The sequence below is a fragment of the Lagopus leucura genome, unplaced genomic scaffold (genome assembly GCF_019238085.1).
Source record: "Lagopus leucura isolate 7727_CA_CO unplaced genomic scaffold, USGS_WTPT01 Super-Scaffold_73, whole genome shotgun sequence".
NCBI lineage: Eukaryota > Metazoa > Chordata > Aves > Galliformes > Phasianidae > Lagopus > Lagopus leucura.
In genome coordinates, this window is record NW_024962252.1 from 101567175 (window position 1) to 101711353 (window position 144179).

At 40.0% G+C, this 144179-nt stretch overlaps 1 long non-coding RNA gene across 1 annotated transcript; it reads left to right on the plus strand.

The window, feature by feature from the left end:
* The first annotated feature begins 25272 nt into the window (after positions 1–25272).
* LOC122182714 lies at positions 25273–84671 on the plus strand. The gene is made up of 3 exons (XR_006179943.1): positions 25273–25323; positions 81999–82026; positions 84651–84671. It is a non-coding gene; the product is annotated as an uncharacterized LOC122182714 (long non-coding RNA).
* Positions 84672–144179: the final 59508 nt, after the last annotated feature.

Consider the following 144179-nt stretch of genomic DNA (forward strand, 5'->3'; position numbering starts at 1 on the left):
GTGGCAGAAATATTTCTTGTTACAAACATCACAACAGAATTAAGTAAATACTTTGCCTGAAACTGCGTACATCAAGAAATGGAAGAAGAAGGGGAGAGAGTCCTCAACAATCTCAAGATCTGTAGAGTTAAGCACAGGACTGGGAGCCAGAAGATCTTGAATTACATCCCAGTGTCTGCCGCACACAGGATTAGTAATACTTTGCACTTACATTAGCACTTTGCCACTAAATAAAGTTTGGAAGTGACATTACAAACGGGGAAGGAGCGGCTTGGAGAAATGAAGTGACAAATCCAAATTGGCACAGCTAGTTAGTGTCAGAATCGGGATTACAGCAATTCTTGACAAGCCGTTTAACCTTCACGAGGTTCAATTTTTACACCTTTAAAATGAAGTAGATGATTTCCATAAAAAGCAAAATGTGGAAATGATACCCATGGGTGTAATTAAGTAAATACATTGTTCGGAAATTACTACACCTCTTCTACAACCATAGAGATTAAGCAGGGTGTCTGTACAAGCTCATGCTTCTCCAGGAAAGTGCATCTCCTAAGGCTTCTTGTAAGAGAAACCAGCTCCTGCAGAGCTTCGAGCTCAGAGTCCCAGACTGTCAGTTTTCAGCCACTTCCATCAGCAAAACACGAAGCAAGACCGTTTTGAAGGGAGAGGCAGGCTGCTGAGAAGCAGCCGTTGTGTTGGACATCACCAAACCAGAATTAATCAATTGATTCACCTCAGACAGTGACTTAAAGCTTCAAGAATGTATTCCTGATTACCCAGAAGTTGCAGAATGCCTTGACATTGTCAGTGACTTGTCAGCTTGCCCACAAATCAGCCCAGCGTTCTGGCTAAAATGGAAATATCTGGCCAAGTCATATTGCTCACTTCCAGGAATCAGTTCCTGGAACAGAGACACCAAACTGACTATTTGCATGACCTTTTACCCTTCCATTTTTTTAAATAACAAGCTTGTCTACCTTCATTAATTAAAATCCCATCTTTCTACCTTGCGTTAACACTGCAACTGGATGTATTTGGAGTGTTGGGTAAAAGAGAAATCATGGTCAAATTAATATTTTGTACCCAAGGAATGACGTATAGAATGCATCCTGTTTATACAGGCTATTGCTATGTTTACTAGTCTTAATCTTCTGTAGGTTTTTTTGTTTGTTTGTTTTTTGGCTTTTTTTTTCTGTATTTGACCATGCTGTAAGCTTGTTTAGGAAGTTAACAGTAAGCAACAAGAAGGATCGAACTGAAAATAAGTTTGTATATTTGTAGGCATAAAGGTAAGCTGCGGCCCTAAAATGCATTCAGCCATTCTCTTCAGTGTAAGCCAAAAAGTGTTTATCCATGTTCATCAAAACACTTTGCTGTGTGCTTGAAAGCAAACATCCTCTTAGTATCTAGAGTCATTAAAGGAAATACGTTTGTAGAAATACATGTGAAAGTCTATTTAAACCTAAATTTGTAGTCAACGGGATGTTTGTTTTTGTGTTCAGGAGTAGAGTTTGGTCAATGTCAGACCTCAATTTGAAGTTAAAACCAAAACCTGCTTCTCTTTTAAGAAAGCGGTTCATCCAATTTTGTTTCCTCAGCTATCCTGCTACTTCTGGTTTACAGTTCTATAACAAGTGATTAAAAAAGAGTTAAATAATTAGTATTGTTCAGAGAAGTTGCATTTTAATTCACATATCCTAAAATACACTAAAACTGTCCTGTATTTTTTATACTGGAGGACTCTGTACCTTAGCAAAACAAGCATACGTGCAGCAGGACATTTGTTATATTTACCAGAATGAATGACCAACTTAAGAATGGAAAAAAATGGAGATTGGGCCTGTCACATTTAGGGAGAAATATGTTTAATTAACTTAGATGACTCTGGGAGGGAACATTTCTTCTCTGCTTTTCTGGTCAGTCCACTGCAGCTATGCCCCATGGAGCCCAGCAGGTTGCCCTGCAGCAGTGCTACACACTGATGACCCTGCCAAGAGCCACGACCCGGGCAGGTTCCAGCTTTGCTCTCCCTCTTTGGATGGACATAAGCAGACCTCCACCTCTGATCAGAAGCTTTGGTTGATTGGAAGTAGGTTCGGAAGAAATTAAATATACTAATTAAAGGAACAGGATGATGGCATTGAATTGTCACTTCATGTAGTAGTGACTTTGTAGAGGTGATCACCGGTAAGACTAATTAGAACACTTCCAGGATGGTGTTTTGTATGTAGAGCTGTTAAAATACTTGAGAGATTTGTAACAATGGTTGATATCAGAAACTGAGTATTTGCTGGGAGATTCCATGGTATCTCGGATACTGGAGGAGATCAGCTGGAAGTTCCTTGCCATAGTCTCCTGGAGGCTTTCCAAGCCCAATCTATACCCAGTATTTCAGCTATTATACAGCTCTAATTATCACTTGATTTTAATCCAGACACAAAGCAATGAACATTCAGTAGCTCTATATTTTATTTCTTTATAACGGTGCTCAAGTGCAACATCCAGTAGTTCAGGAAGACTAAGGAATAAGTAGTCTGGCAGGGTTTTTATATAGAATACTGTGTAGTTTTTTAGGATGCTGCATTGTCTTTTGGCAATGTTTGAGCCTTTCGAGGAGCGTCACGCTGTTTTAGCCCAGTTGTCAGGCCAGGTATGCTTTCTACTTTATAAAATAATGCCTTTAAAAACTGTCTCTGTGAGTCTGGTCTACTTTTCTTCTTACAGCTGGAGTAGCAAAATAGGTGTGGGGCACCGTGCACAGCATTCGTAGCACAGGGGAACCACAGCACAACATCTGTGATTGCTTTTTTTCCCCCCCCTTCTTTTGTGAATGGAATATCTTTTGGGCAACTCTGTTTCTAATACCCTGGGTTAAGAATGATTTATACAGGCCACTCTAAATGTAGTATATCTTGAAATCTGAAACTACCTGAGGTGTACTGGCACAGCATAGTTTATTTCTCAGCACTGGAATTTGAGGAAAAAGAAATAGAAATCCTCCCTTACATTTTATCATAGAATGTTCCAGAGTAGGCATTAATTTAAAAACTGCAATAATTGCACCTACTTTCACAGCTAAATGTGAAAAGCACTAGAAAACAATCTGCAGATTTAGTAACAATCTACAAATGCATCCCAATGAAAATCAGCACAGTGACATGCAAGAAAGCACTTTTAATGCTTCAGTTCTGGCTGATCTTGCATTTGTACCTTCTTTTTCAAATATATTCCAAATATGAGCATTTCCTCCTGAGGCCGATGGAGACTTCGATTCCCCACTTGAGCTCTGCTACCAGATAGGGCTGCTCTAAATATCTCTTCTACCAGACAGAGCCGCCTGTGTTTGGGTCAGTGTGACTGTAGGTCCCTAAAGCAATGAGCACTTGGATCCTTCGGATGCCATTCCCCCCTTCGAGATCTCCCATCTCCAGTTGGTAAAATTCTTTCAGGAAAAGCAGCGCCGTACACAGGCAGTGCTGGGCCCCCTCTGTCTGCAGAGGGACTTTGCTTTTGGAAGGGAGATTTCTGGTGACCTACTGCATGTGTTGACACTAGTCGGCTGGGGAGATGCTGATTTGATTAAAAACAAAAGCATATTTGGTTAAAAACAGAAGTTTTGATCTGAGCAAAAGCTATTAAAAAAGGCTAGTCATTCCATTTGCTGTGAAACACCACTGTATAAAATGGGATTTTGGAGTATATTTTGCTGGTAAATTGCTATTGCACTGTACTTGTGAAATAACGATATTAGTGACAATTTCAAATCTATCTCCTGATGTGCGTTCTGAGCATCATGATATCCTCTTTTTTCCCATTTTTTACTGTTCAGGCCCTCCATAGAATATTATTGTCACTGCAGACCTTTTATCCAAGGACTGTTGATCACAGCACAAGAACTGTCATCCTATTTGCATTCTGTGGATGCATCATTATTCACAACATTTGATGTCCATAAAACACATTAAAACTATTTCCTTGAGCAAAAATAATCAGCTCTCTGCTGTACATATCATTTGTATACTCAAATTGTAAAATGTAAATTGATATATAAGAAAATGGCCCATTAACTTTTTCATTAATGACAATAATACATTTTGTGCATCAGCAGTAGGAGGACCCTACATTCATTCTAGGGAACCTGAAGGATAAATGGAGACTTTGTATTTCATAAAAATGAAGGCTGTCACCAAGCACATTCTAGAGTTAAATGGGGAAAAAAAAAAAAAAGAAAGAAAAAAGAGGGAAATTATTTTCTATGGCCTTCTTAGTTTTTTTAGTCTGTTCACATACTTGGAATCATCCTTAAAGTAAAAATACTGTAATGAACCTGATCCCTCTGCTTTTCAGGCAAAAATTGCACTGAAAGTCAACTGGCATTTTGCCTAAATAAGGGCTAGGAGGTATCTGAGGTATATGTTAAATATTCTTTGTTAAAGGAAGTATATGTGTACTGAATATATAAATCGGGCACGGCTCCCATCCAGTGGTAATTAATCGTCTTGAAGCATTCATGATGTTTTTTTTAAGCCCATCCCAATTTACATTTTCCCAATGTTATTTTCAGTCCTGGTGAATTCTGTCAGTGCCCTAATGGGGCTGCATTTCCAGTTGCCAGATAAGTTCTGAAAAAGTAAATCTATTCTTGGAAAAAAAAAAAACACCCAAAACAAAACACAACGAAACAAAAAAAAAAAAAACCCTGTAAATGACAAGGATTATTGTTTTTTTTGTGAAATATAATAGACAGCTGGAGAACTGCTTCTGTAGGATTTATGCTGACTTACCTGGAACTTACTGTGTTTTTTATGTGTGTAATTGAATCATCTTTTTTCTTTCAAGAAAATAACAAGCGATGTTACTGTAATTCATGTGAATTAAGACATCTTAATATGTATATGACTAGCTGTCAAATCACTGTATCTTTGCCATTTGATTAAACCATAGATTAATAATTTTTCTATAACTGATACATCATGCACTAACAGATAAAGAGCATCTGATATTAAGTAAGTGAGAAATAAAATCTGCTTTCAGTAAATTGCTTAGAAAAATTACACAGTACATTTAAATTACCATTTGCTTAGCAACATGCCCTTGTAGACATTCCAGTGGGGCTATAAAATGATCGATTTACTTTAATTTTCTACTGAATCCTGAAAAAATGGCTATCAGTAACCTATCCCTTCATCATGGCATGCTGATTCACTCTGTGTATTAAATTTACTGGCAAGGAGCAAGACGTTAACAAAAAGTAACAGATAATGCGAACATTTCATGCATAATCTGTAATATGAGATATGTATTAATAGGGAAATTATGATGCATTCAATTATTCTGAAATGCCTTCCAGAGATGTTTTGATTTGGCTGCGCTCTGATAGTAGCAGCACAGCAGGGAGCATCTCAAGTGATGAATAACCTAATCTCCTAATCTCAAAATGGGCACTATTCACAGCTAGCCTAGGATAGATTGGTGGAGGAAACCGCGCTTCGCAGACATGGCTACGACAAACAAAAACCAGCAAGAATTCCCGTTTTTTTAATAAAATCCATCTTCCCAATTAATATTTCCTGGCGCCGTGGTTCTACAAGTTCAGGTGCTGCTCTGGAGACAAACCCCCGCTCACCTTTACAATAAACTTGTGAGACAAAAGACTGCAAAAATAACAGTGTGTGCATTTACTCTATTAGCACTAAAGGTTGCTTTGTGACATTATACAAAGGAGCTCTTTCTGACTTACCCATTTTAATATATACCTGAAATGATCTTTACTATGTATACAGTCTTTTTTTTTTTTTCTCCCGAAAGAAACCCAGCAGAACAAGAAACTCCTTTTTGTCTCACAAGCCTGACGTACCAGAACGCTGCCCGCGTGTAATTAAGCAGCCGTGTTTACTACTCCTGCTGAACAATAGTCTGGCTTCTGAGGAGGTCAGGCAGGATTTATTTGGTTGTGCGCACACTTTGAGGAGGGAGGAAGGAGGCTGTCAGCCGCCCACCTGCCATTCCTCGTCCCTCCTTGGGCACTGCTCTCAGCGCTGCGCGGCCGCGCTGCTTCCCTCCATCCACCTTGGGCTTGGTGTCTGCGCCCTGAGCCACAGCAAAACTCGGGAATCAAACCACCGCGGCACAGCAAACAAGGCTATGCAAATACACGGCATTTTTTTACACTTAATTACTTGATTGCAGTGGGCTCACTTTTTGATTAATGCAATTTGGCAAAAGGTAATATTACACTGGTGTATTACAATTTTTAGTAATTACTCAATGTTAATATGACAGTGTTCTTGAAGAAAAATGAGAAGGAAACTGTATCTCTTTTTGTCTTCGACTCTCAGGCCGGCTCAAGAGGAGAGCGCTGCAAACATTTGCGTAAATAAAGGTGTTTTATCTGCGGGAGAAATCCCACTAAAAATTACTGATTGGTCCCCTTCTGACTTTGTGCTCTTAATGCCGTACTTTTAAAATTATTGGCATTACAAGGGTGCAGAAATGATTTTACGTTCTTTTTTTATGCTGTGGTTTATTTGATTTACAAAGTGATTTGTTATAACAAGCACCTTTGCAGTTTAATCATAATGCCACATTATGTGCGCTATTTTACAGGAATTGCACTTTACCTCGCCTAATGCCTTTGACAGCCAGGCTTGCAACCCGTCTCTTGAACATAAAGCAGAGAGATGCAGGAGTGCTCATGCTTCCATTGCCTCAGCAATTAGATTTCCTTGGTGCCCCGCTCTGCACGAGCTGCCGTGCTGCTGTTGGCTTGGCACCGCGTCCTGTGCCCCGCACCGCAGCTCGGCAAACAGGGAGCGGGCCGCGCTTTATGAAACTTTCAGATGAGGGATGTTAGGTTTATTTCAGTCTTTAGTATCCGAGAACGTACAATTGCTCTGAAGATAAATAAAAGATTCAGCTGGATGCCACTGGAGAGCAGAGCAGCATGTCTTTGGCATTGCTTGAGTCTTATCTGATTTGGATTTGTATACCTCATGGGGAATGGCAAAATATTGGAACAGACGGCTTGATATTTCCGAAGAATATAGTGGGCTTTATTAGCACCAGTTTCGCTCCCTGACTGACGGCTTTTTCAAATTTTTTATCTTATTAATCTGTGCTACTGTATGTAAATGTTATTCCTCTCTGCATAAGGGAGGCAACCAGCGATTTGTAATAAATGCTTATGAGTGCCTGAGGCTGCACTTAAACTTTAAAACATCTATTATTAAGTTGCAAAAAAACACTGTAATGGCCAATAGTGACCTCATAGGAATTTTAAACTGTGGTCTGCTCTTCTGCATTAAAAACAAAAAAATTGCCTGAAGTTAGAATTATGAGCAATGCTATTTTAACAGCTGCATTTTGATTATTAAAGTGTGTTTTACAACTGAATTACAATGCTTTTATGGACTCTAGGTATAAGATTTAGAAAGGTCATTAAACATAGTCGGTTTTGTCACAGTAGGTGTCATTGTATACAATGGACACTATACAATCTATTTTATGTTGCAGTACTTAGGATTTAAAATAGCACAGAGATGCGTTGTAGTTTGCTAAAGCATGTAGATTACGACAGAGCTTTTCAGGTATTTTGACAGTTTGCAGTCCAAAACGACTACTTTCATTATTTTTTTTTATTAATTTGACAAGAAGCCCTACAGATTTTCTGTGTATGAATGATCCATTTGTCTCAGAAATAATTAAAAATGCCAGCCTACAGCAACAAGACAACAGAAACACTTCTGGCAAATCGATGCTGAGAAATGCACTGCTTGTACGGTAGCCAACTGCTTAGTCCTGAGCCATTTTTACATTTTCTCAATCTGATAGAATATGGGCTCATTGACAGGAAGTATTGACCTGCCGCGTGGGCTAGGAAAACGTGGGACCTATAAATTGATTTACTGAGTGTGCTGTGTGCTCGGTGTGAGGTTTGCATCACTGCAAGTACAAATGCAGGCTGAGATGCTGCATTTTCGCCGTCAGCTAGGAGGGAGCCAGGCTGCAGATGCAAAGTTGAAATTTGCTCCCCTTTGACTCATCTGCTAGACTTGGAAATACTGAAATCTTTAATTTCCCTTTCATTAATTTGTCACGGTGTTATCACTGCGAAGAACCGAACTACAAACAATCCACGACTACAGTTTCTGGGTGGCTGTATGTTAATGAGTGCAAAGGGAAAAACGATAAGTATAGAAACCTCAAAATATTTGACAAAATGTCACAAAGGATTGTATTTGCATGTAGTACCATGGGTAGGACATAATGATTAGTGTGCAGCGTGTTTCTGGCAGTACCTACTCTAGCTTATCCTGATAACATGTCGGCTGCACAGCTTTGAATATTGTATATGTTCTTTGAACATATCTTTGACTAGCGTAGCTGTCATTCTATTGAAAAATGTGGCTGCACAAATGACAATACCGCTTTAATTTTTTTTTAAAGAGAACGACTACTAAATAATTATTATCATGCTAATAACATTTGTATTCTTTTGTGTATAATTAAGATCTGCCTGTCTAAGTATGAAATAGGGTTGAAATCTTGAATAAGTCTGCTATCCTTAACCTATTTAGTAAATCAATTTTAATTTATTATTCTTTAGGTTAAATCATAACAATAGAATAGCGGTATGCAGAGAAAAAAAAATCCACAATTTATGGCTGTAAACCTTCTTCGAAATGTTTAACAATAAGCAAAGCCCTGTGAAATTAAAAACTCTACCATTAAAAATGTAAGTGCTGAATAAAAAATGATTCAGCTATTTTCGTAGTCTGTGTTTTTGTTAATTACCATTAACATCTTTATTACTTAACATGATCACATGATTTTATCTGCAAGCCCCCCTAGATTTGTAATGTTTGTGAAGGACTTTTCTTTGAACCCTGTGCAGTTGTTTAAGAAAGGAGCACAGTACCATAGTAAAACTGAACTCACACTGCAGTGGTGTTGTCATATTTGTGTTTCTTATTTGAAATACAGTCAGGTGGAATTGCGTGGAAGATCTCTGGGAGAAAGTCTTTTCAAAGATGGACAGATGTTGGTGGCGGGTGGTTACAGCTTCAGTAAAACTTAATGCTCATCTCTAAAAATCAAGGAGAGACAGCATTTGTGGCTGATGGGAAGTATACTGATCCCTGCACATATGCAATGATGACAGCGCAAAGCTAGCAGTATCTGTCAGGGAAAATGAAACCACACCCTAGGAAGAAGTGCCTGGATGCAGAGCTGGGTGCTGGCTTAGGAGCTCACAGGTGTGCTGGCACTCAGGTTCATCATATTCCTTTGCATTCCAGTTCTGCGAGGAAAACAGGTTATATGGGACCTGCATTGGTTATGCTGCATGGGAGCTCTTCCGTGGCGATGGGGGAGGTAAAGAAATCTCCCAGATCTGCGTGTGGTATTTCCAGACCTTTCTGTTCTCTCAGATCGCTGACACCGGGTCCTGCAGCAGCACGTGAGGGGCAGCGGTGATGCGCAGACCTGCTGCTCCCTGCAGCTTTGCAGGTGCCATGTTGCAGAAGCGATGTGCCTGTGCACTAGGTGAGGTTCTCACCCCTTTTTAGGTGATGATATTAATATTCTTTCTGAATGACTGGCTTCCTTAGTGTTTTCTAGCTATGGCACTTCTGTTTAACAGTTGCATAAAAACAATAGTGATAAAGCAGCCCTCATTAAAGACTCATTGACCGATCCTTATCTGTTTTAAATTGGTGATCACTGCGGAGCTGCAGTGATTTACAGTAGTTGAGTATTAGATTCATGATGCCTTGAGAAAATGCAGGAGGAGCACAGCTTGCAAGTGTGGTTTTATTGTGGGGAAATATTCATTGGGGACAGTCTGTCATTGTTTCTATCTCAGTGCTGCTATTGCCAGACATTTTTCTGGTGCTAAAATTCACTTTACAATATTTGGGAGCCTGGGATAGATGACCAGTTATGCAGAAACAGCAGTAGAGAGGACTGTAATTTGAACACCTCACTTTGTTGTGTTCCTTTATGAACCTTAAACACTGTTATTGTCTTATAATGGTGGTTTTTCTTTTAAAAGGCTGTTAACAAATGGACAGAATTGGTATTTTCTAAACTGTATTTTTCATTTGGTGTTTGGCCCAGAGTTTTTGTCAAATGACATCTTACAAGAAAGATGTGCTACTGTAGGCATCAGATGACCTTTTTGGATATGTCAAGTGGGCTCTGTTTGATCTCAGCCAGTGGTGCTGGGATCTGAGGGATCTATGGGTGGAATGACACATGGTGTAGCCCATTGCAAAACAAGGCATGATTCCAGATACAGGACATTCACTGAAACACAGGGTCAGCTTGTGAATATAGGTAAGCCGTGCGGAAACACGAGCAAAATTTTTCTTAAGGTGAAGCTGTGAATATGCCAAAGCTAACATGGAATGCAACTGGTGTGTCCATGGGGAAGGAATTATCAGAAAATACGATTGTGAATTAGGGAGAGAGAGAAAAGGACACTTTTTAAGGAAAGTAGCATCTGGGGGGAAGTGTTACAATCTGTAATTTAACTAGTCATTCTTCTGCGAGACTGTAAAAAGTCGGATCATTCCAGCAATGATGGATTCAGCCCATGGTTCTGCGACATTCAACAAGCTTTGGCACCAGTAATTCCATACTTTCTTCTGTTCTACGCTTTATAAACTGAATGTTTGTTCTCAAGCTCTGTGACCTTTTTAGAAAAGAAATCTATTCCGTCTTCACCCATAATCAGAGATAAAACCACAATAAAAAGAGTATATATAAGTAAGAAAAAAATTTGGGGTTCCCCATGTGATTTGCTTTGTTTGTCTGGTCAAATAGTAGTAGATAACTTTCAACAGAGTGCCAAGTCTTCGTGGTGCCAGTTCTGGCTTTCGCCCTGTTGACATCTTGGTGCATATTTTGATTGATTCAATATTTAAAAGAAGGCTGTCTTATTTTCTTATAACAGTATAACAAATTGCTATGCATCAAATAAATAATACTCTTTCAAAGTAATCCAGACTCTCTGGCCTTCAGCTGCACACTTCTTGAATCGCTTAATTAAAACGGATAGTCTGTGCTATACCCCTGGAAGGTTAATAAAGTGGGTCTCTGAATCAGAAAGGATAAAATTCCGAAGTTGAGGATTGTCTGTGTAGAATACAAAGCTAAAACAATCCCTTTTGTTTATATGAAAAGGATTCCAAGTCTAGCAGTTGTCTCATCTTTGCTGATACAACAACTGGAAGAGATTTCCAAAGCAGCCGGGTCTTAAGCCACTTAGGATCTAATCATGTCCCTTGATTTGCAGACAGCATTAGGTGGTCAGATCTCAGAAACATTGTGCAGCCAGTGTTGGGAAAGAATTGTGAGGTCTTAAAAATTATAATGAAAGAGTTTTAAATTTTTTTGACCCTTTTCCCTTCTTATAGAAAGATGATTTAGAATATGCCTAGTTGTTGTTCTTTTTGGAAGCCACAGCAACCTTCACTTAAAAAAAAAAAAAAAAAAAAAAAAGTGAACATTTTTTACATCTGCTAACTTTCTTTTTGTGCAGTGCAAAGCCATTGCTTTCCCTGTCACAGTGAGGAAGATTTGGCTGGCCCCAGCAGCCAGGCAGGCCGCCGAAACCAGCTGATGATGGCTTTGATGGTATTGCTAACAGCCCAGCCCCAGCTAGGTGTCAAGCTGTCTAAACTGGCCTGATGTCATTAAAGTCAGTGGAGCTACACTGATTTATACCCCAGGCACTTCAGATCTTTGACAGAGATTCTGACTGCCAGTCAATATCACAGTTATTTATTTATTCATTTGCTTATTTTTGGTGAATTGTGCCTACTTTGCTGTTACTGTCCTCTAAAGCTGATCTAATATGCAGAAAAACTTGTCACCAATTCACCAGTTTAATGTTTGGTTAGCGTAGGAATGAGTGCCTGATTTTTAAACCAGTTAATAATGTTTCATTGCAAATAATTTAACCCTACAAAGAGAAAATATGTAGTATAGCTTGGAAAGAAGCCATACAATGTGTAAGATAATTCTTCCATACTACGGAGAGAGCTTCATGCTGGTACATAACCAGCTTTCTCATTGCTCTGTCTTCAGGAATTGTTGCTTTGGAAATCAGCATCCACTGAGAGAAAGCAATTTCCCGTTCAACCCAATGTTTGTGTATTTCTGTGCATTATACAGTGCAGTTTAACTGAAGGCGCTGCTTTGGCAGAGGACACACATGGCCTTGCTTTTCCTTGTGATCTGTAGATGCACTGAAACTTGCTTCTTATCCAACTAGTTAGCAGACCCCAGACAGCTGAGAAAAGTCTACCCCAGCTCCTGTATGAATGGCAGTCAGTATTATTCAGAAATAAGCCAGAAGCACAGTAGCATCTCTTGTCCCTTGACACCAGCAGCTTTACCCACCTTCTCAATCAAGCAGTGAGCAAGTGGCATTCTCCAGCCAGGATACTTAAGAGCTGACTAGTCAGAGGTGAAAAGATAGGACTAGTCTGTGAACGCTGATGAGCATCTTTCTCCTTCTGTTGGCCCCTGGCCTCAGACTCACAGCAAACTGCCTTGCATGGAGGCACCACCTGTCTGTGGAAAGCTACCGGCAATCCAGGTTCCTCAATGCTAACCTTGTTGAAGGAGCCTGCTTATTTTTAAGCACTGAATTTAGATGTAACAAAATGGAGAGTGAGCCCGGTCTCCCCCAGAGGACAACTCAGTGTGCCTGCTTTAAGTCCTTCCTGAGCTGCCCAGGGGAAGGCAAAAAAAAACCTAGAAATGCTATCCCAGTTACAGATAAGAATCAAAACTGTGTATCAATGGCTATGTGGACAGCCAGAGAGAAAGTAGTTTTACCTATTTATATTATTCTGAATTTTTAAACTACAAGTTCAAGCAGAAATGGCCCTGGGTATGGGAAGCTGCTTTCATGAGTTTCAGACTCACCCATTCAGGCTTCTTTTTGGTTGGAAACCTGACCATTTTTACATAAATGTGTTGTCTTCTGGGCATCCAGGAACCTTCAGACACTTGGACTGTATGCTGTATTGCCAGCTGAGAACGGCTTCTGTGCAATGTTAAATCCTGACCTGCATGTAGGAATGGGCTGGGAGGGCAGCAACTGACCCCACCCCAATCTGCAATAGAGGGAGTGCTGTTAACTTGAATGGACAGTCTTGTCTCAGTGCTCATGAGAGTTGTACTCAAAGGATCATAGAAGAGCGTGGGCTGGAAGGGACCTTAAAGCCACCCCAGTTCCATCCTCTGCCATGGACTGGCTGCCCCCCAACAGCTCAGGCTGCCCAGGGCCCATCCAACCTGGCCTTGGGCACCTCCAGGGATGAGGCACCCACAGCAATCTGGGCATCAGTGCCAAGGCCTCACCATATTCCCACAGTCAGGATTGCTTCCCAAGGCAGCACAGCCATGTGTGCAAATGATGTTTGGTGTGCTAAGAGGTCTCCTCTGCCACCTATCTGCCACCCTTCTGCAGAGGTTCTCCCTGTGTGCTCTCATGGCGCCGATCCACTCAGCAGCTGGGCAGTTCCCCACATGTGCCTTCCCAAGTGTCGGAATGTTCAACGAGCACAGTAAAGCAGCTGATCCCCAATTCCCCACAGCCTGTAACTTGCTGCAAACCACTGGCAGGGAAACATGCACCAGAGACATCTTCTTGTTCCTGGTAAGCATGGTCTCATCTGGTGCTGCTCTCCAGCTGGATCTTCAACATGTCAAACTAGTCAGAAACAGTTCTTTAAATGAGAGAAAAATGTTTCATGCCCGGAAATGAATGCAAACACTAAATCCATTTCCCTGGGCTCCTCTCTTCCCAATTCCTAACTGCTGAATTTATTCATGAAGCTCTGAACGCATCTTTGTCCACAGAGTGACTGCACTCTGCTGCTGAAGCAGAGCTGTTGTAAAATATTTTCACCTGCCTGTAGAAGTGTAAGGTACAGTATCCAAAATGGGCTTTGAATAAAAGGAAGGTTGGAAAATAGCTGCCAAATGACAACTCCCTCGAAGAAAATGATTTGTTTTCACAAAGTTACTTTCAACTTTTCCTCTCTTGTTACCTTGACACTGATCAGCCAGAGCTGCTCACCCCAAATATTTGCACCGAGAGGCCTGAGGGAGATGCTGGAAATGCTCGTATGTCATTTAGTGCATGCATCTGTGATTTGCTTGTGTTCCCATCGAGTGTAGCTTCACTTGCAGGTAGAATTAATCCCAGAATAGCACTGTGAGATCAGAGCTAGAAGCAAATCACCAGATGAGCCGTTAAAAGGAGGAAATTATCCTATATGTGCAAAGATTGGGAAAGAATCAAGAGTTTTTGTTGGAATCCAATTTGTAACAGATTAATAAAAACACAGAAGAGTAACAAAAGGGATGGTTTAAAAAGTAAAAGCGAAGTAGCTAGTATTTACAATATTATGACAGCTTGTTCTTCACCAGCAGCTGAACCCATACAAATGACTTACTAGAGAGCCCTTTTGTGTCATACACTACAAAGGATGCTGCTTGGTCTTTATTTGTCTTCTAAGGAAACCTGCCTATTTGTGAGGAAGCTGTAATTGAAAATGGGCAATCAGCAGGTTGGACAAAAGGAGAACAAGTGGATTTCAGTACCATTACCACCACATCAAGGCTGACAAACTCTGTTCCTTCTTCAGATTACTTCGGGGCAACGACTAAGTGACTAGATGTCCTTCAGAAAGGAAAGCTTATTTAACTAGGATGAAAGCTTTTGTAAGAAAATACACATCTTTAAACTCTAAATATAGAGAACGCAGATTTTGTGTGTCAGTCTGTAGTCATCGTCTGTGTGGGAACCTTGTTAAGTCCTAATTTCTGTATATTTCTGTAGAAAGCCTATGTTTCAGCTTATCTCTCAAGACAGCTGATCTCGCCTCTCTCCTCTGACAGCTTTTAACTATATGATATTCTTTAGATCTGTAATATCTCACCCTGTGTCTTCACTGGAGACTGAATATAGAATCCTTGAAGTCAAGAGCTTCTCTGCTGTGTTTCAAGCGTGTCCTGGGACGTTGCATATGACTTTCCTGCACATGCCACTATCCTCATAATAATGGGAGGATAATAGGAATTATACTGCATGTCTGAGTAACTAGGTTATGTATCTGTTTTGTTTTTGCTTTTGGGTTTTATTTCATTTATTTATTTATTCTCTTACCTGGCATCTCTCTGTCTGTCACATCTGCATTTTCTCTTTGTTGTTTATGGCAATTTCTCCATCTGTAGGCTTGACTTGTGCATTAATATTTCTTAGTAGAACTGCATCTTTCAGCACACTTACTCTATCATTGTCTGCACCTGTTTGTTTCCAATGTAAAATTTTAGACATCCTCCTACTCTTTTTGTGTCACCCTCTTTTCAAGCAAGAATGCCACAAATGATCTGAAGGGTACTGGGAGGAGGGGGTGGGGAGGGGGGGGAGGGAAGGCTTTTTACTATTTAATAATTTCTTTTTAACTCTTTTTTTCTGTAAAGATATTTTGGGGCCTCGAATCCTATTTCTGCTCTTTGAGTACAATGTTATCTTTTGCTTTTGGTAATCACTGTCATTCTCATCTTCTGTAACTGTCCCATATAGCCAAAGTACCTGGAGAAGGGCATCCATTTCCATAGGGAACATTCAACTTCGTGGTCTTAGCAGAGCATTTGAGCAAGGAAATTAGAGGAGTGAGAAGCTGTAAGGATGACTGTTAATGACGTCTTAATTATTTTACAGTAGTATACTGGATTTTCAAAGTGTATTTGGGAGGAGCACTCTTACTAAGAGGACTTGCAATCTAAATAAATAAGACAAGCAGAAGGCAGGCATAATCTAACCAAAATATAAAGACTATATGTCATGTTAACTGCTTTTAAAAGAATCCCCAAACTATTTCCTTTCCTCATGACCAAGAAAGCATATTGCAAACAATATGCTATGGTATTACTTCCCATATTTGCTTACTTGAAATCGTATGAAGGAGAGAGAAAGGAGAAGTAAGTTCTTGCTGCACTGCACGGGTGCCTGCTCCATCCTTCCCTCTTACTGTTTCCTTCTCTGAAGGACAAATGCAATGTGTGTGGGACAGTGTCAGTGGGCAGCTCCACCCGAAAGCTGCTGTTTGCCCCGTGCACAACAACTGGAGCAGCTAAAAGGCAGCATCTCAAACCCAAGTCCAACTTTGAAACTTCAGGAGAGGCGTGAGTGATGCAGCATGATGGTGGTTTTGCAGAGTAAGAACATTCCTAATGAGAGGAAGTAGACAGAATTTAGATTTCTTAACCAATGTAGGCAGGGAACCACATTGTCTCCATAGACAGGGACAGTTCCTTTGTTGTCTTATGAAGAAAGTGAATTGCCAAGCTGCAGTTTGGCTGGCCAGTATATTTAAATATACCAAAAGGCATTCATATCTCTGAGGATTCTCCAAAGTGTATTTGATCTATTACTTTGCATGTGCAATGAAATGATAAATAACACAACAGATACAATGCTGCATAACAAATGCAAAAGTCTTTTCGCTTAATTTCTGCCTTGATGAGACACTAATCTATCTTTCAAAACATTTTCAAAGGTGTCCTCACAGACCTATCAGAATTCATAAGGTATTTCATTGTACTCTAGATTGCTGAAAACAGAGTAGTGCATTATCACATAGCGCTACAGGTACTTGGAAGGTAAATACAGTGGGCAGCAGGTAGCGGGATAAATAGATCTCTTTCCTCCCAGAAGTAGTCTCTCAGAAGTCAGAGGAATAAGACAAGTGTACTTGATTTCATAGAGCAATAGTATATCTCATGGAAAAGTAAAGCACAGCCATGCACCGCTCCAACTAGCTGTAAATAACGCTCAATAAGGTAATGTCTGTAGAATGCTTTGAAGGTGTAAAATTACTGTTTTTTTCACGTGACACTCTTCAAGATGGTATTTGTTGCCCCAGAATCATCAGCAGATATTACTCCTGTGAAGCAGGGAAGAATAAATGGTGTTAGAATCAAGTTTCAAGGGTACAAAATAAAAAGGTGAATTGTAAAAGGCTGCCTAAATGTTGTGGCTAATTTTTCTGCACAATCCCAGTCCTCTTTGAACCCTGTGCACAGGTCCAACAAGTGCTACGCAGCTTGAAAAATTAAACTGAATGCCATGCTCAAAATGCATTTTGGTATGGTTGTGATAAAAACTGTTTGCACTAACGAGTTGTTTCGAAAATGTTAGACGCTTCCTGGCTCTTGGATCATATCGCATCCAAACCTACCATTTATTCCCTGTTTGTATCTGACTAATTAGACCTCTGGTTTTGACTGACATCATCAAGGAGATACCAAGCATTACAAAAATATTGAAGTAGATTCTGCTGTTATCAATTAGTGTTGTTTACCTAGGATGCTTCTTTGGCCAATGGCCAGTTCTGGTCAACACCTTTGAGTGAGTCCTCAAGCTTCATGACTCCTGAGTCTCTTCAGTGGGGATTTCCAGCTGATGGTCTGCTTACACAAGCAAACTCCAGAATTTTGCAGATCATCTTTGAACATAATGATGCTTAGGCTTTACTTTTTCAGTGGATGAAAGAAAGTTTCTATAAATATTGCTAGCTGACACTACCCAGAACAAACCTCATGTACTGTACATCAGCTCTCAACAGAAGCTGGAATTTGAATTTGAAAAGAATTTGTAAATTATGTTGACAATTTGCATTCCATAAAAGTACTTCAGCTGTATTTTTGTGGCTTTCTAGGGGTTCTAGAAGTAAAATTCCTTCTGTCACTGCAAAACGTTTTGCTGAATGCTCAGATATATTTAAGTATTGAGTCCATCCAATCCAATCCAGTTTATTAACAGTACTGTGGCTTATTTCATCATTTTACCAGTAAAAATAATGACATGGGACAGAGGTTAGAGCCACAACAAGAATGACTGAAAAGGGGGCACAAGGCATTATTCTCTTCTACTAAGTAGCTCTGTGGATTCTATTACAAGGATTTAGTATATGGGTGAGCTTTAGGTTCCTGCATGTGTCATTTGGAGGTGATTCAGAAGGCTAACTCCCTTCTTCTAAATGCCAGAACAAAAATTTTCACTTTTCAGCTTTTTCCCCAAAACCTTTTGGAACCAGCACCTTAGTAACAAATGTCTTGCAGCACATTTCTGATGGTGCTACCAAAAGTAGGATATGAAAGAATAATGCGTTTCTGGAGGCAGTTCCTTCTATTCTTGTGTTATGGCAATGCAAGTGAAAGGATTTTCTCCTGCTAATTACATAGAGATGTGCCCCATGGGTCTAGCAGGTGGGAGAAACTGTGCTGCCCGTGGCAGTGTGCACCTGTGCCCGTCTTGTTGTTAGCGTAAAGCAAGTTGCATGACTACAGCCATCAATAGCTGCTCTTGCAGGTGACAGGTAGAATCCTGGATTCTGGGTGAGCACAGGCTGCTCAATCCCTAGCGAGTTTCCTGCTCTGTCCTATTCTGGAGTGATGAGATGTGCAGATCTGCTTCCTGCGGGATGGGGGGAAGGCAGGCCTGTGTTCAGGGATATGTGGGAAGTGCTTCCCAGCCTCCCACTGCCTAAACAACGTTGATGTGAAAGTGTGATACTCGGATATAGCTGTGGAAAGTCCCACTGATAAGGGTGCCTACTCCTGTCAGCATGCTTTTGAGTCTGCTCCGTCTTCAGAGGGGCAATGAGAAGAATCATTACTACATCAGTTAGCTTTTGTTCATATCTTGAGCTGAAGCCAACTTCCCTCAGGCTTAATTCATCATTTAGTAGTGCTGGAAACACCGAAGAGAGAAAGGAAGAGAAAAAAAAGTAGCCGCTTTCTGTGCCTGAAGTGATGAGATCCTTGCGTGCTCTGTGTAAAAAGAGGTGCTATAGCCCTCCTCCAGTTTTGTTTTTGTGTTCTATTGCTAATAATAACAAGAAAAGAAGATAGTTTGATTCTGAGATGATATGATGTGTTTGCTATTGGCTCTTGCTTTTTACTCTGCTCCTTTACATCATACTTTTTCATTTATTTCCATACATGTTAGAAGTAGGAAATAAGCTCATCTGGGGATTTCTTCTTATGTTGTTGTTATTGTTGTTTTAATTTTAAATGAGAATTGTAAATGCAAGGTATTTCTGCAATCCTTTAAAAATGTCCCTAATTCTCATCAGTTAGTGACAAAATCTGGGACAAATATCATGTAAAGGCTGGCCCTGACTTACCCTGCCTCTTCTGTTCTTTGCTAATTGAGGGAAGAAAAAGGCAGTTTATTTAAACAAAAGATAAGATGCATGTGTAATGATAAGGAGGCATGAAAAAAACTAAAGCTGGTAATGTTCTTTGTTTTCATAGACAATCATTTGATTTAAAGTAATTTTAGCCAAATATTTTTATTCTTTTTCATCATTGTTTTTGTAAACTGTAATTCAAGTGTTATGAAATCCAATTATACAAGAAAGATTTGTCTAAATTCAAAGCAAAATCCCAAACATAATAATAAAATTGCTATACATCCCCAGCTCAACTCCTGTGAATATTAGTTCTCTGTTCAAATGGTCTCAATGGGATTCAGTTTTGACCTAGAAGAAGGTGGCAAAATGTATCATCCTGTAGTGATAAAACAATATGAGTACAAATGGACTCAATCCAGTTCTGATGTAAGTTGTAAACAATTAAAAGTACATGAGCTACAATGCCCAGAGCTGATAGCTGAGGACATTACTGCACGCTTGGGGTAACTCTGGGAACCAGAAAAACAATTGTTTCACAATAGGACATAAAAGCAACAGAAAATATTTGTCTCTGCAGAGCAGCACGCAGCCTTGCAGGGCCGTGTCATGCAGAGGATTTTTCAACGAGCCAGCATGAGTGTGAGTGATGCATAATGGCAGCGGTGAATGGATTTCTGAATAGATTAGTAGGTGACGTCATGAAAAAAGGACTATTTATCACCATAATTTAACACAAGATGCAACACAATGGTTTGATGGATGCATTTTATGGTTTTCAGCCAATCATAATAATGGATCTATTGACTAAAGTTTTAGATGCCCTTTATATACCCTTCATGGATAAAAAAAGAACAACAAAAACAGAGAATGAAGAGGCTGAGAATATGTCAGAAAATTCTTGCCAGCGATGTTTTCAAAATTCAGCTTTTCTCTGCAGCAACCTTTTGACCTACAACTTCCCCAATTATTTTTAAAATGCCTAAAAGGCTAATTATGCTCCACAAAACATTTCAACTGAAAATCGGAGTAATATTCATATTCACTCACCCAGGGACCAGTACGAAATTTATTTTTTCCCCTTATTGTCAGCTTTGGTGATGAGATCTTCGTCACGGTGGCATGACGTTGCTTGTTGTGATGGTGCCAGCTGGGTGCTGTGCTCTGTGCAGAGCTTTGGGTGAGGGGTTGTTTGGGCACTGAGCAGGGGGCAGGGTGAGGGATACTCTGCTGCTATGCTTCCTACATTTGATAGAGAAGAGTAGAATGTAGACCCAAACCCTGATCTCTTCCTTCTCCTGGGAGCTCCTTAACCACTCTTTTTGCTTTCTTCTCCTAACTTGTCTTTCAGGAGACTTTTTTATTGCCCTGCTGCCAAGTACAAGGAGAGGCAGCGGTGGTCCCCTCTCACCCTGGTGGTCACAGCAGTACCCTGAGAGCTGGGAGATGAAAGATTTCATTCATTTTGGGTGACAAAGGCTTAGCAAACTCCCACTGGGAGTGGAAAATCTCGCACCTAGATGATGTCTCCTCAGGGATGTTCTTTGATCCGAGAGTCAAGAAGGGAGCTAAGCAGAGGATTGTCCTCCTTGGACTAAAAGCTTTATTTTTCTGTGTTGGAAAGCCCCCTCTCAACATGGGTGTGCTTGTATCCTTTTCAGGCAAAACACTGAAATGCAAGTTCAATATCTGAGATGTTCAATTGCTTCGATGTTCTGCTTAACGTGGATTGGTTGCCAAACCAAGACACGTTGGACAGTGCTTTCAAACAAAGACAAGAATAACTTTTGGGATTTCGTGTAAAGAACGTGTTTCTGGGCAACTCTGAATTAATTTGAAATTTAAAATATCTGCCCCTCATTGATGTATGCTGACAACACAAATATCCACCTGATCCTTCATCTCAAGATATTGTGCTTCCAAAAAAGAGATAATGAAAAAAGAAAGTAGGCTAACAGCTCTGTGACTGCCTCCAAGTTGGATGAATGCAAGAATGCTGCTGATGACTGTTGTTATTCTTGGCCCCTCTAACTTAAATGTGGTCATTTTAATTGAGCTTCTTGATGGTAGCATGTTGTATTTTTTCTTCTTAGTTTGTTGTGGCTGAAATACCTAGAACTGTGTTTATCCTGAAGTTATGCTTTCTGCTTCCTTGTTTTTTGTGGTGCAGACTGACTTCACAGTGGCTGAGGTCAACCCAAAGAGCTTTTTGGCTCTTCTGGGGAGAATCCATGTCCAGGAGGACTGGGGAAGAACCAGGAAGTTCTCTTAGTCTTCACATTTGGAGCACTTGGGAAGTGGGCAGAGAAAAGAAATGCCCATGGGGAGCTATGTAGTTTTACACATGACGGAGCAGTACAAACCACTTCTTCACCTGAACTTTAGAAATCTCTCCACTAAGCTGATGGAATATTGGAAGACTGAACTTCCTATTTAATTTCATATAAACTAGCCTAAAAAATGACTTCAAGCTGACTAGGATTTAATTTTCAGTGCTAACCTTCAATTAATTTGTAACTTTTTTGGCACCCAGTTTGCTGGAAATGGCTGTAATTATGTTGTTTTCTGAACGGTGCATTCATTCAGGCCGTACTCAGTAAGACTATTTATACAGCTGGGAAAAAATAATGGTATTTAGGGGGATGGGGGAATGTTAATGGGAAACTTATTGAAAAATTCTGAATTATCGGTTTTGAAAAAATATCTTATTAACTCTCATTTGGTATTTTAAACCAAATGTTTAGTTCTTAATGTTAAGAGAACTTGGGATAATTTTGTTGTCTTCTTTAACAAGAAATCCATGATCAGCTTCCCTATGGTTACTTTTTATGCATTTTTGAGACTAGCACAATTACATACTTGCTGCAGAACCCCATGTTGCTCTTCGGTGTGGGGTTTTATAATGATAGTGTTGCTTCTTAATTGATCTGCATAGCAGGGTCCGAGTTCTGCTAGAGGAGAATTATTCAGATATTTGAGAGGATGAGAACATACAGAGTGAGTACGTTACCTTTATTTTAGAAAAAAAAGCAATAAAATTCTGCTGGAAGACTCTGTTGTTTTAATGCACAGTAAAATGTGTGTTTGCCTGCACTGTAAAATACTGCATGTTTTCAACTGAATGGATTCACTTTTTGGTTTTCCTTCACGTTTTCTGTAAGTTTAAAAGCAACTGAGGTTTTTCAGCATTCCTTTTTGTTTTTTAGGCATTAAAGGTGTTTCTATGCATGTGTATGCGTGTGTCTCCTCTCGTCTTTAAACCCAGAGGATGCTCCCTGCTGATATTTATAGTGTCTCCTTTGAGTGTTTTTCTAGCTGAAGGCACACTTTATGAAGACGGCAATTTGATTGTATTTCTAACCATATACTTGACATAGGTCTAAGGGCAGTAATATTTGTATATAGTCTTAACAACCACAGTTTAGAATCAGAAGCGATACAAAAAGCTTAGAACTGTCATTAGGTATTGAATTTTTAGCTATTTCTGCATTTCTAAGAAGGAGGGCTTTTTAATGGTTGGGTGCCAGTTTCCCTCTCAGGAAGACCCAGTTGTAATAATCCCAAATTCTCAGTGCAGCCTCTGGGCTCCTCCAGGCTCTCTTTCTGCAGGGATAGCCACTGCAGGTTGTTGCTCCATCCCCCCATAGCTCAGGGGGAGTTCCCAAGAGGGCTTTTCAAGGTACAGGTTGCTTCTGGACAGGTGGAGAGGACTAGCATGTGATTGTCTCAGAAATGAAATGCTCTCTGCTAGTTTCCAAGGCCACAGTAATACGTACACATAGAATCATCATAGAATCACAGATGGCTCGAGTTGGAAGGGACCTCAAAGATCATCAAACTCCAACCCCCCTGCAGTAGGCAGGGCTGCTGAATTCTATATCTAATACTAGACCAAGCTGCCCAGGGCCCCATCATACCTGGCCTTCAACACCTCCAGGGACAGAGCATCCACAACCTCTCTGGACAGCCTGTGCCAGCACCTCACTATTCTTTTGGTAAATAACTTCCCCTTGATATCCAACCTAAATCTTCCCTCTTTCAACTTAAAACCATTTCCTCTTGTTCTGCCAATACACACAGCGGGTTTCCATATGCAAAGCATGGTTACTCTAATGATGATCAGTAAAAACCATTTGCCGTAAGGCAAAAGATGGAGGCCAAGTCTGAACGGGTCTAAATGACACACGCTTTCTGGGTAACCTCTCTATAAAACGCTGATATTCGCACACCTCTACACCTGAGCAAACAGCATGATGGGTGATAAACTATGCATTATTTCCAAGAAATACGGCACAATGCTTTTTTTTTTTTTTTTTTTTTGCCAACTAAAAGAAGGTTACAAATGAAATTACAAATGAATGTAAGCTATATTTGGAAACTCCTGATCCTGTAATACTTTGGAAATTGAAGTGACTCGTGAAACCTTGGAGAATACTGCAAAGTTTCAGCAGCATTCTGGGCTGTTGTGGGGCTGCAGAAACACGTGCTCTTCTTCCCCTCAATGCATACCTGGGGCTTAGGAAAGTGTTGAGAGAAGGCAGGTTTTTGGTTGCCTGAAGTGTCCTCCTGTTAGTATAATTAAGCTTGAATAAGAGGGAGAATTTAGTTAATTGCATGTTGCCCAGAGAAGCTGTGGGTGTTCCATCCCTGAAGGTTCTCAAGGCGAGGCTGGATGGGGTTCTGGCATCCTGATCTGAGTGGGAGGGCAACCAGTTCACAGCAGGAGTTGGGGCTGGGTTGCCTTTGAGGTCCATTCCAATCCAACCCATTTTGTGATTCTGTGTCTCTGGTACGGTCAGAATTTTGACAGAATCATCAGGTTGGTGTGGGACAGAGATTGTCTGACAGCCTCTTGTACCTACAGCAACTTGCCCATGACTACATCCGCATGGGTTTGGAAAATCCCAAAAGATTTTCCAACACAGACTCTCTGGGCAGCCTGGTCCAACATCCAGCCTCCCTAGGGTGGCCAATCCCACCACCCTGCTGGCAGTGCTGTGCCCAATGCAGCCTGGGTGCTGCGGGCTTTACTTACAGTCTGCGTACCAGTGGTGGACAGGAATGAACGGGTGCACATTGGACTTGAAAGTTTACTATTTCATACTTAATTTTTGTGGCATCAGGCAATCAATCAGGAGTCATTAACATGTATGTGCATAAGCTGATCTCCTAAAGAGCATATTTACTTCTTTTTAATTGCTTTCGACATTTTATTTTGACTTTTTCAGGTAGCTGCGTAAGTAGTGTAAAGGAACAAGAAAATCCTGCAGGGGCAGTGTAAACAAATTTCCCACTTTTTGTGAGATCCCTGCCTGTAGATTTATGGCACAAGTATTACTTCCATTGAAAACGAAGTTCACAGGCTAGAATCTTTTTTTTTTTTTTCCATATATTTTTGTGCCAAGCTGCAATTGGAACACACTGGGCTTACCTCCTACTGCTGATGTTCACACTGCGTCTTAAAATTATTGTTTGACTTATTCATGTCATTTGTCCTCAGAAAGGAATTTCATTGTTTCTAAAACTACAGTAGTCAGAGTGAAAAAGCCTGAGAGATTATATTGGTTTGACATACACCTTTTTATGTGGAGCACAGACTTACTTCTGAAAGAAACAGAAACATTTTAAAATGGCTCCCACTACATGAGTATGAAATCAGAGAGGTGTTAAATTTATTATGTTTTTCTGACTGAGGAAACTTGGTTTTGAGCAGAAACTGCACTACTTGAATAAATACTTGTCACACAGGAGAGTCAGCGTGGAGCTAAAAATGCTTTGTGCACAGAGGATTGTACCAATTTCTGCTTCTCTTCTCTGTATTACAGACTACCCATCACATCACACCGGCGGAAGGGTGAAGCTGTGGGCCACTGAGCACCGATTTCTCTCAGTACCACAATTATGGAGACACCTGTGCTTAATAACACTGTGCTGTGCTACCTTGCAAATTGCAGGACGGCGGCCCGGTGCAAGATGCGCAGATGGCCGTCGCCTCCCCTGCAGGCAGCCCCCGCCTCCAGCTTAGCTCCACGCCTCTCCAGGAGGTGCTCCGAGCTCAGTGTTCCCCACATCCTCTCCTCCAGTGCCCTCTGAATTCTTTCAGGTACTTCTGACCGTCACAGCGTGTGTATCCGTGACCAAAAAATGACAAAAAAACCCCTGCACTTCCTGTTTCTCCGCTCGGGTCTCAAAGTTTGACCTATTCCTTTGCAGTTTGTTTTTGCAGTCTCTGCCTGTTGTTTCGGGCATGCTACTCAAATTACATGTATTCCAGTTATTATTTCCATCATTTAGTATGAATTTTACAGGGATGTTGTTTTTAGCTTCCTTACCCTGCCACATGTGTTAACTATAGAGAAACTGTTCTTCTTGTGGAAGAAATTATATACCAAAACTACCCAGTAAAAAAGCCTGTTTTATGGCGCTTATAAAATTAATGCCAAAAATGTATAGTAAAGCTTGTTTTTTTGACATTAATGGCTTGTTATTTAACGTGTTATGCTCTTGTAGTGCCTGGAAAATAGCACTTAGATGTTCAGGCATGGTCTTGAATTCGCACCCAAGGATTCAAAAGTTTAAGAGGGTGTTAAGTGAAGAGTGAGGGACAAAGTACACAGGTTAATAACCCATGAAATGAATGAGAAGTGAAATAGATACCTGTTTTGTAGCTGTCTTTTTAAAAAATTATTATTATTATTTTTTTAAGAGCCACATCTGCTGTGTAGGACACTGTTCAGGTGATCCTGGTGCATAGCTGAGCAGTGGAGGCCAACCCTTCAATTTGCCCTCATGGTTCTTTGTTAAGTGAGTGTGTTCTTTGCACTTTTCTCTCTCACTGTGTGTGCAACAGGACAGATCTCACATGCTGACCATCCTGATCCATATTAGCAACCAGAATGCCTCTTGATAAAAAGGATAGTCCCACTGAAGTTGTAGAATCATATCACAGAATCATAGAATGGCCTGGGTTGAAAAGGACCCAGTGCTCATCCAGTTTCCACCCCCCTGCCATGTGCAGGGTCACCAACTACCAGACCAGGCTGCCCAGAGCCACATCCAGCCTGGCCTTGAATGCCTCCAGGGATGGGACATCCACAGCCTCCTTGGGCAACCTGTTCCAGTGCCTCACCACCCTCTGAATGAAAAAAAAAAAAAAAAAAAAAAAAGTCACAGAGATGAAATTCTCAGAGATGAAATCCAGAGCCCTTCTAGACATTCATTAACAGGGATCATCAAATGAAAAATATTTCAGTAAGTAATTTAGTATTTTGGGAATCTAAGGAAAGATGACAATCCGAATGCATTTAAGAACACGTGCTCAGCATGGATTCCGTTGTGAAAGTTTCAGTGTGGGTATTTCTGTTGGTCAGCTGTGATGCAGGCTCTGTGGTGCTCCACAGGAGGCCTCTGAGTGACAGTGTAGTGATTTCTTACGTCTGCTATACCTAAGCAGTGAGCATTTTAGGGGGAGCATCTCAGATACAGAAAAGCTGTTTTGAAATGTGATATTACTTCTGTTTGTCGTATTCCTTTAACTCCTCAGTCCAAGGGAACTGGCTGGTTGGCCTCAGACAAAGGTACGGAACTTACAATGAATGGATTAGAAAAATTTCTAGGAGGCCTTGGCATAATTTACAGACACATATATGGGGGTGTCTCACTCAAAACAGAGGACGAGGGTTTTTGTGGAGGTCAGAAACCCCATGTCTGACTGGGCTGGGTAATACAGTTTTCATTTTTATTTCTGTCATTGTTCCAGGGTTAAACATTTCTTGTCTTAAACCTCACACCGGGTAATTGCAGAATGAAATAAGCAAGAAACTTTTTGAAGCAGTTCATTTGTGTGAAGCTGGAACAACAGCCTGCTGAACGTGATTAGCAGACAAGCACAGTTGTCAAAGTAGCTTGATCAATGCAACTTAACATAGGAAACTCATCTCTGCATTGTATATCTGCATCACCTGCACACCTGCATACAGGCAGTGGATTTGTTGTGCAGGCAGATGTTGGTCATGTCACTGTCCCTGTCTCCCAGGCTGCATGGAGCAAGGTGACTCACCTCCACATCCATCAGCATGGGATTTTCTTGCACTTACCTAGCATCTGACCCATTGAGGCTGTGTGGCATGCTTATAGCCAGTGTTTCCAGTCACAGGAGCATGGGATAATGTGCTTTGTGCCTTTAATGCAGCCTTTCTTATAGCCTAGTGCTGAAGAGGGCTGTTACATGTTCTTGGGGTAGGAGGCAAAGCCATTTAATTGAAGCTGTGATGGCTATTGAGATGCCTTTGAGTGCTGCTTGTGTTTAAAAGGGCCAAATAAGCTTTGGCTCAGCTACACCGCCTGATGGGACAGATGCCCTCTGCTGTGGGTGTCTCCTTCCATTCAGAAAACATTTTAACCCTTCTGTTTTGGGGGGATTTTTGAGGAGCTCCTTCGTTCACAGAGAATTGAAGAAAATGGCTTTTCTCAGAAACGTCTTGGTTTTCTGAGGCACATCCACTTTAAACAAAAGAAAACATAAATACAGATGTGACTGTCATCACTTTAAAGTATTGTATAAGTGGTTAAATTTAATCACAAAGAGACAACCAGCTAATGGCTTTAGTGGAATTCATAAAATCCCATAAAATAGAAAAGTTAAATTTTGTCATATAATGTGAATCAGTTATAGCCACCAACGCAGCTTCCTTTTCCTCCTGAATAAATTCTAAACAGTCCTTAGAAAATGAATTACCAGTCTGCAAATCAGGATGGCATATTTTTCAGCTATAAAACTAAAAGTACTTTCAGATCACTTAGCTAAAAAAGGAAAATAATAAGGAAAAGAAAAAAATGGCAGCAACTTTGTTGTTACTGTGTTTCTGTCAATAGTATTGGATGCTTGGTTGTGGCTCCGTTTTAGCAGTTTGACCTTGTTTAGATCAACCTGAATCACATCGACAGACCTCCCTTACAATTTCCCCACCCGTCACAGAAAGCGCATACCCTGCATGAGTGTATCCAGCTGGAGATGTGCCAATAGAAGTAATTACGTGATGAAACTATTTAACTTTGACTAAAATACTCTCACCAGGTTCTTTCAAACCGTGTGTCTTATATCTTGTTGAAGCAATTTTATATCATGCCTTTAAAGTACAGTAATGGCCACTTGCATTGACAGAATCCTCGTAAAAGAAGAAGACCGAGACCTTGCTCATGAAGTGCTATTGATTTTCTGAGTTCCTGCTAGAGTTGCCAAAGATACAACACTGTTGTTACGGAGAGAAGATACTTTGGCCTTCAATATCACAGGAGGGTTCCTGTGTAAGCACAGGCGTCAATGGGCTTCAGTGATAAATAATGCATTTTGGTGATAACTGCCCATATAATTTTGTCAGTTTTCTATGACTCAGCATTTGCTCTTGCCAAGCGTTTCTTTTCCGTCACCACCGGCTGCTGAAGTTTGAGTTAATTGCAAGTGCTATTTATATTTGAAAGGGCCATTTGCATTATGGCAAAAAGCTAAACTTTCAGTTTATCTTAAGCAATGGCTGGTTTTAATCTGTGGGAAAACTGCAGGCACCCTCAGCGTGCTCTCTGTGATGTTTTCCAAGGTAAGGCACAGTGATCGGAGCACATGCCCTGCTTTGGGCAGATATTGGTCATGCCTTTGGACCGCCGAGCTGACACTGAGAGAAAAGCTGATCTCTGGTGGTTTATGGCACAGGGTAAGGTTCTCAACCCCAGTCCTTCCTGCCCAGCTCTGTTTACTGCCCGCTCCGTGGGACAAATTACACATGGAAAGTCTTTGGGCATCCTTGGCTTCTGTGCCGGTGAAGCTGTTTGCTTACCCAGCTGCCCTTGGTGACATGAACTGTGCCCACAAACCTTGTCTCTTTCATGTCCTCGTATGTCCAGCCATATATCAGTACTACAGGATTGCTTCACCCCGAACAGCCAAGGAAATACAGTTTGAACCTAATGCTGTACTTTCTAATGGTGTCCTCTAAATGTGTTAACTTGTAGGCATTACAATTAAATCTTAATGGTTTTGCTTTTGTGCATATCACATTATTGTAGCCAATAGATAATTATTATTTATCAGTAGGGGGAAAAAAGGGCTGGCTTGGAAAATTACAGCTATGGTAATTAGTTTTTGATGACATTAACCAATTAATATAATTTTATGTTTTCTATTTTGAGATTGAGGCAAGGTTGTCTTTATTTTCATTCCTATTCCAATGTTTGAGTCAATGTCCTTCAGAAGGGGCTGATATTGAGTGCCCTGGAGGGTGCCTTCATCACCAGGCAACGGGGGAGACAGTGCTGCAAAGAAATCACACAGCGCCATTTTCCTCCCGCTCCCTGAAGTCTGCCCCTGTTCAGAATGGCAGAAATCAGCTTTCAGCCCTCCTGCCCACTCCGTTTCCACTCAGGGAGAGGGGAAAAACCCAAACCCTGAAAAGAGATTATAGAGGAGAGAAATACTGCTCACTTGCATCTCTGACTGCACAGAAGTCTCTGTATTCAGGTGTCTGAATACAGCAGGACTTGAGCAGTGGGGAAGAGGAAGAGCCCACCTCTCCCCATCTTATGGCCTGTGCAGTTTTACATTAGTGTCCACCATTTTGCTTACTCACAGAGAAGGATTAACATCCCGGCAAGCCAAGCAAGCAAAACTGGCTTACTAAGGCTATGTTTTGGGGGCTTTGGTCATGTTCTTCCAGATTTGAAGAAAAAAGTTCTTACCAGTGTCACCAAGCGATGTGGTTTAGTGATACACTTGGAAGATCAGGCTTGAAGATCTTGATCAGGAAGGTTGGGCTTGATGGGTCTTTTCCGACCTAAAGTGTTCTATGAGTCCATGTCCTAAAACCACTCATAGTTGTTCAGTATGTGTGCTTTGTGCCTTCCTGCTTCAGTTTACTCCTGTTTAGAGTGTACAAAAGAAATTCAGTTGTGTCTGTGCATTTGTGCATCCCCGGCAAATAAGTCCAATGCAGATGAATTTCCTTTAAGGCTGAATGTGAGAGGGGTAATGTGAGAAAATCACTATGAAAAATTTTCCTGGCCAATGGCATGGGAGGTTGGAAGAAGATGTTCTCTAAGCTTCCTTCCAACCTAAACCATTCTATGATCCTACAATTTTCTGAAATACCTCAAAAGACCCTGAGGGGCCTTTGTTCTTATGCAGCAAACTGCAAGAGCATCATTTCTTGCACTTTTCAGCCCACAGAAGGCTTTTCTGCCACAGGTCTGATCTTCTTTGCTGGTAGGTCACACTCCTTTAAGAAGTTAGCAATACAAAGTAGTGGCTGCAGATTATATGCAACATGAGGGTAGTCAGGCAAACCCTATCTGTCTTTCTGTCTTTTTAACTGTCATCTTAATTTTCCTTTCTCTTTTCCCAAAAGGCTTCTTTTTTTTTTCTTTTTTTTCTTTTTTTTTTTTAATCTTACTTTCCATGTTTTAAACAGCATAATGCAGAAACTGATGTGACCTCTATTGGCATTTGTATTTGCCTCTTGAACACACACCTCATAAAGCAAAACTATACACAGATATACTTTTGACAGCAACTAATATTTTGGCCCACCTTACTGCCTTGAGGATGCCTGGGAAGTTTTAAATTAATGGCAATGAACTGCAAGAGAAAAGGAAATCAAAGAGCCACTTACTCCCTTAGAAAGACATCATTTTCCCCTCACCTTTTGGTATTTTCTATCTGCTTTGGCTGAGAAAACATTTAAAAATGTTTATAAACACCAGGAATTTTCTTATCATTTTACACTGACGTCACCAGGAGTGTCTAAGCTGGGGACCAGGGCAAGGGGGTGGAAGATGACCTTTCAAAGAAAACCTTTGTTCTGTGTAAATCACCTCGTACAACAGAAAAGCAAAAGACAGGATGTGTTTTTTGAAAAGGCTACATGCAGTGACACAGTGGAAGGATAAATTCTCTGTTTTGAGCGTTTTGTGGCTCTACATATGCTAAAACCTGTAGTCTCAGTAATTAAACTTCCAGTCCCTTCCTGGGTCATATTGTGCTATATTATTCTTTTAACTTTATTGTGATTGATTTGTGTCAAATTTAACTATACTCACTGAGGGAGTCAATAAATAAAGATCAATGGGTTTTTATTTCTTCTGGTTCTTTATTAGAAAGAATGGATTGGTTAGATAATACAAACAGTAGCGATGACATGGCTTCCCTCTACATTTTCTGCTTTGAAACAGGCAAAATCTTTTTGAAAATCACTTTAGAACAGCCAGAGTTTCTTGCATTCTCTTATTCTGATGGTTCTCGAGGACTGATGCTTTAAACGCCCAAAACTTAAAGTAGCATGCAGTACAAATGTTCTTCCCCACAAAACTGAACAGCTGTTTGTATTGAGGACTTCTTGCTGGCTGTATGGATCTTGAGTGCCATTCAACTAATACCCATATTTCAGTGATCCCGTTATTGAACAGAAATCACACGTCTGGGAGTACCCCCAAAAAAGGGCATGCTTCTGGTCCCCAGGCATCCCCCAGCTGTGGGACTGAGACAAAAAAATGCAGCAAACTCCTTCCTCTGAAACAGACAGAACGGGCCCTGCCAGCTGGCCACCTGCAAAATGACAAATGGGTTTGGTTTGTGTATCATTCACACCATCCCCTTTCACGTGCCGGGGAATCCGTGTGGTCTTTATGCTCTGTTTCTTCTATGTACTCCCTCAGCAGGCTTGCATCAGAGGCATAGCTATTAGGGACAAGTACCCAGGAAATAACTAAAGGGAGAACCTGGGGCCATGTGGACTTGCTGGCACAGCTTTGCTGTTGAGGTGCTGGCCCGGTGGCCGTGGGAGATGGATGCATCTCGGCAGGAAAGTGGCCTGAAGCTGAAATCCACTGCACAGTTCTGAGAGTACCCTTGCATTCCCACAGTGTGTGGATAGTGAAACACCAATGCAAAATACACTGGGAAGTAGGTCGGAGTGTCAGAGGAGTTATTATCAGTAACCTGTTTCTCATAAAAACATAGCGAGGAAAAAACCATCTTGTTCCCAAGATTTATAGCAACTTGACTCCATGTGACAGGTGATTGAAAGCTTCCCTGCCATGCATATTACACTTTGGGTGTTGACCCCTCAGTGTATATCTCCATTTAAGTCCTTCAGTACTGAGCTGAATGGAAGCAGAGTGGCCAGGAGCTGTAAGCTCCTTTTTTTTAATGAAAATCTTTCATCCGGACAGATAACACAAAGTGCATTCACAAGATTACTTGAGTGCCCTGTCCTTGAACGTGAATCCAAGAATTGAAAGGGATCAAAAATCAGCTCTCAACTAGGAGAAGTGGGTTACATCACAAGTCTGCATCTGGAATCTCCTGCCACACCAACTCCATCCACATCCCCAAGCTATGGCATGGAAGCAGCTCTCCAACACAGTTCCTCCACAGTATTTGACAAAGGGCTTATGATCTATGTTTATATCTGTTACAAATTGTTTTCAGGAATTATATGAAGGTCTCTTGCTTTCCTTTTCTAAGCTGTTTGGTTTTGCCATTGCTTTCCTTGCTTAGCTGCATGCCCAGAGCATAGCCACATGGTGCTCATCTCCTGGCTGTGCCTCATCCCACCTGGACCCCTACCTACACTGGGGGCCAACCTCATGCTTCAGAAACCCCTCCAATTTAATTCCATCTTTGTGTGGTTTTCCCACGAGACTGGCGCAAACCTGAACCGAGCAAATTAAGGGAATTCTTAATTGAGGCATAAAAATGCGAGACCCGAGTCTTAGAGCAACAAAAGTACTGCTTTTAAAGCCTTAATTTATTTTACTTCTATTATTGAAGCAAACCTGTAAAGACACAATATAGACTAATTCTGTGATTTTTATAGTCACAGTTTTATTAAAAGTTGTTATATTTTATTAGATAAGGGATCCATTTGAATGCTGTGGGCCTCATCTTGTAGCTTTCACTCAGGTAGCTCTCCATTTGAGAGCTTTCTGGCTTTTTTGGAGACCAGTACACAGTCCTCATGTCTACCGCTCTGATGTACTTGAAAAGAAAAAGTTGAGTCAAGCAGTCATGTGACCTGCAAATGAAGATTACAGCAATGTTTTGCATAATAGATTATATTAATTTCAATTTGAACAGTACTCCCTAGGGAAGATTTGGCAGTGGAGTACTTCTGGCTAATTCTCTATATAATATATATATAAATTTTATTCCTATTTCGGCATGTACGATTCTTTCCTTCCTGTTGTTCTTTGGCTTAATTGTGGCCAATAAGCTGGCCATCAGTTCTGCTTCATTACCCTGCAAGTTGAATCTGATGCGATATTTTTGGGATATCTACTTGGTATTTTACAGTGTTATTTTTAAAATACTTTTTACCTGCTGCGTGGAAAAGGTGGAATAAAGCTGTATGTATATTTTGCATGATTCCTAAGCAGGACACTTTTTTTTTTTTTCAGGCTATGTAAATGAGTAGAAACTCATAATGCCTCTTTAAAAATCTTTGCCATGTGAGAAGAAGACAAATACAAGCTAAGAAGGATGCAGATTCTGCACAAGAAATGAGCTGCAGCACTTTGTAGACTCCATAAGTTCTGTGCAGTCTTTATCTTTCATCATTATTAGGTATGAGCACAGCTTTGGTGAGATGTCCCTTTTTGCCTCAGACTACTACCTCAGAAACTCCACTAAATGCCTTTCTACATAGTCCTGCTGCCTAGGACTGGTTGCTCCAACCCAGCCTGCCTTGACTGCAGTCAGGTTTACTAGCCAGCTTCAGTAACTGCCAGTGGCTAGCAGTTATTTTGGCACCATTTCTGTCATCATTAATAAATTGGTTTGCCTATAATACACTGCCTAACAAAACAGCTGAACAACACGTCTCCAAAGTTTCCAAAGCATTTTTTACAAATACGTTTTTTTTACGTGGCTTAGTGGGAAATGTTGGTGATAGGTGGACAGTTGGACTGCATGATCTTGGAGATCTTCTCCAACCTTGGTCATTCTATGATGCTGTGATTCTGTGCTTTCTGAACTTCAAGTGTTTTGTTGTATTGTGGATGACAAAAGAAACCACTTTCCATTCTATTTTTTCTTACTATATTTTTTATTACACTTGGAGATTGGGAAGTAAAAGGCCGCCAAGTTTCACCTGTTTTACTCCTGTGATTATTTTAATGTTTGTCTTTTTGTTTTCTATTTATAAACCTAGTGGACTATTTTATTTTATTTTTTCCATCTTTTTTAAAGCAGGAGGGAATTGCTGGATTCATGTTTTCCAGAATCAATGAAAAATTTCCTATAAGAAAAAAATGAGTTGTCCTGGGGGAAAAAATTCTTACTAAGCAAATTCTGCACCTCTCTTTCCTCTACTGGCTATGCTGTACTAAACTGCACGTTGTATGCTTTTCCAACTAATTTCTGCTATTTTTCATCCTGTAGGGAGACTTATATCTTACAGCATTCACCCAGAGTTTATAAGAATGCTGAGTTGTCATGCAGGAGTTTTACCTCACACCGGGGAGATATTAGTTAATAACACCTACCTTGTTCAGATTTATTGCTTTAGCATATTTCATGCTAAAAATATATTTTTTTACCATCTGCTAAGATTAGCACTCTAGTGGTAATAAATTTACTTACCCTGTTACTGTGGTGTAGTTTGGAACCATCTTACACTTTATTCAGTCTAATTGAAAATAGGATAAGATAAATGATGCACTTTGGATTTCTCTTTCAGATGCACCATTGTTTATTACTTCAACAAGGGATGAGCACATCTGATTGTAATTTCAATTGTTAAGTGAAACAAAAGTTTCCATGGTGAAAGTGTGGTACCAACAGCTGTAATTGTCTAAGGGTTACTTGTGAAAATCTCAATATTGTTTTGGTAATTAATGCAGAATTGTTCTTCATTTACACACTTGTTTATCCTCAGATCCTAATGGAAAAGGGGTGAAGCCAAAAATATGCTCAGGAATTTGTGCATTGTGTGGAATAGGAAATCTGAGTTTAAAATGGTTATGCTTAAAGAAATACCTGTGTCATAAAATAAGAAAATTTTATTTTCAGTTATTACAACTGAAAAAAAAAACCAACCCACTAATTTCTGCTATAGTTCATTTTGGTTTTCTTTATGGGCATCCATAGGATGCACACGGTGCTGACGTCTTTGAGAAATGGAAATACTTGGAAATACTTCAAGCAATGGCATCTTTTTTTTTTTTCTTTTTTTTTTTTTTCCTCTTTAATACTCTATTAAGTGTAAAACTAAAATAGAAAAATACTAAAGAAACATACTTGAGTTAAAGGGATGCTACCTCTCTGATACCAGGCAAACTGTGTGATGAGAAACTAAAGTAGTTATAAGCCATTCTCTCTGCCTGGTATTTATGCCAATTTCATCCGTGGTCCTCATCATTTCATTTTCATAAACTTATAAATACTTCTATTTGTGTTATGTGGGCAGACTGTGACTTCCTTTACAGTAGGTACTAATATCATAAATCTCTTCTCCATGCTGAACAGCCCCAGCTCTCTCAGCCTGCTCTCATTGGAGAGGTGTTCCATCCCTGGGCTCATTTTTGTGGCCCTCCTTTGGATGCACTCCAATGGGTCCACATCTCTCCTGTACTGAGCACTGCACATCTGGACACAGTGCTCCAGGTGCACAGAGCAAAGAGGCAGGATCCCCTTCCTGACCTGCTGGCTGAGCTGCTTTTGATGCAGCCCAGAATACAGTTGGCTCTCTGGGCTGTGAGGGCACACTGCTGGCTCGTGTCCAGCTTTCATCCACCAGTACCACCAGGTCATTTTGGCAGGGCTGTGCTCCATGCTTACATCCCTCAGCTTGTACTGATATCAAGGGTTGCCGTGACCCAGTTGCAAAACCTTGCACTTGGCTTTGTTGAATCTCATGAGGTTCACCTGGGTTCTCTACTGGAGCCTGCCTAGACCCCTCTAGATAGCAGCCTGTCTGTAAATTATGTTCTCTGGTTCAGTTCTGAACCATAATTGAACGCTGGTTCTTGCTATGAGCTTGGGACTAACAAGCATATTAGTGCACGAAACATTTACAGTGGGAGATACTGCCTATGCAATGGAAACAAGTGAACCCAGGAAAGAAATTATGTCATACAAAACTTTTTTTTTTTTAATAGTGTGATTTTTGTCTTGACAATGTTTGGAGTTGATGTTATTGAGACAGAGAGCTATACCCTATTTCACTATTTCACTTGTTGATGAAATTAATTCCACTGGCTCACCTGTATGAGCGAAGACATCCATTCTCAATTTGTAAGTTTCAAAAATGTAGAATACCTTCAAGGTGGTGTGGAAGAGGAAGAATCTGAATGTGGTTACTTGTAAAGCCTTTTCATCCTCCTGATAAAGTCTCAGCAAGCCTTTAAGGACTGTACAGCTCTGTTGTTTTTCCTCCCCTCTTCCATAATGAATGATGACCACTTCCTGACTGTGCTTCCCTTACCCAGGGAGCTCTCCTCTTGGCTTTCCCCAGCATTCTGCCCATGATAAGGCTGCTTGGCTTCAGCATTTCAGCCCGTGCTAGTATTTTTGCAGCTGAGTTTTAAACCCTGAAAAACAAGGCTTTGTAATGGGAGTGCTGCCACAGCCTTAACGAGAGGCTTGTGGATGGCTGTGCTCTAATATTGTACACTGCCACCATTACTGTGTTGCTGTTATCTATTTCTAGTGTCTGTTACAGAAATTGGTATTGTATCTAAAACAATTGCTGTTATTAACAGGTTAAGCTGCTGGGATGTTAAAATAAAGGCTGCCCAGCTTTAGTGCATTTTGTTGTAATCATCTCCCAGATGCCTTGTCGGAAATCAATTCAAGTTCAAAACTGGCTAGAATTGGGAGGTCAAGGCTTCTGCAGACTAAATATTTTATCTTCTGCTCATGTCTGGAGCTTTTAAAGATATGTATTGGGGGCTCTTTTCTCGTATCCCATCTGGACAAAGATGATTGGCTTTGCCATTTTGCCCAGGTTAGGACAAGGTTAAAATCAATTATAATCAATTATTAAGAGTCTTCTGTGGCTGCAAAGCTTAAAAGGGGATTTTAAAAGTTGCTCAGTTCTGAAACAGGGTTGTCTTAGTTGCTTGTGTAGATGTCATTATTCTGGAACATCAGATGTAAATCTTCTCTGCAGTAGCAATAAATGAATTCCTTCATCTTCTTGTCCTGTGTGTTTTGGAACAAACAGCAACACCTGAAAAAGATGCTGGAGGCGTAGGGAGGACAGTTTCATTGTGCAGAAAAATCCAGCTGTCACTGCCATGTTGCTAAGTGAAAAGGAGCCATTTATAATTTGGTGAGAACATTTATTTTATTTTATTTTTTCTGTTTGCTCTCCCTTCTCCCCCTTCCCCAAACAGAAATATATTCAGCTTACTCTGATCTACAGAACTCTGATACTAACCAACTGGTATGTTTGTGGGACTCCATAATTTTATCTTAAAATGGAGTTGTATTTCTGTAATCTAATTCACTCTGTTTGCCTGATATGATTGAATTTACAAGATTGGCCCTATCCCTAGGAACAGAGATCAGACATTTTATTGGATTATTTGAAATAATTTTTGATGTAATGTGCCATTTTTCCCAACAAACCACACACACTCAGTGTTATCCTCATGGCTTCTCACTGAAAAAGTGAACATGATTCTGTCCCTCATTATCATTGCTTTGGAGTTCTTGAACATCATATTTACAGTTCCAATTTACATTTAAGAAAATTCAGAACTGAGGCATGAATTCTGGAGAAAGAGAGGGTCTTGCAAATTCAGGGAGGAAGGATGCTCTGCTCTGAGTAAGAACTGTGCATGGAAAACATGGTTTAATTCTCAATTAATTCTTCTTATGAAGGCTGCCAGAGTGATGCTGGTCAGCTAGGTAGCCTCAGTTGCTTATTTTCAATATTGGGATAATTTTGGTCTTTTTCATTTCAGGGAATGAAGTGGATGATTGTTCACATTGCACAGTAGAATACAGTGCTATGCAGGATCTAAGACTGATTCTCAGTTCTTCTGACATGGGAGCCACAAAGATAGATGTATTATGTCATGACTGGATTTAGCCTTGCTTGTCATGTCCAAGTCCATAGAGAGAGTGAACATCAGAGCTGAGCGTGAAAATCGAGAGGCTTTGGTTCTGCACTGGTTACTAGACCAGCAGAATTAACTGGGATTTGTAAGGCAGACTGGGATCTTCAAAACATGAATCTTTAAAACATTCTTTAGTTTCAGACTTTTTCACTGTTACTTTGCTTTTCCTTATTCTCTGTATTTCATGCCTGGAAACAAGCGATGGTTTATAGGTAGGCCTGTTGAAAAATGTCAGGAGAGGATGCTCTGGCACAGCTGATCATGTTGTGACATCTCAGAAGGTTCCTGGTCCTCAAAGAGTTTCTGGATTGCTGTCAGAAGTAAGGCTGACCTGGTTCTCTCTGTGCATTCTGGAAAATGTCACATATTTCTGTTGTTAATGGTGGATGTATTCCCGACTTGGGAATATTTTAAGAGGAATCAGAATCTGGCATAAAGATCAGTCTTGACTAAGAAACTAGATTAGTCAGTTGTTGACAAGGAATAAAATACTTCAGATTCTGGAAATCTTCTTGAGATTCCAAATAGCTGTAGGACTGTAACAGTACTGAAATATTCCACAATCTCCAAGTGTTTTAATGCACAGAGGAATTTAAGCTCATTTTCTTTAAATGGTCGTTCTCACGGTGATACTGTAGTTGCACTCATTTTCCCAAGGACTTTGTAGTGAATGTGAGATTTTAAAAACATGTGTAGAGACATAGTTCTGAAAAATAGATATCTAATGGAAACCAAGATAAGCAGAATAAATTAGCATTGATTTTATTTCTCTCTCCTGCATCTCCATGTGAAATCACTGAGTATTTCCACAGGTTTTAAAGAAAAATTTAGTTTTCTGTGTATGACATTCAGAATATTCCATCAACCAGAAAAATCTTGTCACCCATTGTCAAACATTTGTATGTTATAAAAATAGGGTAGCTGTTCCATGAAGCATCATAAAATGCCATATACTTTAAATATTTCTACACACACCTATGGCCACAAAATAAGTGCCTTTAATGGAAATGTGCTGGAAGATGTTAGTGTCCATGAACGTAGTGATACTGGACCAGCAGCTCTCTCTTTTTTCTGCCCATTTTGTCTATAAAATGCTGAAGCCAAGAGGTAGAGTCAAAGCACAGCTGATGTGGGGAGCAGCTTCAATCTGCCATCAGGAAGCTGAGGAAGGATGGTTTCAGTGTCCAAAAGACCAAATGGAGAGGGTAAGGGGAACTTTGTATTTTACTATACTGCCTTTGTCCCCTTGAAGGTGGTTCCCAGACTGCTTACATCTCCTCTCTTGACACATTGCCTTGGTGTGATGAGACACTGTCCAGTACAGGGATGTACCCAAATGGAAAGACCTCCATGTGAGCTGTTGCTCCAAACATGCTGCTCCTTCTTTTCCATAAAGGATGCAGAAAGCCTGTTAATAAGGCATTCCTGAACAACAGGGATACTGAGCTCCTCAGTTTCTTGGGACAGCTTGTATTTTTGTTTTTAAATGAGAATGTGAAAGACTTGGAATTCAAGGTTTATCTTAATACATTTACATTGTGATTTATGAGACTGAAAAACACATTATAACAGGAGTTTACCTGGTAATGATATTTACAAAAGCCAGTTATTAATAGGTTATAAAATGAGTCAAGCTCCCTTTTTATCCCAGTAATTTATTTCACGTGCAGGATAATATCCCTTCTCAATTTCATTTTCATTTGATAAAACAAGAAGTATAAAATATAATTTGCAGTAAGCCCATGCCTGGCTGCGCAACAAACGTGTGCTAAAATGCATCAATAGACCTTCCTTGTCAGGGAGCACCTCCTGACTGGCCTCACTTTGGCCATAGCCTTCTGGGCTGCTGGTCCTGGGGAAGGAGAGTGCTACAAGTGCAATGTTTGTGCTGGAGACAAGAACCCCATTTCCTTTTCTGCAAAGGGTGTGTGGAACGTCTCCTTGATCGAGCATGCTGGGCAATGTGTACCTGAGCAGTCAAGGGTAGAAGAAAAGTTCCTTTTTACCCTTTGCAATCAAAATACAGAGGTAAATATGGAGAGCACAGGTGGTCCTAATTTCAGTGCACTTTTATGTCAGTTATCTGATAGATCTGGCATCAGGCCAGAGTTTCCCCAGCAGCTACAAAGGTCTTACGCTGTCCAAACAGGTGGCGTTCCTGAGCCCACTGCTTATGCCACCTGAAACTCTTGCAGGCTTCAGCCTGCTCTGCTTAAACAAAGCATTATTCATTTCAACTTTGCTCATGGACACCCGTGTTCACATTGTTGCACTTAGGTTTTCAAGTGTGCAGAAAATGTTGATAGCAAGCTTTGGCCCTGCACTTCCTCAGAAAAGGAAGGGTGATACCAAGGCAGGGGCTGAGGAAAAGAGCTGTGTTCCTTATCATAGCATCCAAAACCACCATGATTAGGAAACACAAGCATGCTCTGGTCTCATTTCTATTTTTTTTTTACTTTTTTTTTACCTCTGCATGCCGCTGATCACACCCATTTCCATTATTAAGTGCAACGCTGCATGCACCCATTGAGCAGGAACATGACAGCACACCAGGGATGCAGGAAGTCATGAACCTCTGAGCAGCCTGGTAGCCCACACAGGGAAACTGCTGCAGCTCTCTTTGTGCTGTGACTTGCCATGAAACCATTCAATTCCCAGCACTGTGTGGTACTTCAGCCTTTCTGTGATTCATGCGGAAGAACTATGGGTGGGACCTTCCCCTCCACTTGGTGCTCAACCAGAGAGTTTAGCAGGCTGGTTTTTGCACTGGGAAACAATACAAGTACAAAGTGGGAGATGTTGTTGCTTAGCTGCTTGGCTGGAAACATTAAAAGAATCTTAGCAGTTTGCCTGATGTGAAAATGCCATGTTTTTCTTAATTTTATTTCTAATTATTCTCAATTTATTTCTTTGACGTTTAAACCTAAAATCTGTTTTCCTTTCTTTCCACCCTTCTCATTTGTGCATAGTGGTTTGTTACTGCAGACTTACTCATTCAGGCTGGCCTATTAGTCTTGAATATTTAGTGCAGAGGAAAAGGAGCTAAATCTTTTTTCTTTGGGAAGACACTCAAACTTCACAGAGATTTCCACAGATTTTGTAAATGCATATGAGATTAAGAGGATACATTATCATCCCAATTGCTTGGATTTTGAGCATGTGAACTTTAACACAGTACTTCATGAACAATATTATCCATTTTCTGTAAAAGGGTTTTTAATGAGTGTTGGAAGTTGTTAGTAATACTGACTCATGCTTTTGCAGTACAGCACTTTTAAAACCTAATGTTAGATTACTAATTTGAATTTACATAGTATTTCACACCAGCAAATTTTAAAGTGTGACATTAAAGGATCTCAGAACATGCAAGGTACATGGAGAATTATGTTACAGAGTGCTATATGACATGCTGAAGTAAGTGGTGACCCACATCTGTTGGTATTGCAGGGGTTGCAATAGAGAGCAGTATGCACATCTCATTCTGCTCTTCTATCTCTGTCTCTTGTAGGTAGAAGCTGGAAGGAGCTCTTTCAAACAGATTTTTGCACAGGGGCCTGAAAGTTTATTTGCCCCACCGCAAGTCCCAGGGAAGCTCTGTAAGAAGGGTGATGTGTGCTCTTTTGTATCACAAGGAAGCTCTGAGCCAACATCGCTGTGTGGGGAGGACGAGGCTTCACCTGCATTTTCTCTCTCTTCTGCAGTAGTTTGGGAAAGGGTGCAAGGGATTTCCTTTGCACATGGTGACTTTCAGGAAAAGAACAACAGTGTTAGGAAAGGTGGCAGTGTTTGCATGTGGATTGCTCACAACCTATTTGAGGTGTGGACCACAAAGTCTAGTTGGGTCCCCATCACAATCCCAGCTTTTTCTGTCCGTGGTTCTTGTTTTGCTTGCTTCCCCTGTAAGTACTTCTGTGTCATGTAAGTGGTTAAATTTGGGGAGAGATGAATGGTTTTGTTTTGAAGGTATTTTGGTATTGCAAATGGAGATGGTTTTGTGTTAGGTGTTCAAAAATGAACAGGCACCAAATTACTGTTATGTCAGAGTAAGTTAGGTACTTTTGAAAATCACAGTAGGCCCCAGAATGGAGTATTTCCCTGAGACCCAGCCTGGTGCTTCTCATTGTTTGGGTATTTCTCAACACATAGAGCCAATCAGGAGAGAAAAATAGCACCAGGACTGAGAGTATTTCTGCTGTCTGAATCTGGCTGATTCAGATCCTGCATGTAAATCTGCTCCCAGGTGACTTCTCCAGGTTCAGTCGCACTTTGATCTTTAACTGTCATCTTCTTTGTGATGTAGCTATTTCAATTTCATTAATTAGACCAATAGTAATTTTTCCTCCTGCAGGAAAGTAAATGAGCAAAAATAAACCATCCGACCTTCCGCTGGATTCACTCCTGCTGTTTAAAATACTCACAGAATCACCCAGGGTGGAAAGTAATTGCATTACATTAAACCAATATCCATGGTCTTACAACAAGTTTCTCTGTGTCCATGTATAATTTTTTTTATATAGGTGCAGTAAAAGTCCTTTCTCTTTATTGAAAGCTTTCTTCCAACTATGTTACATCTGTGTGGACACCTCCTTTATTGTATTTGTTGTACCAATCACCTTATATGTAACTGGTTCTTTATCTGGTGCCCTGAAATGAACCAATTTTTTGGTTTCTGGAGTGACCACATGGAAAAATTTTGTAATGTTTAGTCATTCCTTAGCTTACGCATTCAGAGGAATGGAGGATCTAAGCACAAAAAAATAATTTCGCTTGAATTACAGTCATGTTCTGGTTGAAATTGTAGACTGTATTTTCAAATTCATCAATATGCGGATTCTGAAATATACTCTGATTTAGTCATGAAATTATAAGCTGCATCTTTCTTTTGTTTTCATATATCCCGAATACAAAGCCTCACATTAATGCTTGAAGGTAAAGTGCCAGGCAGAAGGTGGGTAGGAAGAAGCAGGGTCCTGGGATAATGATCTGCTGAGCAACTGGGGAAGAGAAAGAGCAGCAGCATGGGACAGCTAACTGACCTAGGCAGCAGAGCTGAGCCTGGTGTTTTGTGTACCTCAGGTGCACAGAAAGATGTACCCATAATGAAGCAAAGATAAATGGAACAACTGGCAGCTGTGTGAGCAATGGAGATATCTGGCAGAGAATTTGTGAAAACATAGCTAGGATTTCTTTAAAATCCTAGCCCACTCATCTGTATGTGCCAGGGATTTGGTTGTAGTGTAATTAAGAATTTGAAGAGCGCAGAGTTCTTGTCCAACTTTTGTTGAGGTGTGTGGCCCAGGCAACTCATCTGGCTGTTGCTGCAATGCCTGTTGGGCCATTTGCTTTTTCACAGCCTGGGGATTGATAAGGTCACTGCTGACTTTAAGTTGAGAATGTTGCTACCCATGAGAGTCTGGTGGCATGTCTGGGGGAAGTGGGCTGAGCGCCGAGCTGGGAACATCTACTCGATCATGTGCTCTGCCATAATTTTCATCGCTACAGGTTGAGTAGTTTGTGAAGTGTGGCATATTGCAGCCTTCTTCCACCATCTGCGGTGCCTGCTGCCTGAGAAGCAGATCTTTCACTCTGACCTAAATACTCTAACAATGCCTTCAGTCAGTTCCTCCTGAGGACCCAGAAGTCAGTCCCTGCAACTGGAGTCTCTGCCCATCAAAGACAAGTACTTTTTTCATCTCTTTTCTTCACAATTCTCATCTTCATGTGCAAGTCATTGAGTCCTCCTCTAACTGAGCTTCCTTTGATCCAACGACAGCGTGACAATGGTGATGCGGGCAAATTGGACTACAGCATTATGCTTCTCTGATGCATTATATTTCCTCTGTAATAGATTTACTAGAAGAAAATAGAAAAATATGATTTAAAATTGAACAGTATGATAGTTTAATATATATATTTTTTGTAACTATTCTTTACATAAGAAATCGGAGAATCTAAGGAAACTGCATCTTTTTTTTTTTTCCCAGAAAATCTAGTGTTGATATACCTACTGAATATGAATTTTTTATGCTTATGTGTGCATAAGTCTTCTTTTTTAATAATAGTTATCAGAATTTGGTTTTCTGACAAGTTTCCATAAATATCTCTTCAACTATTTCTTCTTATTTCTCTCTCTCCCTCTCTTTTTTCTACCAGAACGTTCTTAGTGACATTTCTCCTTCTCAGAAGGAGCTGGAAATGTCCAAACAGTTATCCAAACCATTTTCAAGACTAGACCTGTTTTATTGCTGACGGGATCTTATCTTCATAGTACAAAGCCAGTAACAGCAGCCACATGCTTCAGTGTCAGTCTTTGTTCTGACCCATGGAAGCTTCCTTGAAGGCGACAGTTTAGCTGCTGCTGATCTTTTGTGCTGCCCTCATGGCCACCTTGCAGCAGTAGGTTTGATGCACCTCCAACCAGGAGGAACCTTCCTCAATGTCACCTTTAGCTGCCTGGCTGTGCTCTCCCAGACTGTACTGATCATATTTACATTGATTGCTATGTTGTGCTGAAAAACGAATGATCAAAGCCCGTTGTGTAATTGGATTTCCTCTGCCAATGACAGTGCCTCGCTCCGACTTCTAGATCTGGCATTGCTGCTGGTGCTCCCATTGCTCCTCAGAAAGCTGCTCCGTCTGAACCCACTGCACTGTGCAGCTCAGCTATACTGGCACATAAGTTTAGTGCCTCTGTTACAGGAAAGCCCCCTTGCAGAAGAGGTCACTGTTGGTCCGTCTGCTTTCTTCTCTAGGGAAAGAATGTGATGTTGTCCCCTGCTGAATGTGAGGAAGATGATGATGCCCCTGTCCTTTCATATCAGGGTTTATAAACATGAGGCAGGCATCCTAGAAAAAGCATCCATCTTGTTTGTCCTAATATTTTAACTGTCAGAAGGCACCTGTAGAAATCTAGGACCTTTTTTGATATTCTAATTCCTGCTCTGCATGCAATGGAAGCGAGTGGCATTCAAGCTGCTAACCTCTGTTCCCAGACACATATTTCACTTGCTGATGCTACATGTGAAGTAAGCATTGGGCACGTGGACTAAAACACAAGCTACACTTGTCACTGGGAAAGCCGAACAGTATGATCATTTATTAGGGTGCAACTTGCATCCAGCAGCTCTGCTGTTTGAATCTGACCCTGATTCCTTTATTTGGCTGCTAAAAAAAAAAAAAGGCTAACCCCCCTCACGTAACCAACAGGCAATCTTTCTACAAAACCTCCTTAGTCAAGATGGGGTTTGGTTCTGGATGTAGCAGAGCAATGCGGCCCCAGGGAGCATGGGACGTGCTCCAGAGCCAGCATTTGTTGGGGGCATTTACCTGTAGTTCTATGCCACCCATCCTGCTGGCAGTGGGAAGCCGAGGTCTCTCCCATCTCACTTTCCCCATGTTCTTTTAACAGAAGGTTTCCGGAAGCTGCCAGAATGAGGTGCTGTTATTAAAGGTTTCCAGGTGAAGTGATCTATCTTGATTTTCACCCTATCCGCTGGGGTGAACAAATCAAATCTTTTGTCTCATTTAAGGGGGTAAAAAAAGTCTCATTTACTAAATTACACAACAGTAGGCCAAGAAATTATCCTTCTCTTTCTTCTGTGCCTGGTATTCTGCCCTGGGCTGTCTCAGTACGACACAGCAACTAGTAAAGATTTCAGCTCTGCACTGCTGCACTGCTTTCCTGCCCGATGAAAACAAATTACCTGCAAAACCTTGTGCACTACTGGGAATTTCATATGTTTATATTTTCTGTGTGAAGCATGCAGCAGCACTTTAGCCACAGAAATTTGAAGAAAATATGGTTTCCTTTCAAAAGTAGTAGTAGTAGTAATAATAATAATAATAATAATAATAATAATAATAACTTCTCAAACCCAATAAGAAGTACCTGTGGAAAAGTTTTGAAGCTACTGCACACCACTGGTTTGTATCTGCTGTGGACAGCGATCAAAGTCAGTAGAAATCCTGGTGGGGCATGAAGGTCATCCCCTACAACCAGCTGATAAAAGCAGAGTGCTATGAGTGCTTCTTTCAGCATCAAATTGTTGAAATCCTTGCAAACTTTTCCTCACCAGCACAACTAGATTTTGGAGTGTTTTACATGATGCATGAGACGTAATATGTGCAGAAGGAAGCACCCCCATTTCCAAAGAAGAATGACAGAAGGACTGACAGAGCAGCAGCCCCCTGGTTGGTCATGGTGCCTTGCAATAGCAACACACTCTCTATGCCATTCATCATGGACATGATACCATTTTCTCTTACTGCAGATTTTTTTTTAAGTATTTTTATTTTCTTTGTTACTGTTGCGTTCATTAAACAGGGCTTGTGAGCTCCCAGTTACAGGATCATTATTGATAATTTCATTAGAACTGTAACTCCAATGCTCTAAAGCCTTCTGGGGAAAACCCTCACAGTCCATAGTCCAGCCACCATTCTACAATGCAACTGGTGCTTGCAGCTGCCCAGGACTCATCCCCCTGAATTTGAAGGGTCTCAAGCTTCCAGGTTGGGTGAAATGGATATCATCTGTGTATTACACCACCCCAGATAGTTCCTGGAAAACTACAGAGCTGCCAGCTGTGGTCTGATTGTGGGCATGTCAGGAAAGGTGCTCCATGTACAGGTGTAGTGAGTTTTTCTCTGCAATTTACTGCAACCTAACCATACTACCCTACCTTCTGCTAAATCATGTCCCTGGGCACCACACCCAAATGGTTTTTAAACATATCCAGGGATGGCTGTGTTTAAAACCACCTCCCTTGGGAGCCTATTCCAGTGCTTCACTGCTCTACTGCTCGTCGCAATTGTGTTTCTGAGTTGACTATCCAAAAAACCAACCAACCCCTCGCGAGGCTCTTCTCCTTCATGCCATGCCAATTACCAAAGGATGCTGTGCAGAAGTGATGCCATGTGTTATAGGGCTCCTGTAGGGCTGGGGAGGGAAACCTGGTGTTCCTGCTTTAATGATGACAGCCGACTGCATCTGCTGTGGTGTGACTGTTGAGGAAAAAGGGGACAAACTGATTCAGAGATCCCAACCATGAGCTCTGAGCTGCAGAGTGCAGACAGCGTGCTCCCTGCTCCCTGAGGTGAGATGTGCAAGGCATGGTGCAGGTAAACACAGATACTGTTAGGTTTCATAGTGAGGTATGCTGGGAGCAGGATATCTCTTAGTAAAACTAATTGTGTGCGTTTCGTTTGGAAGGAGGTAGTCTAGGAGGGACTCTTCATTAGTTTTAAAATATAAAAACTTAGGAGATGATCATTTTACTCTGTATCCAGTCGAGAATCAATTCCTCAGCAAGGTTGATTTTAATTTTATTTTTCCTTGTCAGCTGGGATATAAACATTCTAAGCATGGCAACAGGCTGCTGGGAGCAATTGCTTAACCTTGCAATTAGAGGAGTTACATAGCAACTTGGAAAAACTCGTGCTTAAGGGCAACACAAATGTACTTGAGGCTGTCTGAGAGCCCAGGCATGGGCTCTCCAACCTCTCACCATCCTTTCCAGATTTGTTTCTTGGGCTTGTTGCAGAAGCCTTCTTCTGGAGCTGAGGAAAACAGAAGTCAAAAAGGGACTTGTTTTCAGCACAAATTACCTGCTCACAAAAATTTTTAAAAGCTGGCTTTAATGAAAGAACATACAAGGCTTGCATTCTAAGAGAACAGCAATGCATTTGTTTGGGCTAAAAATCACTAGGCTTCCTGGGTCCACTGAAAGCAAGAGGAGGGTGGGTTTTGGGAGCAGGAGGGACTGTTACCAATATTGCTCAGTAGTCAACACATGTTATTGAACTGTTTCTCTCCACTTTCATCTGCAAACTGGTGAGGGATTTTGGTTTATTTGGTTGTTTGTGTTCGTGCTTTGTTTGTAGTTGACTCTTTAAAATACGTATGGAAGAGTCAGAGACATTTATACCTTAAAATTGTTGGGAATTCTCTACCTTTTCCCTCCTGTTTGAGAAGTGTTTGGCAAGTTGCTCTTGTCCAGACAATGAAAGTCTGGAATTCTCCCTTCACACTGAATGGGAATACTACTTGCAGACCTTACGAACCCAGAGGTTTGGCTTTAACTTAACTCACACATTCCCATCCCCTTAATAAAGTGCAATGCTACAAAGCTGTGTTGCTCATATTAGCTACCATATGTTGAAAAAGGCTAATAGGAATGAGGAAAACCAGGACTGTGCTTGTTTTAAAGGAATTTTTGAATAACCTTGACGTTAGGTTGAATTTACAGCTCATCATCACCATAGAATCGTAGAATCATTTGAGTTGGAAGGATCTTTAAATTCACTGCATCCCTATCTATGCTCAGGAATGGTAAAGTAGTGGAAATACTATATTCACTTGCCATACATGCATGAGATGTTCTCTGAAGTGCAAGCATTCTGATGTAGTTAATATAGGAAACTTTTTTTTTTTTTCAGGTATTCTTTTTTCCCCACAATCAGAAACCAAAACAAACAACCCAACACTTTGTGTCCATAACATTAGCTCTTGAAGCTCTATCCTAGTTTTCAAAATGTTTGCAAACAAGAGGTCTAAAACAACAGGATAGTGAATGCAAAAGAGATGAGTAGGGCTCAGTTTACTTCTGAAAAATCACTTTGTGGAAGTTTTGGTATGGTTTGTTATTTTTGCATGTAAAAATAAAGATTAAGCTTCTGGCTGTACAAAGGGTAAACTTTTATATCATACATCTATCACTGTGCAAATGGTAATTAATAAAGAGATGATAGTGAATAAAGGTTAGATCTTGGAATGGGGAAATTTTTGGTCCTTCCAGGAATCTTGTGTAATAAATGTATTAGAAGCTTTTTGTGAAGGGAAAAAACAAAACAAAACAAAACAAACAAACAAACAAACAAACAAACAAAAACACCAGGGTAGGGGGAATTAAGCAAATTACACCAGAAGGAACTTTTGTATTTCAGTATTTCCTTGCTTTCAAACTGAGACATAATTATTCTTTCCCTTTTAAAGATAAGAAATTTTGTCGTATGAAAAAGTTTCTCGTTTGTTTTATATTTTCTGCTCTTATTTTTCCTTCAATACTTTTGTTATAGAAAGAGTAAATTAACAAACAATATTCCTCCCATGTGTGGAGCCTGGGGAAGGACAAAATTGAATCAGCTCGCAGCAAGATATTCATGCTAGGTGGATGCAAAATCTTCAGTGCTAGATATATGGAAGTACTCAAACTTCTCGCTTGTGAAATGTGTTTCCATCACTTGAGAGATGTGTATTGTTATTTTCTTTGAAGTATCAAGAATAATATAATAACTCTACTTAATTGTAACTTGAGATGGGAAAATCAGACTTCAAGCTTTGTTTTCTGGTTTTATTTGAATTGGACTCTATGACTGAGAACTTGCTCTAAATGCCCTATGTTGACTTTTTAATTGTGGGGCATGCAAATCTTTTGACTTAGAAATAGAAAAGGTTTCCACTCAATCTGATGAACTTTCTTTCTTGTATTTTCTCACTGACAATTTTGTCTGAGGCTTTTCTTCCAGCAAAAATCATTTGCACTGGGAAAAGTTTCATCTCAAATCCTATGACCAGTTGTTTTTATGGAAAAACAGGAGTAAGACTCAGTGACCCTTGTTGACACCCTCCAACTTGGAATGTCCAATGGTTTTGACCTCATTCCCATCTGTGAGCCAAAACACTTGCCAAAGGCACCTGATGCTTTAGAAACTGCATTTTGAGGTGGGATCAACGTCTCAGTCGGCAATTCCCCACCTGTACAGTAAGAATAAGTCTTGAAACAGTCATTTTTATGACTATTTTTATCTTCAGACCAGCTGAGACATAGAGCTACATGTAGCTGTAGATTAGAATTCCAGTTTTACTCCATCCATGGCCCAGTGTGCTGCTTTCGTCCCTATCACATTTGCTGCATGCTGGAAAGATCTTGTGAGTAATGTGCAGGAAGAGGAAGCTCGAGAGATGCTACACAGATGGCCTGAACAAAATTATCACTGGCCTGTGTTAGCTGTTGCTGCAGCCAAACATCTGGGTGTCACCATGCATGCCCAGTTGTGTTTCTGGAGAGCTGGACCACCGCTCATGAGCATGCATGGCTGATGTGCTGTGGGCTGACCAGCTCTGTAGTGAAGGGTGGGTGATGTCTGAGCACTTCAGAGTCAAGAGATTCATCTTACTTCCTTGTGACCCTTGCAGCGATGCTTTATTGTAGTGATTTTTCTCCACTACACTCATAAACCACACTTATCTCCATCTTTCTCTGCCCGTTCAGGGCATCTGTCTGCAGATCATCTCATGCCGGTCATGGACTGTCTGCAGGTGTTAATTTACCTTTATTAAGATCAGGTTGGATCAATGAGGTTTGTAGCATTTCTCCAATTTTATATAGCTATCTCAAGGAAATTTTTTTCAATACTCATATCTGCTGATCTTTTGTACAGCAAATAATTCAGCCTTCACAATTGTTTCTTCCTTATACTTATGCATGTTTAGCTGTGATAGGGAGCACTGATACATCTGTACATGTTAATCTGCCTGTGCTGAACCATGCCCCTGGGTGGCCTTGTCATATACAATGAATGTCAACCTTCCTTCTGGGTAGTGTTTGGGTTTAAATAATTGTATTTTACTTTTTGTAGACACTTCTTTTCAGCAGACCATGGAACGTGAAGTGGACATTATCATTACTTTGGCCCCAGTCCTGGGGCAAATTAAATGTTTGACTCTATTGAAGGATCTCCTTCCTCTAAATGAGGAAATAAATCTGATTTTATTTTATTTTATTTTATTTTTTTGCCATCAGAAAACATTGCAAGTGGCTTCTTGCATATTGCACTGGTAGTGACTGAAAAAATAAAGCACTTCACTAGTTCATGTTTACAGTATATGAATTTAGTTTGGTTATACATTTCCCAGACTTCTTTTTTCTGGAGGCAACTGAAATACTCTGGAGATTTCTCCTAGCCCTTCATTTTGGAGAGGAGGGATATAAAATAAAACAGTTGTTCTTATAATACGTTGTTATATTTCTTGTTATATTTCTCTTCATCTGCATTTAAAAATGAAAAAGGTAAATGAAAGGTAAAGCACTAGTTATAAAATGCAGACTTTCCAAGAACCAGGTGTTATGAACTTGTCTTTAGCCATAGGTGAGGGCTCAGCTGATGTTCATTGTATCTGAGATGTTTCTTACACATTTTAAATGCCTTAGACATGTAATTTCTGCATGATTGCAGTGCCTTATAGACTTTTGAATCACTCATAGATTTTTAGTAGAATGACTTGCTTCTTCTTCTTTTTTCTTTGTGAAGCAGAATTTACAGATAAAATAAGGTTTTAGTGTTAAAAAAAAATAATATTAAAAGTCTGATTTTTCCTTAGTTGAGTTCATCACAGTCTCAGGAATGGTTTTATAGGTAGTTGTTTGTCCCAGAAACAATCATGATTATACAGAATTTAAAACAATAAAGCAAAAAAAATCAAGGTTGTGCTGGAATGAATGTAGTTAAAATTCAGAGAGAGAGATTGCTTAATTAACTTAATAAAATTACTAATGGAAGCATTTTAACTGCTAAATTTAATTTACTTGTCAAGATATCAGGCTACAAAGAGGAGGGAAGAGTAGGAACTCTGCTTTCCATTATGATGTGCTCTATTATAGAATAAATTTGCTTAAAATGAAATATATCACAAAAAGCCATCAGTGACATCTTAATTTGGAACAGCCAGTTGAAAAGTAATTAGACTGTGAAGCAATCAGTTCTAGTAAATCAGTGTTTCTCTTTACATAAATATACATTTTTACTATTTATAAACAGGAAAGACTTCTAGATACTCAAGTACTAAGGACTTTGATTGCATTTCTACTGTACGTGTTTTCTATTTTACAATACAAAACTGTCAAAACAAAAGGAACTGGGGTTTGATTTGAGTGTGATCCAGCAACGTGCTTAGGCAAAAGTTTCACTTGAACCATTCATTCAGGATCACATTTCCAAGGGGTTTTCTCTTCTCACTAGTGTATGTTTAAATTTTATGGCTGAAACCAAGATGAGAAAATAGGGAAGGAAACAGAAGGAAAATACCTGGTACACTATCTGCAGCTCTGCTATCGGTGAGACCACACCTCTGCTGCATTCCTGAGGCAGCTTGATAGTGTGACAAATGGTTTTACAGCAGATTTGCTTTCAAAATTAACCCAAACCTACTCCTGTGAAAGTCAGTATTAAAATGATGACTTCTTGCAAAGGTTATTCATAGAATCATTCAAATTGGGGAAGACTACTAAGATCATCAGTTCCAACCACCAACCCACTCCACCATGCCCACTAAACCACATCCCTCAACGCACATCTCCACGTTTCCTAAACATCTCCACACTAAGGGATAGTGATTGTACCACCTCCCCGAGAAGCCTGTGCCAGTGCCTCTATCTGAGAAGAAATTGTTCCTAATATCCATTCCGAACCTTCCCTGGCGCTTCTCATCCTATGTCTAGTAACTTAGGAGAAGAGGTGGATTCCCACCTCGCTACAACCTCCTTTCAGATTGTTATAGGGAATGGTGAAGTCTCCCCTGAGCCTCCTCTCCTCCAGACTGAACAGCCCCAGTTCCCTCAGCTGCTCCCCATCACACTTGTGCTCCAGACCCCTCACAGCTCCACTGCCCTTTTCTGGACACGCTGCAGGCCCTTGGTGTCTTTTCTGCAGTGATTGCCCAGCACTGAGCGCAGCACTCGAGGTGCAGCCTCACCAGTGCCAGTGCAGAGGGACGGTCACCTCCTGATGGCTGCCCTTTTGCTGATACAAGCCAGGATGCTGTTGACCTTCTTAGCCACCTGGGCACGCTTCTGGCTCATGTGCAGCTGGCTGTCAGCTAACACCCCAAGATCCTTTTCCTCTGTGCTTCTTCCCAGCCACTCTGCCCCAAGATATTCACTGTGAATGCTCAAGTGTAGGAATAGCTTCTCACATTTACCATTTTAAGATTTCAGATCTTGATGTCAGTGACAAAAGGAACTCCAAGTGACTGGCATTTGGGTTGGCATGTCGAAGAGCTCAGCCCTAAGTGAATATCCATTGGATCTAGGTATCTGGTCTTCATAGACCTTTAAAGATTATTGCTCTATGATATAAAAACAAATCCAGAAGGAAAAAAAAAGGTTTTGAGAGTTGCTGTAGTGTCTGCTGAAGTTGCTATATGGCTCTTTGCATTCCTGCCTGGTTGCCTTCATCACGGTGTTCTCCAAGCCAGTCTGTGTGATAGGGAACAATGCTGCTTTCAGTAAAGTTTTCTAATGTTTAGAATTCTTCTGAAACAACTTGAAGTGCGTTTCTTTCATGACCCAGGAGTCATGATGTAGATTGGCTCCTGATTGTGTTTAACTATACTGGTGTTTTCCCAACCCTCAAATCCTATTAGCATCTCTGAGGCTCTGTGGCTGTGGTCAAGGTGCCAACAGGAGCTTGGTGCTGATCTGAGCAGGTTCTTCCAATTGTGTTTGGTGTTGGGGTGGGAGTCTGTAAATGTTAGGACTCGTTTCAGCCATAGCAATGTGATGCCCTGCCAAGAGAATTAACGATTCTGGTGAATGTGCTGAGAAGGAATATTTGAAGAAGTAGAGCAACACAGATGTCTTACTGTAAATTGAGACTTGTACAGAAAACTGAATTAATCAAAGTCCTTATAGCTTTTAGTTTCCCTCTTTCTGCCAAGCAGTTCATGAATGGAGAGTTTTGTTTTCCATACCTAAGTGCAACTCACATGAGAAATTGTGTTACACCTTTGAGAGGCACATTTTTCTGCACAGGCAAAATCCAGCCCAACTCACATACAGATCTGTTTGTCCTTGGAATTGAATGTTACTGAATATGCACTCTTCTGCTGTGCCTTCCTTCACTGATGGTGTTAGCGGAAGAAATACTGGTGGCATTCTGAGAGTGATGCTCAGGCAGGCAGCCAAGGCTAAACATACACAGCTTCACATGATGCAGTGGCGTGAGTCTGGGGTGCCACAGAAAGCAGAAGTTCTTTAAGCCCAAACTTAATGCTTAGTGTATGCAATTGTAAAGAAAAGCATTACAACAGCAGCACAAGGCTCTTGGGAACTTGCTCTTCATAAATATACTGTGTATAAAGCAACATTTTTGCAAACAGTAAAGTTATTAATAATTCTATTTTTCATCTGGTTTTTAAATGAACATATTTTACTGTTAATTTCAACAGTTTAAGATATTCATAGCTAAAGTCATTAGGAAGTTAAAATATAACATTCTCTTAATTATGATTGTAGAGATTCACTTGGGAAGTTTTATCACTTTGGCTCTACATCACTTGGGAAGAATTCTCTGCGCAGCACTGTGCATGCAGTGGAGGTGAGTGCAGCTATCGTGCACAGTGCAGCATTATTCTGCCCAATACAGACTTTGAACTCACAAACATCACCTTTGGAATCACATGGAACAAAAAGCAAATTGTTCACTCCTGCCTGATCACTTTTACCAGCCATCAGTTTGCACGTTTGGGGCACGAGTGATGTGCAGCTCTAAAACATCAAGTAGCAGATGATTTAGCAAGGGGGGATGATGTGTAGGCAGGCAGGTATGTCGTACCTGTACTCCTATTATTTATCAGGAGAAAAAACTGTCTTTGAAAACAAACACAGTGATTATTATTAATATTAACAATTAATAATAATCACTGTTGTTTTTCTGGACTGTGCTTTCTTCTGGAAATCTCATTTTCTTTTTTACCACTAAACTTGCAGTTATGTTTTTTCTTATTCTCCTACTTTTTCTCCTACTGGCTTTTTTTTTTTTTTTTTTTTTTTTTTTTTTTTTTTGTCATACAGGAGTAGTAGGGAGAAAAGAATAAAGAGAAGGAAACCACATTATATTCTGACAAGAACACTGTGCTTATCATGGCCATGACTTGCTTATCAGATTGCTTCAGTTTCCTGTGACTTGGTGGCGTGATATTTAACATTCTCTTTCATAAGCTTGTTGTTTACAGCAATTTTTTCTTTCTGCTTAGCCTAATGATGACAAGAGGGTCCACCCTGGAGAGTTCAGCCTCCAGCCTTTGACGGTCTCATTTGAACATGTTTGCAGTGTGAGGAATGGTTTGAGGCTGTGCAATTTAACATGAGAGAAGAGGGGAAAAACATCACCAACAAAAAATCCTCTTCTCCTCATTTTTATTTGTCCTTATTTGGGACTCTTAGTGGCTCTTAAAATATAGGTCAAAGGTACATGCAGATTTAGTATGGTAAAAGGCATATTGTAGTGTCCTTGTTTCCAGAAGGGGATGAGGCATGCTTTGTTTGAAAGGCTCTGTCTAATGCACAGGCCATGTCCCTTTCTGCCACTTCTGCTCTTCCTTCTGCTTGTTCTTGGGACTTCAGTACATTTTAAAGCTCCTGTCTGCTTGTAAGCATCAACTCTTCTTCCTCTCCATCTTATTATCATACACTTTGGAAGGAAAAATAGCATATGCAGCAGAAATGTCCTTGGCTACAGATTGGCTCAGTAGTTTGCATTTCATGGTGGCCTCTGCCTTTCTGGACCCACAAGTCAATGGCAGGGGACCTGAATTAGTTATGGGATACAATGTATCCCATTGATGTCAAATTTTCTTCTTAATGATCTGAACCTGTTTCTGCTACACAGTGCCTGTTACTGAAAGTCAACCGAGTGGTAGCATTCCCCATGTCTTATATGATCACAGCCTGGCCTCACTCTGGAAATGTGTGCTTTAGGTAGGTCTCATAGCAGATTTCCTAGTGCTTCACATTCCTTGCTTCCTCCTCCCTTTTTCCCAGAAGTGTTAGAGTCACAAGTTGAATGAATGACAGTGCAGAATGAACTGGGCTGTGGTTCTTGGTGATGCGTTTTGCTTGGGCTACTGCTCACTTGCAGGCTGGTGTCAAGCCCTGTGCTGCTGTTACCTGTGTTGCATTCAGCTCCTGGCTGCTCTAGGGACACATATTTCCTTGTCTATTGATCTGAAAGCCCTCGACATCATTATATTAAAGCAAAAATACACACTGCTTCTTGTGAACGTAGCTGTCCTCTAATCTAAATTTGAGTATCTTAAATCTGTATTAATGAACAATATTTTATCCTTCAGTGTGGTGTTTAAAGATAACTTCCACTTCATATTTACAAGAGCTGTTTTCTCAGATTTTGTTTCTCTGATTTACATCCTGATATCAATTTATTTACGTTTTTATCTGTTTTTGCAGTAGCACTGAAGGTTTAAGAGAGAAGATCTTATTAAAGCCCTCTGTACTTTGCAGACTGTGAGCTGCTATCCTAATCTCTTGCTAAGGCACTTGAGGAGTCAAAAATATAGAACATGCATTAATAATGTTTTTATTGTTAACATGCTATATCTTAGATGCACTACATCAAGCCAGTGAATGCATCCAGGCATTATTTCAAGCACATTAAAATAATACAGAAGTTTTTGTTATTTAGGTTTGAATTTTATTATTATCATTGTTTCCTGCCTCCAGCTCCTTTATTTGCATTAGCATAGGAAAGCACTGATTATAGATGTTATTAATTAATTTGGATATAATGGAAGAACAGGCCAAGGGTAAGCAATTGAAAGCCAACTTTTAAATGTAAATTATAGCATGATACATGATCTTTATGGTATAAATCTCATAGCACTTAATAGGATTAGGACACTAAAATATAGTGTAGAACACTATCTGGATAGTCTTGCTTCCCATTGATCTGGATGTAAATATATTTCTGAATGAAGTTCAAACAACTTCAGGTTAAAGAGGAAAAATTTACAGGGGAACAGAAGTCCTTGGTGCATATCTAATATTTTTTCAAAGCATACTGATTTGGTCAGTTCAACATACAAAACAGGCATGCATCTGCTCCAGGTCTACAACTAACAGGGTTTTCTAGAAACCCAACCCTGCAGAAACAAATAAAATTTCACATATAAGACCATATCCTTACCTTTTGGACATAATTCAATAATTGTTATTCTCAGTCACTATGAATAAATAAATAACAGCTTGTAATTTATAAACAATTTACAAATGTATAAATAATTTACAAATTTGTGAACAATGGCTTGTAATATATTTTGAAGTATAATTCATGTTGGAATTACAAAACCAGATGTAGTTATTATCACATGGGGTGCACTTTCCAGCACTTTTCTAACTAGCATATTACAGTATTGGTTGATGACCTTACCCTTGCTATTTAGAAAGGGAAAACGAAATTAAAAGAGGAAATGAAGTTCCACAGGAAGCAAAATTGGAAAAAGAAGACTTATTAAGCTGCACATATGCAACATCTCAGTTTCAGTTGGTCCTGCTGCACTTGCACAATGGCTCCCATTGATGCCCAGCTCGAGCAGCTGCTTATGGAACAAGGCAATGCCTGGTGAAAGAAAACGTGGCACAAAATTCAGACCCTGGCAAAGAAACTTGTGTAGCAAGCAGATCATTGTCAGCCACTTTTGTTTCATTTCTAGGTGCTTGATATTCCTGAGAAAATGAAAGGAATTTGATGCCTTTGCCAATGTTCTGTGTGCTGTTTGTAACATATTAAGTATCTCTTACAGAGGCCTGCTTCATGTCTCTTTGGTACCGAGGACAACACTGATGATAATGGCAGCAATGCTTATCACTTAAATGGCATTTCACAATTCAGAGTGTTGTGTAACAAACATTAATTAGTTCTCACAAGAGTCTTGCTGTGAAGTAGGTAAGTGTTGTTCTCCTATTACACACGGGGAATCTAAAGCAAGGAGGTAAATCATTCAGGGAGTCAGTGGCACTCAGGCAATTGAAGCTAGTGAGTTTCTGCTTGCCAACTTTTGTTGAGTGCACTGCTTGTGCTGTGCTTAGTGAAAAATATGCTCCTATATTCCTAAAAATTTAGCACATCCATCAGTTCTACTATGATAGTACCATCAGGTGGAGCTTATATGGCTGTCTCACATTGAGCCTGTATTACCAACTCAAATGCTGCATTTTATGAAGAAAATACACTTTGGAGCAGAAGAATATTTGCACATCTGAAATCCAGAGCCGGATACAGAAATGACATTGTGATCAAGCAGAAGAGCACCCTTTCTAAGTCAACAGAACAGGGCTCCTAACCATGCTGTCTTGTGACCAGCAGCACAAACTCTGCAGTGCTACATTGAGATGTCTCTACATTAATACCAAAAGATACCATCTCCAGTTTAGGAAATTGAAGGAAAAATTCTAAGGCTTATCCTACAGTGTATTCTTTATCCAGAGGGTGGCCAGGCCCTAGCACTGCTGCCCAGATTGCTGTGGGTGCCCCATACCTGGAGAGAGGCCAGGTTGGATGGGGCCCTGGGCATCCTGAGCCGGTGGGGGCAGCCAGGCGGTGGCAGGGGGTTGGGCTGGGTGGGTTTTGAGGTCTCTTCCAACCCAACCATTCTGTGGTCCTTCTCTTTGAACAGTAGTTTTCCTGATGGTCTAAAACATGTTTAAACTTAGCCTTATGTTCTGTATAAACAAATTCTCCTTTTCGCTATACACTGATGTATCATTTTTAGGATATCACTCACCTCAAGGTCGTATTTGTGAGGCTGCATAAGCATTTGAAGGATCACCAGTAAACACTACTGAATTTAAAAGATCTGAAGAAGAGTCTCTGTTGTGTAAGGGAGAAAAAAGAGGTCAGTAACTACTGCAAATCATAGTTTTGTGATAAGTAAGTTGGTCTCACAATGTTGTAATGGTAAAGGTGCCTGCACAGACCACAGTGCTATGGTGTGATTAAATGAAGGAGTGCTTAGCAGTAGTTAAATACTTGAACAATGAAACAGGGTCTCAGTGACTCAAGATACTACAGCACACATGGCAAATTAAAATTATATAGTGTTCAGAGACCTCTGTAACCTCATATTGCAACAGTTTATTTTCTTTTCTCACTGTAAATCAAATATTTGATTTTTTAATATATTTATGGCATTTAATTTCCTTTTATTTTTTCAGTGGGGCTACAGGAAAAATAGTGAACAATTTTTGGTGCTTTGCCTTTCTCTTTAATCTTTTGTACTGTGGAAATGTGTGTAGGTGTGCAAAAAAATCATTTTGTGTAATTCTTATTCTTTCATGTACTGATCTCTTGCTTTCTCCTTTGCTTTCTCAGCTATGTTCACTTATTTCATCCTCGTCTCCTATCTTCTTTTCCTGTCTGCGTCCTGATTGTTCCTTCTTTCTACTTCTTGTTCTCCTGACTTCTTTTGCCTTTTCTTTCACAGCCCTGTATTCCTAGAGGTGAAAGACAGGCACACTAAACCAATGTGCCATTTAATTTCTCAGTTTTTATGAATCTCCTGATTTTGTTCTCTGCATGCAGGTGCTGTTTTTTGATGAGGTGAAGAATTGGTGTGGGGATACACAGTTAACAGTGATTAATATCCAGTGAAAAATAAAATGGGAGAGAGTTGAAAAATGCAAATAATGAGAGGGATCACAAAACCAGGAAATGAAGAGGTCCATTGATTTTAGTGTATCACCTTTTTGCTTTCAGAAATTCAGGTTTTAAATCCTAGTTGAGTTTGCAGGTAAGAGCAAATTAGATCTTATTCTGTTCCCCAAAGTCTCTGCATTGTGACCAAGCTGCAATCAGGTATGAGTGAGGATTTTATTTGACAGAATTCCAGAGAAGAGAAGATGGCAGCAGGCTGTACGGATGCACCTTTTGCCAATGCACAGGGACACCTTGCTTGCTGAACTGCCTGGGAACTTTGACTCCTTTTGTGCTGGTCTCCCAGCCTTTTACAGTGTTTGTCTAAATAAAACTGGTTATGCTGTACTCTTTTACTAAGCAGAATTCTGGCAGCAAAAACACAGTGATGCACAGGAATAAGTGAGATATCAATAGAAAGTCAGACTGTAGTAAATAGGAAAGTGTCACCATTTCACATAATGTTAATCCTTGCTAGTGTTTTTGAGCATACATTTTCAGACACATAAGTGAATCAAATCAGTGTAGTTCCTGAATTGCTTCAGTTATTTCAAAGTAAAAACAGAACAGTACAACGGTAAGTGGAGGCAGCATAGCAAGAATAATAGAATCCATTTACTCACCCCAGTATTTTTGTCATCTCAGTTGTAACTTAAGGTGGATTTTAGAGAGGTGGTGTAAGGCTAAAACTCTTCATGGAAGGACAGTAGTGTTTCCAAAGACACACACACACATATACAGAAAAACCATTAACTGCATTGCTTGGATTTGTTGCACTGGAAGCTTCCTAAAAATCATTGCCTTGGCTCCATAATGTCACATTTTAAAATATTCAGGTTGATCTTGTGGTTCATTACATAAAAAATTAATGATCTTGAAAGTATTACTGTGTTTATTTTAAAGAAACTGTTTTCTACATTTTAATTAAAAGTTATAATTCACCATCTTTTGACCAAGTTATCTTAAATCTTAATCTTATTGGTAATGGGTATTGGGCCAGATTCAGAGAGAAATACAATCCTTACTTAATGCAAACAGTAAAATATCAGCATTTCTAGAGATATGGTTTGGTTCAATTCATGTGCTGTGCTAACTCTGCCTTTTTAATTAGAAATATTCTCCTACTTATGCAAGAATACTGGGGAAAAAAGGGCATTGTCTTCCTCATTATGTATTCCATGTGAATTACAAATGGACAAAGCCAGGCATAATATGATGACTGTTTTGTTATTAAAGTACTTTAATAAGGTTAATGCTTCCATATGAATAGTTTTCAAAATAATTTTTTGTAGTTTAAGGTATGCTCTGGTCTAGTATAGTAATAAAGAATTTCCCTGTGGGGAAATAGTCAATCTTTTAATTTTGGCATGCAGAATTCATCTTTATTTTCCATTTCGAAAGAGCCAACAAAATGTCCAGTTTAAGGTGCTTTGTAAGAGTAATTCTCCTTACATTCTGGTTAAAACTGTCTTATTGTGCTGCATCCAAGGGAAAAAAATGGAAAAGAAAAATAGTCTGACTTAATGCAAAACAATGAGTGCAAAGTAAAAATAAAATATAAACCGTAAAGGACAGAGTATGCTTTGTTAAATGTAGACCTGAGTGATTTTTAAGGTATTTTTTCTGCCATGGCTTTTCATAGAGAAATCTGAAGCTGCACTGCAAGTAGTCAGGTATCCAGAAGAAAAGGAAAGTCTTACTGACTGCTTGCAAAACTGCCACAAGTAGGACCTTATCTATATGCATTACTTTGATTTCAAATTATTTTTAGCATGGCTTTTATTGTACTCATTGTTACATACATAAATCTTTAAAGTAATACGTTTTGTAAGAAGTGGTCATAAAAATTTACAGCCAGTAACTTTTCCCCTGTCCCTTACAATGATATTCTACTAAAACCATTAAATGGTTCTCATTAATGCCCTTTAAATGATTGTGTAATGACCCACAATCGCTTGTAAGTGAACAACCATTAAAGAATTACCAGTTCTTAGCATGCTTTTAAGTACAGTTTAAATACATGGGAGGTAATGTCTAATATATTAGGAAAAAATATTAAATTTGAAACTGTAAAAACATGATCGCTACAAAAGAATGAGTAGGTGTGAAACCTCCCCTGCACTGACCATAGCCTTCAGAGAGCACAGAGTAATAGCACTGCTTGTTTCACAGTGGCTTTTTTTTTTTTTTCTTTCCTTTCTTTCTTTTTTCAGAAATGCATCTGTACTTTTTATTTTCTGGAACAAACTGGTTTTATGAGCCTGATATTGAGATGATCTGTAAGGAGTGAAATGACAACAAGAGGATGACTTCCATACAAATGTGCTGAATTCAAAATCCCAGGCATACCTGCTAATGACTGTTATTGGAAAGTGTGACCCGCCTGGTACTTTCAAAGGGCAGCTTTGCTCTTGGGTAGTGTAAAAGCCCAAAAGCAAAAATAGAGCTCATTTCGAAGTTTTGAAATATGGGAAAGGGATATCCACATGCATAGCTGACCTTGAGTAGTCTCAGGAGTTTTCATCTCTCTGTATGCAAAGAAATGCGAGTGATTGAAAGGACATTTTTAATGAAGAGCATTAGTTTGATGGGGAGTCATGGCAATCTGCAGGATCTGGCCATCACAATTCCAGTCTGACCCATTACAGGAATCCTGGCTATGGCACTGGAGTCAGGGAGCTGCAGTGGTAGCTCTGCAGGCTGGGAGGAACATTTCACAAGGTGATCACAGAGCAAAACAAAACTAACCTGCTTTTGACATTTATTGGTTGACAACCCTTCCCATGGCAGGCGATTGGAATTAGGCATCTTTAAGGTCCCTTCCAACACAAGCCATTCTATGATTCTGTGATTTTCAAGTGGCTGTTTAGGTTTGTAGACCCATGCAAGAAGTCTATTTCCCATTTTTAAGATCCAGCCTTGCTAACAGAACAGGAGGTAAAACTTGGCTTTGCTAGACTATTGGAAAGAGCTATCTATCCAGATTTGGAAACACTTGGTGAATTGGAGCCTAAACAAATTGATAATAAACAAGGAATGCAGATGCCTTCCACAATAGACCATTTTAATTAGCTCACTCGTTGTCTGGTGTCCTATCAATGTTTTTCTTTTTTCTTTCCTTCAAAGCCTTGGATTCAGCTTTCAGAAACCAGATCATTGCTCTGAATGTGCTTTCTAGCTTTCTTTTAAACCTTCATTTCCGGACCTCACCTGTGTTTGCTACACTTCTTACTTAGCTGAAGACTGAAAAGATCTTCAGTTTATTTCTACTGCCTTATGTATCAGTCCCCCTAGAGAGAAATTCTTTATGGCTATCCCTTCCTCATCCTCCTGACCACCACCAGGCATTCTTTCTGAGCTCCAGCTCTTGTCCCATGGGGGTAGGACACATGGAAATGTACATAATGATGCTGATACACTTTCTCTTTGCTAATTTGATTACATTATCCTGCTATAACACCTTTTGGTCAGCCTTACATCCTTAAAATCTGAGGAAAATGAATTTCTGCTTCTCCAAAGCAAGAATATTAGGAGGTAATACTCTCATTAACTGATATTTCAGTAGTTTTAGATCCTCTGTAAACTAGCCTTTTGTATGAAACTGTCTATATAGGTAGCTTCTGTAGCTCCAGTACGATACTTCTGGGCAAATGGGTGAACTTTACTCAAATTCTCAAGGCTTCGCTGGTTTCAACAAAGAATCATACAACGTACAAAAGTAGACACGTCTATTTAACTTTCAGCTAAAAAATGTTTTTAAATCTGTTGAGTTTGTTCTTTGTTAGCAGTCTAAATAGCCTATTTTTGCCCTGACGTGCCATTGATTTAATTCTAGACCACTTGGTCCAAAAGAGACTTGAATCTTGTGCACAAACACCCACTGTCCAAATTTTTCTGAAGAGTGCTCTCAGTCCTTGGAAGAAATTTGCTGAAACCAGAGTGTGAAATATTTTAGTTCCATGAAATTTCACCTAATCAAAATGTTCTAGCTGGTTATGCCCACTGCAGAGAGTATCTGACCACTAGTTTCCAAGGCAGCAGGCAGCCTAAGATTACACTCGACTTCACGGAATGTTTGGATGCACAGATTTCAGTAGTAGCAACAAATGCTTCCTATCATATTGTGTTTTCTGAGAATTGGATCCCTTCTCCTTACCACTGTAATCTACATATCTGTTGTCTCCTTGTGTGCTGCACCAGGGTAGTCACCATACCAGAAAGACACAAAATAAGAAAGATACCTTTCTAGCATTTTAGACCAACAGAATGTTGATTTTATGCATATTATTTTGTGTACATTTCTTGACTTTTTAAACTGAAATACATCATGGTACATAACTGCATCTTAATCTTCATCCTAGCAGATAGTAATCCAGATATAGTGCAGCCATTTACTTAACACATCTGTCAGCACAGCTGACCTGGATGTTTTCAGAACATCAGTCAGTGTGGAAGAACTTTCATCCAAATCTATGATCTGTGCATCCTGCATGAGAACAGCTTGTTTGTATACAACTGAATAGGTTCAAAATAAGATACTGACATGGAGATAAACCAGAAAATTTTCAGTGGACAAATTTAGTGCAAGGAACTTCCTTATGGAGCTCAGAGTGGACCACAAAACAACCTAGAATGAAGAGTGTGCCAGTAAATTTGTGTGCTTGTATGTTAGGAAGCTGTTTGGAAGAACATCATGAGGAACATATGACCTTGTAAAGATATCCAGGCTCTCCATACTTGGGTAATGTGTAAGGTCAATCATTCTTTCTTACTGCTAAGGGCTCCAGGCACAGGAGGAAACTTTAAAATATTCAAGTGAGGACAAAACATGCCTCAAGTTTACCATAGCAAAGAAGTTACCTGGGGAATGATGTGAAAAAAGTTCAGATCCTCTGTCTGAGAAAGGGGAAGAGGGTTTGATTAGAAGGGATAGAGAAAAACATGGATTACCAGAAAGCTCATGATTTTGTGAACTATTGTGGCACCTCCAATTATTTGTCAAATTCTTCATCTGGTCAAGTCTTGCATGTTAATGCATGAGCAGAAAGAAATTTATGCTGGTGTTTGCTTTTTCATCCTGTGTCAAGTAATGAATTAATCCGGGTCGCTGTATGTATGGCTACGTTTTTAAGCATATGCATGTTCATTTAAGTACACAGAGCTACAAAGTCAGCAGCCAGCTTTGGGCCTGCTTTGCAGAGGTATTTGAATAGTTGGAGACAGAAATTAACAACTTAGAGGAATTTTTCAGAGTAACAGGATACATTAGGCATAGTACATAAACACACATGAAAAATCTGTCTTGCTAAGGCATAAGATACTCCTGTAAATCTAGCACTATGTCTAAATAGCATGATACATTGCTATGCAGAGATGCCTGAACTCATTCGGAGTGAGCTAGCCTTGCCACCAGGAGCAACACAGCCATGTCATCATTCCGCATAGGCTCAGATTTGTTGTGCTGTAGTACCACATCTCGACTGTACGTGATACTTGGGCTAGCTCTCTGAGAGCAATCTCTTGAGCATCTCTGCATGGCGCTGCTTAGCATTATGTAGCTGTACCTCTGGAGCTATTTTAAAGTAATGACACTCTATTTCTGATGAAACCTATTATTCATCTTTCAAAGAAGAAAAGGAAAAGTTTAAAAAAGAGTGCTTTTAGTCTGAATATCTGGATTTGGTAGGAATACTGATGCTCTAAAAATATATCTATATTTTATCAGACCATAGTGAATTTGTACCCGAAGGAAGAAAATTTTATTTGTTTAAGTGTGTCTGTGATGAACATAGTTCTAGTATTTTGAAAGTCTGCATACTGCATACTGAAAATAGGTTCTTTGCCAAATGGGAATTGAAACGCATATACGTATTACACTATTTGCCTTAGAAGAAATTAATTTTCAGCCAGAAGCAGATAGGATTATTTAATATTTATCTTTAGCCACAGGAAGATGAATCTATTATTTTATACATCTATTTTGTTATTTTATATGTGCTCTCCATACAGATTTTCCTATAGGAGGTGCTGGTGTACTCTTGCTACATCAAGGTTAAAGGGTCTCCAGTTGTTGAACTGCCACAGCTCATGCTGCCTGGTGATTTTTCATAGGAGCCATAATCATCCTTGGGATGGAGAGAATTCTGCTGAGGTGTATTGGCAGAGTGCATGTGTCAGAGCAGTGCGAGGACAAGTGGGAAGGAGGGGGATTCCTTTCCTCATTTGCTTTCCATATTGATAATGTTGAACAACATTGTATAACCAAGTTGACTGATTTACTACCAGTGAGAGACTGGGCTGGAGTGCATAAAGTCATGGTATGACAGAGGAACATAGAGATGGGGACTGTTGAATATCAATGGAGCATTACTCTGCACTGTCAGCAAACTTTAGGATGACCACAGTGAGAGATGCTAAAATGTCATTTCATGGACCACGTTATGTGCAGCTTACAATGAATATTTTGTCTATGGTTTATTACATTTTTGATAAATTGTGACTTCTTGGACGAAAATGTAGTTAGCTTATCTCTAGCGTCATTTAAATACTTTTAAAGAACTGATTTTGCCCCCAAAGAATCATTCAGCAGCAGTCTGTAACCATGTGGTACTAATTTAAATTGCTGTAGCAATGGCAAGTTTCCTTCCTGAAATTTATAAATGCAATTTATAAGGAATGTTAAGTAATATCTAAAGTTTTAATGCTTTGTGAAATTCAGCCAAACTGATTAAATAATTAAATTTGCAGGGCTAGGGCAATAGCTTCACCTTAGGAAAGGAACAACACTTTGGAAACTGTGTACGTTCATTTAGACATATAACATGGATAGATTTCATTAATGGTTTAGCTGTGCTAACAGGGGAATTGTGGAGTTAATCTCAATCCTGCCTTGTCCAACAGACACAAGGATGTTTTGAAGTAGCTGAGGTTATTTACACCATGGTGCCAAATTGACCATGCTCCTGAGGGGTGCAGCATTGCACACATGGACGGGCTGTGCTTAAATGGCTCAGGCAAGGGGCTCAGGTCTGCAGAGGACATCCAGAGCTTTCTGTCCAATATGAGCAGCAGTAGTCAGGGAGGTTTTAAAGAATAATATAGGATTATCTTTGGAGATTTTGCAGATCCCCTGTCCAGGAAGTTGAAGAAAACTATATTTGGTTATGGGTATTACCTTCATTTCCTGCTGGATTCCACAAGTCTGAGCCCCATGCTTCAGGGAGCTGTTTTCAGCTGTCTAAGCTGCAGCCTGACAGTGATTCTGAGCTGTTCCTGCTTTCCCAGAGAGCATGGAGCACTGCGCCCTTGGCCTGTGCCAGCTTCCAAGCATGGTGCAGGGAAGATTGCTGCTCCAGTGCATCCTGCATGGATGTGGTGTCTCAGAAGTTTGATGGCTGGGCTGAGAGGCTGGCTCTCATCTTTGCCTTCCAGCATGTTAATCTGGGCACACAGAGCTGAACAAGAAGTCCCAAGCTGCTGATGTTATGTTAGGACTAACGGTGCTCCTCACATTCTTTGTGCTAACATCTATGGGTCATGCTTTCCATGTCACACTAAGAAGGAAGTAGGAAGAAAAAGAACACTCAGAGACAGAGGCTTGCTTTGGCAGGGTCTAACTACCAGATCCAGATGATAAGAGTCAGAAATATCAATGAAAAAACATCAAATATTTGAAGTCACAGGGCTTATTAATTGAAATTTCAGTATGACGCTTGCATAGTCACACGGTGTCTGCTGCTGTCCCTTCAAAGTGAAACTAAGGCAGACATCCTAGTGGGGGTCTGTTATAGACCAGATATCCTCAGGGCACTCTACCCCCCTGACCTGGAATGGGAAGCAGAATAGACCCCCCATGTTTCAGGTGGAGACAATTAGAGACCTACTACTCCTTCTGAACTGCCACAACTCCATGAGGCCAGTTGGGATCCACCTGAAGGTGCAGAGGGAGCTGGTGGAGGTGATAGCCAAGTTGCTTTCCATCATCTATCAATATTCCTGGTCAACCAGAAAGGTTCCAGTGGATTGGAGGCTTGCCAAGATGACTCCCACCTATAAGAATAGGTGTAAAGGGGAATCAGGGAACTAGAGGCCTGTCAGCCTGACCTTGATGCCAGGAAAAGTTATGGAGCAGATCATCTTGAGGGAGATCACATGGCATTTGCAGGACTACTGGATGATCAGACCTAGCCAGCATGTGTTCATGAAAGGCAGGTCCTGCTTGACCAACCTGATCTTCTGCTATGATTGAGTGAGCCTCCTGGTGGATGAGGGAAAGGCTGTTGATGTAGTCTACCTAGACTTCAACAAAGACACCGTGTCCCACAGTATTCTCATGGAGAAGCTGGCAGCCCATGGCTTGGACAAATCACTTTTTGCTGACTAAAGAACTGGCTGGATGGCCAGGCCCAGAGAGTAATTGTGAGTGGAGTTACATCCAGCTGGCAACTGGTCACGAGTGGTGTTCCCCAGGGGTTGATATTGGAACCTATCCTGTTCAATAGTTTTACTGACGACCTGGATGAGGGCATCGAGTATACCCTCAATAAGTTTGTAGATGACACCAAGTTGGGAGGAAGTGTCAATCTGCCTGGGGTAGGAAGGCCCCTACAGAGGGATCTGGACAGTCTGGATAGCTGGGCTGAGGCCAACAGGATGAAATTCAATAAGATCAAGTGCCAGGTCCTGCACTTTGGCTACAACAGCTCCAGGCAGCACTACAGGCTTGGGACAGAGTGGCTGGAAGACTGTGTAGAGGAAATGGATCTGGGAGTATTGATCAGTACTTGATCAATGAACATGAGCTAGCAGTGTGCCAAGGTGGCCAAGAAGGCCAATGGCAATCTGGCTTGTATCAGAAATAGTGTTGCCAGCAGGAGAAGGGATCATCCCTCAGCACTGGTGAGGCTGCGTCTTGAGTACTGTGTTCAGTTTTGGGCCCCTCACTGCAAGAAAGACATTCAGGCACTGGAGTGTGTTCAAAGAAGGGCAACAAAGCTGGTGAGGGGTCTGGAGCACAAGTCTTACGAGGAGCAGCTGAAGGAGCTGGGATTGTTCAGTCTGGAGGTGGGCTAGGGGTGACCTACAACTACCTGAAAGGAGATTGTGCTAAGGTGGGGATTGGCCTCTTCTCCCATGTAAGTAGAGACAGGACTAGAGGGAATGGCCTGTAGTTGTGATTCAGGTTGGACGTAAGGAAATACTTCTCTGAGAGAGAGATGATGTGCTGGAATGGGCTGCCCAAGGAGGTTGTGGAGTCTCTGTCCCTGGAGATGTTCAGGAAATGTTTAGATATTGTATTGAGGGACATGGTTTAGTGAGAAATACTGGTGATAGGTGGATAGTTGGATGGGATGGTGTTAGAGGTTTTATCCAACCTTGGTGATTCTGTGATTCAATCATTTTATAATAATCATGACTGTTTCAATGCTTTGAAACATACAGTTCTTTGGCAATTCACACATTTTGCTATTTGTGAGATTGGTAAAAGCTTCTAAAACGAAATAGAACTATATATTGAATTCAGATATCTCACAGTACAACTTTCCTTCAATAAATGATTTGCAGTTTGACTTGTTAGACTAGTATTATATTACCAGTAAAGAGCATTTCATGCCACAGCTTTAAAAATAAAATAAATAAAATTAAACCATTTATCTTAAAATGGATTGGTCAAAACATAAATGATCAAATACTATGCATGTAATATTTGTGTGAAAAAAATATTTTAAAATTGCTGGAATTTCTCAATTTTCAGTGAAAATACAGAAATTCAGGAAAAAGTTTTTCCAAAATAGTCTATACATGATCATTCATCCTTAAATCTTGAGAAATCAAGACTCTATTTTAAGGAGGCAGGATGTTTGGAGAGGTATAAGGGATGTTTGGAGAGGCTTTCTGATGTCAGTGAGCAACTATGTAGGCTCTGTGGCAGTCTGTGCCTCTCTTCTGCAGCATCACATTCAGAGAGAAAGGAAGACTTCCACAGCTATTTTAATAATGAAAATGTCTTCCCATCCCTGTATGACTGACACTGACCAGGGCCTTAAAAATGGCGAAGCCAAATTTCTGCCTAATGTTGCTGCTCTGGTGAAACGCAAACCCTGAGAGAGAGAGGTGTCATTTGAACATTCTCTTGTGAGCAAAGGAGAGGATCTTCCTAAGTAGAATAATGAACAATCCTTTTTAAATAAAATCGAAATGAACAAAATAGAGGGAGGAAGAGAAACTGTTCGGTTGGCATCTTACTGCAAAATCAGTTGGTAAATTTGGCCATGGCTGTAGGAACAACTTCAGGTGTGCCTGCTCATTGAATGACTTGTGTGGCTGTTGTGCAGTGTTTCTCCTTCTTACTGGCCACATGAAGATGTAACAGTGCTTCAGAACAGCTGAAATGTTTTGTTCTACCCAAAATAAAATGACAGACTTAAAAAAAATATATATGTATATATATCCTGAGAATTATGGATTAACTAGAATATATTCAGGAATAAATTTAAATATTCCATTATTTAATATAAAACCACAAATAGTAAATATTTAGATAAATATTTTAAACTTATCAATTATAACGCAAAAAAACTTGAATTCAGACAACTTGCAAATGATTGAAATCCAGAGCAGCTCAGGATGTGATAGAAATTTTTGTACCTTTTGATATCCTTGCTATAAAATCAGCGTATGCAATTGTAGAAATTTAGTATCATTTTAGTGATTTCCTGAGAAACAATTAGAAATGCTTTGTTTATTTTAAAGTTGTCTACATTTTAAATTATTACTGGAGCTTTCACCTCTTACAGTGGAAGGCAAGAAGCGCTCAGCTGAATCTACCTGACGGTACTGAATGTGGAAATTGGGTTTCATTTTCCAAGATTCCAACTGAGACGTAGCAAATGTTGGGTGCAGAAAAATTTTACGGCCAGAGTTTGTGAGGATTCAGCTTTTCTGTATTGTCTGCCTTGATGTTTATTGTTAACGTATCTCCTGCAAGCTTCTGCTTAGAAATGTCCTTTACCTAGTGCTGACAGCTTACTCTACATGGCGTATCTGTATCTTTTACAATAAGTCTCTTAAATCAGTAAAGCAGCTGGTCCCAACAAAATTACATGTGCATTTGTACACCAGAAAGGAAGGCACAGCGTGGCTCTGTACTTGAAAAAAAGTATTATGATGCTTGTGTTCATTATATATAAAATAGAAAATGTATTTTTACATGAATAGAAGAATAAAATAAATGACCTGCGTGTAGTCATTGTATCAAGTAGTTACCTTCTGGTAGTTCCTCCAGCATCTCTCAGTTACATCTGAACTTTCCTCCCTTGTCTACTTCCGAACAGTTTGCAGTCAGTGAATACGAGATAATAATCCTGCTGCAAAATCTCTGCCAGGATGCACCGTGTAGGTCACTGCTGTTTTAACTCCCCATCACTGCTGGAGAAGGGTTTTGTGGCTGTAACAATTAGGAAAGCATTGTGCCAAAATAGAGTCAAGATCTCGGCGGTGTTCATTCCTTTGGGGTGGAGGCTGGCCAGATGGTGGCTTAGAGCAGCCGTGTGCTGGAACTGCTTGGCACTGCTGGTGTGTGTGCTAAAGGCACACTCTCACATGCAATACCTGTGCTGAAGTGAGCTTTTGTGTTTGATACGGACTTAAAAGTGCAAAGCAAAACATCAAGCTCTGTAGCCAATAAGTAATATAGTAAGCTTTTAAGTGAGCGCTTCACAGCACAGTAAGAAATGTTCCAAGGCAGTGGCAAAGGACCTTGAGCAGGTACCTGTGCTGCCTGCTGCCTGCACAGCCTCTGCTCCCTGCTCAGCTCCACTTGTGCTGCTCAAATCTGCTGGTGCTCCCAACCAGACTATAGCTAATTGACTTGGCCTCTCCTGATACAGAACTCTACACTGTAGCCATAATAAATCTGATTTTAAGAGCTCTGTGACTTTTTATTATTATTATTATTATATTTCTGAGATTACCTGAGGTTGTGTTTTTTGGGAAGTTCTGCACTGTTGCACTACAGGCAGGCTGGGGTCTACAGGATGGGAGAAGCTAAATAAAACAAAATCTTCAACTAAGCACTGGTTATGAGGAACCAGAATGCCCCCTCAAATGCACTTTGTTCTGAAAACAACTTATTCCAGCATACATCATACTGTGTTTACCACTTTCAGATTTAGTTTTTGTGTACTCAACCAAGTCCCAGACCTCCAACCTGTAATGAATATAAATACTCCATCCAACTCTTCAGGCCATTTCTCTCATGGAACTACTGATGAGCTGATCAGGCACAGTTTTTTAGCTGTTGTTACTGAAGTGTAGAGCAGTACCTTCTAAAATAAGAAATGTTGGTCTTACTGATTCTTGTTTTACTGTTGTGCTTTTTATTTGAATCAAATGATGGAAAATGTAATATAATCTTGATAAGGGTATCAGTAAGAAGGTTTCTAGAAAGGTGGTTTATTAGAGATACTGTATTTCTTAGTTATTTGTTAGGGATTCTTGTTTCTAATATGAACGCAAGTATCCTGTTACTAACTAGCTGTGAGCTGTGTCCTGATCAGCTTTGTTTCCATATGAAATGCTATTGATGGCAAAAGCAATGCACTCTGATTTGATAACTGCTACTAATGAGGTTTCATTGCTGAATTTATTGAAGTTTGTACTGAAGTAGTATGCTTCATGGTCAAACATACCCATGAAGAAAGTGTACCTCAAATACTGCTATGCACTGTTAGGGCAGATTTACTGCCACACTGCTTGGTTTTCAGTTTGGAAGATCTTGAAGTCGTATCCCACAACCTAACACAATCTTTTATGTTGTGGTAAAATATGTAATTTTGTTCTTAGGTGCCATTCCTTAAGACATGAACAGTCCATTCTTTAAAAAGGGTGTTATTTTTCTGTCCTGGATTCACTTTGCCCAGTGTTATAGGCTAAGAGCATAGGGCAAGGAATGTGGGGAAAAGTTTTGTTTGGGGGAGGAAACTGGCAGTAGGATTAACTCTAACAGTAATATAAATATTAAACAACAAAATTACATCTATAATAAGTGTAAAACTATACATATATTTAAAAATTCAGAGTAACCCACTTCTCGCTTTTCCCCTAGAATACTACAGACCTGTATCCAGCCTTTGTGGCAGTACTGGTGAGGCTGACCACATGGTGAGGTCTGCGCTTTCTGGGTCAGTGATGTTTTGTTTTGGTGCTCTTCTCTTCTGGGCTTGTTTTTATGTTTTTTCTTCCCTTCTGGGACACAAATAAGATGATCATTTGAATATATTTGGGGAAGGTGCCTCAGAAGCACTGGGCTCACAGCACTGCAAACTGGCTGCAGGCTTACAGCCTCCACAGATGTCCCTGGGCTCCCAGAGAGCCTCACATCCTTACAGAGCAGGCCACCATGTAACAAAGCAGCAGCATTTGTTTTTCCTTATCTGTCTAGGGTCTGCCCTAGCGAGTTTAATTTTCTCTAGTTTTCATATTTAGCTTGGAAGCTTTGCTCTCTTCCAGGAACAGTAACTGTTTGGGTATTTGCCTCCTCTGTAATGCAGTTTCCAGCATGAGTGTGATGCCATGAATGTATGCTGAGCCGTATTTTTGATATTTTACTGGCTGTGTAAGGCTATGTAAGTAGGTGCCTGATACCTAGAAAGCTGAAAATGCATCAACATTTTGAGGCATTTGATGTTTCAGCATTGCAGCTCAGCTCAACCTGGGCTGAGGAGAAGCAAAGCCTGCACTGAAAGAAGTGCATATTGTCAGGTAAAATTTACTGCAAAGAGGAGTGATATGAATAGAAAACATATACAGTAGCTTGCTGCATGCTCGCAGGTCTTTTCTGGGCTCCTAAATGTTAACTGGGTAGTAATGTAAGTTATTACACTCATTAAATTAGGCCACAAACAAGTCAACAATGATTCAGCAAAATGGTTTTGTTTGTATAGTGCGAGGAAGTCTGATAGATATCCAGTCAAACATTTATAGCTAAATGGATGAAGATTTTAACATTACAGCCTAATAAAAACCCCATACTGTGTGATTAAATAAGAAGGAAAGCAGTAAAAAAGAGGAAGCGTAATGATGGTAACATGTAGGTCAGTTACAATTTAATTGTCACTGCACTTCATTGCTAACATATCAATTCTCTGCTGCTTAGCTGAGCAGAAAACAACAACTTACCATGTACAGTGGGCCCGCGACTGCTCATCAAACCCCCCACGTACATCACCTGCTTTCGACGACTTCCTTAACAGCCGCGTGAAGCCTTCCTGCTTTAATAGGATAATCTTGCTGGAAGCTCCCGCTGGCTGTGTCCTCCCTGTGCTCAATGCATCAGTGATCAGTAAATTTACTTCTCGCTCTGCATAGATGCTAAAATTAGGTTGTTTGCATTACAACTTTCAATACTCCTGCAACAAGAAACACCTGCTTGCAAATTTATGTAGTTTTATTTAATGGTTTAAAATAACGATAGCTTTACAGTGGCAATACTCTGATGTACTATACTGGAAGAGCACACAGCTGATCATTTTTCTTACTTATCCAATTTATGCTGTATCTCCTTGCCATACAAGGTATTGCTTCGTTAACATTAATTACAGCTTTAGAAACTCTGTGGAAGTATTTATTCCTGCCAACTTTTTCCACCATCTTACATTGCCAGGGGTACTAAGGAAAGCTGCAAGGGGCTTTCTATTTTTAAAATCTGTGTAATTCAGGGAGATCTTGAGATCTTTGAAGACATGTTGGCTTTGGCACCTTCTAAAAATGTGAACTCTAAATAATTGTCTGTCTGGCACACTTATGCTGATCTATAGTAAAGACTTAAGACAGTACATAAGTGAACTATTAATTCAGGTACCTAAGGTGACATTTTTTACCCAGTCCTACAGAGCCATTTTTATAGAGCACAATTCCCATTTGCAAAATAGAAACCTAAAATGTTGGCGGGGTGGGGGCAACGTGGCAACAGTTTGAGAATTTCAAGAGAGAGACTGGGAAAAATCTTTTCTAAACCTTATTTTTTTGCAAAATTGTTTTAGAGTGAATTCATTCAGAAAACATCAAATCTAATTGTTGACACATTCTCCTATTCAGAGTTAAGTGGAAACTTTTGTGATCAGTATGGAAAGACTGTTCCAGCAAATACAGCTATGCTTTTTGAGCAATGTAAAAGCCAGATACAAATGATGGCACTGTGCTGGAACAAGTGAATTTGGTACCTGTAAGATAATGTAAAGGAATGGATATGTCTTTGAAGAAGGAATATAACATTTAACTGTCACCACACTGTGTGCTCAGCTGTTAAGCTGTGTACCTGCTTTCTGATTCTCAAAACTCACACTGCATTTTTAGGTTTGGTGTGGGCTGATGCCTCCCCATGGACAACTGAATATCACTGAAATTCCTCATTCTCAGTGCAGTGGCACTCAGCCCTGCAGCTGGTGGTGGTAAGGTGAAGCTTTGTAGCTACTGGACTCTTACTTCCTTCCCTGAAAATCTACAGTCCTCTCAAGTTCTCCGTGACCTAAAGCAGCTGGGGCAGAACTGCTGTGAAAGTCTGTGTCCTGAAAACTAAGTACATGTGAACTTGGTGCTAGCATAGGAAAGATACACATTTCTATACTGTAACAGCAAAAGAAATTGAAAAATTGTTTTCCTTTTTGTTGTTTCATTAAACTTCAGCTCAATATAACTTACAAAATTATGGGATCTGTGAAGTTTGACAGCTTCAGTTACAGATGCTTCCATCCAGAGCACCACATACTTGTATTTTGAGAATTGGATAAACCCTTGCCAGGTTTCCTGGTTCTGAAAGAAGTGGAAACCCATCTTTATAAATGACACTAGGGCCTAATGTTAAGATGGAGAATGAAAGGCTGGAGGAGGCTTATTGCACTGTATGTCTCTGCTCCTTAACGAAGAGCATCAAGCAGTGAGCTCTTTGTATGCCTTTAGAGGGAGACTATTGGGAAGGCATTTTTCCAGCCTTGTTGACAGTTCTCTGCATTCTTTACTATGGAAACTATTGTAAAGCTCCTGTAGACTTCTTGTCTTTCTCATTTGTCCTCACTGGCAGGTTCTTTGAATTACGAGTGATTTTCTGAGTTGTGATGTGGAACTCGACATGACACTGAAATGGCACTTCTACTTTAAACTGCTGACCTAAAAACTTTAGCTGGCCTGGGTTAGGAAGACTCATGAGAGCTGGGGCTTCTACATCAATAAGAGGTGATACTTGTGTAATGTAGTAACATTCATCATTAAATCTGTGTCCGTGGCTTTACGGGATTAAGGTCCTCTGAACTCTGGGCACACTCTGACTGTGAAGCAGGCCCTAATAAAACATAATTTAGGATTTCCTTACAAAAAATTCAAGGTTTTTTCCTCTCTAAAGCTGTTTCAAGTGCAAGAATGTAATGTGTCTTGCTGAATATGTGGTGGGTTCTTGTAGTGTGTGATAGCTGCGTGCATTTTTAGTACAAAGGCAAGGGCCATATGCATCCAAACTCAGGTGAAAAAAGACAGAAAAAAACCCATAGTTATTCATATCTGAAAATTAAATTATATGTTGTTTTAAAACAAGGGCTTTTTAACTTATTATTTTTTTAAAAAACAAAACAAAACAAAACAGGCTTTTTCTGAAGAAAACACCATGTATCACAGTGCTGTGGGATTTGAGTGCCAAAACACAACCTATGCCATTGTTGCAGATGTATTGCTACAGCTTTTTTTCGTTACCATCCAAAATATTTTCTGATTTAAACTATCTAGAAATGTTGCTCAAAAGAATATCTGCATTTGTAAGATGAGAGGAGCTTAAGAATGTAGGTCTGTGGCTTATTCAAAGTTCATGAGTCAGGAGAGATTCTTCCAGTAAGTTAAAAGTGTATAGAATGAGCTGACTTCCTAGGACGCCGTGGCTGCAAGATGTCCTCAGGACAAAAGTCTCAATGGGGGCTGTTTTCATATCCCTTACAAGTAGCTAGTTTGAGCACTTGCAAGTGGACAGTATTATTTATATATGTATTTCTGAATCTCTGAACCATCAATATCTTTGGGGCCATCCTTTGGTGACCGTGAGTATCTACAGGGTAGAAAATCACCCACTGACAATACTTCATGCATGTATCCTGTACCTATTATGTATCTGAAGTCCACGGCTGCTTGGAATCCTTAGGACTCATCCCTCTGGACATGTTGTCTCCCCCCAAAGAGGGTTCTGGTCCTTTTTCACTGGCCTTTAGGAGCAGGATTTGCTTTCATAGGTAATAGGCTTCTCCCTGTGAAATAATTTAATAGCAAGTGCACTCCTCTGAGCACCTGCGAGCACCAGTAGGCTTTCTGCCTTCCAGCAGCAGTGTCTCCTACAGCTCCCCATGGTGCTATACGTCTTGACAACCCACACCCTTGCTCAGCGTGGCCAGCACCTAATAGGCACCGTGGAGTCCCATTGAAATAGCATGTATTAGTGGCTTTAGAGTAAACTGCTTGCAAAAATCAGCCTAGATAAAATACCCAGATGTTTATGGTCAAAAGGTGTATTGGGAGCCAGTGAGGCAGCAAAGGCCTATTTGGACTGTGTGTTTCAAGGCTTAACAAGATTAACATCTGCATTTGCAAGCTTCTACCAATTGAATCTTGCTTTTTCTATACCCCTTTGTTTTGTTGAGTTAAAAAGAGAGTTTTAAAAAGAAAGTCTTCTCAGTAGTGTGAGACAAATGCAGCTTGGGCTCCACTTGTCTGATGCAATCAGGAGCATGGCAAAAGAATTAATTGCTGCAGAAAAGATGTATTTGATTCCCTTTCTGGAACACAACAAGTCTGTAAAACAAATACGACACTTGTAGGTGTACCTAGTTTCCCCTTACCACAGTTACTCCAGTGATGTGACATAAGCCCACTGCCCAGTTATAAAAAATGATCACGGCCATGGATGAAAAGAAAATCCAGCAACAGCAAACAAAGTTCACTGTTTTATGTTGCTGTCTTTCAGTGCTATGGTAGTGCTTACCCTATTTGAGAAAAAGGGAAACAGAGATGAAGTTTACTTAAAACAAAGAAAGAAAAAGCCACATGCACACAAAGATCGGGGGTGACAGCCCAGCTCCACAGATGTGTGGCAAGCTGTGCTTTTTCCAAAGCTCCCTTCTCTCTGCTGACCAAAGAGCATCTATGACAGCGTTATCCCCTTGGTGCATCTCATGCTTTCATTCTGCTTTCTCACATAATGCAGAACGTGTAGCACAACCTCCTTGCTTCAGTAGGTGGCAAAGGGTGAGATCTGGGAAATACAGCCCCATTCCTCCCGGGTGAAGGGATGCAGCCTAATCTGGTTTTCATAGCCACCTGGCTTCGGTGTGTAAATGAAAAGGCAGTGTATTCTGTAAATTGTAGGTGGCAATATCTTTTGCACTTTGAGTCAGCAGGAGATAAAATCACAAGGAGACATCTTTATCCCGTACCACAGAGCTCCAGAGCCCCAGCACTCTGTACAGGTGTTGTCCTTGGGCTTTTGCTGGGATGAGGGATGGGTCCCACCTTTGCTACCTGAGCCACAGGTATGGCACATGCTTCTTGCAGCTGCTGTTGCTGGTGCTGTTCTGTGTCTCCAACATAATTTTAGGTGCCTTATTAGACTTATGATTGATGACAGACAAAGAGGATATACAGCTACTCACTGACATTCATGCTTGCCTTTTAAATATCATACTCTGTGGCTTCAGATCTCTATTTTACACTCAAGTGCTCTAAGCCCCACATTAGTGCATCTCTTCCTCCTCCGAATTAGCGTATTCCCTTAAATTCACTCATATTTCAGTAGCCGGTCTTTAAAGCAAATTGTGCATTATTTGCCCTTTTCTTTTTTCTCCTTACATTCCTTACTTCTCAGTCCAGCATGAACTCTCCACTGTGACTAAATTATAAACATTCTGCTTGCCGTTATGTCGGACCCCAGCTATTTTTTTTCTTCCTTATTAAATTATGTTTACCTGAATACATCAGGTTCATTTCACCTAGGCAGGATGTCCCATTAAGCATGACAAGTAGGAGGTTGTGAGATTAATGCCCTTCTTGAGCCTGAATTAGTGTGTCAGCATCTTTTCAGACCTGGGACCACAGAATGTAGGAAGCATGCCATAATGGACCTTAGCCTTTAACTGAACTGCTCTAATATTATTCCTATAACAAGACTACTTTTAAAGAGGCTCATTATTGGCTTCATTAGATATGTTACTTGCATCAGTGGCTGTAGTTACTCGTATAATATAGAAGAGGTTAACATAGCGTATTTTTTATGTATTATATGGCATATAGCTTGAAGTAGCCAAAAGGTTTATGGCGATGTAATTGGTAGTTAGTGTGAAATTTGTAAGACAAATAGACAATACCTAGGGTAACCCCTATAATCCTCTCCTTTCAGTTTTTTACAGCCACCAAAGGGCCTCATTAAAACAGCAGTCAGCACCTTAGTGAAAAGATACAGTGCTTATAGTGCCCAAATGTGACAGAAAATCTGCATTTTGTAAATCTGACACCTTTGATAGATTATACAGTGTGAAGCCATTGCTTCTAAGCATTATGATAACGCTTAAGGTTTTCTTCTGAATCCAACCGTGCTATATTCACTGGATATAACAATGTGAAAAAGAGCTGGTTGAATAAAATAAAGCATGTGAGATGGAGAGGAGCCTTTTTCCCTTTGATGCAAAGCTCATCTCATGCAATGGGACTAACTGCTGTAGTTGATATTCCCGGCTCTGCTCGTACTTAGGAATATGTACATGTAAATATTGGCAAAATTACTGCTTAATATACAAATGCAAAAAGAAACTCTGCCTACATCAACCAGTTTATATGGCTCTGTAAGGAAGACTGCTTGTAGTGTTATGCTTGTGCAGAATGCTGATGGTGTTAAGGTTTCTTTTTTTTTTTTTTTTTTTTTTTTTTTCCGGTTTAAAGGCCCGATTTTGTTCTCACTTAAACTTGTGTAAACCTAAGTGGATTCCAGTGCCCTCTGTGAGTCCTGCTGTCACTCAGACTCCTGTAAACTTGATGTAATGCACTGGCTTACATGGAATTAAATGGGTGGGTGCAATTAAAGGAGAATCTGACCAATGAATGCATTCTACTTTCAGCTTATTTATAATAACAAGAAAACAAAAATGAAAAATAGGTTTGCAGTACTGTGGTGGTTGCATGGAAGCTCACTCCTTGCTCTATAAGCTGTAGCTACATATGTTTGTTACTTACCAATATATTTGGTGGAGTGAACTGCTTGAAGCTGAGCAAACATGAGTTGCCATGGTTGATTAGTTACAACTATCTGCTCTTAATTGCAAAAGGCAACCTCAAAATCCAGAGGTCCAGAGCTGTGATTATTATCCTCCTCTTTTTTTTTTTTTTTTTTTTAAGAACTTGCCAAAAATAAAATGAAAACAATCACTTAGTAGTTCCCATTGCCTGGTTTGCCACTGAGTAAGTTTTTGTGCAGTTTTTGCTCAGGGGGACAGGATGTAGGTTACAATGTTTGCTTGGGCTCCAAACGTGGCAGCTGTTTACCCCTTCATCTGAAAGATTTCCTCTTGTATTAGAGCTGCTAAATAGACAAAGAGTGGAGTAAAAGTCACATTTGTTTCCCTGATAAAAAAAAAAAATTACACCACTGACAATTCCTATAGAGGAATTCCACCTTAGTCCTCTGATAGTTTCAGAAAACGTACTGTTCAGTGCAGCTGAAATAGGAATGCAAAACATTAAAAAAGGGGAGGAGGGGATTCATGTGTGAAGTGTTTTATTCCCTCTTGGATTAGGATTTGTTCCTGCCCAGGGTAAATCTGCTGTTTCAAGGTGCAGAATCGATCCCTGTGGGTAATAAGGGCTGAGTAACACTGCTCAGTGATTCCGGGGGGTTTGATTTTGTGTTCTCTTGAAAGATATAAAGGTAAAGTGAACCTGTTGAGCTGTTTTCTTCGCAAGAATTTTCACAACTTGAAATTTAAGTGCAAATGCATTCAAATACTGCAGCAAAACAGGAAATAACTGAAGTTACACTGCAGCTTACGTTCTGCTTTTACTACTGTGTAATGTGGGGGCACTTCTACATGCTTATGACTTTAAAAGCATTGACAATATCAAAAGTACTCAAAAATTTTCTATTGTCCTTTAAATAAGAAAAAGCCACCTTTGTCTCACTGCGTTACATTGACTCCTCAAGCTGTTTTTTATCCTCAGTGTCCTAACTGAAGAAGTGTCTTTCTACATTGTTGCAGTCTTCCAAGGTTTGTTGTTACAACACCTTGCTTTGCTTTTGCAAAAGCAGAATTAAGAACGCAAGGAGTAGAAGCTCTCTTTCCACCATGGTGCAAAGGAACTCTCTGCACTTCTGCTGCAGTGGCTTCTGAAGTGTCACTACCAAAAAACTGACTCCTTCTAATTGTGTTCCTTGTTTCCAGGTTGTCCAAAATTTGTGCCTTACTTCTCGCAAATCACACAGTTATTAAAATGTACACCAAAGAAAATCCCTAGAGAGAGACACAAGCCTCTCTCTCTCTTGTTTGATCTTTGGCCATTGGTAGGCAAGGTCTTGAGCAGCTGAGTTGTGTGTCTTGGGCCATGTGAGTGGAGAGGTTCATGCTGGCCTTGGGTCCTCCTGGATGGTGGCCAGGCTGCCTCTCTCACCTGGGGGATCATGGCTTCACTGTAAAGCCTAGCATTCTATTTGTTTCAAAAAAAGGCACCCAAGTCTTTGTGCCTTGTGGTCACTGATACAAAGCAGGGAGCAAATGGACATGCCTGGGTTTCTCGTGGAGGATGGTTGTGTGGCACCTAGATGGCTTTAATTAATCTTGCAGGACAATATGGAGCAGCATGTAACAGCAAACTGATTCTGTCCATGCATGCTAGAAGTAATTTTGTCTTAAACAGCAAAACAAGGGCTTGCTTAGGTGTGGGTAATATTGAAATCAGGACCTTCAAGAAGCCTTTCAAATTATTTTACATATGTGTGTGTGTATACATACATATATGTATGTATATAAAAGCCTAGGGTTGGTCAATACAACGGCTTGCGCTGCTAAAAGAGCATTTCTGAGTACTGTGTCTATGGTTTTTAATTCAGTGGGTTATTCACATCTGTTAGGTGAGAATTACAGAGTGCTGAAATAATGTATTCTTGTGTTTTAGATCTATCACTGCCAAGGGCTACTGAATAGTAAGTATCAACATCTGTGTTACTTCGTCTTTGAGTTTTCTGATTAAATGTGTCTAAACATTTCAGATGCTATTGGAAATAAAAATGAAAGTAGTTTTGAGCCGGTTTGATGTAGGATTTCACCAAAACATGCTAACAGCAAACATTAGTTAAAGGACTATATTTGCAATTAGCCCTAACTAACATTAACCTAGCATTCTGATTTGTATTATTGAAAGGACGTTAGGCTCTTGAAACTGTAAGGAATGGAGTAAATATAAATAAAGGTACCTGTATTTTGACAGTGACGTTCCACCTCTGGTTCCCTGCATACACAAAAATCATTCAAATGCCTTTTCTTTCCCTGACAAAAATATTCATTAAAAACATTTCACTGTGCTGCCTTTTAATATAGCGCGGGCATTCAACCTGCGCAGGAAGCTCCCTGGAACCACACAAATACTGTGTAATTATCTTGTGGCTCCCCGCTGGCTGCTGCATATTCCAAGCACAAAGTGAGCAGCACATTTCTAGAGCCTGACTCCTGTCTTCATTGTCCCTGCTTGGAATATGAAGCTCCGCTTCATTATAGCATACCTGATCAAACTTGATAGATTTAGCCATTATTCTTGACTGTGTCAACTTTCTACAGCTTTTTTTTTTTTTTTTTTTTTTTTTCCCCTCTTTCTTGGGCTCTTTTGTTTTGCCACCCAGGGAATGCATCTTATTTCTAGGCGCTCTGCCTCTTTCTCTTTCTCTCTCTGTCTCTGCCTGCTCCCCCCCCAACCCCCCAACAAACCAAGGCTTCAGCAAATAATGCTGCTGGTGTGTCATGTGATTCAAGGAAAATAAGGCTTGCAATTTTTTTCTCAATTGTCCTTTATGGTTTTTATTGACTTTTTTTTCTTTTTCTTTTTATTTTTATTTTTTTTTCCAGTTTGTTTCTATAAAAAAAAAAAAAAATAAATTATACTGCAATATTGACATACAATACAGAAAAGCTTTGAAAAATCCTTATTTTCTGTTAGTGGTGCAATAAATTTAATGTTGTGAGGATTTTTTGTCTGTTTTATGACAACTTTCAAGTAGCACTTCAGAGTTCATATTTTCAAGAATGATTCAGGCAAATTTATCTTATCAAATTTTATAAATCATTACTTTGTTTATTTAATCTAGCGACTTATCATCATGTTTTCTTTGCAAAAGGCATTAGATCATTCTCTGGGCAAATACAGATGTTAATATGACTGGTTTACCATAACAGATTGCTTTGTAGTTTTTGAGAGTTGCTATGCAACAATAGAGCTGCTCCGGCAGATTTTTAAAATACTGGATGAAACACAGAGCATTTTCATAGCTAACCTAACACAGATCCCTTAAATTGCTGCAAAACGAGTTAACCAACATGTGAAAAATCTGCTCCCAAATTTGTAAGGCTTACAGGGTCAACCCATTTTTACTGTCATGAATGAGCATGGTGAACAGAGTGCCAAAGCTTTTTAAGCTTTGTATATAATCTGTAGTATTTGTCATATTGGTATGTATATTTTATAGGCACAATAATGTAGAAAACCACTTATTAATTTGGCTTATTAAGTAGCAGTTCTGAATTGTTCAAACTTTAGAAAGAAATCAGGCTTCTTTCCTTTTGTTTCTCATTTGGTTGCAGATTAGAAGGTAAAGCATGTCTTATAGTTTCCAGCAAGTTTATGGGGAGATTCTTATTGAGGTATATTGTGTAGCAGCATTTTAACACTTTTAGGCATCGGTCTGGCTTAGATTTAGTGTTATGCTTTTTAAATTAAAAAATCATTATTTTTTAGAGTGGCATTTTCAGTCTCACCAAGAGCTTCTCGGCATCTTAAAATGTAAATTGCAGAGAAGCAACACAAAGGATAAAGAGAAGATTTTGAAGGCAATCACAGTGATCACTTAATTCAGTCTCTGCATATCCACTTGGCATAAGGTAATTAGAGTGCCACATTGCTGTAAAGACAGAAAGCTTAGGGTACCATTCTGACTCACCCAGACGATAATACATGATTAGAAGTCAGTGACAGATCACAACTGCTGAATGACCCACCAAGGTCTTATCAAGGGCAAATCGCATAATTAGCAAGCACTTCGCTGGCAGAGGAGTACAGTGCTATTGTTCTGGCACAATCAAATTAGCCCAGCCAATGAGGTCACTGTTCCGTGACCTTAAAGATATTTCATGTTTTATTTTTCTACCATATAATAAAAAAAAAAAAAAATAAAAAAAAAAATAAAGAGGGAAAAAAAACCCAAAAAAACAAAAAACAAAAAGCCACACCACTTTAAACTGAGCTGAAGTTCTTATGGATGCTGCAAATATCCATTGTGAAGGCATTTCTGGAATACACTGCTGCCTCCTTAGTTCATCATGTTTGGAATAAAGGAGTTGGCTAATGCAGCCTGACCCTGGGGGCCACACATGTAATGGAGCCACTTTGACAGAAATTGGAGCATCTCGCCAGGCCTGGAACTCATTTGCCCTGAATGCATCCGTGGCATCCTGCACGGAGGGGGAGGGAGAGCCTTCATGCAAGCACACAATCTTTCCTTCATTATGATAATTAGCACAATTATCTTGATTTGCTCATTTTATCTGTATTTTCCCCAAGGTTTGGCCATTTCCCTTGTCTCTTCTGCTCCAAAGCGGGGCTCTCAGCTCAGGGCAGCAGTTGCTGGGGATCGGGGACATCACGAGCACCCCAGGCATGTCACCCGCGGAGTGCCGCGGAACGGCCACAGTAAGATGTGCACACAGAGAAGCCTTCTAAGCCATCCCCAGAAAGCCTCTTCTGACTTTTCATATGGCAGAGCATCCTCAGGCTCACCAGGAACTGGAACCTCCCGATTCACAGCACAGCTCTCCAAAGCAGGCTCACCTTCAAACTCCTATTTTTCAGCTGAATTTGGAGTCACTGACACAAACTTCTTTTTTTTAGTCCTTTGTTCCCGAAACAGAAATGCAGTTTTGAATTGATCTGCACACTTGTTAATATGCATGGTTTATAGGAACACCATTGTAAGTTTTAGGAAAAGTGAGAACATAGGCTTTATTTGTATTCTCTGCTGGTAGCCTGCACATATTTGGGCTACGTATCCCAACCTCTCCTGGATAATTGAATCAAAAAGGTTTATAATGAGTTATCTCTGTCATGTCTTGGCCTCTGTCGTTGCTTTCCTTTACTGTGGTTTATTTATTTATTTTTAGCTTGGCTTAACTTAAGGGAGGAACTCTAAAATGTTTACATGCTGCGAATTTAAAGATGAGCTTTCATTCTCAGTCAAAACGGAAATGAAATCTCAGCACTCAAGTGTCCTTTCCTGGGTTTGGAAGAGGTGGTGAAGATGAGATCTGCTATTGACAGCACCTTCTTTGGCTGTAATTAGTCGTGGTAGAAAGAAGAGCAGGAAATGAGGGCTAAGCTGCATGCTTAAATAACATTTTTCTCATGGCAGAATGTGTGTGAATGCTCACCCTTGAGCCAGTTACATAATTCCAGATATAACCTCGCTTGTGTGTACCACACCTGCTTTATAGTGCTTGTGGTCCTTCCCATTCCCCAAGCACATTTTTATTGATAAATAAACAAATATTCCTTACTGCCGTATGATATGTAGGTAAAATACAAGAATTCATTAGAGAAAGCAATTGAAATTAAAGATCAGTGATGCAGGGTCTTTCCTAAGAATTAATTCTGAAAATACATTCTATCTATTGTAAGTAGCCGGGCTGAGTCTGAGAAGTGTGCCATTGCAACTTTTCCTTGTCTGGCAGACAGCTTATTTCTACAGGTCTCATTGATTGTGCAAACACAGGAACATTCTCTTTCCTTGAGAATTAATATTGACTGTGTATAGAGCGACAGCAGTGCTACAGCTATCTGCAAAATCATATAAACATATATAATTACTCTGAAAATCTAATCTATTTCTGGATACATAGTCCATGTGATAACTTTTGTTTCACTGGATAAAATGATGAATTATATACAAAGAAGCAATTACGGTTGTTCTTGAATTGGAGGTGGAAATGCACCCTTTGTATATACAGACCTGCTTTTAATAAAAGCCATTTATTTCTCCAGTTTTAAAAATGTGTGTGTGTGTATATGGATGAGTGTCGGTGTGTGGATGTTTACCTGTCTGTGTATAAATAAAATGAAAAACTGTGTCTCTGTATATCCTGCATGTGTAGATGCATGTATAAGCATACAATAATTCATAGTCCCATAAGCTCTTGGTGGACATTCCTGCCTCAGTCATTCAGCCCCCACCATGAAAGTCCCCTAACAAACAGGATTAAAATTCACTCCTTTCAACCATCCTAGGCATTTATTCCTTCCTTTTCATTGAGCTACATTTGTCTGATTTAACAAGATAAGATTTGAGTGCTGATGCAGCCCGTTGTTAATGCAGCAGCCGCATCCACCATACCATCGACACTATGCATCAGAGGGATGCATAAATCAGGTATTCAAAAAAAATTAGATATGCAGCACACCAGTTTTATAGTCCCAGCCTCAGAAATTGAAATGGCCCAGATTAATGTATTATATCTTACACACTGTCCGAGTGAATCAACTTTAATATATTGAACAGATTCGCAGAACAAGACTTTGTTATCTAAGGAGCACTCGGAAGAAGGAATTGACCTGAGGATTTGATTTGGTTCAGGTAGTTCATGTTGTACAGCGGCATTTGAATAGTTTCACATAAAAATAAAATTTGTATCAGAAATATTTCACATCGTTCTGGGCTTGCTCATATTGAAGCTTTGCGGTGGGGCAATATGACAAAAACAATGTCCAGCAAAAAGATGATTTTAACCTTTGCTTCAGACACGTCAAAACAATATGATGTAATTTTAATGCAAACTGCTGTTTCATTGCAGAGGCGATTCCACACACTGACTTTAACTAGTTTAGGTTTATGCTGAAAATGAAAAGCCCATTGAATTTCATGTATGATGGAAACGCCACAATTTACACTGAGCTGCTCCCAGAGCGCGCGTTCTGTGTGAAGCCGCGCGGTGCGACGGTTCCTATCGGACTGCACCTGCAGCATCAAGGGCAAATGAATGTTAGTGAGGTGCTGGGGCTGCTCCTGGTTTGGTGAATCACCCCAGCTGTTAGAGTTTGGACACACGTTTGCTTTTTGAAAATGCAGCAGCAGCCCTGAGTAAGACGGGGCGCAGTGAGGTGCAGGGCTGAGTCAAAGGCTCTCAAGTGCTCAAGTTTGGGGGTCTCGTGTGATGCAAAAAGAGAGCACAGCATGTGATTGGAAAGTGCTCGCATCTGTAATTGTGCTCGTCCAATTAGCCAATATTCCATATTCTGAGCACCCATTACACACCTTGATGTAAAAACCAGGCATGTTATTGAGATGTTTTTGCTCCTATGGATGTTGAAGATGCCTAGTAAGATTTAAAAATACGTGGCTATCTTACAGCACTTGGAATTGTTAGGTGCTTTTCAGACATCCCGCGCCTCTAAAATATGACCACAGAGGACATAGGTTTAAGTCTGCCCTTTTTGAGCATTTTATGTCAACCTATTTGTGCTGTGTAAAAAATAGATATTTAAGCAGGTAAGGGTAGGCTATGGCTGATCTAATGTGGTCATAGAGTAGCAGAAGACACAGAAACCTTCTTGTTAAGTTGTACTAGATCTGGAGTCAAAGCCTGGGCTAAGGAGATCAACATGGTGTATTTCCCCATAGGAAAGTAAATAATAGTGCAGGGAGAAGTCAAGTCTGGTCCAGTATTTAAGGCTGTCCAATGGATCAGGCTAATGCTGTGGCATGGGAGCCCCAGGAGTTGCCTGGGACGTGGAGGCATGTTTTGAGCCATCTGAGTTTCTTTGAGCACTCTCCAGGCACCAGTCAACTTCACATTTTTAGCTTCATCCAGAAGACAAAGTCCCATCTGAATTAATATCCCAGTCTTTTCTCTTTCATAGGCAATGTTGTAATTTACAGTAACTTGTACTAGGAAAGAAATTGTAATACATGTGTTATCTTTTTAACTTGAAGACAATATATGAATCAATTAGGCTGAGCTAAAATCCTTCCTGAACTTTCACCCTCCCACCTCTACTCCTGCCCCAGCCACTTGATATAAATTATGAGTCTTTCTTTTTTAGATGAAATTGTGTCTACCTAGACTGGTAACAATGAAAGAGAGATATTATTATCAACTTAGCATTTATTGCATGCTATCAGAAAGGGCAATTTTGATTTGTCAACAAATTCACCGTCTTCTTGCATATAATAACTGTGAATAATTAGCACTAAATGCATACAGGAATCCAGCATTAGAAGGTTGGAATGTTTAAGATATGATTATATACTTAAATTTGGAAAAGCTGGCTCTTTTGCTCAGCATGTTCCTCATAAATGTTGAGACTGCATGTGAGCCATTTTCCTCCAAGGTCTAAGTGTGTGCTTAGCTTCTGCAGTGAGCAGGGAACTTTTCTTCCTTTTTTGCTAATTTATGTATTTTTTTCCTCCATGAAATTGGAAGTCATCAATTTTACAAAATCATATTATAAACTTATAAACTAGTATGAGTGGAAATATCTGGTAGTTTGTGAAACTGTTAAACCATTCAGACAATTAGAAGAACATTTTAAAATCAAGTCACAGTTATTCCAGTGCATTAAGTATAACTCTTTAATGTTGCAGACTCTGTGGCTTCCATCTGTTCCATCAATTAAACTGTACGTTGATCTATGAAGTTATTAGCATAGCCAAAGTTCCAAATAGATCTGTTTTGCCACCAAAGGAAAGCCAACATCATTTAGCAGGAGCAATAATGCAATTTCTATTACAAGCCCTCTCCCAGTATTTGTGTGTGTGTGTATGTGTGTTTCCTTTCATAATACAGATAGATTTGAGCATTATGTGCTCCAGAAAAGAGAATCAGAGGGAGGTCGGGGTGGTGCTTTACTACCTGTGCTGTTGCAGGATAACTTGGATTTTTGTGAATAAAGTCATCAGAGAAACAGTTAGCAGAACAGACATTCCTTTATCCTGGTTACACTGGTGAGTCTCCTTGGCTGTTTCTAGCTGTCATCACCAAATAGAGGAGTGAGCTGTAGAGGCTGCTCACAGGTTCAGATAATTAAGAGAGTCTTGGCATCAATTCAAAAGTGGCCCAATTTTCTCATGGAAGGGATGATGGCAGTAAAAATACTCATGTCTTTAGATGAGCCTGAGTCTTGTTCTTGAGGTTCAGCGCTGGGGTACTGCTAGCTTTGCATCAGACAGATGGTCCCTGAGTTTTCTGGACCACAATCCCACTTGAGTTTTGTTCATCCATTCATTGAGGGCTATGTAAGAACTGAGGTCAATTCTATTCTTGCTGATGGGTCTTGCTCACTTGATGGGTAACCATTCTCTGTCAAATGAAGTTCCTGTCTGATTTCTCATTTAGTTACAACTTGAGAAAGATGCAGCACATAACACTTGCAAACAGGAAAAAGGTGGCTGAAAACATCCATCAGAACACAAAAGAAATGCCTGCTGACAGCATTGGAGCTGGAGCAGTTTTCCATTGTCCACTTGCTTTACTTGGACTCCTGGCAACGCAGGTGCATCTGCTGGATCTCAGAAATGGATACTCCCAGAAATTGATCCATATCACAATAAGTATTACGGCCACAGATCTCTGGCTGTAGGTAATGGATCTGTTACTGGTGCTGGCATAGAGTTAGAGATTTCGTATTGACAATTGGCTTGATCTCTTTATAATAGAATGATCTTTGACAGAGTGACTTTCATCCAGGCTCCCATTTCTTCCGGGGGCTAGGAGAGTAAGGGAATTGCTCTAAGCATAGGAAAAGAGGTGCTGATAATAATATGGCAACTGTCCCTTTCAGCGTTGTCAAACAGAATGGGTGACAAGGTTATCTTTGTTGGATCAGAAAGCAGAAATACATTGATAAAAAGGAGCATCAGAGTGCTTTGAGAACTCCTCAACAGGAAGAAGCGGTAGTGTTACCAAATAGCCCTTTTCATGGTGCAGTGAATAAGTTGCCCCTTTTTCTTGCTAAATGTCTTTCCAAGTTGAGGTGCTCTAAGTCTTTCAGGATGAGCTTTTCCTTGCCCATCCTTTCATCTTGGCTAGGTGTTTGTGTCTTACACACATAAAATTTCATAAAATAACTCTACGGGTCAAGTTTTCAAGCCACATTCTCTGCATCTTTCCTCACAACCTCCTTTATCAAAGTTTGAGATTTTTGTGCTCTTGCCCCTGTTTGGATAGTAGACTCCTGGAATCTCATTCTCTCTACTTACCGTTGGAAACCTCCCTCTTTCTCTTTTCTTGTTGAATCCTTCTCAAACACAGGTTTCCAAAGATTTTAGTCCCAAAGCAGTCTAGCCGGTCAAGAGAGGATTCAGCTACCCATCCAATCATCCCTTCTCTGTTGTAAAACTTGCACCAGTTACTCAGAAATTTGGAGCACCCTCAGTTTCCAGCATACTACAAATTGGGGAAATATGTCTTAACGTCTGTTACTGCTGCAAATAATAATCTTGATGCCACTTTCTTGGCTCTCACTCTCCGGGATGATGTAGTTCTCATTAGTGGTTGATACCTCCCATTTACATATATGTGACAAATGTGTTACTGAATGTAAACATCTTATGAAATATCATGCTGCATGCAAAACTAACCTCTCCAAGAGAGAACAAAACAGAAACCTCAGTCTGTCACACTACCCATCACTCTCACATTTTAGATTTGAATCAGACCTATTTAAACTCTGCTCTCATACTGGGAGAAGGATGGAGGGCAAGTGGGGCAGAAATGTTGAGTTCTGAAAAAGTCAGTGGCAGGCTGAAAAGTTCTGGCTAGATATCTTATTCCTCATGTACAGCTTGGCAGGGCACTGGTGGCAAAAGGTGAAGAGAAGATAGATACCTGCATGCTTCGAGTTACAGCAGGAAAATTCAGTGATAATGCTGTCAGAGACGCTCATTTTAAATTAACGTAAGGAATAACTGGTTAGAATTAAGCAATCCTTTTCAAAATTGCTGTTATGCAACAAATAGGGCAGTTGAAATTATCTATGTATTAGAGATTAAATATTTAGCAATACCAGGATTAATATATCAATATATGAAATAAACTGCAGTTCAGAGGATTCTTGACTGTTCAGTAATGTTGCTTGCACAGATACATTCTCTTCATGAGAAGAAATGCACATTTCCATGTTTCCTTACTTTTCATATTCTTTCTTTTTAACAAAAAGTTAAGTCTGTGAACAAATTACTGTGTTTGAGAGAGAATTTGATGTTGGTAAATTATGGTCTTTTCCCAAGTTTCCCTTTTCCTTTAAGAAATAACCTTCCTATGCAGCACTGCTCTATTTTCTTTCTCTCTTTCATTCCCAGCAGTTCACTTGTCCATATCATCCAAAACGCTGTGCTTGCCTTATAGCTCTATTTTTTTTTTCTTCTTACAGATACGTTTTTTGGGCTGGAGTAGTATTTCTGTATTTTTGCTTTCCCAGGTTTCCAGCACTTGCAACTGCTGCTGGTTCATGTAACACCAGGATTCACAGAACTGATATTGCAGTTTGCTTTGCATGGTTGGATTTCATTTGGATGCAATTCACAATTTGAAATAAAAATACAAATCCTTCTGACACTGTACGACTAACGCTGACCACAAAACAGGGCAAAGTAGGAAACGTAGTGGCATATTCCATTTCAGTTTTTAGCTTATACATTGTGGGGTTTTTTTTTTCATTTTTTTTTCCCCTCTCTTTGCAATTACATGTAGAAGACAAGTGAGGAATGATATTCTGCATCTAAAAAATTAAGTAATTTTTTTAAGCTCACTTTTTTTTTTCACTCTGTACTTTTGATTTTTGACACTGACCCTTCATCGCTCACTCTAAGGACAACTCCAGCAAAAAAATCCAAATTTCCTGTGTATCAAGGATAATTTCTTAAGTTCTTTATGACATTGTAATGGAGGAGATGTTTTTAAATACTGAATTAATTGAATTAAAAGGAAGAGTTTAATAGGAATTTATAGGGTTTCAGGGTTGAATGCTGCTATTTTGTGAGGTGAATCCGTCACCCTCAGTCAAAACTCATACTGATGGAAAAAAATACACTGTGCTGGCAATGACAGCATGTGACTTCCAGTGGTACGTAGGAAAAAAGTTAATTCAGGTTTGTGTGGATAAAATGTGGTTCAGAACAGTATGTTATTGTATTCAGTTTCAGAAATTGTAAATAGTTCTGGTGCAACTCATATCATTCTCTCTCTCTCTATATATATATATATATTTTCTTCTTTTTATTTTTTCTTTTTTTTTTTTGGAAGATTTCCCTCAGTCTGGTGATGGCATTTCAGGGGAGTCAATATGCTGAGTTTTAAATGACATAAGCAGATTTTTTTTGCTGGGGGGCACAATTTTGGGGGTTTATTGGGGAAGATCTTTTAGCATGGTGAGATTATCACTATAGCACACAAACATACAAGATGAGCTCATGCACAGCACTCTCAGCCAACTGCCATTCATCCCTTTCACAGTTGTTACAACTGGAATTTGAACTAGATATCATGATTTAAGGTAAACAAGAATGGTTTCTTTGTTGCTTTCATTGTTATTGCTAAATTAGGAGAACAGATTGTTATTTTTTTGTTCCTATTTATACATTAATATACTTCTTTAAAGTCTCACCAGAGGATAGGTGGGGTAAAATTCAGCTCTCCATTAATTAGGCTGTTTACAGACTTACACAGCATCACAGCATATTGGATTTCTGCTGGCTTTCTTACTAGCAAGTTTCCCAGACCAGAAGGTACTGATCCTTCATGCCTTAATACTCTGTGTGTATCAGTAATTTCCTTACAGCGTTTTTCAGAATGAGGATGGCTGCTCTTGAGCATTTGACTTACCTACAATTTGGTGGGTTTAGATATGCATTTTTCTTTTTACTCTGTTGTTCCTTGTGCTGTGGTGCCTTTGTGAGTGGGACTCTAAGTAAGTGATGGAACTAGAGATGGAAACCATTCGCCCTGCTGCCAGGATTGGGATCTCTCCTTCAGCAAAGGTACCTGCTTTGAGCAAGTGGTAAGGTGGTCATTGCCATGTGGCATTGGACACAGGCTGGACTGGAAAACATCTATCCAGCCCTTTAAATGTTTTCTTATACGATATCAAATTTTTACAGATGCAGCCCCATTATCTTCAAGAGTGTCAGGGCTATCCCTCTGAGCATAAATTTCCCTCAAAATGTTTACAGCTGTTTAAGCAGTAAGAATGCACTGAGGATCAAATTACAACAACCTGTATACATAGCTGTTACTAAACAAGACCTGCTGATTTCTTTTCTTCAAGTTATACAGCAATTTAAACAAATAACATCATACTCTAAAGCAGTGTATCATTTTCACACTTTTCAGCTATGATGAAGTATGAGCTTTAGAAAAAAGAATGGGGGAAGAACGGTGATATGTCCAAGAAAATCATGACGTTAATAATACAGAATATGTTCAGAAGGATACAAACACCATCAAATAGGTACAGTAGTGATTGGATTGGTGAGAGTGAAGAGAATATTTCACATTCTCTTATTTGCATGTCCTGTCGCTTCATGATTTGAGATTTTGATAATAAATAAAGCTTCAGTGAAATTTAATATGAATTGAAGTCTGGATGTGATCGCCTCGCAGTGATTGTAAATAGCAAAGTTTTTCACAAAGTGCTTTCCAAATAAATATTTTGGACCAAAGAGGTTTTGTGCACCAATTCTAGAATTTCATCACGGGGCAGCCATACCCATACTGCACTCAGTCTAACAGAGATCAATAATAATCATCTTCAAATTGATAAGTGGTAAAGATGTAAACTTTATAGCTGCTGAGTACCTGAGGAAGGTTTTCCCTCAAGTGTTAATGGCAAACATGCTGCATGTAAAACTACAAAAGGACAGTGCCTCTTTAACAGGGACTACTATTTGAGCTCCGTGGAGCTTTGCAGTATTAGTAAAGCAGCATGAAAGAGTTGATTTTCATTTTATGTTGTGCTTGTGAGGCATTAACATGATGTTCTAACACTTGTAAATGAATACAGCTCTTGCCTAATCTGTCATTTTAATGCCTTATAGATTTTATTTCACTCTATGTTGTACCAGATTCTCAATAATAATAATCAACTGCTTTGTTGTTCTCTTGCAGAAATTAAATTTCTGTAGTGAGTGTGCAACTAATAAAAGATGTTGCTTGAGGAAACAAAAAATAAATATGATGAATCATAAAAGTTGTATATGGGGGGTTGCTCATATATGAAAGACAATTACCAAACCAGTGGTAAATTCATCTGATTCTCATATTGTCAACAGCTTAATAACTCTCACAAAGGGCTTAACCATGGTAGCTTTGTCTATATTGCTGCCTGTAATCACAAATGTGTATCCCCACAGACAGTGATCTATATAAAAGCTGTAGGTGTGTGCTTACACTGTTTGAAATGCTGTTGACATTCTCATGCTATGTGTTCTTTTATGGAGTTGAGAAGTTTTGCAGGTTGGTTCTAACTCTGCCAGTTGCCTGAATCTATCCACTTTCCTGTCAGTTGGTAAAGCATTGAGGTGAGATGCTCAGGCAGGAGCCAAGCTGGAAACAGCAAGAATGTTATGGTTTCAAAGGCGTCTAATGGGCAGCCCTTGCAGGCCAAATGTGCGTGTGCTTACTGTAGACATTTCTAAATATGGCTTCTAAGAATGCTAGCTACAGGGTAGGCTTAGATTTCACCCTGAAAAAGCACAGACAGAAAAGCAGGAGACAAAAACATTACCACACAAATCCAGGACTCTGAGATGCTCCTCTTGGGTTTTTCAAAGTCTCTTTACTCTTTAGGAAAGAAAAGAGGTGTAATTCAGTCCCAGATAATCTGGCTGACTGTATGTAGGGGATACGTCAGGTTTTGGAATAACATGGCTGTACTGTCAGGTAAAGTTCACTGTCTGATACCTGTAGTCTTCCGTGTGAGGTGTTACAAACACGGGTGAGGTGTTTTAAAACTGTGATTTTAAAACTCACATTTTAAATACCTTCTTTCTTAACATGACTGTGGTGATACTTGTTTGTATAAAGGCATACACTTATCTGTTTGGTGATATATGCTTCACTTATAACCTCATCTTTTGCTCCTGCTTGAGAATATGACTCCTAACTTCACTTTCAAGTAGCCAGAGTACTGTAATTCCTCACACTTGCTGAAGTATAAGAAAAAGGGTACAAATAATCTTTGATAGGAGCGCAGAGGTCTTCTTGAGGATGTTTAACACCCAATTCCTACAGCGTCCAGATGTTCCCATTAGGTAGCAACCTGAAATGACTAATGCTCCCGAGCAGCTCAGATTCATTTTGGTTGGAACCACAGGATACCCAGCTCTTCCTTGTGCCTTGTTACTCTTTTTTCTCCAAAAGGAATTTAGGATCTCCTAAGTAACCAGCTGCTGCTGAGGAGACTGTGTACCTCTGGGGACCTGGTCTATCAGCATTGATTTTTACCTGAGATACTGCAGCAGGGAAGATCAATTGAGCAGAGAATCGTTCCAAGAGCACTCATGTTGCTGTTGCCAATTTCTTATTTTGAGGTGAATGCAATGAATGCTATGCTGTTGATGAAGATGGGACTACACAGGGGCAAAACACCTTCTCATCCCTTAATACAAGGTATTGGGTTGTATATCGAAGTGGCAACCCCATGTGTATCATCTCTTTGCAATCCTAGCAGTATCCCCCGTTTTGTCTTTTCTTTTCCTGGTTGCTGATCAGACTTTGCTAGGAAACACATCTAGAAGAAAATCCAGAGGTTGTCTTTTCTTGTGGGACAGTTCAGTGGGGACCATACTGCAATGTCATTTCAAATTTGGATATGAGCTGTAAAATATTTTACACAAATCAACTTCTTAATTCACAGCTAAATAGCATCATGTGCTATTATATCTTTGTGTTGGCATGGAGCTAGTGCAGCATATGTACAGATGTGCCTGCCAAAGGACAGGTGTAGGTTGAAGAACCAAGATGGAAAAAATTGAGGTGACAACATGAAGCAACAGGAAACTTGTAACATTATCACAGAAGGCTCCTATTTTGAAAAATAGGGTAATTCAGGTTGGGATGGACATCAAGAAGCCTTTAATACTGCTCAAAGCAAAATCAGCTGTTACATCAGGCAAGGTTTCTCAGGGTCTTATCTCACTGTTTCTTGAGAATCCCCAAGGATGGAGCCTGCTCAGCCTCTTGGACAACCAATTCCACTGCTTGATATTGTTGAGATGGGAATACTATGAGTGCCTGATGGAACAGGATATTTATTTACTTATTGCTGGGGATTTCTGGACAAGCTTGGGCATAGATGTTGACTCCAAAAGGAGGCACCAGGTCTTGTCAGAGGCAGCAGGCTTTGTCTGAGTGGTCAGAGCATGGCCACCATGTTGGGAACACCTGCTTTTCTCTTTTGAGTTCTGCCTCTGATTTGCCGAGTGCCTTCTAGCAAGTCACTTTTTCCTCTTTGTCTCAGTTTCTCCATTTATAAAATGGGAATAATAATGCTTACCAACCCCACAGGGTGTTGTGAGGATTAATTAGTTGTTGGTACAGCACTTAAAAGATGTAAATAGCTATATATAAATGTTGAATATTATCATTATAATGAGAAGCACACAGCACTGTAAAAAAAAGAATGGTCTCAGAATAGGTTGCATGTGCCATTATGACCCCCCACAAGAATAGCTTCTGGGGTTTATTTGAGACATCAGCAAGCATCAAACTTCCAAATCTGTAGTTTGATGCTATGTTCTAGCTGTTGGCATTTCATTCTCTTTCCAGTCATTTTTTTTTATAGTCTGTGCAAGTTAGAAAAACAAGCCCAGGTAAACATATGTAGTGGTCCTGCTTGAATAAGTACTTACTTTTATGATGTTTGTGTTAAATATATAAGGATCATTAGGAGGACAAGGTGACACAGTCAGTTATTTTGATAGCCTCGAGGCACTTCACCACTGACACCTGGTTTTGAATTCCAATTGGAAGTGACCCAAATTATCGGAAAAGTAAGAAGTTTGTGTACCTAAAGCTCAAATTCCAGAAAGTATTCAAAAATAGAGATGACAATTATAGCAATCTGAGCTTTGACAATATTTTCTTAATTGCATCATGTAATTTAGTAGCCAATCTGGAAAAGAAAAATACAAAACAAAACAAAACCTTGACAAAAAAACCAAAACAGCAGCAGAGCTTATCAAGGTAACTCTGACATCCAGAGTCACTGGTGCCAGTAACCAAAGCTCTAGTAAGTGATCTCAGCAAGTCGACTAGCTGAGCTCTGCTGCCAGGAATGTGAAAATGCCCACCCAAGAGTAAAAAATGTGTCTTTATAACTTATTGTACAAAGTAGGACTCTTGCCATTGTCATCGAAGTCACTGGGTCAGATCTGATTTCTTTTTTTCCCCCTGTATGAAATGGACAAAAAAAAAAAAAAAAAAAATGCTGCTCATAGATTTCTGTTTAATAGTGTTTGCCAGACAAAGTAGAATTTTCACAGCACAAGTTCTATAGCTCAAGAGTCCTATTCACTCAGCATTTATTTTATAGGTCCTTTATCCAGCCTTTCCGGGTTGAAAAAAAAAGAAGAGAGAGAGAGAGAGAGAGAGAAAACAGGGAATTTACCCACTTTAGGTCTTGCATCTTTTTTTTTTTTTTCCTTGTAATGCTAATGAAATCCCGTGAAGACATTCGTAATGATCTTCAGCTACAGAACTCATAAAATGAATATTAGCAGCCAAATTCCAGCTAAAGCAGGAAGTTTTCCCAATCCACCAGAAAATATATACTTCCCTCTCAATGAATATACGTCCTCTCAGTTACTATTTTATAGGGAGCTATGATCTAGTGATACGCACACAGGTTTGTGAGCCAAAATGCTGTGTGTGCTAATTCTCAAGGTAACACTGGGATTGCCCGTGCTCTGAGCAAAGCATGGAGGAATTTTGTGTACAGCACATCACACAGCTGCTAAGAGGTATTGAATTATGTCTGCAAGGATCCTGGAGAAGAAGTTGGATTCCTGGTGGACAACAGGTGGAGTTTTTGTCTCCGTAATTTGTAGAACTTGAAGTACTGCTCATTTAAAGGTACAGTGCCTAAACCCCCTGTATGTACAAAACCTACCTGTAAAATATAAGGGTTTTTTTTTTTTTCCACACTTCTTATGTACTTTTTATTTATTTATTTATTTTTCCAATTGAAGATGATCAAGATAATTCAGAATAGGTCAATTTTGGAACTCTTGGTGTGGACTAAGGGCTGTCATAAAATCAGCTAGGATGGAGTCAGTGTATTTTGACTTCCCAATCAACTATTAAAATAAATAGATTTAATTTTTTATATTCTCTTTGACAAGTATCTCTACGTTTTACGGAGTCACAAACCAAGCTAGATGGTGTGCAATGTTCAGTTCACTGCCAGGAAATGTTAGTGCAATTTCTATATCATCCTATATTCACAGAGTAGGTTTGCCATGCAGATCAGTGCTGCTAGGTGGGGATTTAAGGGGATTAGTGAGGGAAATACAGACAGGCTTTCCCCAGAACTCCAAATTTGAGCTGGAGATGATTGTTATCATCCTCTGGTTGTGTTTAGTAGAGATTGTTTCAGGTTCCTGTGCCAAAGCCATAACTTTTAATAACCCTGACTCACCAACACATGAGGTGGAATGCCCACACAGCACTCAATGTCATTGTGTGGTTCAGTAGAAACAGGTAGCAGTGAGATCAGGTTGTTTGCTGCTACAGCTTCTGTTTGCTGACAGTTTTGGCTTCCCATAGAAACAAAAGTTTAGTTTTGCAGTTTTCAGCGCTACATTCCCCCTGTACTTAAGAACCTTGCAAATGGAGTTCTAGTTGGTTATTACTATCTATATATGTTGATAATTGTAGAATAACAATGTGGCCAGGGAATGCTGATGAAGGATATGGAGGAAGATGATTGAAGGCAGTTACAGATGGAAGTCACGGGTTCTTCTTGTGTGGTGATGGTTTCCAGGCTCTGTGCGGCAGATTTCTCTCTGGCCTAATAGATAGTTTATCATATTGCTCTCACTTTTCATGACTGATTTATCTGTGCTATGAGTTCTTTTTTTTCTAAGAATGTTCACAGCGCCCAGCAATGAATAGGTGTAAATGATTATTTATGGCGGAGGAAAATGACTCAGTATTTTCTTTAATTCGTTAGAGTGATGAAAGCATTTCTGTAGTGCACAGATGTTTTTTTGAAACATTTTGCCTAGCGTGTAAACCATTCTATTGGCCACTGAATTGCATTTAAAAGAGGATGGGTATCATTTTCAGTCAGATGGATGGAACCCAGGCATTGCCGGGTATAGATAAGAATCAGAATTTGAGCTTTTGCATGATGTTCTGCTATTTATTTTATATATTTTTAATCTACGGTGGTGAGAAGAAAAATTGAAGCAAAACTTGTGAGAGGCATGCAAAACTACTGGCTTATATTTTGAAACTCGAAAGAAAAATGCTTTTTCATACCCTTGTGAAGCAATATTGCTTAATTAACCCTACTTAAGCCCTACCTTGTGAAAAGGTTAATGGGATTTTTAATGACCTTGAGTGGTCAAGGCCTCAATTTTACATTTCTTCTGAAAGAAAATGAAAAATAGAACAAGAAAGCCATTCAAACTTCTGTGAATCTGGGAAAAAAAAAATTGGTTTACAGCAACAGTTCAGGTCATTTCCTATTTGATTTGAGAAGGTTTACCCATTCCTTACCTTGGACCCACTGACACTATCATGGGTGAGCTGGCAGCTCTGAGCTGATGCTTTCAGGGCTAAGGTGCAGATTGTGGCTGTACTGACTAGCTCACTGACTCCACAAGTATCACGTCCTTCTCATTGACTGGTCCCTACCAATTAAATTCTGAATACTACTATTTTTATTTCTCATGCTTCAAGGAGCATCTTGTGCATCCCATTTTTTTTTCTCCAACTGTACTCCTTGCACTTAGGAAAGTCTCACATTCAATAATCCTGCTCAAAAATCTAAACAGTAGTTGTTGCTATTCATACCAATGCCTTGTTATTAAAGTATAAGGTTGCTGTATCTTTTTTTAACATTACTACTACTGACTGTAATTCCATTAATTCCATTTCCATTGTGCAGTCTGTCTGCAGGTCTCAAAATGGTTTTGAAACCTTATTAATGGATGGAATATGATAACAGCTTTGGAGAAGTAGACAAATAGCATTAATGAATTTTGCGTTTATTTCATAAGCAGGGTTTTTCTGCCTCTTGTAATCTGAGCTGCACTGGAAGTCTATGGGGATACAAAGATGCTCAATAAAATTAAACAGTCTTTAAACTGAAAAATAAATTTACTAGAAGGTGGTCATATCTCTTTCTGTGATAGAAAACCTAAGTAAGTTCTTCCTCCTGCAAGAATGTCCATAATGAATTTAGATTTTGCTGCTTTCTTTCTTTCTTTTTTTTTTTTCTGTTTTCCCAAAGCAATTCAGTAAGTCATGTCAGGTAATCTTCATGCACATGCTCAAAAAGGAAGTGGAGTTACAGATGGATTGCAGGCACCTATTTTTGTGCATTTTGGTCATGAAAGGACAATGAATATGGTGTTACATGGTGTATACCTTGTGTTAGGATAACTACAGATGGACTCTGTCCACCATCCTCCAGAGCCATGCAGATTTTTTGCACAGTAGAAAACATAGCACACACAGCCATACTCATTCTAACTAGTGCATTATAAGGGTTAATTAGTGGGAGAGATGTTGCTAGTGAATACTCGGTGCAGCAATGTATTAATCCACTTACTGAAATGTCTGCATTTTGTTCCTGCGGGCAGACTTCCATGATGGGAATCCACTTGGAATCCCACCACAGCACTTCCATTTCCAGACTTGCAATGCTCAGGATTCCTTTGAAATGGAAGAAGTTACTCCAGAGCTGAGTTTTGCGTTATACCTTTATGCTTTGCAGTGACAGTGGAGTAAAGGAATCAAGTTTCTTCTCAGAAATACATGGCATGAATTTTGATTCTTGCTTCTTTGTGGACTGTGAGCACCTCTTAGAAAGGTCGTGTTCCCTGCAGACTGAGACACGATATGAAATGGAGGAGGCTGCACAATCACTTTATGTACGCACACTCGTGCAAAAATGGCCACATTCCATTGTTCTGAAAACATTCCTTACAACTTCATGTTTGCTAAATGAAGCCCTGCTCGGTGTGTCCTTTCTTTCTAAGTGAAAACAGCTGATCAAGACCAAGGTGTGATACAGATAGATATATGAGAGCTGCTCCAAAAATAATGCCTCCTATTTTATGATACTGGCCCATGATGCCAGACGTGGATGTTGGCAGTATGGCAGTAGAGGCTGAACCCTCACAGGAATATTCCATTACATTTTGTTGCTGTGCGACTGATGGCAGCAGAAGGGCAGTCTGCTAAAATGACATGTGACATTCAAGTGCATATGAAGCAAAGGTGTGCCACTGAATTCCTCCATGGAGAAAAAATGGCACTCATGGACAATCATTAGCACTTCCTGAATATTTATGGAGATCAAACAGTGGATGTGAGCACAGTGACGCAGTGGGTGGTGCACCAGCAGTGGCAACAGTGGACAGTGGATCACCTCCTCTGGTGTAGATCATTTTGAGAGAAGTATGCAGGCTCTTGTTTATCACTGATGAAAATACACAGCTGAAGGTGGTTGAAAAAAAAAACAGTATTTTGTAGCTGAGAATTTGCTTTATCAAACAGTGTTATTGTCTTCTTTGTATCTGTTGTAGTTTCCATGGAAATAGATGGGAGACATTACTTTTGGAGTGACCTACACGTGTGCATGCAGACTCATGTGGATCTTCTTCCATACATGCTGCGTGTGTCTATGCTCTCACACTCAAGTGCAGCAGGTTAGATGAAGAACAGAGCAGAACAACTACGGTGCTTACTGAATGCAGATAAGAACATACGTGATTTCTGTGAAATGTGTATGGTGTGTCTGCATAAGAAGACACTGTAACCTAAGAATTTATTAAGCTGAATGGAGCATTTGAAAACTGCTTAATTTAAATTGTGTGTCACTTCAACCTAATTCGTGGGAAGCTATTAAATAAGTCTTCCTGTCTCCCCAAAAACACCCCAAGGATCAGTTTTCTAATGTACTGTTCTGCCGTCAAATCTGAATAAACAAGTATAGATGTTTAAAAAGTAAAGAATACTAATCAAGAGATAGAAGACACGCACCGCTTAATAAATCTTGCCTTCAATTTATTTGTCTAGTATTACAAAGGCAGAGGAGATATCAATTAATATAGGCAAAGAGGACCCATAATTTATAATTAACTGGCAAGTGGTTTGTAACAAACAGCAGCACTGAATCTAATAGCCAGTAGAAAAATAACTAGTGTTGATTTGTCCCTCGGCAAATTAATAGAGTGCTTATCAATGACAGGGTTACATAAAACTGCTAAATAAATAATCATCAGTGAGTTAAAGTGAAGCAGATCTTTAACAAGCTTAATCTGAACCTCTTGACATCTGTAGACTATGAAGAGATTAAATGCTAAGAAAGAAGATACACTATACATGTTGTAAGCATGCTCAGTAGCTGTACAGGATCATGTTCTTAGGTAATGAGAAATAAGGAAACATTTTTATTACAAAAATTATGCCGAAAAATGATTTCTATTATAATTAGCCTGAAAATCATAAGAGATATATCCAAGAAATGCTGAATTGGAATTTACCAGACGAGAATGGCACTACCTCTCTAAGCAGTGAAAACACAGCACCGGAGTCAGGTTTGATGTATTTTTGGCTCAAAGGTTTTTTCGCAGTTTATTGCTCACCTCTGTCTTCTTCTGGTTCTTGAGTCACTCTTGCTGATATTCCCCAGTAGCTCCCTTACATCACCACAACAACTGAGCAGCGCACCTGATTTTCAGAGCCTCTCTTATTTATGAACCTGGAGATATATGTCTTTTACTTTTATAAAGGATTTTTTGGCAGTAAGCCCACGTAGTAACAAGCTGTGAAGTTCTCTCCAAGCAGTGCTTAATGGTAATATGGGTTTTGTCCTGGAATGTGATTCTTAGAAGACCCAGCTTGGAGCTATGCTGGGAAATCTGAGAGATGTCCTCTCCAAGGAAGGTGTGCAGAAGGGTTCTTCCTGAGCATGGGGAGAGCAGAGTTGCAATGCTTTCCATTGTGCCTGATGCACAGGGATTGCAGATACAACATAGCTCTCTCAGGGTAGCCTTGCAAAACTGCTGGTAATCAGTTTGCCTGTCTCCTTAGCAGATTTTTGGGCTGCCCCCTCTAAACCAGCGATGAATGAGGCCCTAGCATGAATTCCTAAGGGAATTACTTCTGTTTGTTCCTCAGATGTTCTATCAAAGAAGAAGACACTGTATGAGAAGAACGATACTTGATGCAATTAAGAATGCTGCCTTTTTGGGGCAGCGAGGGAACATGCAAACAGAAGCAGAGCTGAGTAACTTCGTCAGGAAGCTTTGCTGGACTTTTTTGTTTTTTCATCTGGAGCAGAACTGACCTGTGGCAAAGAGATTCAAGTCCTTGTTCTCCTTCGTGCATAAAAGCAAAGTTGCCCTGCCATAGGCAGGCAATGTCTGGTACAGAACATCCTTTTGGGGAGTTCCTTATTTGCCTTCCATCGTCTTTTATCCTCCTTGTAAAAGAGCAAGCAGACTCCCAGTGTAACGTGACTCAGTCTAGCAATTTTTTCTTTTAATCTTCCAAATGAGGCAACCAGGTAGGAGATAAGTAATATGATGGGCCAGTGTTGCCTTAGGTAGTGTCATGAGTAGGAATGAATTGTCTGTCTGAAGAGATCTTCCTGGTGAGGAGACCAGTTTCGCCTTTTTTCTCTAGCTTCATGGTTTGCTGTTGTTTTCTTTTGATGGATGCATGGTGGTTTTGTTTCTTTGTTTTGCTGTATTTGGTGGTATCCTGTGTTGTTTGTTTGTTTGTTTGTTTGTTTCTGAATTACACTGTAGATTTGCTTAAGCCTCAGCTATCACAGATGGTTACTGGCAATAGAAGTGTCACCTTTATATCCAGCCTCTCTTTTGCTCTTTTCTCATCTCTTCCCCCTGTGAATTTGGAGAAAGAGGGATTTTTGGGGGCCTCATACAAAATACAGGCAAAATTTTCTTTGTGAGTGATTGCAGTCATGAGAGGGAAACCTTGTACTGAAAAATGCTTAATTAATCCATTCTCGTGTTTGCTGCTTTCCCAGTTTTTGTTCTAAGAGTGAGTCACCACTTGAGTAGAGTGGGACCACAATTTTCCGTTTATTTGCATTAAGTGGAACCTCTCTATTGTGGACAAGCACTGGCCCGTACTGGGCTGCAATGGTGAATGAGTATTGCTCAAAAATAAGAGCAACATCCATTTACAAGGACAAAACTTTCTGTTGGGTTTAGGAATATCTTAATCTAAGAGTGGAACAGGTGCACCCCAGGTAGATCTGCACATGCTGAGCAGCAATATCCCCAAGGTCATACTATGCACGGTTTGTTTGTTGCTATGATTTGATACCCTTTCCTTCTTCCTAAAGATAATTTCTAAGCTTAATAAAATTTTCCTTATCCCCTGCTCAAACTGCAGTGCTGCCTGATTGTGTGCAGCCATATAAATCGCGTGAGGCCAAATTAGAAACTGTTACGTTCAGATCTATGCTTCTCTGGTGCAATTGAATGGCGTCCTGTGGCAGGGCAGCCCCTGCCATGTGCATGGGGTTTGTGTGCTCTGGAGTGGCAGGTAGGTGGTGATATGGAGCAGGTTGTGCGACAAAGAGTATGTGGGCTCTGAAAATCGTGCTTGGAATGGGGGAGAGCCGTGGAGCAAGGAAATAAGGTGGATGTTGATTCTCCTTTTTTTGCTGTCTCAAAAAATCAAGGGTCTTTATTAGTATTAGTATTGCTGATAATTACCATACTAATATGTCATTATTATTAATAACAACAGTAATGATAAATCAATTACTATTACATCAAGATGATTGTTAATAACAACTATATATATACATATTTCTTTCGTGAAGAAAATATGGTCGCTTCACACACTGTTCCTAATGCCATGGTAGGATCACCGTGTCTAAGGTGCTACCAGGCAGGTTACAGGGCATTCATCAAAATCAAGCTGATGCAGGCATGAATACTCACAAGAATGCTGAAGGCTGTAAAGGGGCTAATTTATTTAAATTATCTGTATACATGTCAAACTGCATAGTTTCTCAATGAAGCTGACAATTGTGAGTTAAAGAAAGCTTTTCTTAAATATAAGAACAAAAAGACTATTTTAAAAAGTTGCATCAGAAAACCTGAGTGACTAAGGAGATAATCATCAGTGGTGATGCAGATGTACAAAAAACAGTTTTCTGCTATTAAGCTTTTAAATGTCAGTAAATGGCAGTTTAGTAGATCATTTGCTAATAATGATTAAATTTCTCATTAAAATGTTTCCTTCATTATTCTTCAGGTAGAAATGTGTAATTCCATGATTATTACATCAATTATACTTAAAAAGCTCATTAAAATACTGAAATATTATCTCTCGTAGCCAGAGTACTTTAAGAGTACTGTACTAATTACAAAAGGAATAAACTCTTGTAATATCACCATTTGAATTGATGCCTTATAAATTCTTAATGCAAAACTAACATATAAAGTGTAAATCAAATATATAGATCCAATAAAACAAAACCTTTTTAATCTTGTTTTACCTTCAAAAGGGTTCTGATTATTATAATTAAATAATGCATGATATAATAAAGATCTAGAATGTGTGATTATTTCATTGGCAATTGAATATCGGTGTGCTTTATTTATGCAAGCAATTTATCACGGACAATATGCATCAAGCATTAAAATATTGATACAATTACACCTATCCCACTGAACCAATAAAAAAACCCTTGACACGACTCCACTCATGATGCAGGGACAGTTTGAAATCCTTGTTAAATTTTAATATTCTGATGTGCTGGGTTATGCTAATTCTGGTATGGAACAATATCTCTGACATCTCCCGTTATGCCTTTTATTTCTGTGAGATTGCAGATCCGGCTTCACTTAGCATGGCTGACAAGGACAGCTTTGCATGCTGCTCCGTTGGTCACTCGGAGGGAGAAACACTGACAGACAACTTTGAATTTCCCTATTTATCGTTCCTGATTTGCTATGGACACAACAGTTCCATTTTCCTGCTGCTGCATCCTGTTATTCTTCCCAAGATTTTTGTGCATAACAGGGCAGAGGTAACTCACCTGCAGCCAGTGGCTTTGCTAAGACGATGTGCAAAGCAAATGCATGTCCGTTATTGCCCTGCTTCTTTATGGCTAGCGTCACAGAGGCAAGATAAAATATCAAAGAAACTATCTGCTGCTTTCTGTTTGAATTAGTCAGGTGTGAATAGGGAAATGGGGCAGAATTTCTGGACCAAAGCCTGGTAGCCCACAGCCGGCCCTGGATGCCCGCTTCCCTTCATCAGCCATCAGCTGACATATGAAGAGTCCTTTCAGCAGAATAACACTGCAAAAGTTTGTAGATTTACCGATCCCACCATTCATACATTCTAATTAATTTTATGAGCGAACACCTCAAAGACGTGACACATTTTTATAGCACAAAGAAAACAAAGTGGACTAGAACTAATACTTGCAGCTGCGCTGGCTTACAGGAATGGCCTTTGGACATCACTGTTCTTTCAAGTGAGGAAAGAAATTGCAAGCTTCTGAATAAACAGCAGCGGACAGATCAGAAAACACCTGCAAAGCATAAGGATTTTGTCATGGTGGGTGAGAGCAAGTCCTTTTCTAAGGGTTGTCCTTGAACGTGTTCAGGATATTCAGAGACCCTACAGTGATCTTTTAGTTCACAGTTATAAAGCCACCATTTCCATGTCTGAGTCACCAAACTGATGGCCACAGTCTATGAAATGCTGTGATCTCAACTGTCTTTATATTCAGAGGAGGAGGAGGGCTTTTACAAGACAATAAGTTGTTTGTTTGTTTTTTTTTTTTTTTCCTGTAGCTCATCATGGTTTTTTTTACTATCACATGAGAGAGTTTTCCTTTTATTATTGCTGGACGTAGTTGTTTCACTCAGTACATACTCCTGATCATCACTGATGTTCCTGTATCGTGTTCATGGGCTCCTGGTTAGACTAAATGAGAGCAAAGCTCTCAGAACCGATTATCCAATGGCCAAGGGCTGGGATCTTGAGGCGTTCACTTCCCTTGGTAAACACAAATGAAATGGGTGAAAGGAAAAATTTAAATCTCTGCTACTTTAAACCCCAAATAAAAATCATTCCGTGAATAAATAATGAGAATAAAAATAATAATAAAAAGGCACGTGCCCACTCGCTTTCTTAATAGCTGATTTTGAAAGTGCAGTGGTTTGTAGGCACATGCCAATGTGCCCTCTTGATCCCTGCTCCCTCACTCCCAGTGTACAGCCACAACACTGACACACATCTGACACAGCGGCCAGCACTTGAAAGCCATCACTGCACGTGTATAGAGCTTCTATGTGCACACCTGAGCAAAGAGAAAGGACACCAATATTTGCATGTTGTTAGATAGTGGGGTTTTAATTCTTGTGCTCATACACACGCCTTGTTGGAGGCTCTCTTGCTCTGTGATCTGGGTTGTCTCTTTGCTGCAGTTAATTGGGTGGTGGCTGTGAGGAAGGGCTTGCCAACACAGAGCTTTGAGTCATTTGTTTTAAAGAAATAACAATTCCTGGGACTTATTAGTGCTGCAGACTGTATTAATGGTTTACCTGCAGCCTGTACCGAGAATGTGCCCCTTACAATATAGATACTTTTTCTCTATAAAAGTAGCTGATTTAGTCAGAAAGGTGACAGTTAAGACTCGTTGCAGGAGAAATTTTTGCATCTTTGCAGAGTGACTTTTTTTATACTTTACCATAGTGGCTGTCCATCACCGTTGTTATGTATGCAGGCTGAGTGAGCCCGCGGGGGATCCTAGTTATTTACACTCTTTTTCAAGCTTCGAAGCTGTTATAATCATTCGCTGTCAACTTTGTGCTGACACTGAATTTTACTTTGTGTTTTTTATGCTCGGTTTGGGTCTAAAATACTGGCATCCATACCCTACACTGTAATTCTATGGGTGACTGAGTTGACCAGCAATACACAGTATTACTAACAGAGCTTTAGAAACCTGCTGCATATGGAGATTTGGGGATTTGTTGATTGTGGACAGTAAACAAAGTCCCCAGGCTTTATGCTTTTATCCTCGCGGTGACCCTCAGGAATAAACTGTGTTGTATGTTTCATCTCATTGCATTTTCATCTTTAAAAAAATGTAAATATTATTTTCATTTTCTACAAGCAGCAAAGTTAGAGCAGGAAAACTTTTTCAATGCATTTTTTTTGTTATTTTTGTACTCTCTTCTCCAGGCCTATGTTCTAAAAAGTGTGTATTTCTTCTGTGATCACTGTAGGTTTAGCATGAAGCTGGATAGGATTGGAGCTGGTAATGGTCTAATACCTTCAGATCCAAATTGACATAATGTTTTCTGTGAAACGTTGGCAATAAATTACCACAGAAAAGCATTCACTGACAAATATGTTTTACACCCTTTCAGATTAGGGAAGGCAAACTTGCATGCCTGAGTCAAAATGTCTTTAGTCTGCAGACCAAATAAACAAACTTTTTTTACATTTGCACTAAAACTCCCCTTTATTACCAGGCCCTTCAACCTTAAGTGAAAGCCCGCTGGCTGGTTTCTGCCTGTGTAAATGGGAGAGATTTGTTTCCGAATTCCCAGCTCCAGAATGAAATTTCAGGTACTCTGTGGCCCAAAGGGAGTGATCACACAAAATGGTACGACCCCGTTCTTAACTGGACTTGAAATAAAACTGGTCAAGGAGCTTGTGTGCTTGGCCAATGTAATAAAGTAGACAAATAATTACTGAGAAAATCAAACACACTTACACCTCAGATGATTTTGAAATATTATCTGTAATCGGGCACTTCTGTGCTAGGAGGAAAGGTTAATAAAGTAATTTAAAAAAGATTGTGTAGAGTATTACAGAAACAGAAGAGGACTGGTGATCATAATTGTTATTCTCCTGAAACACCAGTCCTCTTCTGCACAAGGCATATATTTTACTACAACTCCTTATTGTTCATTCCACTTATTACTGTATTATACTGCTTAATTACCTTTTGTAAAAAATCTTATTTTAGCTTTCTTTTTTTTCCCTCTTTAATAACAAATAATGCTGATGGAAAAGTTAAAGAAAAAAAAAAAACACGTACAGTTGTCTGAAGTCCTATCTGCTTAAGACTGAGATTAAAACACTTGCAGTAGATAGATAGATGTGGATTTGGAAACTCCTAAATGCTGTTGTGGAGTAACACAGTGAAGAGGGTAAATACATTCCCCAGCACTTTCCTTGCAGCCCTGGTTTGTATGAGTGGAACGTGCATACAGCAAGGCCGAGTTTTTGCATTTGGGTAGTTCTGATTTGCTCCTCTGCACCACATTCCTATTTCATGGCATTCCAGAAGACCATGTTAAGACTTTTTTCAAGGCAGAGAAATGCTAGCTTAGGCAAAAGAAGTCCATGTGTCCAGAAATGTTTCCTTTTAGATAGTCTCTGTTGTCCACTTCCTTCCTTAATTCTCTACATTGATAAGTTCCTGAGGTGAAGTGCTACCAAAGGTACTTGAAATACATGTGAACATCACAAAGTGTTTGCCCTCGTGCTTAGCAATGGTTGGTACATACAGATATCAAAATCTTCTTACTTTGCCCAGTGTGAGGCTGCTGTGCTCGGCATCTCAAGGAGGTAACCACACACCATGGTGGTGGCAATTGCTTACATCTCTTTTTTAAAGATGGTGAGGTTTGAAATAGGCATGTGTTATGTCTGTAGGAAGACATCCTTTACACAGCACAGAATCATAGAATCATAGAATTGCTCAGATTGGAAGAGACCTTAAAGATCGTCAAGCCCAACCACAACCTAACCATACTACCCTACATGACAGCATCTCTGCTCAGATAAAGAACTGCCCCTTGTCCATGCTGATAATTCATGCAAGAAAAGAATGTGGTGCTTGCGTTAGAATGAATGGTTTTTCTGTGAGTTCCACAGTGAAGGTGAAGCACCTCATACTGCTTAAAGGGTAGTTAATTTCTCTCCAATATCCAAAAGCTTTCAGTAGGCCAGACACACTGCTGGCTCCTCCAGCAGTACCTGAGCATATACTGGTGTTCCTCAAACCAGAACGCTGCGTTTACTTCCTAAGTGATGCAGAAGTGAAGCGGATTGAAATGTGGAGTCTGTCACAATTTCTGCCATCTCTCTCATGACATTTGCCTCTGCCTGGATGGCTGTTTCCAGAAACACACGAACAGCTGCTTGCAGCTCCTACAAAACACTTCCTCTGATTTACAGTAGCATGGCTGCTGTTTTGGGTAGCAGGAGAACCAGGAAGATGGATATTACAGTAAATATTTATAACAGTGAGTTTATTGCGCATATATTACTATCATTTGAATTGGAAAAAGTCTACCCCTAGCAGACGTGACTTTGTGAGAGAAACACAGGGCCTGCTTCCATCTCCAGGGGATACAGTCCTGAGGATACCTCAACAGATGATTTTCTCTAATGTATAATTATGACAAGAAGCTGTTAATGTTGAATAAGATACGGCTACTCCTTGTCTCTTTTTTAAAAATTCACCTGAGTAATTCAATTCTGGTTGAAGCAGATTCTTTTTTCTCATTTCTAACACAAACATGGAATATATTGCTTGGCTTTGTCATTTGTGCATTAGGATCAGACTCTTCCTGTAATCTTTTGTAGCTATGAGGTATGCAGAAGTGGAAGGAGACTGGATAGTGAGTATATGCATATAAAGCATGTATATAATGAAGGCCAGTTTTTTGGTGCTTTTGTTTGTTTGTTTTCAAAGACAATCCAAAATTTCACATTATGAATATCTGAGATACAATACACTGAACAGGTTAGGAAAGTACTATGGTCATAGTAATTACTTTCATCTGGCAAAATATTTCAGGCAGCAATGACTTGCAATAAAGTAAGATGATCACCTTTAGTATATCTATTACAGAAACAATTCTCTAAAATAAGAACTTCTTAAAATATCCACTGTAATATAAAGCACCAGTTCTGGAATCATACAGTGCTTTACTATTTTCATAGACTCTGCTACTCTCAAAACAATTGACTTGAGGTTCCAGACAATGGGGAAAAAATTACTTCAGTTAAGGATTTATAAATGAAGAGAACACTGTCCATCAAGATGCTGTAAAAATAAAATCTTTTTTCTTTTTTTTTTATTTAATTTCTGATTTGGTTTTTAGGTTGCAGACAAATCACTTATATCCTCCTTAAAAGAAAACTGCTTTTTTTTTTTTTTCTTTTTTTTCTTTTCTTTTTTTTTTTTTTTAAATAAATATAGTGAATATGAAACACCATTAATCCAGTAGTAATATCATCAGATAGTAGCTAATCCCTTCTTAGGGCTGGCTTTGCCTACTCCTTTGGAATATAGAAATGTGCTTTTACTGTTAGGCATTTTGTTTAAGCATCAATCTGTTCTTAATGCTTAATTGTCTTCTTCTCCCCCCCTCCCTATAAAAGATCAGCAAGTAAAAGGAATCACTGTCTTCAAAGGTATTTCCTTGGAAGTCTTATTACATTCTTTAGCCAGTTATTTTGTATTCTGAGGTTATGGATCAAGGGCAGGCCCATGCCTGTGGTTTGGACTTGGCTATCTGCTGTGACAGGATGATGCAGACATACCAGGAGATCCTAATCTGTCAGAGGAAGTCTATTAAGTTCAAGCCCCTAAGCTGTCTCAGCCAAATCAGTGATACCAAACTTACATTTGTTTTCGTGATGACCATTCATTTTGGTCAAATGAAGAAATTGCTAGTGTGGTTTTTGTGGCTTCGGGGATGAAATCTATGAATGTCACGTATCTTTTAGCCTCCCTGGTCTCTCTGAAACATTACTGAGAATGCTCTTGTATTGAGGGGAAAAAAACAACCATTTTTATTGCAGCTTTTTATAAGTCACCTTGATCATAAAAAGTTGTGGAAAAGAAGCATTAACTTCCACACAAATAATTCTTTTTTTGTGAATAATAGATAAGATGGGAAAAAAGCTAGTCTGCAGACAGCTGTGTAGCAGGAAGAAAAAGCAATCTTGAACTACATCCATTGTGTTTTGGGATGGCAGTCAGTACTGTTACAGGCTGTGGTCCTTGGTCTTGTTCTGGAAGCAATGGGCGTGGCTGCTTCTGAGATCCATCCAGTGCAGGGGAGGAATGGGAAGATGCTTTAAGATATTTTACTCTTCTAACAGATTTAGTTACAGATCTTCAGTTTCTGTTTAAACATCCACGGTTGTATATCTAGTCATATACGAGCTGGTGAGCAGATACCTTTTCAAACTTTTGGCCACAGAATAAAAAATAGAGCGCAGATTTGAGGCCACTTCAATGAAATAAGAGCAAATTACTTATTTTGTGGCCTTTTTCAACTCAAAGAATTTTTTGTCTTATTATGATTTCCCTGTCTCTTTTTCTTTCTGGCAAGCTTTAAGGTGGAATTCTGGCCCTGTTCAAAATGAGCTTTGGCCGTATGCTTCAGCTGGATCAGGACAACATCTTGTATGCAAGCTTTGGTTGGTATCTCTGCAGCAAACTTTTACCTACAAAAATTTTACCTTTTTTATCTCGTGAGTACACTGAATCCAAAGAGATTTATTTGGTCATGTTAGAGTTTTCATAACTTCGGTGAGGCCATGCTCACATGCGAAACTGCCAGCCAAATCAAGCAGCAAAATGGTAATGTTAAGTGACTCCTTGTGACATGCACAGAGGCTGGGTAGTGGGCAGCTCTTGTAGGTAGGAGAAGTGCAGATCCCTCTGAAATATCTCACACTTCACTCATTTTTAATGAGCTTTGTGCTGTTTTCCTTCTGGACAGGACTGCTCAGAAGACCTCAATCGAGAGCATTTTATAAAGGGTGTGGAAAACATCAGGGAAACAATGTCTGATGTTTATAAAATGTGAGTTTGATTATGCTGTGTTGCACTCCAGCTTTATTAGCCCCATTCTCCTCTTGCTTTGCTTAGATTCCCTCCATTTAAGACTTTTATTAGTTCTTGTGGCTTTCCACTCCTCTTCTTCCTTTTGACCCTGCTCCTGTTTACTTCCCCTCCCCGTTTGTCAGCTACCATACGTAGCCAAGTAATTCTTCAGGAGCGCCTGTTTCCTCAGGAATGTGAAATGGCATTCAAAGTTGTGAGCTAATTCATCACGTTCTACAACTAGCAGTTACATCTGGATGCAAAATGTGCAAATGAAAAGCTCTTGCACGGGTAGATAGGGAGTAGACCTAGAAAACTCCCCCCATCCCACCATCAAACTGCTTAGTCTTTCTGTCACATTTTTAAAAGTATATACAATGTTTAAATTTTACTGAAGAAATTTCACTGGAAAATTAATCTAGTGAATACCTTTTTTTTCCTATAGCAGTAAAATAGACATTAATATCACAACTTGGTATTTACATAAAAAGGAATAAATTGCATCCTTTCTCGTTGGGCTCCCCAGATGGATCACTGACTATGACAGAAAGGAATTAGTACACATTTTTGTGCAAGAAAAGATTACCAAACTGTAGTCATTCCCATTTGCTTTCAAAAAAGTAGCGTTGCAAAGAGAAAAAGAAATGATTTCTTAATTCTGTTTAAAACAAACAGCAAAAACAAAACAAAACAAAACAAAACAAAAACCACATTTCATTTAAAAGCTAATCCTATAAACTTTCATTCATGTCACTGTTCTTTTTCATTTCCATCATTAACTTCTTTGGAAACACTGTTCTTAAAGCTGCTAACAATGGGTATTGTGGGAACCAATCGCACTGAATCCCCAAACATGTTTGTCCTGAACATGTTTGGAAACCAGCCTAACTTTAAAACCCCATGCTCAGGGAGCTGTGGGCTCGGTGCTGCAGTTAAAACCCCCTTGCTGCTCCCTTCCTCTCTTCCCATGTGGGAGGATATAAACACACGTGGAGCTGCGGTGTGAATTCACAGCACGGAACTAACACTGCCATGTCAGCATGAAAGTTCTTAGCTTGCACTTGGAGCACCCCAGTGACATAAGATTTAGAAGAAGTATTTTTGAGGTGCGTCTGCACTGCAGCTGAAGGTGTGACCATGTGTCTGGGCTGATTTGAACTCAGCCCATTTGTGCAGAGGTGGCTCTGCAGCTCATCACAGTGCACCTCACCAGTATTTCTGCTGCTTCTGGGTTGACCTTTTCAGCTCTTGTTTATTAGGGGGACAGGTAATGTTACATGGTTCAGCCTGTGGTGTATGCATTGGTGGAACATGAAGTCTGATAGGAATATTCTGCTACATGAGTATGGTGTTACATGGCAGAAACAATTAGAAAACAGAGTGCTCAGCTAAGCAAAAAGGAAGATCAGGCTCTGATATCTAGCCAGCAGCACATTGTTCCTGACCTTTGCTTTGGAAAAATTGATCTGTTCTTAAAAATAAGATGGTAAAAGCACAAAACTGGTGAGAAAACTCTCAAGTGATACGTAAAGGTGTTTCAGCTAACTGTTTCTGGCCAAAAGCTAACAAACAAACAAACAAAAGAAAACAAAGCAATCTGACTCCAGCACATTGGACTGATCCCTCAAATTTTATCTTCCCAGTCACTTGGATGTGACAGTTAATCACTCATGCACATTCAGAAGCTGAAGTTGCTGATTTTCTGCCTTGGGTTCCATATAGAGCAACCTGAGTGATGCTGTAACACAGATGGGCTGGCTACCCTGAAGTCTGTTGTTATTTTAGGGATGCTGGGGCCACTCTGTGTACCCGTTAAGCTTCCAAGGAAAGTTCTCATGCTGTGTTTATGAATGAGTGTGCAAAAATAAGCCCACAGGACTATTTCCTATGAGCCAGAGTTTCTCACATAAACTTTCTGATTGCTCCTGCATATTGAAAAATGACCATTAGCATTTGTACCAAATAGATTTGAATAACTCTCTGCATGTGGGGATGTATGGTATTGTTGCTTGTGGCAGTTGAACAAGTCACCTGCTCGATGCAGTGATTCTAAATGTGCTTCCGAGAGTGCGCGTCACTCACACTGTGTGTGTTAGAGCTCTTCAGTGAGGTTTTAGTTATTTTAAGTCAATATTGTCGGTTAGAAGCCCCCCCAGCTAAAAAAGAAAATAAAAAGCCACGCATCAACCTTGCATTTCAGACGTGAATTGGAAGCAAATTCAATTTACAATTCACCAGACAAAAGAGGTTTTCTTCTGCTGTCATTCAATGCACGTTTGGTTTATTTGAGGATTCCCATATGATAGCCCCTTTTGCTCACACTTCTGAATATCTCAGCGTAGTGCATGCATGCAGTGGGGCTGTTTGTTTCTCCTTTTTTCTTGTTTTCCTCTGGCTGCGTGGTAAGTGGTGGTCCCTCACAAGCAGACCTTCCACCTGAGGGCAGTACAGCCACCACCTCCATCTCCCCAGTCCAGCCTCACAGCGGCTCCAGGTCACGTTTTGTTTTAATTCTCCCCTACAATAACAAGACCTGATTAACTTTCCAGGCTTTTCAGCTTCTTTTTACTGGAGCCACATCCCTTGCCTTCGCCACAATGTAGGGAATTTACCTCTGTTGTTCCCTGTTCCGTTAATTGCGTACTTCGTCTTTCTTTGTGTTGTCTTAACATATTGCGGTGTGAAATAGCATACACTGACTGCATGAAACTCTAGGAGGGCCGGGATATCAATATGAAAATTTATACTTTTAACTTCATGCTGTTCCAAGCAAAACCGAACCGTTTTTCTACAGTTCTGAGATTCCTTCTCATAAGCTGGATGCTGACAGTGCGAGAGGTAACACCTTTCAGCAGGTAAAATATGTTGTTATGGAAAGGCTGTGTGGCAGGGATGCTGACAACAATTAGCACATGCTACTCATTAACAAACAGAGATTACAACTGAGCTGAAATGGCAGGCTGCCATCAGTGTGATAGTTACGGGGCAGTTTAATTTCTAACGAATGTGAGCGCTGGATTAGTAACAATATTCAACAAAATGCTGCCTGCATTCTCTTATGGCTTTCATTACCAAATTGAAAATCTGTGTAGATTTCTGAAAATTACTTTTAAATGTAGCCAATCTCCTTGACTGCAAGGCTTGATTTGCTGGTGAGGGAGTCCTGCTGTGAGATTTTAATGAAAGATCATAGTGCCCCTCCAAGACCGTCAAAGAGCTATGGGCCCTGAAAGACCTGAAATAATCTGTTTTACTTTTAATGGCAGCCATTTTATATTCATTAAGATCAAAATGCAGTTTTGCAGGCAAATTGCAAAGCTGTTCCACTCACAGCTTGAGAACCTGGAGGCCCTACAGCTTTTTATCTTGTTCATAAGCAAATATGCAGTTAATATCTTTTAATATGCTTTGATGCTTGGTACCTTATGGGTACATTGTACTGGAGGTTAGAGAACTGCATGTTTCTTTGGCAGTGCTAGCAACGAACTAAAGCACTAGTCCTTTTATTTCCATAATGGCAGAAGAAATGAGTCTTTATTTTTTTAATATGAGCTCTGCTCAAATAAATTGTAAAGCACCGTGTAGTATATGTTCAGGGTCTCGTAGAAGGCACATTTTTTTCACTACATTCCATCTGTTGGTGGTTCTTATTATTTAAATTTATACGGCCACATTATTTAAATGTAAACAGCCAAATAAGATAGGATCAAATCATTGGCATCTGGGAACTGTGCTCTTATCCTCTTTGATTGTGAGGTTGTGTGCATTAATAATGGAGTTCTAAAGACTGTGATTCCACCTGATATACTGTATGACCTTAACAGTTGTGATTTTATCAGGGTTTCACTGTATGAGAAAATGAAGGTATTTTGCAGCTCATTTCTAGCAAGGCTAGTTTGCATTGTCTTGTGTCCAGAGTCGTTCAGATTTTTGCGTGCATGTATTTTAAAATGTCTTTTTTTTTTTTTTTTTTGGTTTTGACTGCGGTACTGCTGGTCACATTGTAAATCACGTTCACAAAGATTTTCAGAGAATAAACTTCACCTTCATTCACGCTGCTTACGTTGGCTTAATTGCATGCAGAGAGTGAGACGTTGTCATTTCGTCCTGAGTTGTGTACAGCTCATTCACTGGTGGGCAGAATTTTGCTCTGCTCAGCAGCTAGTGCTGAGGAGTAGAAATGGCAAAAAAAAGCTGGCGGCAGGCTCTGGCTGAGAATGGGGAAGAGGGAAATGCACTGTATTTCCTCTCTTAAGGATGAAAACACGCAGAAATTCATAATGAGAGTTTTCTAAATCTTAAATATGCAGTGGAACTTTTCCCTTATCTCTCTCTTTTTCTCTTTTCTGTTGTTATCCAGTAGAAGGTGCAAGAGTGTTGCGCCCTGTTCTCATCCTTCAGCTAACATGATCCATGGTAGGACCAATAGAGAAAATTGTCAAGATCAGTTGATTTAAGAAAGTGGTGTCAGCCTCTTTATGGAAGAGTTTATGGAAGAATTCCAATTGTGTTGTCTAAAAAAATATGTGTGTATATACATATATATATGTATTTATATGTAATGTACGTATGTATATATAACGTACATTAAGATAGCTCCATCAAGAGGGCAGACACTCTGTCCCTGGGCACTCCCAACTTTTGTGTTTATCTGTGGCCCACAGGCGTATTATAATATTGTATGACATGTTTACAAGTTCTAACATCTTACTTTGTGCAACTGCATAGCTTCCTTGCAAGGCTAGAGAACTTCAAGCTTTGTATGTCTGGCAAAGATGAGGGAATTTGATAACCTTCTCTCTATGGGTCTTAGGGCGAGTTGAATGCGTCTGGCCTGCCAAGGCACAATTTAATGGGCTTCTGAAAACACTCAAAAGGCAGACATAAATGTGTGGATGGGCAGCCAGCCAGGGTGACCTGGGGGATGGGGCCAGTCTGATTTTAAGCAGGGTAAGGTCGTGAAGGAATGTTTGAGGACAAAGCTGGCTGGGGGAGTGCACTGAAAGCCTAATGTTTGACTGGAATGGATTAACAGAGCTTGAACCTGACTGTAACTTAAGAGCAAAAACATTCCCACCTGTCCAACTTGAAAAGGGAAATGGAAAATGTAAAGAATATATAATTAATTTCAATTACAAGCCTCACATATCTTTTGCTTGGTTATACACTATCTTTATTTCCTGTGAGCAGTTTAAGATCCAGTGCAGGAACTGTACCTAAAATAAAATAGAGAACAGCTTGCTCCTATAAATCTGCTGCTGCTTATTTTCTTTATTTCTTTTTTCCTTCAAACTTTTGGAACACCTTTAATGTTTGAGATTCTGACTTTTTGTCCTCTTTACAACAAGAATTTTACTCACACAATCTACTTAAAATGGAGCCTCTTCAATCCGATTTCTCCCATTAAGGAAGATTTTTTTGAGAACTAGAGAGAGCTTGCTGTAATGGAGGCATTAAAAGATAATGGCTTACATGCTGATTGGTATAATTTGGGAACAGCGTAATAGGAAAATATTGGGGGGAGAGAGGGGAGCTGTCTTTGCTAAATTAGCCTAAAGGGGAGGAGTTATCTCCCCATTTTTATCTAAAAGATAAATCCTTGCTCTTGGAGTTGATGCGCTTTATTTTTATTTACTCTGCACTACTTAGGGGTGAGGTGTGAATGTGAGGTAACTGAAATGTGCACGAGTAGCATCAGTAGGCAAAGAGGAGTCCCTGTGTTGCACAGGGCATATCTGTGTTTGGATTTGGCAAAAGGCAGAGAGAAGTGGCATTGCATAGCATGTCTGCATACTGAAGTTACCTGCCTTTGATTCTGAATCTGTTGTTAGAAATCCAAGTGCTTGATTCTAAACAAAACAGAGTTCGCTTGCTTTTGCAGAGTGACATCATAAGGCATGACAGCAAAAAGTGGCACTGTACAAATTCCACCCTCCAAAAAGTTAGCAGGATTGCCCTGGAGGGCTGACCGAGTTTCCAGTAGTCTTTCAAGATAAGAAATGATGTCAGATTGGTCATTTGATGGAAGGTCTCAAACTAAAACAAACTTTGACGGTGCAGGGAGAGGATAGTGACAGGAACACCTGTCCTTGGGATCTTATTTAGAAAATGCAATGAGATTTTGCTTTAACAGGGTCTTTCAGGCAGAAAAATATGGCAGTAACACGTGTAAAGGAAATTTCAATATGTTTTGACAATAGTGTAATCTAGAGAAAGTGTTATCCCCCTTGTGGAGGTCATCATTCTTAATACAGTGTATGTCATCAATTCTCAGGACAACAGGGAAAATGATCTAGTCAATACATATGAAACAGAAATCATGCATAAACATGCTGCCTCACTATAAAGTGGGTGACACCAGTGAAAATTGGATAGCAGGCCTGGATGCAATTTTCCATAACTTCTTATTATTCATAAGATTGTGTGATCTAATAAGCCACACCTCAAATTACTGTCCATTGAAGGTACTCTTGAATGATAGATTCTGACAAACCAGACAGAATATATTATGATTAAGATCTGATGCCAGTAGTGCTGGACTATCAGTTGCTGACTTTTTTCAGCTCTATTCCATCATTTTTGTGCTGTTCTTTTCTAATTTTTTTTTTTTTTTTTTTTTCTGAACAGCATGAATCCACAGTTTGTAAATGCTGAAAAGAAATTTCAAAATGATTGTTTTGTATGTCTGATTCTGAACACGTCTCTGCTTAACTTTGATCATGCAATAAAACAACGGGCAGATAAAGAACAATAGAAAGCAGGTAGAAATTTATGTCACAAAAATAAATTAAAAAAAACCTGACATTTAAATATTTTCTTGAACCTTTGTTACTATAAAAAATGTGTTGTTTAAATGCAAAGATGAATAAGGAGGAGGAGGAAAGAAAACGGAAAGTCTTTGTTTATAGAACTGGAGGGGCTCTAATTAAGAAGAGTGACTGTATGAAGAATTTGTGTGTGTGTGTGCTGTTAAATAACTGCCCTGGTCTAGGTCTGTGAAAAAGACTCTGCCCCTTTAATTCATCAAATGCAGAAAAACTAGCATATCCAGTATCTACAAGCCACATTCCAAAGGGAGATGTTTTCAATTCACTCATTATAGAAAGGTCAGTCAGGTTCAAGTTCAATGTCATGGAAAAGAAGTACTCTCTACAAGGAGTACCACCCACACATGAAAAAGTGGAGGGAGAATTAGATGAACTATGTAACCTAATTTTTTGGGCAAATACAAGAAAATTAGCCCTGTGTGCTATTTGAATTTAAAACCACATATTAACAATTCAGCTCTAGAAGGTGATGGGAACCACAACAAAGTAAACACGCTCTCCAAACCACTCGGCTGTAATGATGTTATTAGTATGCATGTTGCTGAGCCCAGATGTAGCCTTTAACAGCCCAAGCCCTTCCAGTGCTTTTTGTTATAATGGCATCAGACTCTGCTCAGTGTGGGACATTCAGAGACCAGCATTGCTCAGGATGAGATACAAAGATAATTTGCATTGGAACATGACTGTGATGTCCATCATCACCACACCCCGTTGCCTGCAGTGATAGCAGAAAGCATCGGGAGGTAACAAAGCACCCGTAAAGAAGTGTGAATTAAGGATAAGAGAAGCTCTGAAGGGCTCAGCTACTGAGCAGCCTCTTGGCTGGTGGCAAAGCACTAGCTTAAGAAACTGGAAACTTGAATTTGAGTTCCTTCCAAGGGCCTTCCTATACAGGTTCCTGTATTGCTATGGAGATATCTGATGGCCTTTGGTAATTTACACCACAGAGCACAGTCCAACCCAGCAGTACAGTGGATCATGGTTATGAAATGTTCTGCCTGTTCTAGGTAAAAAATGACATGTTAATGCAGTTTAGTAGAACTGCTGTGGAACTTTGGAAAGACTTGTGCAGATCCTGCTCTAGGAATGTGAGTTACAAAAGGGATTAAAAATAACAAGGTCACTTTTGACTAATCTTTTAGCATTTTTTACAGCATTGCTCTCTCATCCTACACTGTTATTTCAGAGTGTGCATGTACAGCTATGTCACTTCCAGTACAGATCTCCGAGAATGTGAATTGGTACTGTTTTCCTTCTTTGAACGAGTAAGTAAACAGCAGTAAGGCTGGCATTGCATGGTGTGATTTAGTGTAGGTTAACATAGTGCAGAGGGTACTTTGCAATAAAATTTTAAATTAGAGAGAATATATTTACTGCCTGTCGTGAGTCTGGCTTATGAACTATAGGCTTGATATTTGGCAGAATGTGTAAGAACTGATAATTAGGTGTGTGTGTGTAGGTAGTGACATTTGTTTAAAACAAAGTACTGTAAAACTGAATTCATTTATGCCTCTTACTTTGTTCAGTTGCTCATAGACAAGTAATAAAATATACCAATAATATCTCTGTTTGCAATAAGCTTTAATTATACAGACACCTGATAAAATGCAGATGAGCTATCTGCTCTCTGTGTATGAGGAGTCTAATAAATAGAACTGGCAGCTCATCTCTGTGTGTATGTGTATGAGTGAGAAAAAGAGTGACGAAAAGAGAGACTCATCTGTAATAACACTGATAGCTTTGAAGCTGGGACTTAGTGGTTTTCACAGCTTTATTGGCTGACATTATCAGATGAAGAGAGTTGGCACCATTGTGTGTGTGTACTTCTGTATATGCTTCTTTTTTTCCCCTAAGTATGTAAGTAAGGGAAATAAAGCACAGAATTTTATACCTGCCCATTAATGATCTTCCTTATGTTTATCTTCATTTTAACCATTTGAAAATCTCGTCTCTGTTTCCTTTGCTGATGTCAGTAAAACTGCAAGATTTGCACTGTTGAGAATGGGTTTCAAAATGCTGCAGGAAAATTTGGACACAGGGTGCTCTTGCTGTTGCCCTTTCTCTAAAAAAAAAACCCACCAACAAAACATCCCGATCTGAGGTATTTACAGGTCTCATATCTCCCCCAGTTTTCCAGGCAGAGATCCATTCTTATGTTAACTTTCTGTGCTGTGGTCAGTAAGAAACCATTTGATCCAGATGGAGCCTTTTTCCTTGAGGGCTTAATGTTATAATGTCATGACTGTGCTTTGAAAGCTGCAATGGGGCTCTGCCTCTCCTGTGCTCTTTAATCATGGCACCTAGGTCGTATGTGAAAGTAAGTCACAAAGAACGTAAGGTTGGTGAAAGTAGTGTTTAGTTTAATTTCTGCCTCCCTCATCTTTTCAGTCTTTGCTGAATTGCCCCAGTTCTCATAAGAAAACACCGGTTAGTGATCATTAATCCTCTACATACTTCATGTTTATTTACCTTTTTTAGAGGATGCGGGGAATGTATGAAATCAGGCCTGCAGTAGCATTCACTGGTTTGTGTCAGACATTTATTCCAGCAACTGCCCTGAAAGGAAAATATGTGTTCTACATCTGGTGGAAGTTAAGGAATGTCTCCTTAGCTCCAGGAGCCTGAAGTCCAGATTTTTTCTTAAAGCAGAACGTGATATATGACGCTCCTGCTGCTTTCTACATGCTCTTAGCTGATGATTAGTCTGGAAGAAAAAATGCAGTTGTTGCTTCAACAGTTACTTGCTTGAGACTACCTCTAGCTGTGTCCCACAAACTGTCTCCTACAAGTCGTATTCTGTAGCGGAAGAATTTGTGGCCATGCATCAACATAGGCCTGCTTTGTTCCCAGCTGTGCTCAACCCTTCAATATCTGTGCTGATCTGATGGCAGATGAAGATGTGCAGAGAAAGGAGTTCACACTGTTGACCTGCCCATGTAGACAACTTGACTCTGGTGGAGATCTCTGTTTTGCAGTTGAACCATTTTCATTCTGTTGAATTATCTTGCATGTGTTACATAGATGCACCAAAAATTCTATTGCATTGTGGAAAGTTAGGGATTCCAACAGCAAAATCATCTTAAATCTAAGTTGGGATGGAAGTTTAAACACTGAAATTATGTGTTGTAGTACGTAGGAAATACCTGAATTATGCTCAACATTGTTTCTGATACTAAACCTCCTGAATACTGCAGGAATCATAGAATCATAGAATCATAGAATCACACAATCATAGAATGGCTTGGGTTGGAAGGAATCCCAAGGATCACTAAGCTCCAACCCCCCTGCCACATGCAGGGCCACCAACCTCCACATTTAATATCAGACCAGGCTTCACAGGGCCCCATCCAACCTGGCCTTGAACACCTCTAGGGATGGGACATCCACAACCTCTCTGGGCAGCTGTTCCAGCACCTCACCACTCTCATAGTAAAGAACTTTCCCCTGACATCCAACCTAAATCTTCCCTTCTTCAACTTCAAACCATTTCCCCTTGTCCTGTTGTTATCTACTTTTGTAAAGAGCTGGCTCCCCTCCTGTTTGCAGGCTCCCTTTAGGTACTGAAAGGCTGCAATGAGGTCACCCTGCAGCCTTGTTTTCTCCAGGCTGAACAAGCCCAGCTCCCTCAGCCTGTCTTCACAGGGGAGGTGCTCCAGCCCTCTGATCATCTTCATGGCCCTCCTCTGGACTCTCTCCAACAGTTCCCTGTCTTTCTAGTATTGAGGGCCCCAAACCTGGATACAATATTCCAGATGGGGCCTCACGAGGGCAGAGTCGAGAGAAAGGGAAAGGGCTGCTAGCCTCTGTATGATGTACTGGGGAAACTCTTTGGAGCAGGAAGAATAGTTGGCAATGAGCAGGAAACAGCCATCCTGTGGCTTGGTGTAAGCAGTCACATATGAAGTTGATGCTGTGGTGAGTGCTCACAAGCACCTGTGCACAGAAAGGTAGTTTATGGTACCTGTGTATTTTTATATTCCTTAGGGCAACATATAAATTTATGTACATATGTATTTTTCATCAGAAGTTTACAGTTGACAGTATAATGTACAATTTGTTGAGGCATTCAAGACGATTTTCTTTTGTTCTGTTTTTGGACCAGAGCCTTGATGAAACCTGGGGTAGATACCAACCTTGTGCAATGATTTAATATTTGCACCTGTGGCAGTGCCGCTCTCAGAAAGCACGTGAAAATAAAGCTAACCAGAAGACAAATAAAAAAGAAATGCACGGCAAACAAGTGAGTAGCACGTGTGAAAGTTAAAAGCATCCCAACTATGGAGGCAGCAGAAGTGGCAGAATTGTGTATGCAGGGGCGCCTGGGATCCCCTGAAGTATGCAAGTGGGCAGGAAGGCTTTGCTTGAGGCAGCTGGGCAGAGGTGAGGAGGCGAGGAGAAGGTGTTTGCAGTGGAGGCTTCAAGCTGTGTCAGGGGGGTCCTGAGGAGTGGGAAGGGAGCTCCAAAGGACCAGGGGTTGGCCAGCAAGGCACAAACTGAAGCACTCAGTATGTACCGTTATAAACACGGAATGATGCTTTCAGTAACTGCGGTGCCATGAGAGGCGTTCCGGTGTCACCAGCGTGAATGAGGTGAGATTTTGGCTGTGATGTGAGTGAAGGAGTAAACATGTGAATTGCTGAAGTGTAGTAAGCAACTAATTTCTCAGAGGATGAGAAAGTGGTGCTGTACGGGTATGTTTCTGTACACAGATAATTGCTTTTTGGAGCTCATAAAAGCACTGAGTTCCAACAGAAGCTGCAAATGCTAGAGGATTTCCAGTAAACAGAGACTTGATTTACCCTTTAGCAGCAAGGATTGCATCAATAATACCCAGGAAAAAAAAACAGTTACTCTTTTAGATCAGCTGAGGCTGTACATATCACACAGCGAGGAAGCTAAAATACTCACCTCAAAGTATATAGCAGCCAACCAGGCCTACATTTCATTCTTCTGCACTACTGTGCATCCCATTCTGCCCATATATATTAGATATGTGGCTCCATCTCTAACATCTTTAAAGAATTAAAACATTTTAATTACTCAAATTGTTAATTAATATATGATTCACAGAACTATAACAAGATATATCAGCGACGCTCCTAGAATCAATCAAGTGAAGGTTACTGTTTTATTTAGGAGGAAATTGAAGATTCTATGTTTTAATTAAAAGTCTTTGTGTTATATCTAAAATATCTATATTGCTTTATCATTCTATAGTTCTATTTTTGATATCCCAATTTATTTAATCTTGTGAATTAATTTTAATCTAAAGTTATCATGGAAGTTAAACAACTATAGGAAAGGAAAATGTACAGCTACTAATAGCTTTGGTTTTAGAAATGGGCAGCAATCACGTAAGAGAATCAGCTATCAAAATGCATGATCTTTTCATTTAAAATTGGAATAGGACGACTTGAGTTTTCACTTGCATAGAAGCACATCTAAGTTTTGTAAAGCAGGACCGAGAGTACTGAAATTAAGCAAAAGAGGTAAAATGTAATTTGGCATAAAACTTATGCTGAAATTGTGATGCTAATGAAAATTTAGGGAATGTAGCATATGCTTTTTTATTTTTCATCATTATTTTTGCAATAAAAAAGCAGCAACGGCAAAATTTTAGACCTTTATGGTCTTAACTTCGCTCTGAACCTTTTGCAGATCTCTTTCTTACGCCTTCACCTTCTGTCCTATTTTTTGCCCTGGAGACAAACATAAACTTTCAGGTTAACATTTCTTTTACCTATCGCCTATATAAATTGCCCTCTGTTTGCATGCATGCAGTGTGTGAAAGCTGGCAGTGCAGGACAGATCGTTTCCTACAGAATCACCAGGATGATTTAGATATCAAATCTGTATTTAGGATCCTGCAGTTCAGTGGTTAAATTTGGTATGTCACTTGACTATGCAAGAAAAGCCTCTCTGTAGGGAAACTGTTTGAGTTCACTGCCTGGGTTTTTGTTTTTAATTTGAGAGATGGCAGTGGGATTCGGATGTGCTTTAGCACAATACACTGAGTGTTAAAACCTTATATATCTTGGAAACTGCCCTTACTGCAGGCGTTCTCCAGAATTATTTTCGTTAGGTGGGTTTGGAAGAGAACTCTTCCCCTATAGATCTCTTCTCACTGCAGTGCTTTCACCTGGCATCCTGCTGGAAGCTCTGTGCTGTACTGAAGATGCTAAACCTCTGTTCATTGTCCAATGCTGTGGTGTGGTGCAGTGTGTGTGAACATCATGTCTGTGGCTCCTCTCTGTAGTCCATGGGTCGTGCTTTCTATCTCTGAGACACAAACAGCTCATTTAGTGTCTTGCAAGTTCCTCTTGAAAATTTGGAGCGCCATTTCCAATCGTAGACTTTGAAGGTGAATTCTGGCTTTATTGCCAGAATTATTAGTAGGGAGTTCTGTACAAAGGTGACCTTGAGGCAAAGGCCTGGGTCTGGTTGCATCTCCTGAAGACTCAGGGTTGGGTGACATTGGTGGCCCTTGTGCTTGAATTAGGTCTGGCTAGTGTCCAGGCAAAGTGTGTGCATTTTGGCTCACATCTTTTCCAGAGAATGGAAAATCATTAAAAATGAAACAAAACAAACAACCCCCTGACCAAACAACAAATAAATAAATCTTTCTAGTGACAGTGGACCTGCTGCGAATAAGTCGCTAACATATTTTAAACACCCTAGGTTTTTCAAAATAACTAGGCTTTTACAGGCAAGGCTGTACTCTGCATCTGTGTCCCCTAAAAGGGCAAGAGCAAAGCGCTCGTGTTTTCCTTATAGCTCTAAAGTGCTTGAAGCACATCCACAGTTCAATGTCATCTGTGAGAATTGGAGATAACTTCTCTGCAGAAGTCAATAGAGCTTGTGCCGTTGACTTTGCAGATCCAGCGCTTCACCCAAGAGGTCTGCCTAGTGATTTTTAGTATTGATGTTCTGTGACAAAACTCTTACTTCTTTTTTATAGAAACATGCTTGTTCAAGTGATGGACATGACCCAGCAGTTTAAGTGGCTAGGAAGACGATCCCTAATAAATAAAGAATTGTCTTAGTTTTAGCTGGGAGTGAACTGTTTTCTTCAGAGTGTCTGGTAGGATGCTATGTTTTGGTTCCAGAGAAGAAGAAAGTTGAAAACACACTGATGTTTATAGTTTCTGCTAAGCAGCATTGTACAGAGACAAGGCCATTTGCAGCATAGGGCCCAAGGAGCAGGGAGGGAACAGAATTAGGACAGCTAACTTAACTTATCCAAAGGGATATTCCATTTCATACGACATCAAGAAGAAGGAGCTTTGAAGGGGGTGGGTGTTCTTCTTGCTCTCTTACAGTGTTCAGGAGGCATTGCTCAGAGGGTGGTGAGTAATTCCTTGTGCTTCACTTGTTATATACATTCATATATATATGCATTTATAGATATTTGTCATAATCATGTTTTTCCCTTTCTCTTAGTACATAGTTTTGTCTCAGCCCACAAGTACTGCTTTGTTTTCTTTTTTCACTTCTTTCACTGGAAAGGGGAGAGTAAGCAAATGACTGTGTGGTGCTCAGCCACCTACTGGATTAAGCCACAATAGTCATTTAACCAGTTAACCAGACTGGGTCTCATTGCAGGGTAGCTTAACAACATGCCTTAGGAAACAACATCCAAGTCTTATACCTTCAAAAAGTCAGAGCAGCTGCAGAGCCCATTGCAGGAGTTTGGAACAACTGCTTAGCCTGTCACAGAAGCTGGAGCAACCTCAAGGCTCATCAGAAGGGTTGCAGTGACAGCAGGGTCTGCAACCATGCTCAAAGAAACTGCAGGAGCTGTTGCAGGAATTTGAGATGCTGCAGGGTCTGTCACAGGAGTTGGAGGTTCTGTTGCGTTGTCTTCAGATCCAGGAGTATCCTCTTCCCCTTGAGCATGCTCAACAGTGTTGAACAGAGCTCAGTAGGCATGGACCAGGCCCCAGCACACTGCTTTGATCTGTGCCTCTTTAGGACTGCTAGGGTGACAGGACACCTCTTCCAAATATTCTACTAGTTTTTCAGTATTTTGCAGTTATTCTGAGTTGAAGTTCCAAATCACTGCAGGTACCCACTACTCTAGGCACCTGCCCACACCATCCCACACTCCCTGACACTCATACCTATTCAGCTTCGGGACAGATCTCTAAGTGATATTCTTAAATAATTGTTTAATCTTAACCCATACACAACACACAGCAATAGAAGCACACTGGCTTTAACATTACACAGATATTTAAAATTCTCAATGGCTCTTCAGTCCTGTGACAAAACAGGAAAAGTGAAAGGGAGGCAGAGGGACTGCTGGAAAGTATTCTCCCCTATCTCCTCCATAGCTAGACTCCCTGAGGAGATAAAGCAAGGAGTGTAATTACTAATAGTATCGACAATATGGTTTCCATATACCAAAGATGACTGCAATGCCAAATGCACACAAAACAGCAGTTTCTCATCTGCCAATTTTATCATAATATAAGCTGAGGCCACAAAGCATAGCAAAATATAAAACTTAATCCAACGCCTAGAGATGACAAACAACACAGCAGGGAAAATAGCAGCAAGCAAGGTACTACACAATATAGTTCCACAAGATGACTCTCAAAGGGCTCCAGAAGTAGGGGAAAAATTAACACTGTGACCAGCAATTATCAAACTACCACAGTACCTGTTAACATAGTCTGGACAGGTTTGCTGTTATCTCAACTCTTTGAGCCCCACATTGGGTACCAAATTGACTGGTTTAACCCAACTGGCTGAGCACTACACAGTCATTTGCTCACTTACTCCTTCCCAGTGGGATAGGGAAGAGAATTTAAAAAAAAAAATAAAACAAACAGGACAAAGTAGTACTTGTGGGTTGAGATAAAACTATTTACTGAGACAGAGAAATAATATGACACATATATATATGTACATTTATATACAAATGTGTATAACCAGCGATGCACAAGAAATTGCTCACTGCCCCCTGACTGATGCCCAGCTTGCCTACTGAGCAGCAGAAAAGAAGAAGAAGAACTACCACCCCTTTGAAAGCTCCTTCTAGTTGATGTCATATGAAATGGGATATCCCTTTGGATTAGTTAGCTGTCCTAATTCTGTTCCCTCCCAGCTCCTTTGGCCCTTTGCTGCAAATGGCCTTGTCTCTGTACAATGCTGCTTAGCAGAAACTGTGAACATAGGTGTGTTATCAACTTTGTTTTTCTCTAGAACTCAAGGGAATGCCAGAAAACTTCAGATGGATTCTGCAGAGTCTTATTTGCATTTTTTAGTTGACAATTATTGTTGTTTTATTATTACTGATGTAATTGTTACTGATGTAATTGTTCTGTTTAGAAGACTTCTTATTTGGTTAGGAGAGCTGCATGCAGGAAGTTGATTGCTATGAACTTCTCTGTGATATTGAGATGTTTTCTTACAAGATCAATGGCTAGTTTTAAGCAGAGAAGGCTGAAAGACAGTAGTAGAGACAACCATAGTATTTCTTGTGCCCTGAATAGATATGTCTTCTCTCTGATTGCTCTGTGACTGTATGCAAGGTAGATCTATGTCCTTAGTTGCACGTTCATCCTGAGCTAGCAAACCCTGCCAGGCTGATGGCCGTCAGAGCTGACAAAGCTTCAAGGCTTAAGGTTGACTTGGGGGACATGGTGGCCATCTGCTAAAGGCTGCAGTTCCACCTAAGAATTGTGGCATCATCCTGAAGGACAGCCAGAGGGTCTATGGCAGTCAGCATTAACTGCTGTCTGCTGTCTAATTTCATCAGTGTGTGGGCATAAAGTCTTAGCAAAGAGGAAGAGGTGACAAGAAGGATGGGCTGTTGGTGCCATGCAGGAGCAGAGACACTTGTGTAGGGGAATGAATGGCTTTCTCTCTCTGGATTACTCAACTTCTGCAGGGTTTCCCTTTGAAGTTTATAGTTTCTTCAGTGGCACACTTGGCAAAAGTCCCACGTCCCTACAGACAAACGGTGGGATTTACTCCTACGTTTCAGGTATCTCAGTGGTGCTTGAAGTAAAAACAGTCAGTCTTCCTCAACAGTCTGTAGGAATGGTCATTCTCCCAGGGGTGCTGTTCCTGACAGTTATGTACAGCTCAACATCACTTGACTCCATGCTTAGGCACTGTATGGGATAATCCAGGCCTCCCAGTCTCTCTGGTGATTGAAATTCATGTGAGTTTGAGTGAGATTATCCTCACAAAATGGAAGTTTAGGAACAGTGAAAATGAGTTCAAATCAAGGCAGAGAAAGTATAACATAACTGAGAAGCTGTTATGTGATGGAATGGCCAGAGGGAGTGACTTCCATGCCATTTATTTGTATAGTTTAAGTCTTGTTTTCAAAGTCAGCAAAAGTTTCCAAAGCTCAGCATCCTGGAAATCAGAGTATAATGTATGATTATATATATTATTCAACCTTAGTTTAATGGCTGATGACTCAGATTGTATGTATTGGCTCTAAGTGGAGTATGTGTGCAAATGCTGTCTCATAAAAGTCTTGAAATGCAGGGTTATGTTTCAAAGAATTTTTAAAGAAAACTATTTATTATTTATGTTAAAATTAAGTATTTTATTGCATTTATATGTAGAAGATCTGCATATAGACATGTATATAATTATCTTTGGACAAGTGATTGAAGACCTTACACATCCTCAACATTGCTAATGAATATATCCAGGATCCTCAAAGTGGAATCCAGAAGACTTTCAGTTATTGTTTTTCTTGAGTGGATGTTAAAAACCTTTAAGTTTTGAGAGAATTCCTATGAGAAAGCACCTTTAAACTCAGAAAGGTCAATTTCTTTGACAGCCAAGACAGGAGGTTTCAGAGGGGTTGCTGTCATCCAAAACCTGAATTATGTATGTCAGTCCTTAGGGTTTTTTTAAATTTTAAAATGGGAGTGACTAAGGCTGGAAACCTGGTGGGATGGTGACTGATCATTTCCAAATGCAAGTAGGATGTTACATTTAAAACCCATGTTGGAAGAACGCTACGGTTAACAAAGTTAAGCACCCTCAAGTCGAGAAATGTCACATTCAAGCTTTCTGAAACCTCTGTGTTATTCAGAGGGTATTTTCCAACTTCTGTATCAAAAGAGGTGGGGATCTCTGTGCCCATGGCCACCTGTGCCAGGTTATCTTTGTTTCAGCACCTCTCTCACAGCAAATGAGGATGTGAGTATGGGTCCATACTTCAGCCCAAGCTCAGTGCTCACTGCCATGGTGAAAACAGAGGCCTTTCTGGTCAGCAAAATGTGCCTGGGGTGCGGAGGGCCAGAAGGGCAGCAGAGGAGGAGAGACTCCCTTCTGCAGCCCTCAAATTGGTGGCACGATGGGAGAAGGGTATGGAAGGTCATGGCCAAGTGCACTGTCCTAACAGCCTTACATGCCCTCAAAGGAGTCTGAATCTCCATGAATCTCCAGGGATTTTCTTTTCCATGCTGCACACTGAGACTTCATTGAATAGGGGAGCTTCCTTTCTTTACGTATTTTTTTTCCCCTTGGAGACAACAAAAGACAAATTTATGATCTCACAATGGCTTCCCTGCCAGAATTTAAGTGTTTTAAAGCATGAAGGCGTATTTGTCAATGAAATGCAGGTGAGCTTTGGGGTGGATTTTTTGTTTGTTTGTTATCTCAGTGTTTTCTCCTTAAGGTCATTTTGAGAAGCAGCCCTGCTGGTTGTGCATCAATATTCTGAAATCATTCATTTTGAGGATATTTTGGCTGAAATTATTAAAGTCTGGAAAAGTTTAAAGTACCTTAAATGCAGGGTCTTACAACACGAAGTGTTGGACAGGTATTGTGTTATAGTCAAATGTGCCTCATTTGTTCTGCTCTAATGACAGAATTTGCGTGTAGAAGTTACAGAGCACATTCCACTCTGAACTGTGTTTTTGCCTCTTTTCACGCTGACTCTATCCTTCATTTATACTTGTACTCTGATTAAGGAATTACTCTCTGACTGCTGGAATGCTAGTGATTGAAGACCCTAGTTAATATACACTCTCCCCGAAATCCTTTGTCTATTTTTATTTCAGCATTTGGATCACGGGAAACCATTTATAGGATATAGAAGCTTTCATACAGAGTTGCAACACAACTGTTTTCCAAAGGTTTTGAAGACTAGAAAGCAAGTCCAAGCAAATCCATGAACTCAGTGTTCTTCACCCCTCAGTGAGTAGTGAGGGGGGGGGGGGAAAAATCACATCACCAATCCAAATGAGTTTGTTTCAAACTTCTTGGGCCATCCCCTTCACATGTTCCCAGTGAACGGCTTGAGAAGCACTTTCATGAATTATTTTCTAAGTATGTGTAATTTTTTTAATATTTATTTTTTGCAGGAGCATTGTGATAGTGTTTGTCATGTGCAGGGTGCTTCTAAAACCTACAGCGATATTATCTGCCTGCCAAGGATCTGAGTAGGAAGAATCCATTTCATTGTAGAAAATAGACAAAGAGCATGATGAATAAGATTAAAAAAAAAAAAAAAACAAAACAAAAACAACCTGCTTTAACTTGAAAACATGTATTTGCTAAAATGAGCTAAGATTTGACTCGCTTTCAAAGAGCTGAACATACTCTGGGAAAGCATATCTATGATAGTTTAGTGACAAAGCCAAGAAACACATTTTATCTTAGCAAAACTTGTAAAATGAAGGCCATGTTATTGCACTGAATAATTTTCTTCGTGATTCAAAACAAACAAACCCAGCCCCAAAGCCCCCAAAACCTAATGGAATATTTCCTTGCATGGCACACAGTAAAACCTTAATGGCTTAGTACCTGTAGTTTCCTTTCATAATGCAGGAGACAATTGAAATAAAATCCTGGCAAGAAATTATACCTCTGACTCCCCATGAACGCAGATTGTCTGTTGAAATGTTAAAATTGAATTGGTCTATTAAATAATAGTTATTTTGAAGTGAACTTGTTTGTGCTGTTGGAGTTTTTGCACATTGGTATTCATTACAAAGCTTTGGAAAGGTATATTCTAGGAAAAAATGAAAACCTTCGTGTTAATAATCATAGAGCTTCCTCCTCATAATCTGTTATTTTGGTGATCTTTTTTATTCCCCGTTTGAAAAATCCTGGGCCCAGCATAATGATTTTTTTTTTCTCATTCTTGTCACATTGAAACAAAAGGAGGAGCTGAATGTGTGAACTGCTATTGGTAATCAAAATGGATAATACTCTTTTTTTTTTTTTTTCCCTAGGATTTGTTCTTAGAGTATTTAATCCTATACTGAGCAAAAGGGAAACAGTGGAAGAGGATTTCTTTTAATATTTTTGTTCTCTACATATCCTGAGGTCAGAATATTTCAGTTATGGTCATTATGGTCATAAAAGACCCATGAACTTTGAACAGAGAGATCTTCTGGGGTTAGTGCAGAGATATAAATGGCAGAAGCTAAAAGGGTTGATTGTCTCTGGTGGAAATATATATACTTTTTTGGAACACTGGAGTGGAAGTAAAGACAAATGAACATCCTTATGGTGTAATCACCAGGTTGAAAAATCAGGTGACTTTAGCTCTCAAACTCCCTGTTAGCACAGTGAGTTTTTATGTTCTTTGTATCTTAGTTGGTGGATGAGTCAATGTTTAAATGCTCATTTATCATTTACTATATAAAAGAAAAGCTATTACCTGAAACTCATTTTTACAGTTGCAGGCAAACTGAAATAATCATTTTCAAGGACCTAAAGCTGTTTCTTGAAGAATGTCATCATTTTCTTCTTATTTTACTTACCACTTACACTAGTATATGGGGTACCTTCAAGAGCTGTGCCTTACAAAACCCAGCTGCAGATATTGCCAGCCACCATACCTGTACAAACTAGACTAAAGAAACTCAGTTTCAGCAAACTACATTCATCTTGGAGACAGGACAAAAGAACCAGTTTAAAGGAGCAGCTCACAGTGAACACTAGTGCTGCTTGCTCGGTGCTAGTCTGCAACATGTATTACCCTGTCAGTGGGCAGCCTGGGCAGCCTGTAGAAAGTATTTTGGAACCCTGTGACAAAGCCTGTCCCTACCATAATGTAATACTCGCTTCTGTTGTCTATTTTGTGTCTACTCTTCTCTGCTTGTCTTTCCTCACCTCATAAATAAATGGCTTAAAAGTTGGTGCAAACGCAGGAATTTTGTTTTTTTTTCACCACAGGGCAGCTTACTTGGCGCCTGGCGTGATGGCAGCAAATGGAAGTGGCTGGTCTCTGAGGGGGAGGAGGATCTTAGCTGAGGAACTAGCAGGACTCATTGAAAGGTCTTTAAACTAGGTATTAAGGGGGAAGGGGGCAAAATCAGGGCTGCAGGGGTTGAGCAGGTTGTTCGAGGGCTTGTACCGGACTTGATGGGTGATGACAGTGAAGTACAAAGGGATGGACTGGGGCAGGGGGTTGTTGGGCATCCTGCTGTTCCAGGGGAACTTGGATCCTCTATAAAGGTGGTGAGATGGAAAGCCCAGCTGAAGTGCCTTTACACCAATGCACACAGCCTGGGAAATAAGCAGGACGAGTTGGAAACAGTGATGTGCTTAGAAAGTGATGACCTTGTTACTGTCACTGAAACATGGTGGGATGACTCCCATAACTGGAATACCACCACTGGGGGCTATCGGCTCTTTAGAAGAGATAGGCTAGGTAGGAAGGGTGGGGGAGTTGCCCTCTATGTCAAAGAGTGGATAGACTGTGAGGAGCTCCCTCTGAGAAACTATCAGGAACAGGTTGAGAGCCTGTGGGTTAGAACTAGGGATGGGTCTAACAAAGGCCAGCTGATGATAGGATATACTACAGGTTACCTGATCAATGGGAGACTGTTGACAAGGCTTTCTTGCTTCAGATGCGGGAGGCTTTGTACTCACGGGCTCTTGTCCTGATGGAGGACTTCAACCATCTGGATATCTCTTGGAAAGACCACACAGCGAGTTGCAAGAGGTCTAGGAGGCTCCTGGAATGTGTTGATGATAACTTTCTGGTCCAGGTGTTGGACAGACCGACTAGAGGTGAAGCGTTACTGGACCTGCTGCTCAGCAATGCAGAGGAAATCATTAATGGTGTTAAAGTTGGAGGCAGCCTGGGTTGCAGTGACCATGCCCTGGTTGAGTTTGTGATCTCGAGGGATGTGGGCCTGGAGAAGAGTGGCGTCAGGACCCTGAACTTTGGAATAGCAAACTTTAAGCTGTTCAATGGCCTGTTTGCTGAGATCCTCTGGGATGCTGTCTTTAAAAACAAAGATGTTGAGGAGAGCTGGCTACTCTTCAAGGATGCCTTCCTGAGAGCACAAGAACTCTCCATCCCTCTGAATAAGAAAGTGGGCAGAGGAGGTAGGAAGCAGTTGTGGCTCAGTAAGGACCTGCTGGGCAGCTGAGGGTGAAGAAAGGTGCATACAAGCTCTGCAAACAAGGCCGTGTCACCTGGGAAGAATACAGAGATGCAGTCTGGACTTGCAGATGTGGGATCAGGAAAGCCAAGGCGCAGGCGGAATTGAACTTGGCAAGGGACATGAAAAACAATAGGAAGCCTTTCTACAGGTACATTGGCCAGAAGAGACAGGTCAAAGCGAGTGTACCTCCTTTGTAAATGCAAAAGGAGAACTGGCTTCAATGGACAAAGAGAAGGCTGAGGTACTGAATGAGTCCTTTGTCTCGGTATTCACTGGTGGCCAGGATTCCAGTACTTCTCACGTCCCTGAGCCCTGCATCCCTAAACCTCTAGGTGGGGACTGGGGTGGTAAATCCCCCTTGCTGTGAAAACAGAACAAGTCCGAGACCGCCTGATGAGACTGAAAGTGTACAAGTCTATGGGGCTGGATGGCGTGCATCCCAGGGCTCTGAAGAAGCTGGCTGAGGTGGTTGCTGAGCCGCTCTCCATCATATCTGAAAAGTTGTGGCTGTCAGGTGAGGTCCTGGATGACTGGAGGAAGAGTCACTCACTCCCATTTACAAGAAAGGGAGCAAGGAGGACTCTGGGAACTTCAGGCCGGTGAGTCTCACCTCTGTGCCTGGAAGGATCATGGAACAGATCCTCCTGGATGACATGCTTGATCACATGAGGAATGGGCGTGTGATCCGTGACAGCCAGCACGGCCTCACCAGAGGAAGGTCATGCCTAACCAGTCTGGTGGCCTTCTGTGATGGAGTGATGGCATCGGTGGACAAGGGAAAGGTGACTGATGTCATTTACCTGGACTCGAGCAAGGTCTTTGATGCAATCCCTCACTGCATCCTTATCTCTAAATTGGAGGGATGTGGATTTGATGGGTGGACCACTCAATTGATAAGAAACTGGTTGAAAGGCTGCAGACAGAGGGTGGTCATCAATGGCTCTGTGTCCAAGTGGAGGCCGGTAACGAGCGGCGTCCTCCAGGGGTCTGTCTTGGGACTGGTGCTCTTTGACATCTTTATCAATGACAGCCATGACGGAATTGAGTGCACCCTCAGCAAGTTTGCTGATGACACCAAGCTGAGTGATGTGGTCGACACAGTTGAAAGAAGGGATGCCATTCAGAGGGACCTCAAGAAGCTAGAAAGGTGTGCCCAGATGAACCTGATGAGGTTCAACACAGCAAAGTGCAGAGTTTTGCACTTGGGCCAGAGGAATCCCAGGCATCCACACAGACTGGAAGGAGCGGTCCTTGTGAGCAGCCCTGTGGAGAAGGACCTGGGGGTCTTGATAGATGAAAAGCTTAACATGAGGCAGCGGGGTGACCTCAATTGCAGCCTTTCAGTACCTAAAGGGAGCCTACAAACAGGAGGGGAGCCAGCTGCCCAGAGAGGCTGTGGATGCCCCGTCCATCCCTGGAGATGCTCAAGGCCAGATCAAATGGGGCCCTGGGCATCCTGGTCTAGCATTGAATGGGGACATTGGTGGCCCTGCATGTGGCAGGGGGGTTGGAGATTCATGATTCTTGAGGTCCCTTCCAACCCTGGCCATTCTGTGATTCTGTGATTCTGTGATGATAAGAATCCCCTGAGTAAATGACTGGCTGTCCGAAGTAGTACAAGAGATGTCTAGGTGATCTTCATTTTGAATGGTAATTTGATAATTATCGTAGTAGAACAAGTTTAATATTCATTTGTGCACGTGTCAGCTTCTATATTTCCATACTCTACAAGTGTGTAGCATGTGGATATCTACATACAAGAGTTTCTACACACTCATGTTTCCTGGGACTCATGTCCTGAGCAATGCTGCTGCTATGAGTTTTGAGTTACTGCTGAGGGAAAGCACAGATTGCAGTAGGATGTTCTGGGAGAATCTTGTTGTATGCAAGGACCACACAGGCAAAAAAACAAAACAAAACAAAACAAAACAATACAAAACAAAAAAACGGTGTGGACAATACCATACTTTTGTTAGTTTAACCTCACATGTCTTCATTTAATTTTCATTCTCTCAGTGCCACCATACATTGCCACCCCTTTGTGTCTCATTCTTTATCTCACCAAATGGCCGGCGTAGGCAAATGAGGTGATTAGCTGAGGCAACCAAGTGGTAAGACCAACAGCAGTGTCTCTACAGGAAATTATGCCACTCATATGATTGTGCATAGCTGGGGGTTTCGTCATTCACCAGTAGTTGCATGCACACTGATTCTGACATAAGCTCACGTTACACTGCTTCTGTTTATCCACTGCCCCCTTTCACCTGCTGGTGAATGGACTCAGTCTGACTCACTTATTTGCTGGTGGAAAGGTGAGGTCCTGAATGCAGAAATCCCATTCTCCTCTAACCCCACTTAAATCCAGGTTGGAAACCAAATTGTTGTAGGTGTTAATTTACAACACTGCTTAATTGTAAAAAATTGTCATCTTAGGATGATACATGACGTGATAAAAATAAGTTACATATGATCTTTTAAACTCACCCATATCTGCTGCAGATCTTGCAATTTGTGAATACCAGAAGACTGTAATTTACTTAAATGCTGGTGCCTTCATTTTATTTTTAGAAATCCATAGGCATTTTAAAATCAAATGTACTTTTTATAGTGTAATATTTTGAGGCTAATATGGTGAGAATGAGCTATTTTATCTGTAATGTAATAGAAAGACAAGATCCTTCATTTATTGGGAAAATGGGAGAGTTTCCATAAAGGCCAGTAGGATTGCATTTGACGGTAGCTTGTGAGGTGGATGTTGAAACAAAGCACATGTTAAAAAAAAACACATAAAATACTGAACAAGAGGCTTCCGTTTATTTTCACTGTTCCAGCTGTTTGTCCACCTCTTCTTTTTTTTTTTTTTTTTTTTTTTCTTGTTTTATTTGTTTGTTTTGTGTCAGTTCCCTGAGTGAGGAGTGCTCAGGATTTGTACTACAAGGGAGCATGGTGAGCAAATGTCTCCATGTCTTCCTTGCTTTACCTTGCTGAGTGATCAGTCCACCACAGCTGGCTTGGGTCTGGTAGAGCGAAGTGGCTCACGACAGTTAACATGATAAAAGATGTGGGAGTATATGTTCATTACATACTAATTAAAGGGTGCACTAATGGTGATGGAATATTATCCAGAGCCCACATGTTGTGTGTCTGTTTGTGAATTGTACTTCACAAACATACTTTTGTATATGTTGCTGAGCAGGTGGAAGATTTGAGGTGTAATGCATTCCTATCACCTTGCATTATTTTAACAAGTTGCTTTCTCAGTCATGTGATCATACTTAGTCCTACTGGTCTTTAAATTAATTAGGCAATTAAGGGAAGAAAAAACAAAAATGCAGGCCTTGCATTTTCATGTGGCCATTTCTCCCCATGTTATTTAGTACTACCTATGGTAAAGGAAACAGTGATCAGCTGAAGAGTCTCTTACTTCTGGGGCATACATTTTTGAGTCCATGAAGTCCATGAAGATAATACTCCAAAGGCATTGACTTTATTTTCTCATTCTCCGTTTCTTTAGTCTTTGATGCTTCCCCTCCCTCTTCTGGTTTTGGGGCTCATGCAGGTCAGATAAGGCAATATTGAACTTAAAAGTAACATGAAGTAATGTTATACCACACAAGAATATATATATAATATATACAATTCTACCACACAAGAATAATCAGAACGTGGCAGAATTGTTTTTATACACCTCTGCTCCCAGAAATGAAGTACAATTACACAAATTCTTCTTGGAAGGCTTTTTCTGCTCTACTTTTCTAGATAATGTTAGTGTTAAATGCATTCATTTCTTCCTATTTTTCAGAAAGCATTTTTCTAAAACATGGATTGTTCTTTTGCTTGCACAGAAATTGGTTTCAATTTTAGGTTTTGAATCTAAGTGTGTCATTGTTCAAGTTCATTGTTAACTTCTACGGAGGTCTTTGTATGCAAGTATTTGTTATTTTTATCAACAGAGAACTGTATTGCTTCAACATGAGGGGAATCTGCCATAAACTTATTTTGGGGAAAAAAAAGTTTCCTATGTGAGGTGTCAGGAATGTTATGTGTAGAAAAAAATCTTTAACTAAGCATATGAGATGCCTGGTAACATCTCAGAAACCATATGTCTGCACATAGAGAAGAAGTCAAAAGTATTTCTACTACTTTTCTGTTCTGTAGAGGTCAGGCAGCACAAACACTGTTCTCACCACTGAAGAAAACAATTGACTAGTCTGAATCCTGGATTTTACTCATAATCTTTCATGTGGGTCCACTGGATGTTAAGGCTTCCTGCTCTTCCTAAGTTTGAACACATGAATATCTAAAGATCTGATTGATCAGAGCAGCTCGGGTTAACTATAAAATTGATCAAAAAGTAAGCAAAGAATAATGGCTTAGACCAGCAGCAGTGCTGTGATAAACCAACTGCTAGAAAATGTACCTGGAATGATGCTGTAAAAGCACAGGACTGTCATTTAATTGTATTCTAATTGTTTCTGTTTGACAAAGAAAGTTGGAGACTGACATATCACATGCATCGATATCTGCTGCATTTGTTTTTGCATATCAAGAGAAGAATGTAAAATGTGATCAAAAAGCAACTGAATTTTGTGACTGGTTGAACACATTGCTCGCTGATTTTGTCCTATTTTGCGTTGGGCTCTCAAGTTAAGTGCCTGTGACTTTACATGTTGGTGAGCAGCACTCACTCACAAATGGTCTCACACAACCTTTCCTGCATGGGCAGTGTCAGTCTGCTACCAGACACAGATGACTTCTCTCAAGATTCAAATCAGCTGGTGGCATAAAGACATAGTGTTTTCTTACCCGCATCTTGCTAACCCCTGCCACGTGTCTGTGCCTAGGAATTACCAGCCTCATCATCCCATTGCTTCACAGTGCAATGCACCCTTCTTAACTGTATGAGTAAGAACTGATGGCTCCAACCTGTAATTCTGAAGCAACCCATCTGTCATGACAGCAAGCAGCAGCCATGTCTTTTTATGTTAATTCCAGATGCAGGTCCTGTGGCTTTCATGATGTTTTGGTAAAGAGGGAGGTTTGAGTGACTCAGGATCCAATGTCCTAAATGTGAAGCACTAAGCTGTTCACTGATTTAATCAACTTTGCCATTAGCTTAGTTACTTTCAGGGTGGGAAAAGGGCGGAAAGCAACATTTAGGTTTCATCCTTTAAGGCTGGAAGCACTTTGACCTTCATCCAGCAAAGCACTTAAGCAAATGAGCAACGACATATGTTTATTGTTAAGCATATAATCAATTTATTTATCTTTTGCTAGATCACTGAAAATATCAATCTTTCCTTGAATAAAAAGTAAAATAAAAGATGATATGCTAAGGGAAGTGAGTTTTTTTCATGGTGGGTGTCATTTTTACAAACTGAAAAGGTATGGTTGCTAACTGCAAATAAATCCAAAAGCACTGTTCAAAGTCTTGTATTTCAAGGACAGAATTATTTATTGGGCAGCCTAGGAGTGAGTGGTGGTTAAAGGGATTAGTTTCATGGAAATTTGTTTTGATATTATGTTTACAGTACTGATACTGGAGATCTGATTATTTTCCTATACAGTTGTGTATGTATCTGGGAGAAATAGCAGGGCATTTGAGTTGCTGGGTGGGGGCTTATTGTTTTGAACTGTATTTCTGAATTCTAGCAAGCTTTTCTTATTTTCCTTAGCACAAAAGACTTGCATCATGTCTTAAGAACTACCTAAGCTTTGAAAGACATAGGAAGGGTTAAACAAAGGTTTCATGTTGCCCATTTGGAATTCCAGAAAGAAAACACCAGGTAGAATAATATTTTTAAAAGATTTTTTATGTCATTCATTGTCTACATGCTGTAAACAGCACCCACCATTTGAACACATACTACATAAGGATCTTCAAATTTTCCAAGATTGTTTCTTGTGTGTCCCCTCCTCCAACTTTATTCTGTGTATTTTCTCAACTCTTTAATTCTGTGACAGCTGTGCTTAGCACGTTTGTGGATTTGTGCGTCTCTCTCCCAGTTCCCCAGCTGTGGGGGTTCTGAAATCTGTGATTTTATTTTGATGTTAATAAAATTGTAAGCAAATGATCTTTTTTTTTGCTATTAGGTGTATAAGATAAAGTGATTCGCTGCATTACAAGACTCCGTGAGCACAGCTGGTGGAATTGCTGTACCTAAGAGAAGAACTGCTCGTACAGTTTCTGTCAAACTGCTGCCAAACAATGTACAGTGATTTGTCTCGGGGTAACCCCAGGACTGCAAAACTGAATATGTGCCTCATTTCTCCTGTGGGTTGCCCAGTCTCTCCCTCATTCCCTAGAACAGTGAGCAGCACATACCAACTGTCTTCCAAAGTTTGGAAAAGAAAAATTTTCCATGGGTAATGAGGCTTGCAGCCCTAGGGATAGCAGTAGGTACTGGACTATGTTTCTTTATGTGGCTGCCATCCTGGGCTCACAGTACATTTTCATAATTCTATTCGTCTTCCGTGTTTATCTGCTGGAACAAAAAGTGTCGTTTCCCTTTGGAAATTTGTTGAAGTAAATAGCCCTTCTTTGTGATTTTTTTGTAAATCACAAACAAGCTGGGCTGTTTCAGAGTAGGTCCAAGATTTCACTCAAAACAGGACCTCAGTGTGTATTTAGAAAATCCTTTCGAGCTCGTAAGTCTTAAATGAAAATTTTATATTGCTGGTTGTATAAATTTCTCACACTGTACTGAAACTGAGTTCAGAAACCACTACAGCGACTAGTGAGCCAAATCCTATCACACCCTGAAGAACAATGCTGTTGCATTGTGTTGAAGATCCCTTCCTCTTATTCTGTGTATTATTGGGCCAGATTCTAACCCTTGTTTTCTCAGAATTACGGAAGTAGCTGGTTTTGCTTTCTCTGTCCTTACTGAATTTACACATCACACATGTTTAAAACCAACGTAAGGATCTGTCCCCTTTTCTCAGACAAAACCATGCAGTCTGCTGTAACGTATGCTTGTTCTGATGACTATAGATAAAACCATTGAGATAGTGAAGCCCTTTGTGTTGGCTCACGGGATCCTGTTGCCTTAAAAAGATATTTATACAGTACAGTCCTGGGCTGCAGTCTAGTACATATTCTCTGCACAACACCAAAAAATGTGAGGTGCTATGCTTTTTAGTTTTAAAAATGTCAAAAATGGAAATTCAGGCAATTTGACTCTGCAGTAATTTGCTGAGAGATGTCTGAATACGTATACCTTTATGTAATTTTGCACAACAGTCTGGGCTGTAATACTGCAATAATTACCCAGTGAAGTCATAATTGAAGGGTAAAAATTGAATTTAGGGCCTACATAATTTAAACAGGACCGGATTTTACCAAGTATGACACATTTACGGTGTCTGCTATGTGCCTTATAAAACATACTAAATTTTAAGCCGATAACTCAAATGGTTCCTGAGATATAAACTTGTGAAAAGTCACGATTTTGCATTGTGCTGAAAAGCCACCTTACAATACAGTGACTACCATAGAGCTCTTTAATATCCAGCAGAGTTCTCCTGCTGTGCTTTGTCAGTTGGTAGCAACATCCAAGTCTTCTTGTAAAAGTAATTCACACTTTTTTCACAACACTGTTGCTTTAATTACCACTGAACTCTGCTGTTGCTCAGACAGGCCTAGCAGGACCAAGAGGGGGTCAGAGCTGCAGTCACTGCAAAAGAAGCAAATGGCTTTTTTTCTTACTTTATTATTAACAAACCATCTTTGATTGAAATGCTCCTAGCTTCTGAGACCCAGTCTTGTCTCTGCGCTCTCTTGGGGTATTCATTATCAAAGTGGAGCATGGATGTCAATCTGGAAAAACATCAGAAATAATACCTAAAATCCTAATCAGAAAACTTTAAGAAAAGAGGAGGCATGTATCTCTTACATGCAAACAGCTGATCAGATTTATCACACAGACATGTTTGAATTTCTGATAGAAACAGGCAACCTCATCACTAGACTATACATTTTGTAATTGTAAAAATGACTATTATCTATTTGTTTGTAATTATTTCTCTTTTTCCTTTCTGCTTATTTAATTTGTGACATTTCGTGACAGCCAAAGGCATCCATAGAAAGAACTGAGAGATGCTGAAAGAGAAAAAAAGATCCCATTTAAAATTATAAGATACAGTTTCTCTAGCTTTTTCACATCAAATATTCTGTATTTACATATCATCATTCACACTAAAGAATTGCAAAATAACCTTTCAGTGGCACGAACTCCATTTGCAAACTTGGGTTTGGATGTGTTTGCCTCAGTGCTTCTCTTGGAAGATAGAGTTTGGAAATGGTCCTGTCCCTGACCCTTGTGGTCATCTTCTCTCCCAAGCTTGATGGGAGAGAAGCACAGTGCTCTTGCCATAGCAGTATTCTTCATCAACTACAGCAGACTTAGAACAAGACACCAGTTTGACTTATGTGTTCAAGGGAAACTGCAAAGGAGACTTTGTAGCTGAAACTGAGAGTGTCAACATGAAATCCAGCACACTGAGCCAGTCTTAATGCTTATTGAAAATACTCCCCATGATCTATGAATACCATTATAGATCAGACCTCTGTTTCTTATCTCCCATCAAAGATGATGCTGCAAACTGATACCGCACCACTTAACACCACGGTAAGGAACTGATTCCTTTCTGGTCTGGAAAAAAAGTGGCCCCTGTGGGATGAGCATTCAGTTAATTAATTAGGTGGCAGAATCACCTGCTGAAGTACTCTGGGTTTT